Source organism: Gallinula chloropus (assembly GCF_964237585.1).
Source record: "Gallinula chloropus genome assembly, chromosome: 3".
NCBI lineage: Eukaryota > Metazoa > Chordata > Aves > Gruiformes > Rallidae > Gallinula > Gallinula chloropus.
This window is the reverse complement of record NC_140087.1, coordinates 122,219,636-122,357,134: the sequence shown is the minus strand read 5'-3', so window position 1 is coordinate 122,357,134 and position 137,499 is coordinate 122,219,636. Positions and strand designations below refer to the sequence as shown.

General features: G+C 59.7%; 5 protein-coding genes across 8 annotated transcripts; 1 reads left to right on the top strand and 4 right to left on the bottom strand.

Annotated features, from left to right (window-relative positions):
* Positions 1–14,866: 14,866 nt before the first annotated feature.
* On the bottom strand, positions 14,867–22,180 carry LOC311190346 (interferon-induced very large GTPase 1-like; the record flags this gene model as incomplete). The annotated part of the gene is made up of 1 exon (XM_084262242.1): positions 14,867–22,180. The coding sequence occupies one exon, from the start codon at positions 22,178–22,180 to the stop codon at positions 14,867–14,869; it is 7,314 nt and encodes a 2,437-aa protein (XP_084118368.1).
* A 13,788-nt stretch (positions 22,181–35,968) lies between these two features.
* HADHB (hydroxyacyl-CoA dehydrogenase trifunctional multienzyme complex subunit beta) lies at positions 35,969–55,226 on the bottom strand. Of its 3 annotated transcripts, none has more exons than XM_084262535.1 (16): positions 55,185–55,226; positions 52,573–52,647; positions 52,187–52,228; positions 50,573–50,672; positions 49,807–49,851; positions 48,094–48,193; positions 45,819–45,906; positions 44,361–44,548; positions 43,280–43,460; positions 42,354–42,475; positions 40,934–41,013; positions 40,798–40,845; positions 39,920–40,007; positions 38,222–38,296; positions 37,151–37,315; positions 35,969–36,497 (listed from the first exon to the last, which is right to left on the bottom strand). In XM_084262535.1, the coding sequence occupies exons 2-16, from the start codon at positions 52,637–52,639 to the stop codon at positions 36,462–36,464; spliced, it is 1,425 nt and encodes a 474-aa protein (XP_084118661.1). In that variant the 5' UTR covers positions 52,640–52,647; positions 55,185–55,226; the 3' UTR covers positions 35,969–36,461. The 3 variants fall into 3 exon arrangements, with proteins under 3 accessions (XP_084118661.1, XP_084118663.1, XP_084118662.1); XM_084262537.1 differs by having other exon boundaries at positions 50,573–50,669; XM_084262536.1 differs by lacking the exon at positions 55,185–55,226 and adding an exon at positions 53,503–53,562.
* A 300-nt stretch (positions 55,227–55,526) lies between these two features.
* Positions 55,527–86,529, top strand: HADHA (hydroxyacyl-CoA dehydrogenase trifunctional multienzyme complex subunit alpha). 2 transcript variants are annotated; one of them, XM_084262070.1, is made up of 20 exons: positions 55,527–55,617; positions 61,540–61,581; positions 61,673–61,743; positions 62,945–63,078; positions 64,791–64,929; positions 65,884–66,003; positions 66,091–66,193; positions 70,966–71,088; positions 71,686–71,804; positions 73,047–73,103; positions 76,424–76,533; positions 77,006–77,140; positions 77,824–77,995; positions 79,014–79,100; positions 80,898–81,038; positions 82,649–82,717; positions 83,093–83,288; positions 83,725–83,839; positions 85,058–85,203; positions 85,967–86,529. In XM_084262070.1, the coding sequence occupies exons 1-20, from the start codon at positions 55,530–55,532 to the stop codon at positions 86,110–86,112; spliced, it is 2,313 nt and encodes a 770-aa protein (XP_084118196.1). In that variant the 5' UTR covers positions 55,527–55,529; the 3' UTR covers positions 86,113–86,529. The 2 variants fall into 2 exon arrangements, with proteins under 2 accessions (XP_084118196.1, XP_084118197.1); XM_084262071.1 differs by lacking the exon at positions 55,527–55,617 and adding an exon at positions 59,497–59,584.
* Positions 86,530–87,280: 751 nt separating this feature from the next.
* On the bottom strand, positions 87,281–95,554 carry GAREM2 (GRB2 associated regulator of MAPK1 subtype 2; the record flags this gene model as incomplete). The annotated part of the gene is made up of 6 exons (XM_084262005.1): positions 87,281–88,339; positions 88,478–88,659; positions 89,546–90,634; positions 91,583–91,713; positions 93,728–93,868; positions 95,443–95,554. 6 exons carry the CDS (start codon positions 95,552–95,554, stop codon positions 87,460–87,462), a joined length of 2,535 nt encoding a protein of 844 aa, XP_084118131.1. The 3' UTR covers positions 87,281–87,459.
* A 5,552-nt stretch (positions 95,555–101,106) lies between these two features.
* RAB10 (RAB10, member RAS oncogene family) lies at positions 101,107–114,931 on the bottom strand (the record flags this gene model as incomplete). The annotated part of the gene is made up of 6 exons (XM_084261199.1): positions 101,107–102,276; positions 102,925–103,026; positions 103,932–104,021; positions 105,274–105,412; positions 114,061–114,121; positions 114,511–114,931. 6 exons carry the CDS (start codon positions 114,929–114,931, stop codon positions 102,193–102,195), a joined length of 897 nt encoding a protein of 298 aa, XP_084117325.1. The 3' UTR covers positions 101,107–102,192.
* Positions 114,932–137,499: the final 22,568 nt, after the last annotated feature.

Below are 137,499 nucleotides of genomic sequence, written 5' to 3'. Positions count from 1 at the left end.
CTGCTGGGGCATCTTCTTCTGCCACACCTGGGGTGCCTCCTCCCCACCCTTCCCTGGCCTTGGTGCCTCCACAGCTCCTCACATCTTCTCACTCCCTTCTCCAGTGGAAAAATGCAGCTGCTTGTAGGTTTTCTTCTCCAAAATGTGATTCCCAGAGGCACTGTGACCATTCTGATGGGCTCAACCTTGGTCAGCAGCAACTCTGGCCTTGAATTGCCTGATGTTTACTCTCCAGAGCCTGCAGAGAGCTTCTAGCTGCTTCTTCCAGCAGCCATCTCTGCAGCCCCTGTTCTCTACCAGTACCCAGCTACGCAAAACTGCGTCAGGGGGCGATCTAATTGTTCTGCCAAACACTTTTCCTTTTCAGTGTCTATTGGTGGCACCGGTTCTAAAGCAGAACCTGGAATTCAAGTCCTTCTGTGCTGGAGTCCCTCATGGCTCAAAAGTTTGTGGTGAGAAGGGAAGAGGGTTCTGACTTGATCCTGAAGCAGTTTCTGAGCTGCAGCCTCGAAAAGCCGGAATGAAAACCCAACAGCCTTGGTGACTCTGAAGCAGGGATCCTTTATTGCAGCGCTGGGCACAGGGGGATCGCTCCTCCCAATGTGTGCACCACCTAAAGCCAAATCTCTCCTCATTCTACAGATTAACTCTGCGTATTCATTATCATTCCTAAGAAAAGGCAGGGTCATGCAAATGATCTCCAGGAAGTCATTTACATTAACTCCTCCCAGATAGAGCATGTGCAGTGACACTCAGGGGGTCTTCTGGTGGTCTTCAGGGATGAAGGCTGGTCGTCTTCCTCTCAGCCAGCTTCTTCCATTTTCCTTCTGCACCTGCTCTTCACTGTGTTCTCCTGAGTCTCCAAACCCCATTCCTGCTCAAACATGTCAGGAGCCCCGTTTAGCTGAAAACAAGACACACTCTGTCTCTTCATTGGTCCTTGGTCCCATTATTTATGCCTTCCCTGTCCTCTCTTGCTTTGTCTCCAAGGCTGTTCCACTGGTAGGGGTAAACTTTGTAGCTGCTCCAGCAAAACAGCTCCAACAGCTGTAGCCACAGTCCCCTCACACCCAAACCACCCAAATACTTTCTATTCTCCTTCTATAAAAGCTCTATTAACTAATTGTCTCTTAAACTACATCTATATCAATCTCTCTGGCATTATTGTGTACCATTCTATCAATCCCTCACTTTTAATTGTCCTTACAAATTCTTTTCTAATCTCAAATTATACTATTCTCTTTTAATGATTCTGAAAATGATTTGCCTGTCTCTACTTGAAACCACAGAGAACACTGAATCACCACACAAGGAGCCAAAACTAAAATCCCTGTCACAATAATCAAGGCAAAAATGAGCGTAGCAAAGCTTGGGAGCCAGGAAGTAAGCTTATTCCAAACCTCATGAAACCTCCACGAAGTATCACCTTGAGCTGCTTGGGGAAGAGCTTTTGTTTCCTTCCACACTTTATCTAAACCTGTTTGAATTTCCTTCTCTTGATGTCTATCTGCACAACAGCTTTTTGCCCTCCTTCCTTGGCAAGCAGCACCTCTAACGCTCTCTGACCCTGTCTCTGGCACTTAAGGAAGAAACCTCTATCTGTAATCCACAGAGAGCATCTCTTGCACCCCTTGGGAATAACTCCAGGCTGGCAGATACATTAACTCCAGGTTGTTCCTGTTCACCCACTGCAAGGCATGGGAGGAACCACCTTGCAAAGCCATGAGAAGCCATTGCCTGTACTACTAGGGGGTTTAGTCCCGTTTTATGTATTGTCCTCCAAGGGGTCTGTAGAATTCCTGGTGGAGGGTGTGAGTGATTGAATATCTGCTCTCCAGGAATCAGGTATCCTAAAGCACATGTTCCACCCCATATATGTGGAACTAGTCAAAACACAAGTTCCAATTTGAGGCTGTACAATTTACATTAAAATCTCCTCATTTTAAGGCACCTGTATCGTTTTTCATTATAATTAACAAACTTGGCAGCTCAAGCTTGAGATTGGTCCCATTCTTTGTTATTAATTAAAGAATGGGACCAAAGAGCTCTAGAGCCACCCCGATTAGCGTGTGCCACGGGTGGTCCAAGAGGGGCAGTTCCACGTGTTCCTTGGGAAGTGCTGCACGTATCCAGCAGTCAGGTAAGTCCAAGGCTCGTCCAGCAGCCGTGTCAGCTGTACGTAAGCATTGTCTTTCCAGGCACTGGTGGTTTCAGAGCGATGGCAGGAGTAGCACACTTTGTTTGTAGTGTCTGTACACCGTAACAACATCCTGGGGAGGAAGGCCAAGCCCAGCCATGAAGTCAAAGTTCAATCTGACTGATTTTTAAAGGATCCTCCAGAACAGGGATCCTCCCCCAGGACCCAACTGGGGTGCTGGGACAGAGATCATTTCCTTCTTCACAGCAGTTGTGTTTGGGATTTAGGGCAGGAATAACGCTGGTGACACACTGATGCTTTAGTTGTTGCTCAGTCAGGCTTATACTGAGCCAAGGACGTTTCAGGTCCCTGTGCCCTGCACAGGAGCTGGGAGGCGACACGGCCTGGATGAACGATGCCCACTGGCTGAGGGACATCCCACACCTCTGGCTGAGGGATACCCCATACCTCTGACCGAGGGTCACATAATCCCTCCACAGGGGTGTTGGAAGAGACCTCCAGAGTTCCTCAGGTCCAACCCACCTTTCAAATGCTCCTGGACAACCCCCGCTTCAACCAGAGGAAAGCTCTTCATTTCCCAAACTCTCTTTCTTCCATGGTCTGGGAGTCTTTGAAGTGAAGACTGAAGCAAAGAAGGTGTTCAGTATCTCCACCTTCTCAGCATCCCCCATCACCAGGACACCCACCTTGTTCAGCAGGGAACCCATATTATCCCTGGTCATCCTCTTACTATTCACATACCTAAAAACCCCTTTTTTATTATCCCTCTTGTCCCTTGCCAGTTTCAATTCCAGGGGGGCTTTAGCCTTCCTAGTCGCATCCCTGCAGGCCCTGACAACATTCCTATATTCTTCCCGGGTGCTCAGACCCTCTTTCCACAATTCATGGACCTTCTGCTTCCCTTTGAGTTTACCCATGAGCTCCCTGCTCATCCACACAGGTCTTCTGCCACCCTGTCCTGGTTTCTTACTCAAAGGGATGCACCGACCCTGGGCTTGGAAGAAGCGCTGTCTAAATGCCACCCAGCTCTCACAGGCTCCCTCCCCTCCTAACAGCGTAGCCCAGGAGAAAGCTCCTGTTAGGTCACAGAAGGGATCAGAGTTTGCCCTCCTAAAGTTCAGGGTCCAGATCCCACTCTTTGCCAGGCCCACATTCCTCGAGATCACAGACTCAACCAGGGCATGGTCACTGCAGCCCAGGCTGTCTCCAGTCTTAACACCCTGAATGATCTCCCCATGGTGGTGAGCACCAGGTCCAGCACCACATCGCCTCTGCTCGGGCTGTCCAATAGCTGAACCAGAACGTTGTTATCCATGGACTCCAGGAGCCTCCTGGACCTCTTGCAGCTCACCATGTGGTTTTCTCAGCAGATATCCAGGTGTTTAAAGTCCCCCATCAGGATGAATGCCTGCAAACTGGATGCCTCCTGCAGCTGAAGGAGGAAGGCCTCATCAGCAGTGTCTCCTTGATCAGGTGGCCTGTAGACCACCTATCACCAGCTGTCCTTTATTAGTCCCATCCCTAATTCTGACCCACAGGCTCTCAACCCCCTCCCAACCACTTCTCAGAGGGAGCTCCTCACAGTCTACCCACTTTTTAACACAGAGGGCAACTCCCCCACCCTTCCTTCCTAGCCTATCCCTTCCAAAAAGGCGACACCCTTCTACAGGGGTGTTCCAGCTGGGGGAACCATCCCACCATGTTTCTGGGATTGCAGCTGGATCATCATTTTCCAGTGACATCACAGTTTCCAACTCCTCCAGCTTGTTACCAGTGCTGTGCACGTTGGGGTAAAGACACTGCAGCTGGGCTTTCTGACTCAATAGCTTTTCTGAGGAGCCCTCCCTCAAACCTCTGGAGGAATCTGAAGTTTTCCCCCATTGTTTCCTGGAGGAACATTAGAAGGTTCTGGAAGGGGGGTCAGCAATACTACCTTCTCTGAGGAGACCCCAGAAGAGGCAGCACACGTCCCTACGGGTGGGGTCTGGTCTGCACATGGGCCCCTCTTCCCTTCAGAAGGGAATCCCCAACCAAAACCACCTCTCTGTCTTTCCTGGAGGAGGCAGTCTTGAGCCATGGAGTTGACTCCTCACCCTTGGCCTCCCCTTAGGGGGATTGTCCCCCACCTTCCCACGTGCCTCCTCTTCAACTCCCAGCACCCCAAACCTGTTGCTTAGGGGGTCCTGGGGAACCAAGGGAGGCAGGGAGGAGGTTTTCCCACAGCGCTGAGCCGGGACTATCTTCCCACCCTCTCCATCTTTCTGGTCTCCCACTTCTCCCCGTTCTGCCTGACAGGGCTGGGGATCCCTCAGGTTTTGGGGAAAATCTCCCTGGTGACTTTGCCTCTGGCATGCCAGGGAGTCACTCCACCACTGCCCCTCCCTCTCACCCTGCCCAGTGCTTCTCAGTCTCTCCACCTCTTCCTTCAGCTGCCCCCATGCTGAGCAGATCTTCCAGCTGCTCCCAGCCCACAGAGGCGGAATCGCCGCCAGCAGCCGCTGTCAGGATCAGGCCCAGGCACTCCCTGCAGCCAGAGACTTGCACAGCCACACTCCCTGCAGGCCCCCGGCCTGGGCCACCTCACTCTCCCTGGGTCACCTCACTCTCCCTGGGCCCAGCCCTCTGCCTGGCGCAGCCCATGGGCATCTGCGGCCTCAGAGGCTGCCGGCAGGTGGGACAGTTCCCCGGCTGAGGAGAGACACAACCTGCCTGCCCGGCCGGACGAGCTGCAGTGCCAGCAGTGCCCATGCCCTGGCCTCCCCTCTCTGTGTCCCATGGGCAGCCACAGGCCCCGGCCCTCCCTGAGGCTTCTGCAAGGCCAAGGGCGGTGCTGGGGCCGCCGTTGCCCTGGCAACAAGAGAGCTACTGAGTGCTGCGGGGTCACTCCAGGATACCCCACACCACTGGCTGAGGGATACCCCATACTGCTGGCCGAGGGATATCCCACACCACACAGCATCACGCTCCCTATAGAGCTGGGCAGACTGGCAGGGGCTGGTTCAGCTGCCGCTGAGTTACCCCACGCCAGGGTTGAACCGCGCCAATCGCACAACCGCTGCTGAGGGTGAAGCTGAAGCCCCCGAAGGGAGGGAGAGAAACACGGCGGGGGGTGGCTCCCACCAGCAGCTCAGCCCCCACAGCAGCTCGTGCTCTCCTGCCAGTGGGACGGGGTGGAGAAGTGGAAAAGCAGAAGCCAGAAGAACTCCTGGGTGGAGATGAGGAGAGTTTAGCGAGCGCAGGAGAGCTGTGTGCTCCTCCCACCCAGCTCTGATCGCACGGCGTGACGACACGGCCCACTCGGGTCCCAGCTCTGTCCCCTCCTGGCTCCTCACCCGTTACCCCGGTACTGACGCTGTTTCAGCCTCAGATGCCCAAAGCGGCACCGCACGGCTGAGTGGGGAACACCAGCCCAGCCAGACCCTGAACCAGCACCCTGGCACGCTCTGAAGCCCCAGCACACTTCAGATTTCTTCAAGGATACGGAAGAAGCCAGATGCAACTGTGTCTGTGCACACAGAGAACCCCGAAGCTGCTGACACAGTAACTCGGGATCGCTTTCCTCCTCAGAGGTGGAAGGGGGAAGCGTAAGGCCTGTGGCACAAGTGGCCATGGGCCTGCCTGCACCCAGCTTCACCAGAACAGCCCCCTCAGGAGTGCTTTCCCCAGCCCTGCCAGAGGGGAACTGGGCTCTGGGGGTGCTCCTGCCTTGGAGAGGCTGCTCCAGGGACTTTGGGTGGTGAGGTTTGACCGTAGGAGAGGCTGGGAGAGGAGAATCCCACCCCCATGGAAAGGAAAAGGAAAATCTCTCCTCCCAGGCTTGGGGACAGAGCAGGATGTCCCACGAATGCCACTCCTTACCCCAGTGCTGCCCCAGTGTCTAAGGAGCAGTGCAGGAGGTCGGCACCACTACCCAAGCTGCCCGTGCCACCAGCCCAAGGACTGCGCCCCAGCACCCATCGCCTCCACACCCCAATAACCTGACAGCATCCCGTGGGAAAGGTGGCTACTGGGATGATCCCATGGAGCATGGATGGCCCTGGGAGTACCCACAGGGCTGCCTTCCCACCTCCCGCTCCCTCTCCCATCCCACCTCCCGGTCTCTCTCCCACACATCCCAGCCGGGTTTCCTGTCTCCAGAGCAGTGAAGCAAGCAGCACCAGGAGCATGCACAGCCCTGCAGACCCCCCCCCCCCCCATACACCCCAGCACAGTGGGGTTCCAGGCCAGCACACCCCTCCTGACCCTCTGAGGGGCTGGGTGGTGCGTGGGGCAGGCAGGATCATCCCCGGCTGGGGGGAGCAGGGAACAGGCCCTGCAAAGGCCTCGCTCCCCATCCTGCCCTCCCACAGCTCTCAGAGGCAGCTTTGCACCTCTGCAGACATCCAGCTGCCCCCAAAGCCCCCCCAGACACAGACCTCTTCCCCACTGGGTCCTCTCCTCACCCTCCTGCCTCCTTCCTACCCTCTCAGCTCGACCTTTCCAGCGCACACTGGGCCCACCGGGCTCCTGCAAACACTGTCAGGCAGAGGCCGCTTCCTCAGAGCACAGACAGTTCACTGTGGTGGTTCAGCCCTGGCTGGAGGCCAGACACCCACCAAAAGTGCTCCTTCCCTCCTCTTTTTAGATGGACAGGGGAGAAAACAGATACTGTGAGGCTCAGGAGTGGAGATAAGGCCAGGGAGAGACCGAGAGACCATTCCACAGTCAGTGTCACGGGCAGAACAGACTGAGCACAGAATAAAGGACAGAAATCGATGGCCCTGCCCTGCACCCCCAGGCACACCCGAGTTGGGGGATGAGAAGTGCAGCCAGATCTCAAAGCAGCTCCTCCCACCCCTCCCTTCTCAGCAGACTGCACTTCAGTCGGGATGTGGCTCCCTTCTTCCCATCCCCATTGTCGCACGGTGGGGGGCTGGGACTGGGGGAGTGGGGGTTTGGGTCAGTTCCTCATGGGATGTTCTTTAGCTGAGTGGGGTGTTCCTCCCCCCCTTCCCCTGCTGCACCGTGCGGTCCCACCCACAGCAGACAGTCTTCCACAAACTTCTCCAAAGTGAGTCCTTTCCCACGGGACTTCAGCTCTTCCCCAGCTGCCCCTGTGTGTGTCACTGCTATGGGTGCAGTCCTCAATCACAATGTCCCTCAGTCTCTCAGTCCCAGTCCTCCATGGGGACACAAACCGCACCCTCCTGCCCCCCCCCCCCCCCCCCCCCCCCCCAAACCTGCTCCGGCGCGAATCTCTCCCTCACTCATCTCTGTGTCTCTGTCTCTCTCCATGGGCTGCAGGTGCTGGCAGGGGTTTGCTCCAAGACAGGTCACAGCATCTCTGGTCTGTCTCTACCTGCTCCATCCAGCGTGGGGCCTCTCCACGGGCTGTAGGTGGGGTCTGGGCCCTTTCCATAGGGTGCGGGGGGGGGACACCCGCTCCACCATGGGTTTCTCCAGGGGCTGCAGGGGCATCTTTCTCTCTGGTACCTGGGGTGCCTCCTCCCCTGCCCTCCCCAGCCTTGGTGCCTGCACAGCTCCTCACATCTCCTCACTCCCTTCTCTGGGGGCAACAAGTGGCTCCTTGTGGATTTTTTTCTCTCCTCACTGTGACTCCCAGAGGCTCTGTGACCATCACTGATGGGCTCGGCCTTGGTCAGCAACAACTCCGGCCTTGAGCCGTCTGGTGTTTGCTCTGTGGGGGCTGCAGAGAGCTGCTGGCTGCTCCTTGCAGCAGCCACCCCTGCAGCCCCCCTGCTCCACCAGCACCCAGCCAAGCAAACCTGCAACATTCACCTGCTGCCCTAAAGCCCCTTTTGTCCTTCCCTGGCACCTCTCAAGCAATGGGAAAACACATGAAACACGACCCAGAGACTTGACAAGACCCCTGCTCGGTGCCCAACCCCGGCTGCCCCAGCCCCAGAGCTCATCAGCCAGGTCCTACCGTCTCCCTCGGGCGCTCTCAGCTCGCTGGTCTCAGCCCAGCCCACCTTCCCTTTTTATGTCCTCCCGCCTGATAATGGTTTTGTGGCAGAAAGGACAATGTAAGCATTCCTGGAACTGTAGCTGGATTTCACAGAATCACACAGAATCACAAGGTTGGAAGAGACCTTTGAAGATCATCAAGTCCACCCATTCCCATCCTGAGCTAAACCAGATCCCTCAGCACCTCACCTACCCTTTTTTTGAACACATCCAGGGAAGGTGACTCAACCACATCCCTGGGCTGCCTGTTCCAGCCCTGACAACTCTTTCAGTAAAAAATTTTTTTCTAATGTCCAATCTAAACCTGCCCTGGCACAGCTTGAGCCCATTGCCCCTTGCCCCATCTCCTGGCCCCTGGCTGCAGAGACCATCGCCCACCTCTCTGCACCCTCCTGGCAGGGCAGGGGAGGTGGGGAGAAGGGCTCCCCTCAGCCTCCTCTTCTCCAGGCTCAACACCCCCAGCTCCCTCAGCTGCTCCTCAGAGGATTTGCCCTCCAGCCCCTTCCCCAGCCTGGTTGCCCTTCTCTGCACTCGCTCCAGGACCTCCCTGTCCTTCTGATGCTGAGGAGCCCAGAACTGGACCCAGCACTGGAGCTGCAGCCTCCCCAGTGCCCAGCCCAGGGGCACAATCCCCTCCCCAGACCTACTGGCCACACTGTGTCTGACACAAGCCAGGATGCCCTTGGCTTTCCTGGCACACTGCTGGCTCATGTTCAGCCTGCAGCCACCCAGCACCCCCAGGTCCTTCTCTCCTGACAGCTCTCCAGCCAGTCTCCCCCAGCCTGTAGCGCTGCAGGGGGTTGTCATGTCCCATGTGCAGCACTCTGCCCTTGGCCTTGTTAAACCTCATCCCCTTGGGCTCAGCCCATGGGTCCAGCCTGTTCAGATCCCTCTGAAGAGCCTCCCTACCCTCAGGCAGATCAACACTTCCTCCCGGTTTAGTGTCATCTGCAAACTTACTGGGGGAGCATTCAATCCCTTCATCCAGGTCATTGATAAAGATGTTGAACAGATCTGGACCCAGGACTGAGCCCTGGGGATGCCACTCGTGACCAGCCTCCAGCTGGATTTGGTTCCATTCACCACCCCCCTTTGGGCCCGGCCATCCAGCCAGTTTTTAACCCAGCTGAGGGTCCCCCTGTCCAGGCCAGTGGCAGCCAGTTTCTCAGTCAGAATGCTGTGAGAAATCGTGTCAAAGGCTTTCCTGAAGTCCAGGTAGACACATCCACAGCCTTCCCCTTGTCCATTCAGCGGGTCACCTTGTCACAGAAGGGGATCAGGTTAGTTTGACAGGATCTACCTTTTGTAAACCCATGTTGACTGGGCCTGATCCCCTGGCCATCACACGTGCTGCATCATAGCTGCCAAGATGACCCTCTCCATGATCTTCCCCGGGACTGAGGTCAGGCTGACAGGCCTGGAGTTCCCCGGATCCTCCTTCTGGCCCTTCTTATATATGGGTGTCACATCTGCCAGGCTCCAGTTCAGTGGAACTTCCCCAGTCTGCCAGGATTGCTGGTAGATGATGGAAAGGGGTTTGGCAAGCACATCTGACATCTCTCTCAGCACCCTCGGGTGGATCCCATCTGGCCCCATTGTCTTGTGTGTATCTAACTGGCCAAGTAGGCCGCTAATCATTTCCTCCTGAACCATCACAGAATCACAGGGTTGGAAAAGACCTTTGAACATCATCAAGTCCAACCATTCCCTTCCTATGCTAAACCAGATCCCTAAGTACCCTCATCAACCACGGGAGCGTTATTATTCTTCCCCTCCCTTCCCCTCACTTTTAGCAGAGAGAGAAAGTGAAACAGCATCAGCTGCCTGTGCCAGAGCTGAGCGAGGCAGCGCAGCCCTGTGCAGCCCCACCGAGCACCCAAATCCTGACCTGGGCTCAAGGGGTGCTGGGAAACCAGCAACCTGTGACCGGGGTGAAGGGCAGCAGGGGGTGGGCAGAGCTTGGGTCTCTTGGCTGGGAACCTTCCCAACCTGCTCCTCTTAACCGCTGAACAGGAGCCACAGCTCCCCAGTGCCCCCTGCCGTGGGCAGGGACACCCGTCCCAGACCAAGGTGCCCCAAGCCCCATCCAACGCAGCCTTGAGCCCTGCCAAGGATCCCAGGGCAGCCCCAGCTTCTCTGGGCACCCTGTGTCAGGGCTCCCCCCTCCCCAGGAAGGATTCCTGCCTCTCAGCTCCTCTCCATCCCTGAGGAACACAGCTCCTCACTGGCCTCCGATTGGACATTGAGCCGTTGACCACAACTCTCTGAGTGCGACCGTCCAGCCAATCCCTCACCCACCGAGTGGTCCTTCCCTCACATCCACGTCTCTCTCAGGATGCTGCACAAGGTAAGAGAAGAAAATTACCCAGCACTTTACCCAAAGGAGCAAGGATTGCTCCTCTTCCCAACCCCTTGGAGACAGACAGCCCTGCGCACCTGAAGCGTGCCAGCATTGTGGAATATTCGAAATGTGTAAGCAAGGCAGCAGGGAGAGCAGGAGTTCCCAAAACAGCCCCAAAGCACGGGGTTTGGATGGTTCAGTGGGGCTCCAGACCTCAGGCTGGGTTCTGGGCACATTTTGGAGCTGCTGCCTCCTGTTCCAGAGAGCAGGACCTTGCCCTTGGCCTTGGTGAGCTCCGTACCGTTCACACAGTCCCACCTCTCCAACCCATCCAGGTCCCCGGGGATGCCATCCCTTCCCTCCAGCGCATGACTATCCAATTCCTCACCCACCGAATAATCCATCCATCTAATCCCCCCCAAATCCTCCTTTCCCCATCACTGCATCCCCAGAGCCTCCCTTTGCATCCGCCTTTCTGAAAGACATGCAGGATTTATTCACCCCCATCCCAACCAGACCACATCCCCTCCACCCCGAGTGTTTTGTGCTGGTTTTGAACTGTGACCCCTCAGGGCAGCCCGGGGGAGGTTGTCTGCTCCCTCCAGACAAGGTCTCTGCATCGGATTGGTCCCTCTGCCTCTGCAGGAGAGTAGCTCTGGCCGCCTGCCCCGGGACGAGCCGCCTCTTGCTCCAGGTTTGGCCGAGCATGGGTCGTGTCCCCAGCAGTGCTGGATACTTCCCTGCAACCTTCAGGCATCCCTACGGGAAATGCTCCAGCCCCACGCCGGTGCCCAGGGCTGGGAGAGCACCAGGCTGGCTGGTTCCTGAGGGAACACTGCCAGATCAGCCCCTCTTGGCATCCCCCCCACCCTTGGGAGAGTTTTGGAAGATAAACTCTTGTCCTGGTAAGAGAAATGAAACCTCCTGCCTGAAACCACGGGAGCCAGAGCAGCAGATTCGGTTCCAGGATCTGGAACTGCTCTCCAGGAAGGGGTCTGGTTTCCCAGAAGCAGAGCAGCAGCCGAGCTGGGGGGGAAGAGTCAAACTGTGTTTTAAACCTGCCCCCATCCTCTGTGAGCAGCCCAGGAGAGCAGGTGGCTGTTTGCCTGCCCTGAGGTGGGAGCTGCAGGCCAGGATCTCCCTGCGGGGAGGATGAGGGAGGATGAGGGAGGGTCGTTAACATCTCAGGGGGGCAGAGGGGGGACTCTCGAAGCCTTCCTGCCAATGCCTGTCTGCCTTTCCCCTGGGACACCATCGGTGCCGTCTCAATCGGGCTCCAGGGAATCGCGTCTCCGGAGCAGCGGGTCAGGGAGCGGCGCCGCCACGTAACCTTTGCCAGACGCCGGGCTGCATCACCCCCGCGTCAGGCACCCGCACCCGCGGCACCCACAGCCCCGGCACACGCAGTTAGTGGGACCCTCCCTGTGCCCACGGAGCAGCCACACACCCGCTGGGCACAACAGCCAGGGCGGGAGAGACACCCCCCCACCACCAGCCACTCTGGGGTGGTACCCTCACCCCCCTGGGTGCACTCCAAGGGCCTTTCCAGCCCCCTCCCCACAGCCACGAGGTCCCTTTGATGAGCAAGCAGGTGCAGGGCTACAGCACCACCAAGTCCTTGGGGTGATGCTGTGTCCCCCAGCAAACCCCCATCGTCACCTCTGCACCTCACCCCCATGACACCCAAGGGAGCCAATATGGGGCTGCTTCAGGGAGTCCCAAAGCGGGTTCCTCCTCCTGGACACCCTCCTTCTTTGAGGGGCCCACAGGATCTGGCCAGAGCCCTCCAACCTTGCAGACCACACAAAACTAGGGGTGCTGTGGCACAGCAGAAGCACTCTCCCTACCCCAAAGTTCCTGCCTGGGGCCTCGAGCCCTGGGGACAGATCCTGCCCTGCAGCTCATTGCTGATGGGCTCGGCCTTGGTCAGGAACGACTCTGGCCTTGAATTGCCCGATGTTCACTCTGTGGGGCCTGCAGGGAGCTTCTAGCAGCTTCTTACAGCAGTCATCTCTGCAGCCCCCCATTCTCTACCAGTACCCAGCTATGCAAAACTACAACAAGAAGGCAATCTGATTGTTCTGCCAAATGTTTTTCCTTTTCAGTGTCTTTTGGTGCCACCAATTCTAAAGCAGAACCTGGAATTCAAGCTCCTTCTGTGCTGGAGTCCCTCCCGGCTATCCCTGGCACTCACTTGCTCAGAGCAGCTGCCTTTGCTCTTCACATCTTTGCTCTTAACGTTGGCCACATGACTGCTGGCTGCAGGAAAGCCTTTCGGTTTTCCTCTGGGACAAAGCAGGTGCAAATGTTTGTGGTGAGAAGGAAAGAGGGTTCTGACTTGATCCTGAAGCAGTTTCTGAGCTGCAGCCTCGAAAAGCCGGAATGAAAACCCAACAGCCTTGGTGACTCTGAAGCAGGGATCCTTTATTGCAGCGCTGGGCACAGGGGGATCGCTCCTCCCAATGTGTGCACCACCTAAAGCCAAATCTCTCCTGATTCTACAGATTAACTCTACGTATTCATTATCATTCCTAAGAAAAGGCAGGGTCATGCAAATGATCTCCAGGAAGTCATTTACATTAACTCCTCCCAGATACAGCATGTGCAGTGACACTCAGGGGGTCTTCTGGTGGTCTTCAGGGATGAAGGCTGGTCGTCTTCCTCTCAGTCAGCTTCTTCCATTTTCCTTCTGCACCTGCTCTTCACTGTGTTCTCCAGAGTCTCCAAACCCCATTCCAGCCTCAAACGAGTCAGGAACCCCTCTTAGCTGAACACAAGACACACTCTGTCTCTTCATTGGTCCTTGGTCCCATTATTTATGCCTTCCCTGTCTTCACTTGCTTTGTCTCCAAGGCTGTTCCACTGGTAGGGGTAAACTTTGTAGCTGCTCCAGCAAAACAACTTCAGTGGCTGTAGCCACAGTCCCCTCACACCCAAACCACCCAAATACTTTCTATTCTCCTTCTATAAAAGCTCTATTAACTAGTTATCTCTTAAGCTACATCTATATAAATGTCTCTGGTATTATGTTGTATCATTCAATCCCTCCTTTTTCATGATCCTTACAGATTATTTTCTAATCTCAAATTATACTATTCTCTTCTAATGATTCTGAAAATGATTTGCCTGTCTCTACTTGAAACCACAGAGAACACTGAATCATCACATAAAGAACTAAATCTAAAATACCAATCACAATAATCAAGGCAAAAATGAGCGTAGCAAAGCTTGGGAGCCAGGAAGTAAGCTTATTCCAAACCTCTTTAAACCTCCACGATGTATCACCTTGAGCTGCTTGGGGAAGAGCTTTTGTTTCCTTCCACACATTATCTAAACCTGTTTGAATTTCCTTCTCTTGGTGTCTCTCTGCACAACAGCTTTGATTTATTGCCGTGCACACCCCTCCTTCCTTGGCAAGCAGCACCTCTAACGCTCTCTGACCCTGTCTCTGGCACTTAAGGAAGAAACCTCTATCTGTAATCCACGGAGAGCATCTCTTGCACCCCTTGGGAATAACTCCAGGCTGGCAGATACATTAACTCCAGGTTGTTCCTGTTCACTCACTGCAAGGCATGGGAGGAACCACCTTGCAAAGCCATGAGAAGCCATTGCCTGTACTACTAGGGGGTTTAGTCCCGTTTTATGTATTGTCCTCCAAGGGGTCCGTAGAATTCCTGGTGGAGGGTGTGAGTGATTGAATATCTGCTCTCCAGGAATCAGGTATCCTAAAGCACATGTTCCACCCCATATATGTGACAATAGTTTCTGAGCCTTTCCATCTCCACACAGCCACCATAATCCTTTAGAAATAGAGTCCAATGAAAAATCTCTTCTTAATCCCTGAAGTACAGGGAGTGGACACCACTTGGAGTGGGAGTGTTTCCACAAGAAGCTTTTCTTTTCCACGGGTCAAAACACAAGTTCAAATTTAGGGCTGTAGAGTTTATATTAAAAACTCCTAATTTTAAGGCACCTGTATCGTTTTTCATTATAATTACCAAACTTGCAGCTCAAGCTGGAGATCGGTCCCATTCTTTAATTTGTTATTAATTAAAGAATGGGACCAAAGAGCTCTAGAGCCACCCCGATTAGCATGTGCCACGGGTGGTCCAAGAGGGGCAGTTCCACGTGTTCCTTGGGAAGTGCTGCACGTATCCAGCAGTCAGGTAAGTCCAAGGCTCATCCAGCAGCCGTGTCAGCTGTACGTAAGCATTGTCTTTCCAGGCAGTGGTGGTTTCAGAGCGATGGCAGGAATAGCACACTTTGTTTCACACAGCTCCCTAAGCGATTAGATACTGCTTTCTTCACACAGCCACTATAACAACAAGAATTTGCAGATAGACTTCTCCTCTGTTCTAAAAGGCAAAGCAGTTGCGTTTCTGCCTTCATATCGACTTGGCCTAAAGCTTCTCCAGTTCATCCAGTGCGTCCTGCTTACTGATATTCTCCCATGAGGCAGGGATTTCTCCTTTGCCTTGAAATTTCCCATCATACAGATTTTCTATGTCTGACCTGAAATGACACACAAACCATTTCCAGTACTTTTGCATGAACGTATCAGGAGTAATCTTCCAATTGGAATAGGGAGGTCCTGCATCCCGGTATCTCTTGTAGGGCATCCATGTGCCTGAATTGATCAGGAATGCACAGTCACTTGCAACCAAACTGGAACAAAAATCAATGACCAGATGGTTTGTGTTATGCCAATGCCCTCCTCTCAAAACCTCCGGACGATGGAAGCGAAGCTGGTGATCTCCATCGTGATTCGGCATGGTGCTTGTGCAAACAGCCCCACAGAAGGGACACTGCTCCAAGCACCCTGCAAACTGCTCGGCCAGGATTGTGTGAGGCTGCTTTTCAAACGAGCTCAGATCAGCACTAGCAAACTCTTCCTTGAGCTTGTCTTTCAGGGGAGTCAGTGCTTCCATCACGGCATTCTTCAGGAACTCTATGTCTGTTATCTCCTGATGCTCAATGCCCTTCAGGTCACTTCTGGGCAGGTTTAGCACCTCTCCAAGAGCGCTGCAAAACTCATCCAGCCAAAGAGAGATTTTGTCATCTCTGTCTTGTCTGTCTTTGACAATGTTGGCTGATGTAAAAACAGCTTTCTGGATGCTCTCATAGTGGTGGTTAAGGGAGTCATCTAAGAACTTCTCCAGCCTCCTGTTCTCATCCAAACAGTACCCACGAACACGCATCTCAATGTAACTCTGCAAAAACTCTCCTGGCTGACTGAGGTACTTCTTGAATTTCTCAAAGTCTTCTTCTTCTGCCAGGTATGTCAGTATGCAAGTTTCCAGAGAGGATCTATTGCCTCTGAAATCTGGGACTTTAGCCTTCATGTCTCGAGCTATGTCAAGAGCTGTCTGCTCATAGACCGCATGGTGAAGAGCTGGACTGATCTTGTCACACAGGAAAACAGCAAATGTGGTGATAGAAGTGGCTCCCTGGCAGGAAATCTGGAAACACTTGAAGAAATCTTCTCTCTTGCTCTCCAGGTAGACAGTCGGATCATTTGCTTTTCTGAATGCCTTGTGCATGGCTTTAAACCTTTCTGCTGCTATTCTGCACAGGAACAGTGACAGATCTATCTGGTAATCTTTATTTAAACTGTATTTTGCATTGGTAGGGACCAAGTTCATACCTTTCTGCACTTCATTTAATATTTCATGAATAAAACTTCGACTGTAATCCCTTTTCTCCTTTTCCTTACTATCAATGTTTGCCATCACACACGCTATGATCTTATCCGTAATATGATTTGTGTGGTTCTTATCAGCAGCATTAAAATTCGCTGGAAAGATTCCCCAGCGTTTTTTCTTCACAACATGTCTCTCAAAGTCAACAGAAAATGTTCTGTGTTTGGGAAATGTCCTGATTCGTTCATGCAAGTTGGGCTCCTTAAAGTGATCTAGAAGGACATCTTCTATTTCCACATCGATATCAACCTCTTCCAGGGGCGGAGCAGTAGAGGAGACATCAGCAATCCAGATTGCCCAGAGAGAAAGGAAGTTGTCTCTCAGTTCTTTTTCACTGAGTCTCTGGCCTTTTAGAGACAGAGCCAGCTCCCGGCTCCTCTTCAGGAGCTCATTTTCATAATCTGACTTCCTTTCATCCAGTTTACTCTGGTTCTTCTTTAGTTCAATGAGATTCTCACACTTCTTTCTCGTTTCCAGAAGAAGAGATTCTTTTAGCTCTTTCAGCTTCCGTTCCGTGCTGGTTTTCCACTGGACCAGTATCTCGCAGTCTTTGTCCTCACTGAAATACTTCTCCAGGGCTTTCATGATGGTGTCGCTTGTCTCTTGCACTTGTTTCTCAAGGGATTCCATGGTGACTTGCTGCAAGTCCCCATTCCGAATTCTATTGTCCAGTTTCATTTGCAAGTCCAAGATGTGACTCCTCAGCTGCCAGCTCCACTGGATAAAGGCAGTTTCCAGTCTCTTGTACACAGCAATCTCCACTGAGTTCTTGAAGCTGAAAATGAAGTTTTCATTCAGCAAAGCATTCCAGAGGTCCCTAATGCGGACACTCAAGCTCGAGAGCCTCAAAATGCTGCCCTGGGACTCCATCTGGGCAGCTTGGAGAATTTTGCTCGTTAGTTCCTGGACATTCTGGCTGTAGGTGGGGTTGGGTGGTGCCATTGGGGGGTTTCCTTCCCACAGGTGAGCAAAGTAATGAATGTGGGTGTTCACGTCAAAGCGGATGACGTCGCTGAAGCAGGAAACGTCACAGAATTCCTGCTGGGCGGCTGTCAAGGTCATTTCATCCAGCTTTTCCTGCAGACGTCGTCGTCCTTCCATGTTCTGTTCCTTGGCGGTTATTTCTCCCACATTCTGGTGCACAAACAGGCAGCTTGGAGACAGATGTACTTGCTTCATCCTCAGGAAAGCCTGCACAGCAATCTGCAGGACATCCTGCATTTCTGAAGGGTTTTCTCCAAAGATGTTGATCAGAGTCATGTTGCCGATGCCAATGACAAAGGTGGCCAGCTCGTTGTCATGATTAAGGGACTGCTTATTGACCATCTCTATGGCACGAAGCCCCTCTGTGTCGACCACAAGCATGTAATCAAAGTGCACATCCTGCTGCAGCTTCTCGTCCACTTTAAGTAGCTGCATAAACGCTCCCCGGGTGCATCTCCCTGAACTGACCTTAAACTGAAGGCCAAACATGGCATTCAACAGGGTTGACTTCCCTGTGCTCTGGATGCCAAGCACTGAAAGAACAAATACTCGTTTGTCCCCCAGCTTCTCAACTAATTTGTCAAAGATTGCTGCAACCCATCGCAACGGTACGTAAGAAGCATCACCATCCATCAGCTCAATGGGATACCCTGAAGCCATCAGATCAGCTGCAATCTCAGGTAGCTTGGCAATACAGTTATCCTTTGAGTTCATTGATTCCAGAGCTTCATAAATCTGCCCTACCTCTCTCAAAACATGCTCAAGGCCAATGGAGGAATCATTGATTTCATCGGAGAGGGCATCTAACCTCCTCAGCAATGTGGGTTTCAGGTTGCTTTGCTCATTGGTTTTCTTTATTGCCAGGATTTGAGACCATAACTGGTGATATTGTCTCTTCAGTTCATCAAGGCGATCGGAGGTCAGGTCATCCATGAAGACCTTCATCCACTGCAGGAAGTATTTCTTGGTATCCACTGGCTGTGTCTGGAGAAAACTGAGGACTGATCTCATCAGCTGATTGAGGGGGAATGCTTTGTCCAGTTGCTTCCTTCTTATTGCCGACTTCTCTGATTCAATTTGACTCCGATGATGCTCGATGCTCTTGTTCCTCTTTTCCTGCAGGCGAGTGAGTTCTTTGTCCTTTTTGCACCATGTGTACCAGAGTTTTCCTTGAAGAGGCAGCAGCTGGGCTTTGATCTCAAACAACTTCTCTTTCTTCAGAAGCTTCACCAGCTCCTTTGCCTTTTCTTTGGCTCTCACACACTCCTGTGTATCTTCATCGACTAAGAACCCGTGCTTGCGAGCGTTGTCCAGGCAGGCATCGAGGCTGAAACGCGTGTGAGACCCTTCCAGGAGATCCCTGATTGTTCTTGTCAGCTCAGCTATCAGTTCTGCCTCATTTCTGTTCTTGATCCCTATTTTAATGTTTTGACTGGATCGGCCAGCTGGAACGTTCTCTTTCTCACTGAACAGACAGACCAAAGGCCTTTGGGACTGCCACAGGTCACGTAAAATTTTCACCCCTTTCTGGTCACTCTGATCAGTCTCGCAGACAAGAACCACGTTCACAGCAGATATCTCCTGTAGAAACTGCAGCTGTTCCTCATGGTCCCGTGCATCTCCGTGCAGGTTACAGAAAGCAACACAGCAGCCAAAGCTGTCGTCGTCGCTACCGCGGGGACAGTACCAGGAGATCTCCACAACACCTTTCATCAGCAGACAGTCTTTGGTGCTGCCTTTGCAGTGTCGGTGGAAAAAGGTGTCGTGTTTTTGTTTGCTCAGCAGGGCATTCAGGATCTGAGACTTGGAAGAGGAGGGAGAACTGCCGATCCGAATGAAGGACACGATGGGTGTCTCTGCCTGGTACACGAGTTTGTTTTTGTAGCTGGTAATCCTGGTCTCCTCTCCTACCTTCTCAGCCCCTTTCCAGCTCTTTTTGATTTGGCTGAGGGCCCAGAGGGGGTACTCTATCTGGGAAGTGCACGGGTTCGGTACCAGCAGAGGTAGTGCAAACTGGCAGAAAGCAAGCTTGGTTGAAATGTACTGTCTCATGAAATCATCGGCACAATGAAAAATTGCCATCTGCAGGTCCATGGGGTGCACGTGACTCTCCTGGGCTGCAGATCCACGGGCTTCTTCCTGCAAATCAGTGAAGAAGTCGTCAAAAGAATCCGAGGCTTCATGCTCTTGCGGTGTGATGTTGGGCACGCGTGCAGGTTCTGGGGTGCTCTTGTCCTTGCAAGTCAGGTACCTCACCCGATAATCCACAGTCAGTAGCTTTTGCAAGAAGTAAAAGGGTAGCTCCTTTTCCCTGCTGGGCTGGCTGTCGTGTAAAGATGTCTTGTAGATGATGTGGAAATCTTCTGTTCCCATCTTTCTTGGGTAGTGACTTTCTAGGCCGAGGCGCTTAAGCAAGTGGAGGAACTCTTGGTTTGCAGTGACCGGGGTTGCTCTGGATTTGCTGCCATCTGATGCGGGTTGGGACCGACTGGGAGGCTCAGTTCCTTGAAAAGTGTCTTCCATGTCCTTGATGATACGGTTTTTCTTCTGAGCGTCACATGTTTCATCCAAGCACCCACTGATGAAGGAATTCAAGTCCCTTTCCAGCATTTCCCAGTCTTTGCAGGCACCGTGCTTCCCAAGGAGAGTTTTTATCTCTGTGGACCATAAGTCTTTCATCTGATCTTCCATGAAAGCTAAACGCTTATTCTTCTGCTCAAAGGACACCTCTTTATATTTGGGTGTTACAGTTAGACCCAGCAGCAGCAGGAAGGCCTGGGCTCTGTAAACATCTTGCTCCTTCAGGCTCAGATACTCCTGATGCCCTGTTTGCATTTCATTTATCATGAAGTTAATTTCTGGGTATCCAAGGAGGTGCTGGAAAGTGTTGCTTTCCACCTGGTAGCCCGTGCTGGTTGTAATTAAGAGCACCAACAGTTCTATGTCTTTCTGGGCCCTTTCCCTGAGAAACTGCAGTAAGGAATAAAGAGCTAGGCTCGTGGTCAAGGAGGCTTTTATCTTTGCTTCATGAATGGCAGATGCAGAGGATTCCGGTGCATAGGTGACTTCCTGGATGTGCTCCTTCATTTGCAGCATCGTCTTGGTGAGATCTTCAAGCTCAGAAATATTGGGAGTTTCGGGAAGCTCATGGTCAGTATGGAAGACCCACTGCATAATGAAGGAAGACCTGGGGAAGTCCTTGACAGAGTAGATATGAGGATCCAGGAGGCTCCTGAACAGAGACTTGATGTAGGTGATGTTTGCTGGGGGTGACCTCGTCCAATACACAACGGTATTGGCCAGGATCTCCTGCAGCGCTTTGTCCGACAGGCACACGCTGATCCAGACACTGTGGTTTTTGGTTCTTTCATTCAGCTCCTGTTTGAGATCTATCAAGGTGAGCAGTTTTCTTTCATCCACCATCGCCTCCCAGGACTTCACTTTCTCCATGAACGCTTTGGCCTCTTCCACCGCACTGAGCAGGTCCTCTCCAAACATGGTGTCGACATGGTGATTCGTCAGCGCTTCATACGCAGCCCTGAGGCTGCTACTCATTTGATAGATGGACTTAAAATCACTGCTGTGATTGGACAGGATTATATCCCACACTGGGATCAGCTGGAAGCCTCGGTCGATAACACACCAGGTTGTGTTATTAGCTACAAGCCCCAGTCTCCACTGAGGAAGAGAATCCGTCTCTGATGGGGCCCCTGTCTTGGTCACGTAGAGCTGAACCTCTGTGTGGGCACTTGTTCCATCTCTTGCCTGAGAAGAAGCTGATGAGCTGGATTTGGAAACATCCACGCCCACTCCAGCGCTGACAATGAAGCTGCTGAAGCTGGCCCTGACGTAGCTGTTCAGCGCTTCCGATGCCTGACGCGTCATCTCTTCCCGCTGCTCAGCTCTGAATCCTTCCATAGATGCTTTCCACCAGAAGATCCCCCCAAAGTGGAGGGGACCCTGGTTTGCGTGGGACCCGAACCTGCTGAAGAAGCTGCCACACCTGCTCTTCAGCATGTTGGGCCTGTCTGCTTCCGGGGTGATGCTCAGAAGCTGCTCGAGCTCTTGCAGCTCCCGCAGGGCGACATCCGAGAGGCGAAGCTGATGCTTTTGGAAGTAGCAGGAGGCCAGAGGGATGTACTGGTACTTGGTGGTGCAAATGTAGCTCTTCTCAGAGCGGGACTGGTGGGTGTCCTGTGACTTTGAGGATTTGCTGTGATCTACACCAGCTTCAGCATTAAACCCCCAGAACCCAGCCTTGGCAGAAACGCTGATGCTGAAGCCCAGCTGCTCCATGGACTTGGTGAAAGTGGCTTCTGCTTCCGAGGAGGAGAACTCCTTCCTCTCAAGCAGCGACCCTTGCTCTGGACCAGCGAGCTTCAATCCGTCGGGCACCCTGATGAGCTGGTCTCGCTTTGCCAGCACATCCTCCATGTTGCTGGTTCTGTAAATGCCTTGCAGGGCCAGCCCCCCCGACGCCCGCCTCAGGACCTCTGTGTCAGGGACATTCTCACCTTTGCCCACTGAGGACTCCTGCTGCTCCAGCTGCTTCTGGATGCTCTCCAGCACCTGCGCCAAGGGCTTCTCCGGTGGGGCCCAGTACTCTTTGGGAATCTCCATGGCTTGCCACAGAGCCTCCTCTTTCTGTTTTACAGCGTCATCGCTGTGCTTGTGGCTGTTGTGCATGGCTTTCAGCTCCTCCAGGATGCGCTTGGCCTCTTCTTGTCTCTGCTTTGCCATCTCCAAGCGCTTCTTCTGCAGCTCCTCCAAACTTTCTTTGGTGTCTGTTAGTTTCAGGAGTTTTCGGAGCGCCTTTGTTTCCCAGGAGTGCTGTACTTTGCACTCCAGCTTAAGGTAGTCTTCATATTGCAGATGTTTTAGGGCTTCTGTGGACCTGACTCCCAGTACCTCAGACAGTGTGGGGAGCCAGTATCTAGCATCCAGTCCTTCCTTCTCACATGCTTCTGCCAGTAGTTTTTTAGCAAGATTGCCCTTTTCATCATCCTCTGGCATGTCTGCCTGTGAATCCATGGCTGTGGAAGACAAAACCAGACGTTATTTCATAGAGTCATAATTCATAGAATTTTGTTCAACATCTTTATCAATGACCTGGATGAAGGGATTGGATGCTCCCTTCAGTTAGTTTGCAGATGACACTAAACCGGGAGGAAGTGTTGATCTGCCTGAGGGTAGGGAGGCTCTTCAGAGGGATCTGAACAGGCTGGACCGATGGGCTGAGACCAACGGGATGAAGTTTAGCAAGGCCAAGTGCAGAGTGCTGCACATGGGACATGACAACCCCATGCACAGGTCGTGAATCTCTGTCTGGCACGTGGACATGCCCACTGCTTTCCCATTTGCCTTGAAGCTGAGTGTGTACCCCAGAGACAACACCACACAACACACAGTGATGTGGCCATGCAACCTGCTGTGGACAAGGCAATGCCATCAACAGCATCCACGTATACCCAACAGGACTCATAAATCCATGAGCACTGACAGTTGTGGGCATCCTCAGATCCCTTGAGCACCAGCACAGACCCTCCATCCATTCAACACCCCTGCCTGCATCCTGCACCCTCTTACCAGCCCCACGGCTCTCCTCTTGCTGGCTGGTCCAGCTTGGTGCTCACCAGCACACAGAGGCACACGCTCACACGCTATCTCGAGAGCACCTGATTCAATGGAATGTAACAATGCTGAGTAGATTGATGTAGATGTAACTTAGGAGACAATTAACATAACTTTAAAATAAGAATTTGCAAGTTTTAAGAAGAGGTTTGTTTTGGATTTTAGTAGAATGTGGCTGCACCCATATGAGCTGTTCCGTGTGAGCAGCTACAAAATTCATCCATAACAGCGGAACAGCCTTGAATATAAAGATGTGAAGAGAGGAGAGTCATAAAGAATGAGACCAACAACCAGTGAGGAGACAGAGTGTATCTTGTTTTCAGCAAGACTCGTTTGTGCAGGGATGCATTTTTGAGCGCAGGAATGGGTTTTAGAAACTATGGAGAAAACTGTAAGGACCATGTGCTGAGAGGAAGTTGGGTACCAAAGAGATTTGTTCAGTGCACAGAACTCCCCCATGCATGCAGGTTTTGTCCCACCAACCACCCAAGGCCCTTACCAGTACAGGTATTGATCCCAGGTGCTTGGGGCTGGGCTCTCAGACCCTTTCAGAGCCTTTAGCATCAGCTTTTCCAGTGAAGATTTAGACAATATGCTCGACATGTGGGATCTGATGTGTCTCACCTCACAGCAGATGCTCCTCTTGGTCAGATGCTCGACTTGCCAGACGACACAGGCAGCCCAGGGCCCCAGCTCAGCCGAGACAACAGGCCTGGAGTGTTAAGAAAAAGACAAGGACCACCTCAAGAGATCAGGAGGAGAAACACCAGGAATGAAAAGCCCAGAATCCTAAAGGATGACCAAACAGTCAGGAGATGGCAACCCACTGACATGGAGGAGCCATTCCAGGGAGCAGTGGAGCCTGTCCTGCTGCACACCGGGTAAGGGTCCCACTTTTGGGATAGCACGTCTCCACCAGTGATGATCCCACAGCCAGCAAAGACTCCTCCGGGCCTGTTTTGGGTGGTGACCAGCCCAGGGGGTTCCCCTGAGACCTAAACCCACATACCCATGGTGTATGGTAGCCCAGGGACAGTTTCCAAAGTCCCAAACTCCTGCACACAGCAGAGGGTGCCCAGAAGGTGCCTCAGGTCAGGACTGTAGTGTCTGTACCCCATAACGCCATCCTGGGGAGGAAGGCCAAGCCCAGCCATGAAGTCAAAGTTCAATCTGACTGATTTTTAAAGGATCCTCCAGAACAGGGATCCTCCCTCAGGACCCAACTGGTGACACAATGATGCTTTAATTGTTGCAAAATCAGGCTTATACTGAGCCAAGGACCTTTCAGCACTCTGCACCCTGTCAGGGAGGAGGTGCCCAAGGAGCTGGGAGGGGACACATCAAGGATAGAAAATGCACACTTGCTGAGGGCTGTTCCAGGCCTCTGGCTGAGGGATACCCCATACCGATGGCTGAGGGACACCCCATACCACGGACCCACAGATATCCCATGCCACTGGCCAAGGGATATCCCACACCACACAGCATCACGCTCCCTATAGAGCTGGGCAGACTGGCAGGGGCTGGTTCAGCTGCCGCTGAGTTACCCCACGCCAGGGTTGAACCGCGCCAATCGCACAACCGCTGCTGAGGGTGAAGCTGAAGCCCCCGAAGGGAGGGAGAGAAACACGGCGGGGGGTGGCTCCCACCAGCAGCTCAGCCCCCACAGCAGCTCGTGCTCTCCTGCCAGTGGGACGGGGTGGAGAAGTGGAAAAGCAGAAGCCAGAAGAACTCCTGGGTGGAGATGAGGAGAGTTTAGCGAGCACAGGAGAGCTGTGTGCTCACACAGCACAGTGGGCTGTTCATTCCCTCCTTCCCATCGCTGGGCAGATGCCCAACTGACAACATCGCAGCCATCAACATCTCCCCTTCCTCCTCCTTCCACCCAGCTTTGATTGCACAGCATGACGACATGATCCCTGCCCGCCACCATCTCCCTGGGGGGATGCAGGTGGGGTGCCTGTCCTCCCCGATGTCACCTGGCCTGTGCCCCCCAGGCCCCCAGCAGAAGGGGGCTGCTGAGCAAGGCGCCAAGGCGGGGGCTGCAGTGAGGCCCCACTGCCCATCCCGATGCCACATGCATGTGCAGAGCCCGGCACACCTAGGAGCTGGGATCAGTCCCAGCTTGCCTGTGCCCTCTGCCTCCAGGAGCCCCAGGGGAGCCACCTGCACAGCCCAGCTTCCCCACCCAGCTGGGACCCCCTTCTGCAGCCTGACCCCCTCCTCCCCCCTGCCTCACGCCTCCCCCCGGCTCGGTGCTGACTCTGAGAGAGCGAAAGAATCCTTTGCCCCAGCCCCGGATCTGCAGCACAGCCCGTGCACACCCCGACAGCCCGGCATCTCCCCACAAACAGCTCTGGGCTCTGAGGGACCCCCGGGTGTCGCCGGGGGCCGAGAGCCAGAGCCTGGGTCAGGGGAGAGCGGAGCCGGGCTCCATCCGCCCCGAGAGCCAGTGAGGGAGCTCTGCCAGAGCTCCTCCACCTGCCCTCCAGGTTTGCTGCCGCCAGCCCACCCCAGTGCCCCCCAGCACCTTCCCCACGCACCTCAGTGCAGGACCCACCAGAGCAGCTTCGCCGATGGTCCCGTCGGGGATGCGGGAAAGGCAGCGGCAGAGCTGGTGGGAGGAGCAGGATGAGCCTCAGGGATAAGTTATGCCTGGACCTGCCACAGCCCTGCCTTGCTGGCGTGTAGGGACCTGAGCACCTCCTGCACCACCCTCAGCACCCATCGGCTCCCGGGACCCTGGGCAGGGGTTACATCACAGTGGGGCACTGCTGTGGAGGGCAGCAGTAAAGCACATTCCCTCAGCCCCTCAGTCTCAGTCCTCCACGGGGTCACAACCCCGGCTCCTCTCCAACCCGTAGCAAACCTGCTCTGGCACAAATCTCTCCCTCACTCATCTCTGTGTCTCTGTCTCTCTCCACAGGCTGCAAGTGCTGGCAGGGGTTTGCTCCAACATTGATCACAGCATCTTCTGTGGGGCTTCACCTGCTCCAGCGAAGAGCCTCTCCACGGGCTGTAGGTGGGGTCTCAGCCTTTTCCAGGGGCTGCTGGGGCATCTTCTTCTGCCACACCTGGGGTGCCTCCTCCCCACCCTTCCCTGGCCTTGGTGCCTCCACAGCTCCTCACATCTTCTCACTCCCTTCTCCAGTGGAAAAATGCAGCTGCTTGTAGGTTTTCTTCTCCAAAATGTGATTCCCAGAGGCACTGTGACCATTCTGATGGGCTCAACCTTGGTCAGCAGCAACTCTGGCCTTGAATTGCCCAATGTTTACTCTCGGGGGCCTGCAGAGAGCTTCTAGCAGCTTCTTCCAGCAGCCATCTCTGCAGCCCCTGTTCTCTACCAGTACCCAGCTACGCAAAACTGCGTCAGGGGGCGATCTAATTGTTCTGCCAACCACTTTTCCTTTTCAGTGTCTATTGGTGGCACCGGTTCTAAAGCAGAACCTGGAATTCAAGCTCCTTCTGTGCTGGAGTCCCTCATGGCTCAAAAGTTTGTGGTGAGACGGGAAGAGGGTTCTGACTTGATCCTGAAGCAGTTTCTGAGCTGCAGCCTCGAAAAGCCGGAATCAAAACCCAACAGCCTTGGTGACTCTGAAGCAGGGATCCTTTATTGCAGCGCTGGGCACAGGGGGGATCGCTCCTCCCAATGTGTGCACCACCTAAAGCCAAATCTCTCCTGATTCTACAGATTAACTCTACGTATTCATTATCATTCCTAAGAAAAGGCAGGGTCATGCAAATGATCTCCAGGAAGTCATTTACATTAACTCCTCCCAGATACAGCATGTGCAGTGACACTCAGGGGGTCTTCTGGTGGTCTTCAGGGATGAAGGCTGGTCGTCTTCCTCTCAGTCAGCTTCTTCCATTTTCCTTCTGCACCTGCTCTTCACCATGTTCTCCAGAGTCTCCAAACCCCATTCCTGCTCAAACATGTCAGGAGCCCCTTTTAGCTGAAAACAAGACACACTCTGTCTCTTCATTGGTCCTTGGTCCCATTATTTATGCCTTCCCTGTCCTCTCTTGCTTTGTCTCCAAGGCTGTTCCACTGGTAGGGGTAAACTTTGTAGCTGCTCCAGCAAAACAACTTCAGTGGCTGTAGCCACAGTCCCCTCACACCCAAACCACCCAAATACTTTCTATTCTCCTTCTATAAAAGCTCTATTAACTAATTGTCTCTTAAACTACATCTATATCAATCTCTCTGGCATTATTGTGTACCATTCTATCAATCCCTCACTTTTAATTGTCCTTACAAATTCTTTTCTAATCTCAAATTATACTATTCTCTTTTTATGATTCTGAAAATGATTTGCCTGTCTCTACTTGAAACCACAGAGCACACTGAATCATCACATAAAGAACTAAATCTAAAATACCAATCACAATAATCAAGGCAAAAATGAGCGTAGCAAAGCTTGGGAGCCAGGAAGTAAGCTTATTCCAAACCTCTTTAAACCTCCACGATGTATCACCTTGAGCTGCTTGGGGAAGAGCTTTTGTTTCCTTCCACACATTATCTAAACCTGTTTGAATTTCCTTCTCTTGGTGTCTCTCTGCACAACAGCTTTGATTTATTGCCGTGCACACCCCTCCTTCCTTGGCAAGCAGCACCTCTAACGCTCTCTGACCCTGTCTCTGGCACTTAAGGAAGAAACCTCTATCTGTAATCCACGGAGAGCATCTCTTGCACCCCTTGGGAATAACTCCAGGCTGGCAGATACATTAACTCCAGGTTGTTCCTGTTCACCCACTGGAAGGCATGGGAGGAACCACCTTGCAAAGCCATGAGAAGCCATTGCCTGTACTACTAGGGGGTTTAGTCCTGTTTTATGTATTGTCCTCCAAGGGGTCTGTAGAATTCCTGGTGGAGGGTGTGAGTGATTGAATATCTGCTCTCCAGGAATCAGGTATCCTCAAGTACATGTTCCACCCCATATATGTGGAACTAGTCAAAACACAAGTTCCAATTTGGGGCTGTACAACTTACATTAAAATCTCCTCATTTTAAGGCACCTGTATCGTTTTTCATTATAATTACCAAACTTGGCAGCTCAAGCTGGAGATTGGTCCCATTCTTTGTTATTAATTAAAGAATGGGACCAAAGAGCTCTAGAGCCACCCCGATTAGCATGTGCCACGGGTGGTCCAAGAGGGGCAGTTCCACGTGTTCCTTGGGAAGTGCTGCACGTATCCAGCAGTCAGGTAAGTCCAAGGCTCGTCCAGCAGCCGTGTCAGCTGTACGTAAGCATTGTCTTTCCAGGCAGTGGTGGTTTCAGAGCAATGGCAGGAATAGCACACTTTGTTTGTAGTGTCTGTACACCATAACAACATCCTGGGGAGGAAGGCCAAGCCCAGCCATGAAGTCAAAGTTCAATCTGACTGATTTTTAAAGGATCCTCCAGAACAGGGATCCTCCCCCAGGACCCAACTGGGGTGCTGGGACAGAGTTCATTTCCTTCTTCACAGCAGTTGTGGTTGGGATTTAGGGCAGGAATAACATTGGTGACACACTGATGCTTTAGTTGTTGCTCAGTCAGGCTTATACTGAGCCAAGGACGTTTCAGGTCCCTGTGCCCTGCACAGGAGCTGGGAGGCGACACGGCCTGGATGAACGATGCCCACTGGCTGAGGGACATCCCACACCTCTGGCTGAGGGATACCCCATACCTCTGACCGAGGGTCACATACTCCCTCCACAGGGGTGTTGGAAGAGACCTCCAGAGTTCCTCAGGTCCAACCCACCTTTCAAATGCTCCTGGACAACCCCCGCTTCAACCAGAGGAAAGCTCTTCATTTCCCAAACTCTCTTTCTTCCATGGTCTGGGAGTCTTTGAAGTGAAGACTGAAGCAAAGAAGGTGTTCAGTATCTCCACCTTCTCAGCATCCTCCATCACCAGGACGCCCACCTTGTTCAGCAGGGAACCCATATTATCCCTGGTCATCCTCTTACTATTCACATACCTAAAAACCCCTTTTTTATTATCCCTCTTGTCCCTTGCCAGTTTCATTTCCAGGGGGGCTTTAGCCTTCCTAGTCGCATCCCTGCAGGCCCTGACAACATTCCTATATTCTTCCCGGGTGCTCAGACCCTCTTTCCACAATTCATGGACCTTCTGCTTCCCTTTGAGTTTGCCCATGAGCTCCCTGCTCATCCACACAGGTCTTCTGCCACCCTGTCCTGGTTTCTTACTCAAAGGGATGCACCGACCCTGGGCTTGGAAGAAGCGCTGTCTAAATGCCACCCAGCTCTCACAGGCTCCCTCCCCTCCTAACAGCGTAGCCCAGGAGAAAGCTCCTGTTAGGTCACAGAAGGGATCAGAGTTTGCCCTCCTAAAGTTCAGGGTCCTGATCCCACTCTTTGCCAGGCCCACATTCCTCGAGATCACAGACTCAATCAGGGCATGGTCACTGCAGCCCAGGCTGTCTCCAGTCTTAACACCCTGAATGACCTCCCCATGGTGGTGAGCACCAGGTCCAGCACCACATCGCCTCTGCTCGGGCTGTCCAATAGCTGAACCAGAACGTTGCTATCCATGGACTCCAGGAGCCTCCTGGACCTCTTGCAGCTCACCATGTGGTTTTCCCAGCAGATATCCAGGTGTTTAAAGTCCCCCATCAGGATGAATGCCTGCAAACTGGATGCCTCCTGCAGCTGAAGGAGGAAGGCCTCATCAGCAGTGTCTCCTTGATCAGGTGGCCTGTAGACCACCTATCACCAGCTGTCCTTTATTAGTCCCATCCCTAATTCTGACCCACAGGCTCTCAACCCCCTCCCAACCACTTCTCAGAGAGAGCTCCTCACAGTCTACCCACCTTTTAACACAGAGGGCAACTCCCCCACCCTTCCTTCCTAGCCTATCCCTTCCAAAAAGGCGACACCCTTCTACAGGGGTGTTCCAGCTGGGGGAACCATCCCACCATGTTTCTGGGATTGCAGCTGGATCATCATTTTCCAGTGACATCACAGTTTCCAACTCCTCCAGCTTGTTACCCGTGCTGTGCACGTTGGGGTAAAGACACTGCAGCTGGGCTTTCTGACTCACCACCTTTTTTGAGGAGCCCTCCCTCAAACCTCTGGGAGGAATCTGAAGTTTTCCCCCATTGTTTCCTGGAGGAACATTAGAAGGTTCCGGAAGGGGGGTCAGCAATACTACCTTCTCTGAGGAGTCCCCAGAAGTTCCTATGGGACACTTCAGAGGGATTTCCCTACAATCTTGTAGAATTTCAGCATCCTCAGGCCCTTCTTGATCTCATTGAATTTTACCCTCTCTCCTCTTTCAATCTAGTACAAAGCCAGAGGCCACTTGCTCTCCCTAACAAGCCTCATTATATCCCCTTCCCCCTTCCTACCTGGTGTAAAGCCCTGTCAATGAGGCCTGCCAGCTCTTGTCCCCCTTGGAGACAGGTGACACCCGTCCACAGCCATCAGGCCAGCTGCTCCCAGCCCACAGAGGCGGAATCGCCGCCAGCAGCCGCTGTCAGGATCAGGCCCAGGCACTCCCTGCAGCCAGAGACTTGCACAGCCACACTCCCTGCAGGCCCCCGGCCTGGGTCACCTCACTCTCGCTGGGCCCAGCCCTCTGCCTGGCGCAGCCCATGGGCATCTGCGGCCTCAGAGGCTGCCGGCAGGTGGGACAGTTCCCCGGCTGAGGAGAGACACAACCGGCCTGCCCGGCCGGACGAGCTGCAGTGCCAGCAGTGCCCATGCCCTGGCCTCCCCTCTCTGTGTCCCATGGGCAGCCACAGGCCCCGGCCCTCCCTGAGGCTTCTGCAAGGCCAAGGGCGGTGCTGGGGCCGCTGTTGCCCTGGCAACAAGAGAGCTACTGAGTGCTGCAGGGTCACTCTAGGATACCCCACACCACTGGACGAGGGATACCCCGTACTGCTGGCCTAGGGGTATCCCATCCCGCTGAGCAAGGGATACCCCACACCACACAGCATCACTCTCCCTATAGAGCTGGGCGGACTGGTGGGCGCTTGGTCAGCAACGACTCCGGCCTGGAGCCGGCTGGTGTTTGCTCTGTGGGGGCTGCAGAGAGCTGCTGGCTGCTCCTTGCAGAATGTAAAAGAGCCAGGGCTGCCTCCTCTTCCCAAGCCCTTGGAGACAGGCGGCAGCCCTGCGTGCCCGAAGCGCGCCAGCACCACGCCGCTCCCATTGTGGAGTATTGGGAGTGTGTAAGCAAGGAGCCAGGGAGGGCAGGAGTTCCCAAAACAGCCCCTGAAGCGCGGGGGGGATGGCTCGGGGGGGCAGAGGGGGGACTCTCGAAGCCTTCCTGCCAATGCCTGTCTGCCTTTCCCCTGGGACACCGCCGGTGCCGTCTCAATCGGGCTCCAGGGAATCGCGTCTCCGGAGCAGCGGGTCAGGGAGCGGCGCCGCCACGTAACCTTTGCCAGACGCCGGGCTGCATCACCCCCGCGTCAGGCACCCGCACCCGCGGCACCCACAGCCCCGGCACACGCAGTTAGTGGGACCCTCCCTGTGCCCACGGAGCAGCCACACACCCGCTGGGCACAACAGCCAGGGTGGGAGAGACACCCCCCCACCACCAGCCACTCTGGGGTGGTACCCTCACCCCCCTGAGTGCACCCCAAGGGCCTTTCCAGTCCCCTCCCCGCAGCCACGAGGTCCCTTTGATGAGCAAGCAGGTGCAGGGCTACAGCACTACCAAGCCCTTGGGGTGATGCTGTGTCCCCCCAGCAGCCCCTCCATCGTCACCTCTGCACCTCACCCCCATGACACCCTCGGGAGTCGATATGCGGCTGCTTCAGGGGGTGCCAAAGCGGGTCCCACCTCCTGGACACCCTCCCTCTTTGGGGGACCCACAGGATCTGGCCAGAGTCCCCCCAGTCTCGCAGACCACATGAGACTGCGGGTGCTGCAGAAGGGCAGGAGCACTCCCCCCACCCCAAACTGCCTGCCTGGGGCCTCGGGCCCTGGGGACAGACCCTACCCTGCAGCTCACAGCTACTCAGGTGTCTGGCACTGGGCCGGCCACTTTCACAAAAGTTTAGGGCCAGGGAGAAGAGCCGCAGCCTCCCCCACCCCAGGAGGGGTCTGTGGGCTTGGGCATCCAGCCCTGGCTGGTGTTTGGGACTGAGGACCCCCAGCCATCACCAGGAAGGTGTTTATTGAGGTCAGCTCCTTCCAGCCCCGTGCACCGACGTGACGCGTTTCCCCAGCGCAGCATCTCAGGAAGCCGTCACCCCCCGCCACCGGCCAGCCCCTCTGCCCCACGGGTGGACAGACAGACAGACAGACAGGATGCCTGTGCCCTGGCACCAGAGGGTCATTCCTGGGGCTGAGGTGCCCCACGGCTGCAGCAGGATCCTGGGGGGCTGCAGGGCTCCTCACAGCTTGCCAGAGCCGGGGGACCCCGTGGGAGCCAGCGGGCCAGTCAAGTGCAGTGGCATGAGGGATGGTCACCCTCAGCTTGTGCTACCCAGGGCCCGGCAGCCACCTCTCCCTGCCCCTCCATGAGGTTTGGGCTTCTCTGGGGGCACACGGTGAGCTGGGGGCTCCCTCCAGCATCACTCCTGGCTCAGCTGCTCGATTCCAGCTGCTTCTTTTTCCTCCAGTGGCATCATCCGTCTGTCCGCGGTCTCCAGGACATCCACGGGGACGTCACCGTCACACTGGGGAGAGAGGCGATGGTGACAACATGGGGGGGACCAGCCCACACCCCCACCCCACCCTGGCATCATCACCCCACCCTCAACCCACAGCCCTGGCGCAGGGGACACTCACCCCCAACGATGCTCAGCAGCTCCCCCAGCTCCTGCTGCAGCCGCAGCCGCAGCAGGTCCCGCAGCAGGTCCCGGCGTCGGCTCCGCGGGGTCACCCCCATGCGCCGCAGGGTCCCCTCCGTCAGCCGCAGCAGGACGCGGCCCGACACGGCGTGTTCCCTCGCCAGCTCCGCCAGCTCCGCGGCCCCGGCCCGCGCAGCCAGCCAGGCCCCCACCTCCGCCACCGTCCACTGCCCCGCCGGATGCTGCTCCCACCGGGGCCCCCCTGGCACCTGCGGCGGGAGGAGAGGGGGCAGTTGGGGTGGCCCCTCGTCGCCCAGCCTGTCCCTCCAGCCCCACGAAAGCCCCAGGCTCCGGCTCCTCCGTGCCACCCTTCCCCCTGCCCAGCCTGTAGGTGACCCTGGGTCCCATCCCGGCCACACTGACAGCAGTCACTGGACCCACATCCTCATCCTCTGCCCGTTGGGGTCCCCCAGGGCCCAGCCTGTTGCCCGTGGGGTGTCTGCAGCCCCCCGCGCCCCTGCCCACACTCACCTCAGCTGCTGGGCATCCCTGCTCCGGCGGTGCCTCGGCCCCATCCTGCGCCCCCACATCCATGCGGGACACGGTGCGGGGTCAGCTCCAGCTCTCTGCAACGGGGCGTCATCACCCAGGGTGCCACAGCCCCCCCTGACACCCCACCAGCCAGACATCCCCAGCCCCTGCCACAACAGAGCTCCCCACACCGTGGTCCCTGCCCGCCACCATCTCCCTGGGGGGATGCAGGTGGGGTGCCTGTCCTCCCCGATGCCACCTGGCCTGTGCCCCCCAGGCCCCCAGCAGAAGGGGGCTGCTGAGCAGGGCGCCAAGGCGGGGGCTGCAGTGAGGCCCCCGCTGCCCATCCCGATGCCACATGCGTGTGCAGAGCCCGGCACACCCAGGAGCTGGGATCAGCCCCAGCTTGCCTGTGCCCTCTGCCTCCAGGAGCCCCAGGGGAGCCACCCGCACAGCCCAGCCTCCCCACCCAGCTGGGACCCCCTTCTGCAGCCCGACCCCCTCCTCCCCCCTGCCTCACGCCTCCCCCCGGCTCGGTGCTGACTCTGAGAGAGCGAAAGAATCCTTTGCCCCAGCCCCGGATCTGCAGCACAGCCCGTGCACACCCCGACAGCCCGGCATCTCCCCACAAACAGCTCCGGGCTCTGAGGGACCCCCGGGTGTCGCCGGGGGCCGAGAGCCAGAGCCTGGGTCAGGGGAGAGCAGAGCTGGGCTCCATCCGCCCCGAGAGCCAGTGAGGGAGCTCTGCCAGAGCTCCTCCACCTGCCCTCCAGGTTTGCTGCCGCCAGCCCACCCCAGTGCCCCCCAGCACCTTCCCCACGCACCCCAGTGCAGGACCCACCAGAGCAGCTTCGCCCACACCGAGGGTCCCGCCGTGGACGTAGCACAGGCAGCGGCAGAGCTGGTGGGAGGAGCAGGATGAGCCCCACAGATGAGTCACGTCCGGACCTGCCACAGCCCTGCCTTGCTGGCGTGTAGGGAGCTGAGCACCTCCTGCGCCGCCCTCAGCACCCATCGGCCCCCGGGACCCTGGGCAGGGGTTAAACCCCCCCAGTAACCACCAAAACGCTCCGGCACAGCACAGGACGGGCCCACGGGGCTGCCAGCGCTGCCCCAGGACACCAGCACCGTGCTGGCTCTGGAGCCAGGGAAACACTTCACACCGCAGCGGCTCTCCCACGGCACCAGCATCTTCCCAGCTCCACACACGCCAGCGCCAAGCAGGGCACAAGCTCATCCACAGCCTGTCCCCCCGAGAGCCCCCCAGGGGGTTTGGGGGGGCTCGTAGCCCCAGGCAGCAACACGAGCGGCTCCTCCATCCTGGGTGAAGATCCCTGAGCTCATGGCACACAGCGAGCCGGGATGATGGGACACCAGCGCGCTGGGAGTAGTAACGTTGCGCAAGGTTTCCACCCCAGAGTAAACAAGGCGTGCCTGCTGTCCCACCCACCTGTTCGCTCTGTGGGGTTTATCTCCAGCCCCACAGTCTTGATTCCAGCCCCGAGTGATTCCAGCTCCTTTCCGAGCCCCACACCAATTTCAGCCCCAGCCCCACCTGCTTTACTCCAGCCTGGGATTTCAGCTCCAGCCCCACGTGATTCCAGCTCCTTTCTGAATTCCACAGCCTTTATTCCAGCCCCAGAGTCTTTATTCACGTCCCAGGTGATTTCGGCTCCTTTCCCACACAACCAACCTTCGTTCCAGCCCCGGGACAGCCTCTATTTCCCTTCGCTGCTCGCGGTGTCTTCGAGCCATCGGGGCACGGGGCGGGTTTCACAGTCGCAGCTTCACTGGCGTCACCACTCGGTATTTAAAGCTCCGAGATCCCCGACCCGCAGCGGGGCTCCGGCCGGTGCCGCTCCGGCCCGTGGCCGCGGCTCAGCCCCACGACCGGACCGGACCGGACCCCGCTGCCGCGCTACACAGCCCGCCCGGGCCGAGCCCACAACCCCGGCCCCCCCACCCCAAAACCCCGGCGCCCCCGGCCACGCTCACCAGCGGCCCGCAGAGCGGCAGCAGCACCCCGGCCCCCCACGGTCCCCACCCCCCCACCCCCACTGGCACCCAAGGCGCCCCCGCCGCCCCTTTTAAAGCCCCTGACCACGCCCCCCGGCGCCGCCCGCCTATCGGCGCCGCGCGGCTCCTCCGCTCTGGCCCAATCACGTCGCTCCTTTTCAATCCGGCCCCGCGCTGTCCCGGCCCGGCCCGAGCGGCGGCGCCTCCGTGTCCGCGCAGCCCCCGTGTCCGCGCAGCCATTCCCGAGCCGCTGCCCCCCGTTCCAGAGAACAGACACCATGGGGCACCCAGCCCCCCCCCAACCATCCCCAGCAGGTGACAGGAGGGGATCCTCCCCCTCTGCTCTGCCCTGGCCAGGCCCCAGCTGGAGTGTTGTGTCCAGTGCTGGGCTCCCTGGGATCAACCAGCCAGGGATCTCCTGGAGAGAGTCCAGAGGAGGGACAGGGATGCTGAAGGGCCTGGAGCATCTCCCCTGGGAGGAAAGGCTGAGGGAGCTGGGGCTGTTCAGCCTGCAGGGAAGAGCCTGAGAGGGGATCTGATCACTGGGGATCAAGAGCTGAAGGGTGGGACCCAGGGGCCATGGGCAGCCTCTGCTCAGTGTCTGTGGGGACAGGACAAGGGGCGATGGGCTCAAGCTGGAGCCCAGGGAGTTCCCCCCAATGTGGGGAAGAACTTCTTCCCAGTGAGGGTGAGGGAGCCCTGGGACAGGCTGCCCAGGGGGTGTGGAGTCTCCTTCTCTGGAGAGATTCAAGACCCGTCTGGACTCCTGAGTCACCTGTCCTAGGGAGCTGCTTTGGCAGGGGGGTTGGACCCGATCATCTCTCGAGGTCCCTTCCAACCCCTACAATTCTATGATTTCAGGCCAGGGGAGGGAACAAACCCCAACAGACCTTTATTTCCTCCCCTGATTTATTGTGACAAACCTCAGCGACGCTCATTTACCAGAAACATTTTGCCAATTCCAGCCCCACCTGGACACTGGGCAGGAAAGGCCCCTGCTCCTCCTCCCCTCCCAAACCCAGCTCCTGAGAGCAGCTGCTACTCCCCAGCTCGCCCCACACCCTCCTGGACGTGCTGCTCTCCGTATCCCCAAGCTCACTTCTCCATACACAGCTTTGGAATCGATCTTCTTCTCCAGGAGGAGAAATCCAGCTCATCACCCTGGAGAGATGAAGAGCCAGGCTCCATTTTCCTCTCCTGGAAGTGGGATGTTTCTCAGCATGGGTTCATGGGTTGGAAGTTACCAGTTGAGGAGCTACAAGCTATTTACAAAGGCCACTTAAAGATCCTTCCTGGGAAGGATGGCAGGTTACGGTTGCTCTTAGTGCATTGAAACGGCATCGCCAGGCACAGGAGGGGTGAATGCCCAACGGCCCCCGACCCGCTACTGCGGGTACAGCTCCACGATCATCGCGTGGCCCTGAGAGGGGAGAGGAACAGAGACATCACTGGGAGGGCCAAGCATCACAGAATCCCAGAATCCCAGCCTGGGCTGGGCTGGGAGGGACCCCAAGGGTCCCAGAGCTCCAACCCCCTGCCACAGGCAGGGACACCAACCTCCAGGCCTGGAGCTACACAAGGGTGCCCAGGGCCCCAGCCAACCTGGCCTGGAACACCCCCAGGGACGGGGCACCCACCCCCTCTCTGGGCAGCCCCTTCCAGCCCCTCACCACTCTCTCTGCACAGAACTTCCCCCCAGTCTCTCCTCTCCCCCTTCCCTCCTCCAGCTTCACTCCAGCCCCTTGTCCTGCCAGTCTCTGCCCTTGAACAAGCCCATTCCCCTCCTGTTCCTGGGGTCCCTTCAGGGACGGGGAGGCTGCAGTGAGGTCCCCCCACAGCCTTCTCTTCTCCAGGCTGACCCAGCCCAGCTCCCTCAGCCTCTCTCCATGGGGAGCTGCTCCAGCCCTCTGAGCATCTTAGTGGCCTCCCTGGACCCTCACCCACCAGTAGATGCCCGTCTTAAAATCAAAAGGGGTCCTGGTGTGCCCAGACTGGACTTCAGAGCCCCAAGGGGAGTGGAAGTGCCATGCCCAGCCCCATCCCCCGAGGGGCCAGGCCCCTGCACAGCGTTACCTGTCCCCCCGCAGCGCAGGCAGCGACCAGCCCGTACTGGCCTCCCTCCTTCTTCAGCCGGTGGGCAGCCGTGATCACCAGGCGGCAGCCGGTGGCGCCGAAGGGATGGCCCAGGGACAGCGACCCCCCCCAGGTGTTGAACTTCTCCAGAGGAGGGGCTCCCACCTGTGGGAACACACAGGGGGGGCAGGGGACACACAATCAGCACCAGGAGGGGACTGGCCTCCTCTCCATCCATGATTGTCACAGCTCCGGATCTCACAGAATCAACCCCAGCATCACCAGGGCTGGAAAAGCCCTTTGAGCTCCTGGAGTCCAACCGTCCCTGTCCTGTGCTGCCCCAGATCTCTCAGCACCTCATCTCCCCCCTGTTAAACACCCCCAGGGCTGGGGACTCAGCCCCTCCCTGGGCAGCCTGTGCCACAGCCCCACAACTCTGCCAGGGAAGAACTTTGCCCTCCCAGCTGAGCTGACCCTGCCCTGGGGCAGCTTGAGCCCATTGCCCCTTGGCCCAGCTCCTGGCCCCTGGCTGCAGAGACCATCGCCCACCTCTCTGCACCCTCCTGGCAGGGCAGGGCAGGTGGGGAGAAGGGCTCCCCTCAGCCTCCTCTGCTCCAGGCTCAACACCCCCAGCTCCCTCAGCTGTTCCTCAGAGGATTTGCCCTCCAGCCCCTTCCCCAGCCTGGTTGCCCTTCTCTGCACTCGCTCCAGGACCTCCCTGTCCTTCTGATGCTGAGGAGCCCAGAACTGGACCCAGCACTGGAGCTGCAGCCTCCCCAGTGCCCAGCCCAGGGGCACAATCCCTGCCCTGGCCCTGTGGCCACGCTGGCTCTGACACCAGCCAGGATGCCCTTGGCCTTCTTGGCCACCTCCCTCCACACTGATGATGGCAACACCATCGTCCCCAAAGGAGCTGCTTGCACTGGGACGTGCTGACCCTGTGATGTCTCCTCACAGAACATCACTGGAGCTCTGAGCTCTGCACTGCAGCACCAGCACATCCCACCCCACGGGGAGTTCAAGCTGTCTGGGTGTTACACTGATGACAACCACATCCTGGCTGCATCTTACCTTGGACTTTCTGCCCATGTAGTTCTGTGCAAACCAGTCTGAATCCATCGCTTTGAGGTTAGCCAGGATCTGGCCCTGGGAAGGAGGGAAGGGCAGTGGTCAGGAGGGTACAGCAGCCCGTGGGCAGTGCTGGTGAATGGAGTTAGCAGGAGTGGAGCTACAGCCACTGCAGTCAGAGAGGGGAAACAGCTTTCCTGCAGCAAGGGCTGGTGAGGCTGGAAAGGGCTGTGGGAGCTGCTGGTGAGCTGCACTGGTGGGACCATCACTCCCCCCTCAATCCCTGACCAGCAAACCCAGCGAGTCGTCCCTCTGTCAGCAGCTGGGTCTGTGGTGCTGGAGGAGGGGAGGGGGCTGAGCAGCAGAGCCCAGGGGGACCAGAGCCCAGCACCCACCTGGAGGCCAGAGCCAGTGGTGTGTCCCAGGGCTGGGGCTGCCTGGGACCAACACACCCAGCCACAGGCTGCACAGAGAGTGCCCCCAGTGCCCAAACTGGGAGCACTGGTGACACACCAGAGGCTGTGCTGTCCTTCACTGAGACCTGGACAGGCCAAAGAGTGGAACCTGGTGAGGTTCAGCCAGGGTGAGCACAGGGCCCTGCCCTGGGGAGGAGCAACCCCCAGCACCCCAGGACAGCTCAGGGGGGCTGCTGGGAGCAGGAGGAGCTGCAGCCCTGGTGACACTGAGCTCCCCATGCCCAGCTCTGTGACCTCAGGGCTGATGGGGACTGGGGGCCTTGGGCAGAGGGTGGCTGGGGGGTCCAGGGGGGTCTGTCACTCCCCTCTGCTCAGCCCCACAGCTGGAGTTGGGTGTCCAGTGCTGGGCTCCCAGTTCAGGGTGGACTGGGAGCTGCTAGAGTCCAGGGAGGGTATGAGGATGAGGAGGGGCTGGGGCATCTCTGGGGGAGGGAAGGCTGAGAGAGCTGGGGCTGGAGGAGAGGAGACTGTGGGGGGATCTCCACAAGGATCCACAGCCAAAGGGGTGCCCAGGGGATGGGGTCAGACTCTTCTCAGGGTGCCCAGTGACAGGACAAGGGGTGATGGGCACAAACTGGAGCACAGGAAGGTCCATCCCAGTAAGAGGAAGAACTTCTTCCCTCTGTGGGTGCCCGAGCCCTGGGCCAGGCTGCACAGAGAGGGGGGGGAGGCTCCTTCCCCTGGGAGATCCCACCCTGGGGTCCTGGGCATGATCCTGTGTGACCTGCTCAAGGTGACCCTGCTTCAGCAGGGGTTGGACAGCTGATCTCCAGAGGTGCCTCCAACCCCACCCATCCAGGGGTCTGTGAAACCAAATAAAGCCCAGATCAGCTCAGGATCAGCTCAGGATCAGCTCAGGATCAGCTCAGCTCAGATCAGGATCAGCTCAGATCAGCTCACCACTTCCCATTAGCTCAACCTTAGCTGGAAGAGGTGCTGTCCTGTCAGCCCCTCGCTGCAGGAGCACAGGTCCCCAGCTCAGGCAGCAGGTGATGTGCAGGAGCAGAGTCACACAAGGGCCTTGGGAGCCACAAGAGGAGTTTTTACACGTGGCTTCAGAAGATCTGCATCCCCCCTGGTGACTCGGAGCACCACAACCCACCAGCAGGATGCACATGAAGTGTTACACACCTAGAGAAACACCCAGGCAGAGGGACAAGGTGGCAAGGAGAACGCTCCCCAGCACCACAGCAGAGCCAGAGGGAGCAGCACCCAGGGAACTCACCGCAAAAGCCTCGTGGAACTCGAAGACGTCGATGTCGGCCATGGTCAGCCCAGCCTTCTCCAGCACCTTGGGAGTGGCGTATGTCGGCCTGAGGGACAGGCAGGAACCACCAGGCTGCTGAGAGTGTTTCCTGACACCAGCACCCCACTCCACAGCAACACACAGACTCCCTGACTGATCCAGAGACCCCCCAGACCCACCCCCAGAGCAGGGTCCCCTCAGCCCAGGATCAGGGCTTGGGGTGGCTCCAGGGATGGAGGGAGACTCCCCAACCTCTCTGGGCAGCCTGGCCCAGGGCTCTGCCACCCTCCCAGCACACAAGTTCCTCCTCAGGCTCAGGGGGAACTTCCTCTGCTCCAGTCTGTGCCCACGGCCCCTTGGCCTGTCCCTGGGCCCCCCTGAACACAGCCTGACCCCTCCTCCTGAGCCCACCCCTCAGGGGTTGCTCAGCACTGAGCAGATCCCCCTCAGGCTTCTCTTCTGCGGGCTGAGCAGCCCCGAGTCCCTCAGCCTCTCTGCCCAGAGATGTCCTGGTGGCCTCAGCATCCCCACAGCCCTTTGCTGTCCCCTCTCCAGCAGCTCCCTGCCCTTCCTGCCCCGGGGAGCCCAGCCCCACACCCCCTGCTCCCCATGAGGCCTCCCCAGGGCAGAGCAGAGCAGAGGGGCAGGAGAAACCCCTGCCCTGCTGCCCACACTCCTCCTCATCCCCCCAGGATGCTCTTGGCTTTCTTGCCCCGAGGACACGGTGCTGGGCATGGCCAGCCCAGTGTCCCCCAGCACTCCCAGGGCTTTTCCCAGCGCTGCCTCCCAGCAGCTCCCCCCTGGTGCCAGGGCTCAGTCCTCCTGAGGTGCAGGACCCAGGCTGTGCAGTCACCTACCCCAGCAGCAGTTGGTCCTTTGGATCCTGGGACACATACACGAAGTCCCTGCAGAGGAGAAGCGCTGTCAGTGACACAAGGAGGAGCAGGAAGGAAGAGCAGAGCTCAGAGGCTGTGAGGAGCAGTCCCTGCTTACCTCAGGTAGGCCTTGGGTTTGTATCCCATGGCCAGAGCCTTCTCCTCAGACATGAGCAGCATGGCAGAAGCCCCATCTGTCTGGAAGAAGCAGAGGAAGCTGGTGAGGGCAGGAGAGGAGCACGGGGGCCAAAACTTCCAGGAAACATTGGTGACACAGCCAGAGGGATGGAGGGCACCCTCAGCACGTCTGATGATGATGATGCTGACCTCTACGAGGGCTTGGGATGGAAGGGAGCCCAAGGGTCCCAGAGCTCCAACCCCCTGCCACAGGCAGGGACACCAACCTCCAGGCCTGGAGCTACACAAGGGTGCCCAGGGCCCCAGCCAACCTGGCCTGGAACACCCCCAGGGACGGGGCACCCACCCCCTCTCTGGGCAGCCCCTTCCAGCCCCTCACCACTCTCTCTGCACAGAACTTCCCCCCAGTCTCTCCTCTCCCCCTTCCCTCCTCCAGCTTCACTCCAGCCCCTTGTCCTGCCAGGCTCTGCCCTTTAACAAGCCCATTCCCCTCCTGTTCCTGGGGTCCCTTCAGGGACGGGGAGGCTGCAGTGAGGTCCCCCCACAGCCTTCTCTTCTCCAGGCTGACCCAGCCCAGCTCCCTCAGCCTCTCTCCATGGGGAGCTGCTCCAGCCCCCTGAGCATCCCCGGGGCTCCTCTGACCCCTCTCCAACAGCCCCACATCTTCCTTGTGTTGGGCCCCAGCTCTGGCCACAGGACTCCAGCTGGGGCCTCCCCAGGGCAGAGCAGAGAGGGAGGTTGGAGTGATTCCTGAGCCAAGCTCATCATGGTGGTGCCAGGAGTCTCGTGGGCACCAGAGGTCACCCAGGTTTGGAAGGTGGCACTGATGGAGGGTGTCAAAGGCTGGCACACTTTGTATGAGATTCTGTGATTTTATGTACATGTAGTGAGCAGGAGGGACACTGCTCTGCTCTGCTCTGGGGAGACCCCAGCTGGGGTGCTGGGTCCAGCTCTGGGGTCCCCAACACAAGGAGGACATGGAGCTGTTGGAGAGGGGCCAGAGGAGGCCCCAAAGATGAGCCAAGGGCTGGAGCAGCTCTGCTGTGAAGCCAGGCTGGGAGAGCTGGGCTGGCTCAGCCTGGAGAAGAGGAGGCTGTGGGGGGACCTTACAGCCCCTTCCAGCCCCTGAGAGGTGCCTGTAGGAAGCTGGGAAGAGCTGTTCCCAGGGCAGGGAGCGATGGGACGAGGGGGGATGGGTTAAACTGGGAAAGGGGAGATTTAGGGTGGGTGTTGGGACAAAGTTCTTCCCTCTGAGGGGGGTGGGTCACTGGGACAGGGCCCTTCCCACCCAACACATCTGGGATTCCATGGTTACTCCAGCTTGATCTACGTGCCTACAGGAGGCAGAGGGGGAACCAGAGAGTTTTCCCCTGCAGCTCAGTGAGGGGAAGAGGCCTCACCAGGAAGGAGGAGTTGGCAGCTGTGACGGTTCCGAAGGGCTTGACAAAAGCTGGTTTCAGCTTCCCCATCTGCTCCATGGAGGACGGGCGGATCCCGTTGTCTTTGGTCACAGTTTCTTTGCCTGGGGATGAAAACAGCTCCCTTCAGCTATGAGAGGCACTGAGAGGCAGGAATCAGGAGTGCAGGGGGGAAAGAGAACCAACTATGAGACATGACTCTCTCTACAGAGTGGTGAGGGGCTGGAAGGGGCTGCCCAGAGAGGGGGTGGGTGCCCCGTCCCTGGGGGTGTCCAAGGCCAGGTTGGCTGGGGCCCTGGGCACCCTTGTGTAGCTCCAGGCCTGGAGGTTGGTGTCCCTGCCTGTGGCAGGGGGCTGGAGCTCTGGGACCCTTGGGGTCCCTCCCAGCCCAGACCAGGCTGGGATTCTGTGAGTGGGAGGAGGAACAAAGGGAAAATCCTTCCATGGTACCAGGATGTTTAACGTGGCTAAGGAAGCAGCACCAGGAGACTGAAGCTGTGTTACTTTCTCTCTGAAAATGGCAAAAAACAAAGTGCTGCCATCTATTCACTGTAAGAAAAAATCACCACAGGGGAAAGCTGGCTGATAAAAGAGTTTAAATTCAGATTGTGAAGGTTAAGATGGGGAAAGGGGCTTCGATCAGCTCAGGTTGAGGCGCCAAGTTGTGAGGGCAGAATCCCCCCCCAGCCCTGCTGCCCACGCTCCTGCTGCTGCAGCCCAGGACACCATCACCCTGCTGGGCTGTGAGAGCTCATTGTCAGCTCAGGTGGAGCTTCTCACCCCCCAGCACCCCGAGTCCTTCTCTGCAGGGCTGCTCCCCAGCACAGCCTCTCCCAGCCTGGGCTGAGGAGGAGGATGTTTCCTCACTGAACGAGCACACAGCAGCCAGGAGAGGGCTGTGCTTTTACCTGGCACCTTGAAGGGCACAACATCCAGCAGCAACCCTCCATCCTGGGCTTTCTTGGCCAGCGTGTGCGAGCGCAGCGCGTACTCATCCTGCTCCAGGCGCGACACGGCGAAGGCAGCGGCCAGGCGATCGGCTGAGTGCCCCATGGTCTCACTGGTGGAGAACTCTGCCACAGCTGGGAGCTGAGAATGGGGAAGACACAGTCAGCACCCACAGACACCTCCCCCTGGGCAGCTGTTTGGAAGCTGGGTGAGCCCTGCATGGCTGGACAGCGAGATGCAGCGTGAGAGCCACACGGTCAGCCCGGAGCAGCAGGGACAGGGAGGGGATTGTCCCTCTCTGCTCTGCCCTCCCCAGCTGGAGTCCTGTGGCCAGAGCTGGGGCCCAACACAAGGAAGATGTGGGGCTGTTGGAGAGGGGTCAGAGGAGCCCCGGGGATGCTCAGAGGGCTGGAGCAGCTCCCCATGGAGAGAGGCTGAGGGAGCTGGGCTGGGTCAGCCTGGAGAAGAGAAGGCTGTGGGGGGACCTCACTGCAGCCTCCCCGTCCCTGAAGGGACCCCAGAAACAGGAGGGGAATGGGCTTGTTAAAGGGCAGAGACTGGCAGGACAAGGGGCTGAAGTGAAGCTGGAGGAGGGAAGGGGGAGAGGAGAGACTGGGGGGAAGTTCTGTGCAGAGAGAGTGGTGAGGGGCTGGAAGGGGCTGCCCAGAGAGGGGGTGGGTGCCCCATCCCTGGGGGTGTTCCAGGCCAGGTTGGCTGGGGCCCTGGGCAACCTTGTGTAGCTCCAGGCCTGGAGGTTGGTGTCCCTGCCTGTGGCAGGGGGTTGGAGCTCTGGGATCACACCATCATTGGCATGGGTTGCAAAGGACACAGGACTCCAGCTGGGGCCTCCCCAGGGCAGGGCAGAGAGGGACAATCCCCTCCCTGTCCCTGCTGCCCCCCCTCTGCTCATGGAGGGTCTCTCTGTCCCTTTGTAAATCTTCTCCACTGGGGACACAACAATCCCCTCAGGTAACTTGTTTCACACCGTGTTACACAGCAGTTGCACTGAAGGGTCTGAACACCAGGGGAAGAACAGGTTACCTCAGGGGCAAAGTAGTCAGGGCGAATTTTGGAGATGAGGGAGAGCTTCTGGCCCAAGGTCTTGGCTCGGTTCAGCGTCAGCATCGTCTTCCTCATCTTCCTGCTGTGGCGAATGGGAACGTCTGACATCAGCTCCACACCCCCTGCCACCACCACGTCACACTGCCCAGCTGCAATCATCCCCACACCTGCAGGAGGAGACAGAGGGGCCATCAGAGCTGCAGGGAGAAGAGGTGCTGATCCCACCAGAGACCCAGAGCCCACCCGACCCCAGCCCCTGGGCTGGGAGCAGTCACAGGGCACCACACGCTCAGCCAACGGCTGAGTTCCCATCTTTGCTGAGACTCCTCTGCCACACACAGCAGCTGGGAGAAGAATCCAATTGGAAGGATGAACAGAGGGCTGGAGAACCTCTCCTGTGAAGCCAGGCTGGGAGAGCTGGGCTGGGTCAGCCTGGAGAAGAGAAGGCTGTGGGGAAATCCCACAGCACCTTCCAGTCCCTGAAAGGGCTACAAGGAAGCTGGGGAGGGGCTTTTTAGCAGGGCAGAGAGTGACAGGATGAGGGGATGGGGTTAAATTGGAAGGGGGGAGATTCAGATTCGATCTCAGGAAGATATTTTTCCCTAGGAGGGTGGTGAGGCCCTGGCACAGGGTGCCCAGGGAGGGGGTGGCTGCCCCATCCCTGGAGGTGTCCAAGGCTGGATGGGCCTTGAGCAGCCTGGGCTGGGGAGAGGTGTCCCTGCCCATGGCAGGGCTGGGACTGGGTGGGCTCTGGGGTCCCTTCCAGCCCTGGCCAGGCTGGGATTCTATGAATATCCCCAGTGACTTGAGACAGGTGGGGAAGAACTGTTCCCAGGGCAGGGAGTGATGGGATGAGGGGGGATGGGTTAAACTGGGACAGGGGAGATTTAGGGTGGGTGTCAGGACAAAGTTCTTCACTCTGGGGGTGGTGGGTCACTGGCCCAGGGTGCCCAGAGGGGTGGGGGAGGCCCCATCCCTGGAGACACCCAAGGTCAGGGTGGATGGGGCTCTGAGCACCCTGCTCCAGTGAAGATGTCCCTGTCACTGCAGGGTGGGGCTGGGGAGCCTTGGCAGGGCCCTTCCCACCCAACACACCCTGGGAGTCTGTGATTCTCTATCTGGGTCTCTAATCTGGTTTGGGTTGGGTTTTCCCCCCCTGTTTAGGCCAAATCAAAAGCAAAAGGAGCCTGAAAGGCAACAACTCCCTCGTTGGGACATGGTCTTCCCCTCCCCAGCTAACAGACACTACAGCTGACCACAGTCAGGCTGCTGGCTCCCTACTCAGGGTGTGTGTTGGCAGTACAAACGACTTCCTCCCACTCCAGAGCTCCTGCTGGTGCTTACTCATGCTCACTACACCCTCTGAGTGAGGTGAGGGACCTTGGGGGGCCACTCAGCTCGCTCCCAAACCCACAGCTCATCCATCCAGCCACATACCTGTGGTCATAGCCTGGTTTGAAGAAATGCAAGCCATGGTGACCGTGTGGGCTGGGGTTTTGTCAGAGAAACCTGCTCCCAGTGCAGCCTGTGAGCAAGAAGAATGACTGTTAAACCCCACGCTGCTTGCTCCACAGGGTGGGAGACCCCTTCACCCAGCCACACACCTCTGCAGCCCAAGCTGGGAATGAGGACACCCAGGGTTTGTTTGGCTGATCACTGAGCAGCAGCTCTTCCCCTCCCAGGGCTCTGGGAGGATGAGGAGAGGACGGCTGCCCAGCCTCTCAATGCCATTCTGCACAGCTCAGAAAGCCAATGGGATCCTGGGCTCCATCAGCAGAGGGGGGGCAGCAGGGACAGGGAGGGGATTGTCCCTCTCTGCTCTGCCCTCCCCAGCTGGAGTCCTGTGTCCAGAGCTGGGGCCCAACACAAGGAAGATGTGGGGCTGGTGGAGAGGGGTGAGAGGAGCCCCGGGGATGCTCAGAGGGCTGGAGCAGCTCCCCATGGAGAGAGGCTGAGGGAGCTGGGCTGGGTCAGCCTGAAGAGAAGCTGTGGGGGGACCTCACTGCAGCCTCCCCGTCCCTGAAGGGACCCCAGGAACAGGAGGGGAATGGGCTTGTTAAAGGGCAGAGACTGGCAGGACAAGGGGCTGGAGTGAAGCTGGAGGAGGGAAGGGGGAGAGGAGAGACTGGGGGGAAGTTCTGTGCAGAGAGAGTGGTGAGGGGCTGGAAGGGGCTGCCCAGAGAGGGGGTGGGTGCCCCGTCCCTGGGGGTGTCCAAGGCCAGGTTGGCTGGGGCCCTGGGCACCCTTGTGTAGCTCCAGGCCTGGAGGTTGGTGTCCCTGCCTGTGGCAGGGGGTTGGAGCTCTGGGACCCTTGGGGTCCCTCCCAGCCCAGCCCAGGCTGGGATTCCGTGATTCTATGACCCCAATTAACAAAGGGACAAGCTAATCACATGCCTCACATTTTCTAAAGAGCTTCCAGCTCCCTGACATCATCTTTGCTTCACCTGATTCCCAAAAGGCGACATGTGACAGGAATTATTCCCCCCCCCAGTGAGCTGCTCTAGAGGGAACAGAAAACACTCCCTGCGGATCAGAAGGCAGCCTCTGGTTTGACCTGGGAGGGCACAGGGCCTCCAGCCACAGCAGAACCACTCCCAGTACTCCCTTCCCTAGTTGGGACGTGGCCAACTAGTTCAAAGTTCAGCAGTTGTTTCCCAGTTCGAGCTCCAGGGCAGCCTCAGCTGACAGGCACGTGACCAGAGCGATTCCCAGCGCCAGGCTGGAGCTGCCCAGGGAACTGGAAGCCTCAGCAACTCCACTGCTCCCAGCCCAGGTTACATCAGGGTTTTTGCTCAGCTGCAGAGACTCTCTGGGTTCTAAAACCATCTCATGCTGGCTCTGTGACACGACTTCAGGGTGTCTGTCTGTCTGTCACAGGTGAGTTGTGCTCACTGAGTGCTGGAGCAGAGGGCAGCTGAGCATCTCTGCTTCAAACCACCCAAAAAGCTGCATCCCATCAGCTGCCTGCAAGAAATACATCCCAGAGTTTAACCACAGCCCTGCTGAGCACCTTGGGCCAGGCAGCAGTTGAGTCCAACAGGTAGTTAAGAGCTGAGTGATCAGCAAGGGGTTCCAGCAGCCTCCCAGGGAGGGGAGAATTGAGCAGAGGCTTCAAAGCATCAAAACACATGGGAAGATGATGAAGGGGCTGGAGCATCTCCCCTGGGAGGAAAGGCTGAGGGAGCTGGGGCTGTTCAGCCTGCAGAGAAGAGCCTGAGAGGGGATCTGATCACTGGGGATCAAGAGCTGAAGGGTGGGACCCAGGGGCCATGGGCAGCCTCTGCTCAGTGTCTGTGGGGACAGGACAAGGGGCGATGGGCTCAAGCTGGAGCCCAGGGAGTTCCCCCCAATGTGGGGAAGAACTTCTTCCCAGTGAGGGTGAGGGAGCCCTGGGACAGGCTGCCCAGGGGGTGTGGAGTCTCCTTCTCTGGAGAGATCCCAGCCCCTGTCCTAGGGACCCTGCTTGGGCAGGGGTTGGACCCCAGGGGCTCTGGGGGGTCCTTCCAACCCCCACAGCTCTGTGATTCTGTGATCCAGGGTGGGTTTCCACAGGAGGCAGAGCCATCCCCCTGGCTGACACACAATACTCCCACACCCTGCCCAACCCAACCATAACACTGGACACCTCTTCTTTCTTTGCAAGGGTTTGTTATCTTGGTGCAGGTTGCAGAGATCAGACTCACGGGGGGGGGAAGTGCCACCCATAACCCACCTCTCTGGCAACGTTGCTCGTTTTCACCTCCTGGATGACGGTGCCGTAAACGATGTAATCGACCACATCCCTGGGCACGCTGGTGCGGTTCAGCAGCCCCCTGAGGACAAGGGCAGACAAGCCATGGCAGCAAGAACCCTGCCACAGTGCTCCAACAGTTCTCCTCCCACCAGCCCAGCTGGAGAACCAGGCAACGACAGAGCTCTGTCTCCTGCCCCTCTGAGGTTCAGGAGAAGCCTCATGTGCTTCTGGAGTGTTGTGTCCAGTTCTGGGCTCCCTGGGATCAACCAGCCAGGGATCTCCTGGAGAGAGTCCAGAGGAGGGACAGAGATGCTGAAGGGCCTGGAGCATCTCCCCTGGGAGGAAAGGCTGAGGGAGCTGGGGCTGTTCAGCCTGCAGAGAAGAGCCTGAGAGGGGATCTGATCACTGGGGATCAAGAGCTGAAGGGTGGGACCCAGGGGCCATGGGCAGCCTCTGCTCAGTGTCTGTGGGGACAGGACAAGGGGCGATGGGCTCAAGCTGGAGCCCAGGGAGCTCCCCCCAGTGTGGGGAAGAACTTCTTCCCAGTGAGGGTGAGGGAGCCCTGGGACAGGCTGCCCAGGGGGTGTGGAGTCTCCTTCTCTGGAGAGATCCCAGCCCCTGTCCTAGGGACCCTGCTTGGGCAGGGGGTGGGACCCCATGGGCTCCGGGGGGCCCTTCCAACCCCTACAGCTCTGTGATGCTGTGATTCTGGTTCAGTGTGACTCCTCTTGAGCCCTGAAACCTCCTTTCCCCTCGGTAAAACCTTCTCTCTCTGCAGCAGCACTCTGACAGCTTCTCAGCAAAACAAACCCCCTGCTAACAGCCTCCTGCTTTCATCAGATCACTGCAGGATGGACAATGACAGAATCAGCTTGTTATTCTTCCTGCCACCTAAGAGTTTTCTCTGCTTTGCCCAGACTGGTTCTCCCATGAGCTGTACCTCCTCCTCAACAGGAACTACTCTGTGTTCAGAAAACCCCAGTCAGACTTCAAATGAACTGGAAGGTGACAAGCAGGACAGCAGTGCCATCTCTTCAGAACAGAACACTGACAGAAGGCTACTGCAGACCTGACTGCTCAAGCCACTGACTACAGTGGGGATGGGCCATGAAAACTGAAGCATCTGGGTTGGATTGTTCAGACCCAAAGCCAGAATCTCACCTTTAACAGAGCCCCAGACTGGTGGGGTTGGCAGGGACCTCTGGAGACCCCCCAGAGCAGGGTCCCCTCAGCCCAGGATCAGGGGTTGGGGTGGCTCCAGGGATGGAGGGAGACTCCCCAACCTCTCTGGGCAGCCTGGCCCAGGGCTCTGCCACCCTCCCAGCACACAAGTTCCTCCTCAGGCTCAGGGGGAACTTCCTCTGCTCCAGTCTGTGCCCAGGGCCCCTTGGCCTGTCCCTGGGCCCCCCTGAACACAGCCTGACCCCTCCTCCTGAGCCCCCCCCTCAGGGGTTGCTCAGCACTGAGCAGATCCCCCTCAGGCTTCTCTTCTGCGGGCTGAGCAGCCCCGAGTCCCTCAGCCTCTCTGCCCAGAGATGTCCTGGTGGCCTCAGCATCCCCACAGCCCTTTGCTGTCCCCTCTCCAGCAGCTCCCTGTCCTTCCTGCCCCGGGGAGCCCAGCACACAGACACTTCAAACCAGTTACAGCCCCTGTGCCAACACCCAGACCCTGCTGGGATCTGAATCACTTACTGCAGCGCCGCTCTCGCTAAGTCATGTGGCATAAGATCCGCATACCTGGAGGTGAAAGGAGAGAGGCAGAGACTTAGGAGTGTCAGGAACTGATACTGATGTGTACTTCACTGCTGTAAGCAGCAAAGAAACCTTTCCAATCAAGAGAAGGCTGTGGGGGGACCTCACTGCAGCCTCCCTGTCCCTGAAGGGACCCCAGGAACAGGAGGGGAATGGGCTTGTTAAAGGGCAGAGACTGGCAGGACAAGGGGGCTGGAGGTTGGTGTCCCTGCCTGTGGCAGGGGGCTGGAGCTCTGGGACCCCTGGGGTCCCTTCCAACCCATGCTATTCTATGATTCTATGATTTCAGAGCCTGGGGTGTGAAGACTTTGTGCTCAGACACAGAGCTGCCACTCCAAGACCATCGAGTAGCAAAGAGAATAAATCCCCTCCCACCCTAAGAGTTCTGCTGGGTCCTAATTCAGCTGGGAATGTGGTGTGAGTGAGAGGAGCCCTCAGCAGCTTCCCTGCAGCTCTCCTGCCAGCTCTGCACAGCGCTCTGCTCTGCCTGCTGTAGGCTCAGGGGCAGGAATCCTCACTCCTCTCAGGATCCACGCACAGGCAAGCGAAGCGCGTGGATTCAGGAGCTCAGCTGGCACGACTGTGGCTGCCCCACTGCTCTTTACTCCAGAGAAACTACACTCAAGTGAATAAAAGAGCTTTCCTGACAGGAAAGGGCCTAGGATTGACCAAATCAGGGTGCCTTGTCTCGCTACTTGACACTCACGTGGTGCCAGACTGAAGGAACGGGATGCGGACGCCCTCGACCACCACGATGTTCTTCACCCCACTTTTGGCCAAGGTCTTCTTGCTCTTGGGCTGCACTGCTGAGAGAAGTGACTGTTACCAGGAGTGAGAGCCTGCTAAAACCTCGTGTAGCTCCAGGCCTGGAGGCTGGTGGCCCTGCCTGTGGCAGGGGGTTGGAGCTCTGGGACCCTCGGGGTCCCTCCCAGCCCAGCCCAGGCTGGGATTCTGTGAAAACCACTAGAAAACCAGGGAAACTGTTCTCTTTTGGTGCCTGTCAAAAGCAGAGTAGGGAGGACACCTGGGCTGCAATCTTGTCCCTGTCTGGTTAGTTATGGGATCTGTCACAAGTGCTTTAACAACTCAGTGCTTCATCCTCAGCAGAGATGCATCTGCAGCTCCTCTGAGGCCAGGGCACAGCTGGGATTAAAGGCATGGAAATCACAGACTCACAGAGCTGTAGGGGTTGGGAGGGCCCCCCAGAGCCCCTGGGGTCCCAACCCCTGCCCAAGCAGGGTCCCTAGGACAGGGGCTGGGATCTCTCCAGAGAAGGAGACTCCACACCCCCTGGGCAGCCTGTCCCAGGGCTCCCTCACCCTCACTGGGAAGATATTGATAACCATTGATCAGATTCCCTCTCAGGCTTGATCCAGGGCAGGGTCAGCTCAGCTGGGAGGGAAAAGCTCTTCCCTGGCAGAGTTGTGGGGCTGTGGCACAGGCTGCCCAGGGAGGGGGCTGAGTCCCCAGCCCTGGGGGTGTTTAACAGGGGGGAGATGAGGTGCTCAGAGATCTGGTTTAGCTCAGGATGGGAATGGTTGGACTTGATGATCTTCCAGGTCTTTTCCAACCTTGGGATTCTGTGCCAAGTCACCGTTTGAGCTCTGCTCTGCCATAGGGAATTCTCAGCACTCAAGAATCCAGACCTGCAAGTCCCTCTGAGCACACAGGGCAGCACAGGGCAGCTGCTCCTTCCAGCCACCAAAGGACACGGACTCCAGAGCGCTGATTAAGTCCAGCTCGACACCACGTGCAAGAGAGGAGCAGGATGAAACTCCAGCACTGCTCTTGGGTTACACAAGGCTCCCTGTGCAGAGCAGAGGGGACAAGGTGGGGCTGCTCTCTAGGCCAGTTTCCAAAACCCAGGCTGCTCAAAGCGTTGGTGAGGTGAGTAACACCCCCCACATCACCCCAACTGCTCAGATCCCACTGAACCTCAGCAGCTCCACCGAGACCCGAGGATCTTACTGGTCTGACTGGACTTCAGAGCTAAGTCCACAAGCTTCTCCTTTCTCAGGGACAATCCTCTCCCCTGGAACAGCCTATAAACCCCCAGCTCAGCCTCTCAGTTTAGGTCCTATAAATAGCAATCTGTCAGGTGATGATGGAGCTCTGGACTGGGCACGGCTGCTGGCAGCGAGGGGAGAGGCACAGAGGACACTGCTGCCAGCACTTCCACAGAGTAAAACTCTAGTTTCAGGGGTTTACCACTCCTGAGGGGTGCTGGGATGGAGGCAGAGTGTGTTTCTGGGCTTCAGGAGGAAGGAGAAGAGCGTTCCATAGCCCAGACCTGCTGTGAGTGCTGGGGGTTGTGAGTTACCTGCAGCCTGGAGCTGTGACGAGCAGCTGAGGGATCGAGCAACTGGAAAACAAGAGAGGGGAACACAGGGTCTGTAAGCCTGAAACGTTAGAGACCTCTCTGGTTCCTGTAAGAACACTTCAAAAGGTGGGGTAATGCCACAGCAAGGCAGCTGGGCCAGCACATCTGAGAGGGACTGGTTAGGCTGCTCCATGGGAACAACCTCCTTCAGCTTCCCCGTTCACAGGAGATTCCCCCCACAAACACGATGGGGTTCGCTCCATCCCCGCTCTCTGAGGTGAGATTCAAGACAGATTCAGACATGGACACCCATCCCAAGCCCAAGCCTCACACCAGGACTCTGTCACCCACTGATTCCAGCCTGAAACAGCCCCAGAGATACTCACAGCCCCTGGCAGCCCACGCCGAGGAAGCGGGGAGGCTCCTGAGCGCACGGGTCAGCATGGAGCTCATCCTGGTGTCTAGAGAGGTGCAGAGAGACCAACCTTAGTCCAGCCTGGTCTGTGCAGAGCAGTTTGGAGGTGAACAAGCTGCCTGCTTCACCCAGAGCCAAAGCAGGAGGCACTCCAAGGGCATGGAGGATTCCTCTGGTGAGATTTTGCACCCAGCAGGGGTCTGGCTGATGAGTGTGGCCTGTGAAGGCTCCTCTGAACAAACACTCATCCCCCCACTCACCCAGCACCAGCCTGGTCTCTGTTTTCCCCCTCCCAATCACCACTCCCCCACTGGAAACTTGTCTGAGCGCCCAGCCAGCCCTGCTGCCAGCACAGCTCCCCTGACACACTCCCCTTGGCACAGCCAGAGCCGTGCTGCTGCCCCTTGTTGCAGCTGCTGACACTGACCTCACCCCCCTGCCTGGGAAGGAGGACAGGAGAGACCCACTGCCCCACAGAATGCCCTTCCCCAAGCTCGTTCCAAAGCAGGGCTTCCCTGCAAACAAACCCTCACCAGCACATTTTAGCAGCCAGGGGAAGAAACGGTGCCTGGTGCCCCAGCCCTATGGCTGGAGCAACACTCACCTCAGCCCCTGCTCACAGAATCCCAGCAGCACAGGGTGGGAAAAGCCCTTTGAGCTCCTGGAGTCCACCCACCCCTGTCCTGTGCTGCCCCAGATCTCTCAGCACCTCATCTCCCCCTGTTAAACACCCCCAGGGCTGGGGACTCAGCCCCTCCCTGGGCAGCCTGTGCCACAGCCCCACAACTCTGCCAGGGAAGAACTTTGCCCTCCCAGCTGAGCTGACCCTGCCCTGGGGCAGCTTGAGCCCATTGCCCCTTGGCCCAGCTCCTGGCCCCTGGCTGCAGAGACCATCGCCCACCTCTCTGCACCCTCCTGGCAGGGCAGGGCAGGTGGGGAGAAGGGCTCCCCTCAGCCTCCTCTTCTCCAGGCTCAACACCCCCAGCTCCCTCAGCTGCTCCTCAGAGGATTTGCCCTCCAGCCCCTTCCCCAGCCTGGTTGCCCTTCTCTGCACTCGCTCCAGGACCTCCATGTCCTTCTGATGCTGAGGAGCCCAGAACTGGACCCAGCACTGGAGCTGCAGCCTCCCCAGTGCCCAGCCCAGGGGCACCATCCCTGCTGGACACACTGCTTTGGACACAAGTGTTGGAACCAGCTCTCTCCCTGGGTTTCCCCAGGGCTTTTCCCTGGGGGTCAGAGCGACACTTGGCAGCCCCCAGCACGCTGGGGCACCGCAGCCCCCCAAAGCTCCCTGTGGCTCCCCAAAGCTCCCTGTGGCTCCCCAAAGCTCCCTGTGGCTCCCCAAAGCTCGGCCACCCCCCGCCCCACTTTGGCACCGCACGGCCCCGCTCCTCATCCCCCCACAACCCAAAGTAACGTCAGCCAAAGCCCAGTGACACCCCTCCCACACTTCCCCAGCGCTCCCCCCAGCCCGAACCCGTCCTCCAAGCACCCCCACCCGCACCCCCCGCACCCCCAGCGCCCCACGGCCCCGCTGCCCGGCCGCACGCAGCCCCCTCCATATCCCCCCCCCACAATACGCCCCCCGGTACAACCCCCATGGGCCCACCCAAAGCGAAGCGACACCCCGGGCCTCAGCTCCCTGCCCACCCACCACAACGGACAGACAGACGGACGGAACGGACCGGACACCGCTGCCCCCCCCCCCAGCTGCCCCCACTGCCCCCCCCAGCTGCCCCAGCCGCCCCCCCGCTGCCCCCTCAGCCGCCCCCCACTACCCCCTCAGCCCCCCCCAACCGCCCCTATTGCCTTCCCAGCTGCCCCCTCAGCCGCCCCCCCTGCCCCCTCCCAGCCGCCTGCTCAGCCGTCCCCCACTACCCCCTCAGCCACCTCTATTACCCCCCCAGCTGCCCCCCCAGCCGCCCCCACCAGCTGCCTCCGCTGCTCCCCCAGCCGCCCCCCCTGCCCCCCCCAGCCGTCCCAGCTGCCCTCCCTGCATCCCCCAGCTGCCCCCTCAGCCGCCCCCTCACTACCCCCTCAGCCACCCCTACTGCCCCCCCCAGCCCCCCACAGCCGCCCCCCCGCTGCCCCCACAGCCGCCCCAGCTGCCCCCTCAGCCCCCCCCAGCCGCCCCCCCACTGCCCCCACAGCCGCCCCAGCTGCCCCCTCAGCCCCCCCAGCCGCCCCCCCCAGCCCCCCCAGCCGCCCCCCCACTGCCCCCACAGCCGCTTGCCCAGCCGCCCCCCACTACCCCCTCAGCCACCTCTATTGCCCCCCCAGCTGCCCCCCCAGCCATCCCCTCGCTGGCCTCCCCCGCCGCCCCCCCAGCCCCCCCCAGCCGCCCCCTCGCTGCCCCCTCAGCCCCCCCCAGCCGCCTGCCCAGCCGCCCCCCACTACCCCCTCAGCCACCTCTATTGCCCCCCCAGCTGCCCCCCCAGCCATCCCCTCGCTGGCCTCCCCAGCCCCGCCCCCCCAGCCATCCCCTCGCTGGCCTCCCCAGCCCCCCCCCGCCGCCCCCCCAGCCCCCCCTCAGCCGCCCCCCCCACTACCCCCCCCTACCCCCAGCCCCCCGCCGCCCCGCACCTCCGCCGGCCCAGCGCCGCCCCGCACTGCCACCAGCCGCCGCGCCGCCGCTCAGGGAAGGCCCCGCGCCCGCCCCGCCCCCCAGGCTGTCCCACCGCCCGCCTGAGAGACTCCCCCACCCCCGTAGCCCTCCCCCACGTCTTCCCGCTCCCCCACCCGCCGCTCCCGCCCGAATTAAAAGGGGAAGCGTCCGACCCGCCGCGGTGCGCGGAGAGGAACGAGGCGGGGGAGGAACAGTCGGTAGCGGAGAGAACAGGCAGCGCGGCGGGCAGCCCCCAGCAGGGCGGGGCGGCCAGCCCGGGGACGGAGCGGCCTCTCCCTCATTCGACCTCGCGCGCAGCAAAGATGGCGGCCGCGGTGCGGGCGATGGGCAGCCTGGGGCGCTTCAGCGCCGCCGCCAAGTACGGCCGGGCCCGCCGGCCGCCGCCCGCCGGTGAGACGCGGCCCGCGGCGCCCCCTGCGCGCCGGCCGGGCGGGGAGCGGGTGCGGGACCCTGGGCTCTGGGCGCGGGACCCTGGCCTGAGCGCGTCCCGGGGATGCGGGGCCTGGGGAGGCGGCGGCGGGGGACCCTGAGGCTGCGGGGCCTGGGGGGGGGGAGGGTGGGAGGGCGGGCGGGGGGTCCCGGCGCTGCGGGCCCTGAAGCGGGCGGGGGGTCCCGGGGATGCGGGGCCTGGGGAGGGAGGGCGGGGGGGCGGGGGTCCCGGGGATGCGGGGCCTGAGGCGGGCGGGAGGGGGGGAGGGCGGGCAGGGGGTTCCGGCGCTGCGGGTCCTGAGGCGGGCAGGGGGTCCCGGGGATGCGGGCCCTGAGGCGGGCGGGAGGGGGGGCGGGGGGCCCTGAGGCTGCGGACCCTGGGGGTGGGGGGCGGGCGGGCGGTGGTCCGGGGGCTGCGGGCCCTGAGGCTGTGGGCCCTGGGGGGAGGGAGGGAGGAAAAGAGGGTGGGCAGGGGTCCCGGGGCTGCGGGCCCCGAGGCGGGCGGTGGTCCGGGGGCCGCGGGCCCTGAGGCCGCGGGCCCTGAGGCTGTGGGCCCTGCGGGGAGGGAGGGAGGGAGGGAGGAAAGGAGGGCGGGCGGGGGTCCCGGGGTTGCGGGCCTTGGGGAGGGAGGGCGAGCGGCCCCGGGGCTGCGGGCCCTGGGGCAGGGGGAGGCAGGACTGGAGGGAGGGAAGGAGAGCAGGCGGGGGTCCCGGGGCTACGGGTCCAGAGGTGGGCAGGGGGTCCAGGGGCTGCGGGCCTTGGGGAAGGAGGGCGGGGGTCCCGGGGCTGCGGTCCCAGAGGCGGGCGGGGGTCCCGGGGCTCCGGGCCTTGAGGCGGACAGGAGGGTGGGTGGGGGACCCCGTGGGTGGGGGACCCCGGCGCTTCGGGCCCTGAGGTGGGCGGGGGTCTGTCACGGGGGGGGGTCTGTCACGGGGGGGGGGGGTCTGTCACGGGGGGGGGGGTCTGTCACGGGGGGGGGGTCTGTCACGGGGGGGGGGGTCTGTCACGGGGGGGGGTCTGTCACGGGGGGGGGTCTGTCACGGGGGGGTGTCTGTCACGGGGAGTGTCTGTCACGGGGGGTGTCTGTCACGGTGGGGGGGTCTGTCACGGGGGGGCTGTCACGGGGAGGGGGCTGTCAGGCAGGGGGACGGTGTGGGCAGCGGGGCCCATCCCGTTCAACCGGCAGCCTGGGAGCGGCCCCGTCTGTGCCGTGGGGCTGGGGAGCCCAGCGTGGCCCCAACCCCTTCCCCTCGCCCCCAAAGGGCTCCCCGGGGCCGCTCCCCCGGGGTTCCCCCCCCCAGCCCCCCCGCCGGGCCCCGGGGCGGGCTGACCCGCGGGACCCCATCCCCGCACATGGGGCGCGTTTGGGGACCCCGTGGATGGGTCTGGGGGTGGCTGCGGCGGGGAGGGACCCTCGGGGCTGCCCAGCTGGTCCCTGGGCAGAGAGTGTCCTTGTGTCCTTCCCCGTGCCTGCGGGGGAGGGGGTGTCCCCGTGCCCTTGCCTGGGTCCTGGGGGTGTCCTTGGGGGGTGTGCAGGCCTGTCCCCGGTCTGGGGGGGTCACTGTGTCCCTGTATGTGGGGGGAGATGCCTCCAGGCCTCTCTGCATCCCCAGGAGCCCCCAGCCTGCCTGGGTTTGGGGTCCTGCTGGCCCCGTGCAGTCTGGGCTGGCAGTGCTGGTGATTCACTGCAGGGCTGCTGCAGCCAGGGCTGAGCAGTGCTGCTGGGGGGCTGAAGGACAGGGCTCAGGGCTGCTGCACCCAGGGCTGAGCAGTGCTGCTGGGGGGCTGAAGGACAGGGCTCAGGGCTGCTGCACCCAGGGCTGAGCAGTGCTGCTGGGGGGCTGAAGGACAGGGCTCAGGGCTACTGGGGGGCTGAAGGACAGGGCTCAGGGCTGCTGGGGGGGCTGAAGGACAGGGCTCAGGGCTGCTGCACCCAGGGCTGAGCAGTGCTGCTGGGGGGCTGAAGGACAGGGCTCAGGGCTGCTGCACCCAGGGCTGAGCAGTGCTGCTGGGGGGCTGAAGGACAGGGCTCAGGGCTACTGGGGGGCTGAAGGACAGGGCTCAGGGCTGCTGGGGGGGCTGAAGGACAGGGCTCAGGGCTGCTGCACCCAGGGCTGAGCAGTGCTGCTGGGGGGCTGAAGGACAGGGCTCAGGGCTGCTGCACCCAGGGCTGAGCAGTGCTGCTGGGGGGCTGAAGGACAGGGCTCAGGGCTGCTGGGGGGCTGAAGGACAGGGCTCAGGGCTGCTGGGGGGGCTGAAGGACAGGGCTCAGGGCTGCTGCACCCAGGGCTGAGCAGTGCTGCTGGGGGGCTGAAGGACAGGGCTCAGGGCTACTGGGGGGCTGAAGGACAGGGCTCAGGGCTGCTGGGGGGGCTGAAGGACAGGGCTCAGGGCTGCTGCAGCCAGGGCTGAGCAGTGCTGCTGGGGGGCTGAAGGACAGGGCTCAGGGCTGCTGCAGCCAGGGCTGAGCAGTGCTGCTGGGGGGCTGAAGGACAGGGCTCAGGGCTGCTGCAGCCAGGGCTGAGCAGTGCTGCTGGGGGGCTGAAGGACAGGGCTCAGGGCTGCTGCAGCCAGGGCTGAGCAGTGCTGCTGGGGGGCTGAAGGACAGGGCTCAGGGCTGCTGCAACCAGGGCTCAGCAGTGCTGCTGGGGGGGCTGAAGGACAGGGCTCAGGGCTGCTGCAGCCAGGGCTGAGCAGTGCTGCTGGGGGGCTGAAGGACAGGGCTCAGGGCTGCTGCAACCAGGGCTCAGCAGTGCTGCTGGGGGGGCTGAAGGACAGGGCTCAGGGCTGCTGCAGCCAGGGCTGAGCAGTGCTGCTGGGGGGCTGAAGGACAGGGCTCAGGGCTGCTGCAACCAGGGCTCAGCAGTGCTGCTGGGGGGGCTGAAGGACAGGGCTCAGGGCTGCTGGGGGGCTGAAGGACAGGGCTCAGGGCTGCTGCTCCTTATTTCTGCACGCAGAAGGGCCGCTGGTGTTGAGCTGAAATGAAGAAGTGTTCCATTTAAATCTAATCCCTCTCATGCACACGGTGCTGGAGGGAGTTCCTACATCAGCTGGCTGCTCCAGGAGCAGGGTGCTGCCCTTAGTGAGAGCAGACCCATGAGAACTCCAGCTCAGGCATGGCTGCTGGGGCTTCTTGGTATAACCTGTGATAGTTCTCATGGCAAACAGTCCTGGAGCTGCTGTGAGGATCATGGAATGGCACGGGGTGGGTGGGACCCCAAGGGTCCCAGAGCTCCAGCCCCCTGCCACAGGCAGGGACACCAACCTCCAGGCCTGGAGCTACACAAGGGTGCCCAGGGCCCCAGCCAACCTGGCCTGGAACACCCCCAGGGACGGGGCACCCACCCCCTCTCTGGGCAGCCCCTTCCAGCCCCTCACCACTCTCTCTGCACAGAACTTCCCCCCAGTCTCTCCTCTCCCCCTTCCCTCCTCCAGCTTCACTCCAGCCCCTTGTCCTGCCAGTCTCTGCCCTTTAACAAGCCCATTCCCCTCCTGTTCCTGGGGTCCCTTCAGGGACGGGGAGGCTGCAGTGAGGTCCCCCCACAGCCTTCTCTTCTCCAGGCTGACCCAGCCCAGCTCCCCCAGCCTCTCCTCACAGGGGAGGATCCTGTCACCCCCCCTGTAATTAGTAGCACTGTTAAGTGGGGTGCAGACCTCACTGGGGCAGGCCAGGAGCAAAGGCAGAAGGCAGCCTGAGCTCCAGGGCTGGCTGGACCTGCTGAGCTGCATGTCAGGTGCCAGCAGGTTCCCAGAGGGGATGGGAAAGGCTGGTTAAAGGTTCCCATCTCCCAGCTGGGTGCTCAGAGCCGTGGGGCTGCAGGTGAGGGCGGGCTGGGGCTTCACTCCAGCCTAGGACACGAGAAGGGTTGGTTTCCTCCTGAACCTGCCATGGATGCTGGTCCCACTGCCCGTGGTGTGTCACGTCTGGGTGAGTGGAAGGGCAGGAAGGGGAAGTGCTGGGTGGGGAAGCAGCTGAGGAAATGACAGAGGAAGGAGAAAGTGGGAGGAACTGGGTTATGGTGTGAAATGTGTGTGCTCTCTTCTCCACTCTCACTGCATCCGAGCTCTGGGAGCCACCTGGGAGGTGTTGGTGCTCCCACCTCAAGGTGTTCTTCCAATTGGAAAGAGTGAAGGGGTGGAAACAGGGTCGCTACTGGAGGCTTTCCAGTCCAGACTGGACATCAGTGTGTGTCCAGCCTGACGCTGTTTCCTTCACTGGTTTTTCTGGCTCTGATCTCAGCGTGTTCCCACTCAAGGAACCGGTGCCAGAAGCAGATGTGCTGTGGTGGTGTCCCAGTAAACATCCCCTGAGTGGCAGATGTGGAATGTTTTCCATCTTCTTAATGTTTATAAATATCTTAAGTATGGGATACAGGGGGAAAGGGCAGCCCCTGCTCAGTGTCTGTGGGGACAGGACAAGGGGCGATGGGCTCAAGTTGGAGCCCAGGGAGTTCCCCCCAGTGTGGGGAAGAACTTCTTCCCAGTGAGGGTGAGGGAGCCCTGGGACAGGCTGCCCAGGGGGTGTGGAGTCTCCCTCTCTGGAGAGATTCCAGCCCCTGTCCTAGGGACCCTGCTTGGGCAGGGGGTGGGACCCCAGGGGCTCTCAGGGGTCCTTCTAACCCCCTATGATCCTGTGATCTGTCAGCAGAGGAATCGCTGTGGGAAGTGGGCTCCCTGGAGCTCACAAGTTGAGGGAGGTTAACCCTGGCTGCAGCACTCCTGCTCTGGGTGTTTTCCTCATCCAGAAACTCTTCAAAGCCGCTTAGGAGTGGAAACCAGTTGGCTCTTTGTTTACAAACTGGTATTGCTGGGCACATGACAGACATGGGAGCGCGCAGGAACCTGTCTGCCAGGACAGACTGACACTGAATTTCCATCCCCACGTTGTCCCACCCTGTCTCCTGGGCTCAGGAATGGGGAGCAAAGGTCAGTCCCTGCTGCCAGCACCCCAGACAAAGTGGAAAGACGGGCAAAGTGCAGCTGAGCCCGTGTCACGGGGAGGCACCTGCCAGCCAGGGCCTGGCTCAGGGGCTGGGGCTCAGCTCCCTGATCCACGTTTTCTGCTGGGAATGGGAATGGTTCATCCCTGAGGGTTTTGGCAGCGTTGAGCAGTAAAGCTCTGTCAGCTCAGGGCTGGGCTCCCCCCTCTGTAGGTGAGCCCACCGTGCTTAACAAGGCTCTTTACCACAGTTTGGGCTTCTAAAGCAGCTTCAGCAGGGTTCAGCCTTTCCAGGTTGCTTGAGTAGCACTGAGAGAGAGTCATAGACTGGGCAGGGTTGGGAGGGACCCCAGGGTTGGGAGAGATGGGACAGGCTGCCCAGAGAGGGGGTGGGTGCCCCATCCCTGGTGGTGTTCAAGGCCAGGTTGGATGGGACCCTGGGCAACCTTGTGTATCACAGAATCACACAGGGTTGGAAAAGCCCTTTAAGATCATCAAGTCCAACCACTCCCATCCTGAGCTGAACCAGATCCCTCAGCACCTCATCTCCCCCCTGTTAAACACCCTCAGCGCTGGGGACTCAGCCCCCTCCCTGGGCAGCCTGTGCCACAGCCCCACAACTCTGCCAGGGAAGAACTTTGCCCTCCCAGCTGAGCTGACCCTGCCCTGGGGCAGCTTGAGCCCATTGCCCCTTGTCCCAGCTCCTGGCCCCTGGCTGCAGAGACCATCGCCCACCTCTCTGCACCCTCCTGGCAGGGCAGGGGAGGTGGGGAGAAGGATCCAGGCCTGGAGGTTGGTGGCCCTGCCTGTGGCAGGGGGATTGGAGCTCTGTGATCCTTGGGGTCCCTTCAACCCTGCCCAGTCTCTGATTCTCTGGGAGGATGCATGAATAGACAGGAGTTGAGCCAAGGCTGGGGAATTAACAGCTGCCACCTCTGTTGTAGGTTACACTTGCCGCAACATCTCCGCCTCGGCCGCCCTGCAGAGTAAGTGCACAGCTCTTCCTTGCACCTTCCTCTTCCTCCTGAAAGGCTGCTGGAAAGAAGCAGATACTCACCTGTTTCTGTTTGATTCCAGCAAGAACCCACGTCAGCTGTGATATCAAAGGGGATGTGGCTGTCGTGCGCTTCAACACACCCAATTCAAAGGTACCGCTGTGGCTGGCGAGTCGGTGGGGAGGCTGGGGAGAGTGGAAGGAACCTCCCTGCAGCCTTGTGAAGAAAGTAGAAATAGAGGAAGGAATATCTGGGTGCTGAAGGAGGCATCTGAAAGCGCCTCCTGGAAATGTTTTTGTAGAATCCTTGAGGTTGGGAAAGCTCTTCAAGATCATCCAGTCCAACCGTCCCCCTGCCCCCTCCGTTACTAACCACATCCCTGAGTCCCTCACCCAACCTCTCCCTGAACACCCCAAGGGACAGTGACTCCACCACCTCCCTGGGCAGCCCCTTCCAGCACCCCACTGCTCTTTGGGAGAAGAAATGTCTCCTCATTCCTAACCTGAACCTCTCCTGGCCCAGCTCTCAGCCATCCCCTCTGTTCTGTCACTGGGTACCTGTGAGAAGAGGCTGAGCCCAGCTCCCCCCAACCTCCTGCCAGGGTGGAGAGAGCAAGAAGGTCTCCCCTCAGCCTCCTCTTCTCCAGGCTGAACACCCCCAGCTCCCTCAGTCACTCCCCATCAGACTTGTGCTCCAGCCCCTTCCCCAGCTCCATTACTCTTCTCCAGACACACTCCAGGCCCTCGATGTCCTTCTTGGAGTGAGGGGCCCAAACCTGAGCACAGCATTTGAGGAGCAGCCTCACCAGCTCTGAGTGCAGGGGGTGATCACCTCCCTGGCCCTGCTGGCCACGCTTCTGTAGTGTGTGTGTTTAACTCTCACTGGCACAAGGTCTTATTAATCTTCTTAAGCTCTTGGATTCGGGGTGGAGGAGGAGAATGTCCATTGTGTAGGAAAAAAAACAGCTGAGGAACTCATAAACTCTGCATTGGAGGTCGTGAACCCACTGTCAGTGAGGTTAACAGGGAACTTCTTAAGAACAGCTTAATTGGTGTTAATCCCAGTTATTTTCTCACTGGATTGTGATACTGGAGGAACTAATCCTTACAGCAAATTGGAGCTCCCCAGAGTTGCAACTGTGCACAGAGCTGGTCTGGCTGCTGGGTAGATCCCTGGGTGGCCTAATCCCTCCTCCCACCTTGGGAAATCCCCTCAGGCCCACCATTTGCTTTGGCTTTTTGGTGTCAGTCTGTCTTCTGTGTGAGTTTTCTGCTGAGTCAGTCCTTACTCAGAGGTTACGCTCCGCTGCTGCCTGGGCTCCCTCCTCCTCACAAGGCTCCTTTGCTGCTTCCAGGTGAACACTCTCTCCAGGCAGCTGAACGCTGAGTTTACTGATGTCATGAATGAGATCTGGGCCAATGAAGCCGTCAAAAGCGCCGTCCTCATCTCTTCAAAGCCAGGCTCTTTCATTGCAGGAGCAGACATCGAGTAAGTACAGAGGCCTTGGCAGTTAGGCTGGTGCAGATTTCTCTGGAGACCAGGATTCCCAGCCAGGGGCACCGTGGAGTCCCAGCAGCTCGTCACTGACGTCTCCCTGTGGCTGAGGCAGAGTCTGGGAATGAATCCTGGGTGTGATTTGCTCAGAATGAAGTTAGATCCATGATTGTCCCTCTCTGCTCTGCCCTCCCCAGCTGGAGTCCTGTGGCCAGAGCTGGGGCCCAGCACAAGGAGGATGTGGGGCTGGTGGAGAGGGGTCAGAGGAGCCCCGGGGATGCTCAGAGGGCTGGAGCAGCTCCCCATGGAGAGAGGCTGAGGGAGCTGGGCTGGGTCAGCCTGGAGAAGAGAAGGCTGTGGGGGGACCTCACTGCAGCCTCCCCGTCCCTGAAGGGACCCCAGGAACAGGAGGGGAATGGGCTTGTTAAAGGGCAGAGCCTGGCAGGACAAGGGGCTGGAGTGAAGCTGGAGGAGGGAAGGGGGAGAGGAGAGCCTGGGGGGAAGTTCTGTGCAGAGAGAGTGGTGAGGGGCTGGAAGGGGCTGCCCAGAGAGGGGGTGGGTGCCCCGTCCCTGGGGGTGTTCCAGGCCAGGTTGGCTGGGGCCCTGGGCACCCTTGTGTAGCTCCAGGCCTGGAGGTTGGTGTCCCTGCCTGTGGCAGGGGGCTGGAGCTCTGGGACCCTTGGGGTCCCTCCCAGCCCAGACCAGGCTGGGATTCTAAAGAGGAGCATGGCAAGTCACCAGGCCCCGTTTGGCTGGGTCCCTCCTTCCTGCATGCTGGGGTGCAGCCAAGGAATCCCTTCCTGGCACAGGGGTGAGCCTTGTCCTCTGGTCTGGGCCACAACAGGAGCAGATCATTTACATGCAGGGCTGGGTTTGAGCTGGGGTTAGTGCTGGCACTCCTCCAGGGTGGCCCCTCCACGAGGCAGGCTCTGGCTCTCTGCCACACAGAGCAGCCTCCCAGGAGAGCCACAAACCCACTTCTGCAGGCAGTGGGGGGGCTCCCACCGGGCCCTACAGTGCTGTTGGCTCCTATTCCTGATGCTGGGCAGGACAGAGCAGTTGTTTAAAGACATTAAAAGCCAGAAAGCACCGAGGAGGGGAAGGGAAGTACAAACAGGCCCTTAAAAAGCCTTATTACCCTTTTGGATGGCCTTACCTGGGGGCAGAGAGTCAGTTCTCATGGTGGTGGGGAGGAGGCAGCATTAGGGCTGGTAAGCAGAGTGAAGGGATGGGCTGTGTTGAGGTGTCTGCTGGTCCCAACCCCATGAGCCTCCTGAACACCCACCCAGCGAGCGCTGCTGTCGCCTCCGCCAGAGGAATTGGCCCCCTGGGAGTCTGGAATTGGCACTGGCCATCTGCTCCCCTACAAAGCAGTGCTGGGCTCTCCCCTCCACCCTCCTGGCAAGGGCTTTGAGGCTTCCTATGACCCTTCCTGCTCTCCCCCCAAGGCTTTCACAGCCCTGACACAAGGAGGCTCATTCAGTGCCAGCCCTGCCTCAGCCTGCAGCGACTTAACCCGCTGGATTTAGTAGTCTCCCCGTGTTGCCTGTTCATCTGAGGCTGGGGGACTAAATAGCTCTTGCCTGTCAGTCACTGGGGTTTGGTGGGAAAAGGGGAACAAACTCCTTGAGCTGCTCTCATTGTACCACTGTTGTTTTCTCAGTGCCTTTTTCCCAACCCTGATTCGCCTTTCTGCCTCACTGCAGCATGATCGAAGCCTGCAAGACCTCTCAGGAAGTGACTCAGCTCTCTCAGGAAGGACAGAAGATGCTGGAAAAAATTGAGCAGTCTCCAAAGCCCGTTGTTGCTGCCATCAGTGGCTCCTGCCTGGGAGGAGGACTGGAGGTATCAGAGGAGTCTGGGTCTGGGCAGCAGCGCTGGGTCTCTAACCTATCCTGAACGATGCCTGTGGGGCTGCTGAGCGCCAGAGGGGCTGGAGGCCTGACAGGTTCATTACATCCACTCAGATGAGTTTGTGGTGGGTTAATGGCTCTGCCACACTCGTTTTTCTGCTCCTGGTATCATCAAATATGAGTCTGTGTGGGCCAGGCTGATATTTAGATGGGAGCATCCCGGGGCAAACCGGCTGTTTCCAGCGGGCATTGGACCTGGATAAATGCCTCTGGCAGAGCTCAGGCTGGAAATTGCTGCTTTTCAGCTGAACTGAGCCCTGTATCCCAGCAACTTCTGCTCTTGTGAAGGTGGTTGTGAGAGGGATGAGCCTGGGGAGCACAGCCAGGCTCCACCCTGGCTGTGTGCTCTGCTCCCTGCTCTGCTGCTGCGCCTGGGCGCCGTGGTCGCGTCGTGATCTCCTCAGGAGTTTGTAAATGGAAAGGCTCTGTGGTACCTCCTGCAGCAAAGCTACTGCTAGACCTGAGTAACCTCATGAAAACAGAGTCTCTTCAGTTGCATACTGATTTCCCCAGCAGTCACAGCTTGTTAGGAGCACTTGGACTGGGCGATCCAGGGACAAACCCAGTGTCGTGGCCGAGCAGTAAATGGGACTCTGCTCTCAGTGTAGGGAATGAGTTATAAGCCCTTGAGGGGCCAGGTGAGATTCAAAGCCAGCAGCAGTTGGGTAGCTTCATGCTCAGGGTGTAGCTGCTTGCTGTCTTACACCCTGCATGCACTATTCTTGCTGGAAGGAGCCATCAGTGCAGCCACAAGGGGATCTGGGCAGCTGATTTGGGGAACTGGTGGTCTCAAGAGGAAAGCTTAGGAAGAGGCCTTTGATAGGGATTCACGGTTCTTCTGTGGTCTTGCACAGCAAAACCTTTAGTTTTCTCTTCCTTTTTTAAGGTTGCCATTGCCTGTCACTACAGAATAGCAACAAAGGACAAAAAAACAGTCTTGGGAACACCTGAAGTGCTACTGGGTCTCCTGCCTGGGGCAGGGGGTACTCAGAGGCTGCCAAAGATGGTGAGTGAGAGAAGAACTTCACTTGACAGCCCCTTTGGCTGTGTGGCATGCTCCTGTTCTGAATCCCCCCTGTTTCTGCCTGTCCAGGTGGGACTGCCTGCTGCCTTTGATATGATGCTGACTGGAAGGAACATCCGTGCTGACAGAGCAAAGAAGATGGGTCTGGTTGATCAGCTGGTGGACCCTCTAGGTCAGACCTGATGCCTCTCTGTTCCCTGAGAGCCTTGTCACTTAACCTCTCCATCTTACTGAAATGAGTGGAGAAACCACTGATGCAGCCAAGTCTAGTGGGGGTGGAGCATCTAAGGGATAACCTCAGCCAAGCAGCATAGCTGAACAAGTGCAGAGAAGGGCAACCAGGCTGGGGAAGGGGCTGGAGGGCAAATCCTCTGAGGAGCAGCTGAGGGAGCTGGGGGTGCTGAGCCTGGAGAAGAGGAGGCTGAGGGGAGCCCTTCTCCCCACCTCCCCTGCCCTGCCAGGAGGGTGCAGAGAGGTGGGCGATGGTCTCTGCAGCCAGGGGCCAGGAGCTGGGCCAAGGGGCAATGGGCTCAAGCTGCCCCAGGGCAGGGTCAGCTCAGCTGGGAGGGCAAAGTTCTTCCCTGGCAGAGTTGTGGGGCTGTGGCACAGGCTGCCCAGGGAGGGGGCTGAGTCCCCAGCCCTGGGGGTGTTTAACAGGGGGGAGATGAGGTGCTGAGAGATCTGGGTCAGTTGGTTGGACTTGATGATCTTGAAGGTCTTTTCCAACCAGGTGATTCTGTGGTAAGGACTGCTGTGTCCTTGTGCTGTGTGGTGCAGTCTCCATTGCACCTCACTAGTGTGTGCATGGGCACCTTGAAATGTCAGGCTGCTGCTGAAGCCCAGGGAGCAGGGGAAGGTTACTGTAGAGGGCAGGCCTGCTGGGGAGGCCAGGAGCTAATTATACAGATAAGAACCTGCATTCCTCATTTATCATGTCAGAGGGGCAGGTCACAGCCCATAATGAAAGGAGAATAGATGACCCATGCCTACATTTGTGCTGCCTACAGATGTTAATCTCTGTGACAGGATCTTGAGAAGCAGCCAAGCCCCACGGCTGGGGTGCTCTGAGCTCATAAAATCCCAGCCTGGTCTGGGCTGGGAGGGACCCCAAGGGTCCCAGAGCTCCAACCCCCTGCCACAGGCAGGGACACCAACCTCCAGGCCTGGAGCTACACAAGGGTGCCCAGGGCCCCAGCCAACGTGGCCAGTTGCCAACTGGCTTCCAGTGGGATGAAGGAATTCCCTGCAAACCACAGATCAAATTGCACTTCCAAAACTCTGAGTGGGCCAGGGAATAGTTTCTTGCTTCTGCTGTTCCTTTGCTGTGGAGAAGGGCGGGGGGGGCTTTTTTGGAAGGTGACCCCACAGAGGGCAAAGCCTGCACAGCCTCTGAAAGGCCTGAGCAGCTGCAGCCAGGATGGGGAGCACTGTGCCTGCTGGTACTGCCACCCACTTGCTGTGTGCAGAGCTTGGTTTCCCTGGAAAATACCCTCATGGCCCTTAGCTCCTCAATTCAAGGAGAACAAAGGAAAAGAAGAGATGCCACTGCCTGCCCTGAGAAACACCTGGGAAGGCCCTGTGACCTGTGTCACGTGCCAGCATTCACAGCATTGCAGGGATTGGGAGGGCCCCCCAGAGCCCCTGGGGTCCCACCCCCTGCCCAAGCAGGGTCCCTAGGACAGGGGCTGGGATCTCTCCAGAGAAGGAGACTCCACACCCCCTGGGCAGCCTGTCCCAGGGCTCCCTCACCCTCACTGGGAAGAAGTTCTTCCCCACACTGGGGGGAACTCCCTGGGCTCCAGCTTGAGCCCATCGCCCCTTGTCCTGTCCCCACAGACACTGAGCAGAGGCTGCCCATGGCCCCCTGGGTCCCACCCTTCAGCTCTTGATCCCCAGTGATCAGATCCCCTCTCAGGCTCTTCTCTGCAGGCTGAACAGCCCCAGCTCCCTCAGCCTTTCCTTCCAGGGGAGATGCTCCAGCCCTTCAGCATCTCTGTCCCTCCTCTGGACTCTCTCCAGGAGATCCCTGGCTGGTTGATCCCAGGGAGCCCAGCCCTGGACACAACACTGCAGCTGGGGCCTGGCCAGGGCAGAGCAGAGGGGGAGGATCCCCTCCTGTCACCTGCTGCCCACACTCCTCCTGATTCCCCCAGGACCCCACTGTCTCTCTTTGCCTCAGTGATCCAGCAGTGTGCCCAGGTGGCCTCAGCTGTGTTCTCAATTGCAGAACCAGGAGTGGTACCCAGGTTTGAGTTAAAACTGGATGAATTTTACCTCTGCACCCTTGCTTAAATGTCAGTTGGCTGTTCAGGAGCCAGCAAACGTGGGATTTTACACCAGGATTGCCCTGGCTTGCTCAAAGGGAACCCCAGATTCCAAAGCACAGTTTGCAACCCTCACTGGGGTTACGTGTGAGCAGTGGGGGTGCTCCTTGTGCATCCAGATAGCAGCTGCTGCTTTGCTGCTGAGCATTCAGCGTGGCTTCTCTGTCTCTGGGGGAAAGCAGCTGTAACTGATGGTAGAAAGCTTTGAAGGAGAGAGACAGCATTAATCAGGAGGCAATTTCATGGGGTGCAATCAGCTCCCCCTCAGTAGGGAGCCCTGCAGCACTCTCTTGATGTATTCACTGCCATGCCCAGATCTAATTCTGGCAGGTGCTGCTCAGATGTGAGGAGACAGCTTGGGGCTGCTGGGTTAGGATGCTGCAGGGCACTGGGAGGTGACCATAACACTGCCTGCAGAAGGGGCTTTGATGACCTTGCCCTGATTGTTCTTCTCACTCAGACACAAATCAGCAGCTCTCCCCTTTGGCTGTAGTGTCAAAGTCCAGCGGCTGTTGGTGTTGACAAGCCACGGTGATGGGAAGGGGAAATGGGGTATTCAGGCCTTGTAGTGCATCAGCTCTCTAAAGCTGAAGGTCTCAGGTGTGTTGCTGTCTAGTGGTGGGAGGAGGTTGGATGGTTTGAGCTCTGAAATCCCCAGAGCTCTCAGATTTCCAGTCCCCTGGATGATGCAGCAGCTCTGGGTTCAGTTTTCAGAGCTGCCTGTGCAGCAGAAAACTTTGCTTTGTTTGGGCTGTTCTCTGGAATGGCTCTGCTGCATCTCCAGGGCACGAGTGAGACCTCCTAACCCTGAGCTGTCCTGCTGCAGACAAAATGTGTGTGGTCCTTTGCTCACTTCTTGCTGAGAGACCCTCCCACAGGCAGCAGCGTGGGGGGGCTGCTGCTCTCGGGTCTTTAGGGTGAAACTTTAACACTGAAGACCTACAGGGGAGCTGGGCAGGGCTGTTAGTAAGGGCAGGGAGCAACAGGATGAGGGGTAATGGTTTAAACTCAAGCAGGGCAGGGTTAGATGAGACCTGAGGAAGAAGCTCTTCCCTCTGAGGGGGGTGGGACACTGGGACAGGGTGCCCAGAGGGGTGGGGGAGGCCCCATCCCTTAAGACACCCAAGCTCAGGCTGGATGGGGCTCTGAGCACCCTGCTCCAGTGAAGATGTCCCTGTCACTGCAGGGGGAGGGAGGGAAGGTCCCTTCCCACCTAATGCTGTCTGGGATTGTGTGATGGTTCTGTAAGACCTCAGCAGAAGGTGAGAGTAGTGGGAGGTGGCAGAGAGAGTTTCTGGTTTGGTGTGTACTCCTCTCCTGTGTCAGGCAGTAGTTTGCTGTGGTGGTTCCCTGGCTGCAGGGGCTCTGCAGAGTCTGGATGTGGTGGAGCAGCTTGTGCTGAAGGTGCCAGAGGGTGCCCAGCTGTGAGGATAGAGCGCTGTGACCTCCTCAGGCTTGTCCTGCTGGGTCAGAAGCAGCCCAAGGCTGTGCCTTTAGCCACAGGCTCCCTCTGCAGAGTCACCACCCATCACATCTCTCATTAAGGACTCATCATCAGCCTCCAGCAAGGTGACACTCCAGCCCTGTGTGCTCTCCTGTGCAGCCACAGGAGCCCTGTGCTCACAGATGGTGTGTCCTGCCCTCAGATGGCTAAACCCCCTTCTGCTGGGGCTTGCTGCTCCTGGGACAGTGCTGGGTGCTGCTCTGTTGGGCCAGCTGAAGCAAGAGAGAGGTTTCCTCACTGGAGATCCAAGGCAGAGCTTTCTGTGGACAGGGGCAGGTGATGTGTGAGGCTGTAGTCCTGGTGTTGGATAGCAGTGGTGTTGGTGCTGTTTGGTTGTGTGGACTTGCTGTACCACCTGAGGGAGGAGAGGTGCGAGGAGAGGGAGGAGAGGTGCAAGGAGAGGATGGAGAGGTGCAAGGAGAGGATGGAGAGGTGCAAGGAGAGGATGGAGAGGTGCAAGGAGAGGATGGAGAGGTGCAAGGAGAGGATGGAGAGGTGCAAGGAGAGGATGGAGAGGTGCAAGGAGAGGGAGCAGGCAGAGCACTTGGGTTCTGTTGAGACACGGAGTGGTGGGGGACAGGAATGAAGCAGAATAAAAGGTTGAGGAATAAAGGGCAGGATTTGTGAAGAGTCCAGGCACTGGAGCAGGAGCCCAGAGAGGTGATGGGATCTCTGTCCTCAGAGCTTATTCCAAGACAGACAGAAGGGTCCCTGAGCAACCTGATCTGGTTCCAGAGCTGGATTTAACTGTGACCTTGGCCCCGCGCTGAGCAGCGGGTCAGACCGGCTGGTCTCCCCTCTCCCCTTCCAGCCAGGGGCATCCCTTGGCCCCGTGCAGGTGCTGGTGAGGTGACATGCTGCCCTCTGCTCCTCTGGGAGCTGGTGTTTCTGCCTGGTGTTTCTGCCTGACACCAGGGGTATCAAACACCTGGGGACCTCCACCTGGCTCCTGTTGAGCTTTTCCATCCTGGTTTGCGACCAAGGGAAGTCAAACAGGGTGGTGGCAGTGCAGGGGAACACCGTGGCACCACCTCATCCTTGTCTCTGCATCTTCATGCATCAGTGGTCACTGCTGCTGCCTTTCCTTGAGACTTCTGGGGGTTGTTTTACACGCAGGGCCGGGTGTGAAGACTCCAGAGGCACGGACGATCGAGTACTTGGAGGAGGTGGCGATTGACTTTGCCAGAGGACTAGCCAACAGGACTGTGTCCACCAAGAGATCCAAAGGACTGATACAGAGTAAGTCTGGGGGCACCAAATCCCAAGGGACTGTGGTGAGCATAATCCAGCTTTGTTTCTCAGCAAGGTGTTCCCCCTCCTGCTTCATTCCATTTCCACACTGAAGTTGTATCATCGTCGTCTCTTGAGCTGGGTGGGTTGGTAGAGAAAACGTTGCTCTGCAGATCTGATCTTCAAGGGGTGTCACCAGAGCTGCCTGTGGTGGCTCCTGAGGGGAGCTCTCCTAGGAGAGAGCAGGAGCTGCCTCTGGAGCTCTGTCCATCTCCAAAGCTGTGGCAGCAGGTTCAGTACTGAGCTTGTGTCGTGGAGTGGGAAGAGGCACGTGGGTCTGCTCTGTTCCAGTCCTCTTGCAGTTAGCAGAGCCCAGAACTGGTGACATCTTGGAGCAAGTCCTGCTCCCCAGAGCTCAGTCTGTCACTGCCTGTCTGGGGAGGATTCCTTAGCCCTCAGGGAGTTGTCTGCAGAAGGAGCTTCCAAGCAAGCCTCGTGCCTGTGGCTGAGTTTGGGGTGCACGTTCCCGCTGCAGCCACCCAGCTCTCAGGTCTGTCACTTGCAGGTGCAGTGCTGTGCTGAGACATGTTTTGTCCCACCTTGCAGAGCTCACAGACTATGCCATGGCCCTGCCCTTTGTGAGGCAGCAAGTCTACAAGACGGTGGAGAGCAAAGTTCAGAAGCAAACCAAAGGCCTCTACCCTGCCCCGCTGAAGATCATCGAGGTAACTCCTGCTGTGAGGTCTGGAGCTGCAGTGAAGGGGGGTCTGTGGGGTGGGGGGGTGACAGGGGGAAGGGGGCTCCTTGTGCAGAGTGAAGCCCTGCACCCCAGTCCTCACAGCAGATCAGTTGTGGCAGCTTCTAGCTGTGTGGTGTAGGAGCAGGCAGGGTGCAACTCAGAATATCATCACCCATTTGTGTGGTATTGGTACCAGTAAGGGGAAGATCAGGAATCCCAGTTGAGGGAAGGTTTAGCTGGAGTATTTTGTCCATGAACTTCCAGCTGCAGTTTGTCCAGGTTCCCTGTACAGCTCCTGAAGAAATGGGTTAACCTCTCAGAAGCCAGAGGTGTAAACTGCTGCTCTCATGGCTCTCACCCTGCAGTACCACAGCCCCCAAGTCACACAGACACTGTCTTACAGGCAGAGTCTGTGGTTCAATCCTTATTTTAACCTGACTTTCCACTATCTAACTGATTGCCAAGACTTCTCTAAAGCCTGTGAATGCCCCTTCTGACACTGAGAGCAGTGACATGACAGGAGCACAGCCCTACTGAAACCAGCTCCTGAACCCACGAGGGAGGAGTTAATAAAGGGATAAGAAAGAAATGAAGCTGACAGAAAGCTCCTTGCCATCCCAGTGGCTCTGTTCTAGAAGGACATTCTGGAAGGCAGATCCTCTGAGGAGCAGCTGAGGGAGCTGGGGGTGCTGAGCCTGGAGAAGAGGAGGCTGAGGGGAGCCCTTCTCCCCACCTGCCCTGCCCTGCCAGGAGGGTGCAGAGAGGTGGGCGATGGTCTCTGCAGCCAGGGGCCAGGAGCTGGGCCAAGGGGCAATGGGCTCAAGCTGCCCCAGGGCAGGGTCAGCTCAGCTGGGAGGGCAAAGTTCTTCCCTGGCAGAGTTGTGGGGCTGTGGCACAGGCTGCCCAGGGAGGGGGCTGAGTCCCCAGCCCTGGGGGTGTTTAACAGGGGGGAGATGAGGTGCTGAGAGATCTGGGGCAGCACAGGACAGGGCTGGTTGGACTCCAGGAGCTCAAAGGGCTTTTCCCACCCTGTGACTCTGGGATTCTGTGACAGGGTGATGCCCAGCTCTGCTTTGTACAGTGTGGACAGGACCCAGAGAGCCTGAAGTGTCCCTTGGCTGCTGGAGAGGGCACTAGGTGAAAACAGGGGCTGCAGCTAAGCAGGTGTCTCCTTACAGTGTAGCTGGCAGCAGACCTGACTGTATCTTTCCTGCTCCTCTGTGACTAGGTTGTAAGGACGGGTCTGGATCAGGGGCGCGACGCCGGATACCTCACTGAGTCCCAGGTAAGGAGATGAGATCCCCAACAGTCACCCCTGAGGTGTGGAGCTGGGGGGAGGAATCTGTGTTTCACCACGGGCTGCTCCCTCCCTCTGGCAGGGAGGCTGTGGAAAAGGCCTGTCTTGACCTTGGGCAGAGCTGTTCTTCAGGGTTCTTCCTCTGAAAGCCTCTTCTCCTGCCTCTCTGCGTTACCTTTCTGAGCAGTGAGTGACCAGACAGTTCACAACCCAGGACCCACGTACCAGGACTTTGATTCCCTCTGTGTCTGAGCACTGTTTGCTTTTCCTGCTCCTCTCCCAAGACAGGTAACCCAGAGGTGTGGGCTCTGTCCCTCCAGTGCTTCCAGGGACTTTGGTGCCGACACAGAGTTTCTTCCAAGAATTAACTCGTTGCCCATGTTCTGTTCATCATCTGTTTTCTCCATCCTCTTTGTTCAGGGTGCTGATTCTCTGTTGCTCTTGTTTTGCTTGCTCTTTTCTGGTCCAGAGGCTTTGTGCTGGTCCTTTTCCATCTCCTGGTCAGGTTTTTATACTGTAAAGGTGACTGAACACTGGAACGGGCTGCCCAGGGAGGCTGTGGAGTGTCTCTCGATGGTGATACTCAGCCAGCCCTGAGCTGGCTGACTGTGCTTTGAGCAGTGGGGTGGGACAAGGCTCCACAGGTCTCTTCCAACCTCAACTACCCAGAGGTTATGTGATATTCTGAGATGAGCCTCTACATCCCTCTTCCTTTCCCTCAGTTCTTGACTTTCCTGGCACGTTGGCCGAGTTCAGCACCAATAACAGCTGCTACAGGCAGTCAGGTCTTGCTGTTTTAAGGCCCAAAAGACCTCTTGTTCCTCTTGTTCACCTCTTGTTCCTCCTGCTGCTTTCCCCCCTGGTCCAGCCAGTGGTGAGGCTGATCAGGGATTGCTGAGGTGTGGATACATGTTCCCAAACAGTGGCTGGCTGTGCACACAGCACAGTGCCACGCTGGTGACACCCCCATGGACACAACCCACTCCCAGGCACATCCAGCGATCGATGCTGAGCAGAATTGAAGCTCACATGTGGTGACAGTGCTCCTGTGTGCACACCCACACCGTCAATAGCTGGCTGGGTGTGTTTGTCTGTCTGTCAGTCAGCCACAGGGCCCTGTCTGCCTGTCGCTGGCACACGTACCTCATGTCCTACATGCTGTCCTGTCCCACCTGAGGTTGGCTGGTGTCACACACAGGGCAAACAGCACTAGAGTGGGGGTGGGACAGACTTGGCAGGCTCTGGCAGACAACTTTACTGACCAGCAGCTTCCTTACATGTCCCCTGTTCATTCCCCCACGCTGCCACTGCTTTCCCATCCATTGTGGCCACGAGCCAGCAGGGTGCCCTGGTGCTGGTGGGTGACAGGGTGGCCATGAGCCAGCAGTGTGTCCTGGGGCTGAGAGAGACAATGGGATCCTGGGGGCATCAGGAGGAGTGTGGGCAGCAGGTGACAGGAGGGGATCCTCCCCCTCTGCTCTGCCCTGGCCAGGCCCCAGCTGGAGTGTTGTGTCCAGGTCTGGGCTCCCTGGGATCAACCAGCCAGGGATCTCCTGGAGAGAGTCCAGAGGAGGGACAGAGATGCTGAAGGGAGCTGGGGCTGTTCAGCCTGCAGAGAAGAGCCTGAGAGGGGATCTGATCACTGGGGATCAAGAGCTGAAGGGTGGGACCCAGGGGCCATGGGCAGCCTCTGCTCAGTGTCTGTGGGGACAGGACAAGGGGCGATGGGCTCAAGTTGGAGCCCAGGGAGTTCCCCCCAATGTGGGGAAGAACTTCTTCCCAGTGAGGGTGAGGGAGCCCTGGGACAGGCTGCCCAGGGGGTGTGGAGTCTCCTTCTCTGGAGAGATCCCAGCCCCTGTCCTAGGGACCCTGCTTGGGCAGGGGGTGGGACCCCAGGGGCTCTGGGGGGCCCTGCCAACCCCTGGGATTCTGTGATCCTCATTCATCCTCAGCCACCTTGATCCCTCTGCTGTAATAAACAACCTGCCTCTGTTTAGCTTGTTATCAGTGACCCCTGTGTTGCTATGAGTGTACTCAGGTGTGTTCTTCCTGATGCAGAGGAGGTGATTCTGGCTGGGCAGGGTGTCACTGGGGTGGTGACCTGGCCCCTCAACACTCCCTCCTGGTAATCTCCACGCTTGGGTCACCTCTCACGTCTCTGCCCCAGAACAGCTGGGGAATCCATCCATCCATCCAGCTCAGCACTACCCATAACATGCACCAGCTTCTCACACCACTCTCCCACATCCCACAGCCTTTCCCAACCTCCTTGTGTTGCCTCCTGGTGGGAAGGTCCTGCTCTGAGCTGTCTGCTTCCTCCCAGCTTCCCAGTGACCCCCTGGGTGAGACCCGTCTGTTCTGGTTACACATTCCACCCACGTCTGGTCTGGTGCTGAACAAAAGCCTGGGGATCCTCTGTTCCACAGGGAAAAGAATGGAGGGTTTCTTCCCTGAGAACAGCAGCAGGATGGAGATATTCCCAGAACCCTCTAAAGAATAATAAGTGTCAGGGGTGTCTGTCTGCCTGTTTAAGGCTTCCCTCTTTCCCTGTGGATACAGACTTGCACATTCTCCTCCAGGCTTTGTGTTTCTGCTGTTTTAACCAGACTTTAACTCCCAGGACAGTGCTGAAGGACGATTCAGCCTGCCCCAAGCCTGTCCTTAGCTGCTCAGGCACCTTTAGGTTGCTGTTGGCTGTTGTCTTCCTGCCTGCTTTCCCGGTCTGTGCTGGGAGGTGATGCACGCCTTTGATTTGAGTTGTTGTCGTTGCCTGTTCATGATCCTCTGAAAAAATCTCATAAAACTCCTGCTGCAGCTGGTTTCTGCTGTACCACCTAAGCTGGGAACCTGAACATGCCCCTGGAAGCTGTGCTCCCAGGGTGGGAATGAGCTGTGACTGATTCAGTGGGTAGGAAGGAGCATGGGAATACTACGCTGCTCTTGTCCCCTGGCAGAGCTCCCGCCCCTCCAGACCCAGTGCTAGGGGCACAGGCTCTTTGTGGGTGCTTTAAGTTATATTGTTGATGGGAAAGGACGTTGAACAAGCCTTTCCCTGCTGCTTTCTGGCAGCCCACGTGGGAGGTGGTGGTACAGAGCAGGCTGTAGTAGCACAGAAGGTGCCTCCAGGAAGGATTACACCCACCTCGTTCCTCCTTCCTTCCCTAACCAGCTCACCAGGCTGTGCAGCTACATGGGAGGCTGCAGCCTCCCCTCACTGGCTCTCTCATGTGCCTGTGCTGGAAAGGAGACAGCTGCTAAATCTGCTCAAAGCCAAACTCTGCCTCCCCCTTCCCTTCCCTTCCTCCCAGAGCTTCGGGCAGCTTGCGGTGACCAGGGAATCCAAGGCGCTGATCGGGCTTTACCACGGGCAAGTGCGCTGCAAGAAGAACAAGTTTGGAGCCCCACAGAGAGAGGTGAAGTAAGTGACCCTGAGGGAACTGGGGGTCAGGAAGAGCTGCTGTGCTGAGAGGGGGGTTGGGGCTGGCACAGGCTCCCCAGGGAAGGGGTCCCAGCCCCGGGCTGGGCTGAGGGCAAGAAGCGTCTGGATGATGGGCTCAGTGCCGCGCTCGGGCTGGGCTGGGCTGTGTGGAGCTGGGAGCTGGGCACCAGGGGCCTCATGGATCCATCCCAGCTCAGGAGATTTGGTGGTTCTATAAGTACGAGCATGGGGTGCATGAAGGAGCAGTCAGAGGATCTCTGCTGAATGGCTCTTGGGACTAGAGCAGCCCAGAGTCCCAAAAAGCAGAGCAGAGACATCTCCAGCCTCTGGAATGCTTATCAGCAAGCATGTCACCTCCCTAAAAAGAAAAGCACCCTGATGGATGGGTGTTCAGCCATTCCTGGCTTTGAATGTGTGCCCCCTCCATACCCCCCAACCCCTTTCTGTGCAGGACCCTGGCGGTGCTGGGAGCGGGGCTCATGGGCGCTGGGATCGCACAGGTCTCGGTGGACAAGGGACTGAAGACCATCCTGAAGGACACAGCCCAGAAAGGCTTGGACAGAGGACAGCAGCAGGTCTTCAAGGGGTATGTGAGTTCAGAGGGGATGGGATGGGATGGGATGGGATGGGATGGGATGGGATGGGATGGGATGGGATGGGATGGGATGGGATGGGATGGGATGGGATGGGATGGGATGGGATGGGATGGGGCTGTCTAGTGAAAATAGGAGGGGGGAGCTCCTGACACCTCAGATCCTTCTGATGTCACAGCAGGGTGATAAACCTTTCTTTTAAGGTTGCCCTATGCAGTGTGCTGAGATATTGCTGCAAAGCAGGCCCAGAGTGTTTGCTTAGCTTTTTAGGTAGGTAGATGACCTAGTAGATTCAGCAGTAGCTTATAGAGCTGTGGGGAAAGGGAGTAATCCTGGCTGCCTAAAGGCCTGTGTCAGGGGAGACACTGGGTTAGACCCCTGAGAAGCCAGGTTTCTCTTCCCTGTCCTGGCTCAGCAGTAGCAGAGCTCCTCTGTGCATGGTCAGGCATGTCAGTGGTGGACCTTCAGACCAGCACCAGCTGAGTTGTGTGAGCGTGGCTCCTTTTCCAGGCTGGAAGGAGGGGGCTGGTATGCAGAGCACCAGTCCTGCTGGATCAGAGATGGTGTTTTGGGTCACAGCACTGGGAAGGAGGGAGGGATGGAGGGATGCCTTTGGGGTTGTGGTGTGCCTCTGGCCATCCTGCCCAGGAGCTGTGACAGAGCTGTCCTTCCCTAGGCTGAATGGCAAGGTGAAGAAGAAGAGCCTGACGTCCTTTGAGAGGGACTCCATTCTCAGCAACCTGACAGGCCAGCTGGACTACAAGGGCTTTGAGAAGGCAGACATGGTGATTGAGGCCGTGTTTGAGGACATCAACATCAAGCACAAAGTGCTGAAGGAAGTGGAGGCTGTGAGTATCCCTTGGGAGCAGCCTGTGCCAGGCGTGGCACAGAGGCCCTGGCTGCCCTGCCCCGCTGCCTTTGGGTCACCTCACCTTGGTGCCACTGCTTGCTGTGTGCTGTGTGCCAGCAGAGGGGTGGGGGGTGTGGGCAGCCTTCTGCTCACCAAGGACACTCTCTGCTCAGTAAGGAGTTGGTAGTTTTTAGCTGATTGGGGCAGTTCAGACATTCCCAGGCTGCTGGGAGCTGCTCCCAAAAAACTCCCATTTGAGCATGTTGGTACAACAGTAACATCCTTCAACATCACCACAACTTACTGACCCCAGCTTGCTGCCACAGCCCTCTCCTGTCCAAGAAGAGAACACCTGGGGAGAGAACTGTGGTCAAGGAGCTCTCTGGGGCTCCTGAAGTCCCTACCCATGGTGTCTGGCATGGGTGCAGTGGTCTGGCAGAAAATCTAGGGTGGGAATTTGGTCTCTGAGACTGGTATTGCAGAGCTGGGAAGAGCACAGAGGATGTTTCTAAGGCTCTCTGCCCTGCCAGAATCCCAGTATCACCAGGTTGGGAAAAGCCCTTAAAGCTCACCAAGCCCAACTGTCCCCTGTCCTGTGCTGCCCCAGATCTCTCAGCACCTCATCTCCCCCCTGTTAAACACCCCCAGGGCTGGGGACTCAGCCCCCTCCCTGGGCAGCCTGTGCCACAGCCCCACAACTCTGCCAGGGAAGAACTTTGCCCTCCCAGCTGAGCTGACCCTGCCCTGGGGCAGCTTGAGCCCATTGCCCCTTGGCCCAGCTCCTGGCCCCTGGCTGCAGAGACCATCGCCCACCTCTCTGCACCCTCCTGGCAGGGCAGGGGAGGGGGGGAGAAGGTCTCCCCTCAGCCTCCTCTTCTCCAGGCTCAACATCCCCTGACCCAGAGGAGGTTGGGTTTGATTTGTCAGGGTTTCCAGGTGCTGGTTCTGGTCTCTCAGGGCTCTGGATCTGCCTCCAGAACGCTGCTCTTACACCATCTCTTCCCCTCCCACCACAGGTGATCCCTGCTCACTGTATCTTTGCCAGTAACACCTCTGCCCTCCCCATCAGCCAAATTGCTGCTGTTAGCAAGAGGCCAGAGAAGGTGAGTACCCAGTGCCACGTGGCTGCTGGGGGTCTGTGCTGAGCTGCCTGGTAGTAGCAAACTGTCTTTGCTGTAAGTGAGCACTGGGATCTTCTGCTTCCTCCTCAGCTCATCTTCCTCCCCCTGTGTGAGCTTTGAATGCAGAGCTCGTGGTCCTTGGGCAGGTAGGAAGGGGTGGACCAGCCCCAAATAGGGTGAGGCAGGGTTCAGCAGGGGGGTCAGCACGCTCTGGGAGCTGTGGAGCTGTGGATGGACCCAAGCTGAGAGGATTCCAGCTGGGAGAACTTCAGGCATTTCGATAAACTTGACTAGATGTGGGAGTCAGGTTGGAAAACGCTGGGGAAACACCTTCTCAGGGAGAGCACACTAACCCAGCAGCCAGTGGGGAGGGGGAGCTGGTGGCTGGAAGCTGAACCTGGCTGTGCAAAGCCTTGGTCAGCTGTGGGCTCAGCTCTGGAGTGGGTGGTGGGCTTTACCCCCCAGGGGTGCTGGTTTGGGGGCGGTCAGCATGGGGCTGCCAGATCTGACACCTGCCTTAGGGGAGACTGGACGTGCTGCTGCTGTGTCTGAAGCAGCATGAGGGGGCTGTGTGACCACTTCAGTCACCTCCTGAGGGATAAGGAGCCATCTGTGGGGGTCTTGGTGTAAAAAGGGGGACCCTCTTCGCCCTCCCTCATTTGAGGAACCTGCTTTGCCTCCCCTGGACAAAGCAGGGAAGAGCCAGTGGCTCCTGAGGGATAATCCCATCTCCCCCTCTCAAACAGGCAGGAGGGAGGGAGGCTGTAGTAGTGTGGGCAGGAGGGAGGGAGGCTGTAGTAGTGTGGGCAGGAGGAGGGAGGCTGTAGCAGTGTGGGCAGGAGGAGGGGGGGAAGCTCTGAAGCTCCATCAGAAGTTGCTGTGCAGGTGCAGGGGGCCCTTGGCTGTTCTCTGAGGGTCCTAAGCCTGCCCAGGGCAGCTCCTGCAGACCTCTGCAGAGGCTGTGGAGTGACAGTGTCTGTCCCAGCCCCCAGGGCTCCTGCAGCATTCCAGAGCTGCTTCCCTCAGGCTGAAACTGCATGGAAACATGACCCAGGTCTTACCCGTTCCTGCTTGCAGATAACATCCTCTTGCTGAATCAATTGCCTGGGTAATGGCTCTTCGTGGGGAAACTAAGAGGAAATCACTTAACTAATTAGTGTATCTTCTTTAATTAGCCTTCCAGCCTGCAGCTGCCCTGCAGGGAGGGTGCCTCTGACTTACACACACCTTAGTGCCAAGCGTGGCTACCAGGAGGCGTGAAGGCAAAGCAGACCCACAGCCCAGGAATCTCCACTGTACAGCCCTTCCCAGGGGAGGGGCTGCACGTTCCTCTAATTAATTTCCAGAAATGTGCTGCTTTGTCCTGAAATTCACTTCATCTCCAAAACTGAACCCCAAACCCAGGCAGTGACAGGGGGGAGGGAGCGTGCTCAGCGTCTGCCTCCGTGGCTGCGCTGCCAGCTCGGCTGGTACCCAGTGATTCAGCTGGGGGCTGAGCAGTGCTCTTGGTCTTGTGAGTGTTATCCCTGAGTCCTCACTGAGGCAAGAGCTCTGGGTGTGTGCCATGTCCTTGGGAAAGCCACGGAGGGAAAGGAAGTCCAGGAGTGCTCCCATTAACAAGGGATGGAGCAGGGCGTGTGGCCAGCTGGACAGCATGCTGTGCTGATGGGTCCTGCAGCCCACCCTGGCCTGCTTCCCTCCATGGCTTGTCCAGCACATCCTCTGAGAGCCAAAGTCTGGCTTCAACCCACTTAACCCCGAGCTCTCCCTTGTGCCCAGGTGATTGGCATGCACTACTTCTCCCCCGTGGACAAGATGCAGCTTCTGGAAATCATCACCACAGACAAAACATCCCAGGACACAGCTGCTTCTGCTGTGGCTGTCGGCCTCAAACAGGGCAAGGTCGTCATCGTGGTGAAGGTGAGGGAATGCTGTGTGGGGTCTGGGCTGGGATTGGGAGGAGCAGGGTGGGCTGGAGCGCTGAGGGGACGCTGAGGCACGCTGAGGGGAGGCTGAGGCATGCTGTGTGTACTCTGGTGTGGGCTGCTCATGCTGAGAAGTTGAATTGGAGGTTGGGAGGTGGCCAGTGATCTCTCAACTGTCTCTTGGAGCAGACCAGAGGGCTCAGGGCGAGCCTAGGAGTGGGTGGTCCTGTTCCACACAGGACCTGAAGTCTCTACGGGCATCCAAGGTGGAGCAGAGTCTGGGCAGGACTCTCACCACCTCTTCTGGGCAAGCCACAGGGATGGAGGGGCCTGTGAGTGGTCACCTCCTTCTTCCTGGGTTTAAATCTCCCATGAGAGGGGGCAGAAATGTGTGTGCAGGCAGAAGGGCAGAGCTGTACCAAGCAGAGGGAGGAGATGGAGCACGGCCAGGCAGGCACTGGAGAAGGAACCACTGGGATCCATAGGAAGTGGCAGCACAGCCTTGGGAAAAGCCATGGGTGTGGAGTGGTCTGTCAGGGGGACTGCTGTCACTGAAGGGGCATCCAGACAGGGCCAGGCTCGTGCTCCATGCTGCAAAGGGTCAGCAGTGCTGTTTGAGATGTGTGGGAGGTTCAGCCTGGGCTCTGGGGCAGAGTGTGGGTTTGGATCAGTCTTGTCACTGAGCGATGCCAGGCAGGTTCCTCCTGCAGTGCCAGGGAAACTGGCTCCTTCAGCAGCACTCATGGCACCTCTGAAGGCTGGTGGAGATGTGGTGTGGTGTCCCCAGCCCTCATCCCCATGGCAGAGATGTGGTGTGGTGTCCCCAGCCCTCATCCCCATGGCAGAGATGCAATGTGGTGTCCCCAGCCCTCATCCCCATGGCAGAGATGCAATGTGGTGTCCCCAGCCCTCATCCCCATGGCAGAGATGTGGTGTGGTGTCCCCAGCCCTCATCCCCATGGCAGAGATGTGGTGTGGTGTCCCCAGCCCTCATCCCCATGGCAGAGATGCAATGTGGTGTCCCCAGCCCTCATCCCCATGCCAGAGGTGTGGTGTGGTGTCCCCAGCCCTCATCCCCATGGCAGAGGTGCAATGTGGTGTCCCCAGCCCTCATCCCCACATCCCTGAGCAGCAGCTCGTGGCCAATCTGTGTCTTTCCTGGCTGGGTGAGCAGTTCCAGGGTGGGGAAGCAGCCAGTTCGTGGCTGTCTCTCTGAGCACCCTTTCCCCACAGCAGCCTGTTGGCTCAGGGAAGCCAGGGTGCTTCTGCAGCCTGTTTATTTTAATTAAAAGCTATTTGAAATGGAAACGTTCTGGTGGGAGCTCCCAGGGAGTTCTTCAAGCACTGCTGAGCCCTGCAGGATAAGACCCCAGCTTCTAGCAGTGGATGATGTGCTGCTGGAGGCAGAGCTCAGCGTGATCACCTGCCTGTCGGTGCCTGAACTGCAGCTGGGGCTGTGGAACACGGTTCTTTATCCTGCTCTGGCAGGGGTTGGACTTGAGGATGTCCAGAGGTCCCTGCATCCCCCTCACCATCGTGTGATCCTTGTGCTGCAGAGAGGTGCTTACTGTGTTCACCAGGCTTCCCCCTGCTCCTCTTCCCTAGGATGGGCCTGGCTTCTACACCACCAGGTGCCTGGGGCCGATGCTGGCAGAAGTGGTCCGAGTTCTCCAGGTGCGTATCCCACCCAGCATCCACTGGAGAGCCCAGGAAACCCCTCTCCCTGCAGGAAAAGGGCAGGGGGGTGACCCCAGCCCTGGCTGAGAAGGGAGGGGGGTGCCGGGTGCCCGTGGGGCTCCCCAACCTGCTCTCAGCTGCACCGTGGGCTGGGGAGACCCTCACCCAGGCTCTTTCCTCCCCACATGGTGCAGGGGGAGAGTGAGGAGCAGTGTGAGCACGGGGGCACCTCTCCTGCACGGAACCAGAGGGCTGAGGGGGGCAGGGGGGTGGCACTGTGGGACCCCCGACGAGCGGCGGCTTTCTGCCCCCCACGCTGCGTCTCCAGGAGCCTCCCCACAGCACCCCTTGCTTCCCCTCCCCTTCCCACAGGAGGGCATTGACCCCAAGAAGGTGGATGCCATCTCTACGGCCTTCGGCTTCCCCGTGGGCGCTGCCACGCTGATCGACGAGGTGGGTGTGGACGTGGCCACGCACGTGGCCGAGGACCTGGGCAAGGCCTTCGGCGAGCGCTTCGGAGGAGGCAGCATCGAGCTCTTCAAGCTCATGGTTGAAAAAGGCTTCTTAGGTGAGACAGGAGGCTGGTTTCATCCGCTTCCCCTTTGGTCAAGGAGAAAAGCCCTAGCACCCCGCAGCCTCCTCTTCCTCGGGGGACAGCAGGCCTGGGAGCGGGTGGGGAACAGCCCTGGCTGCGGCCAGACCTGTCCTTGCAGCCTTGCTCAGAGCAAAGGCTGCAGGTGGGATCTCCCAGAGCACAAGGGGCTCCTTCTCAGCCAGGGCTGGGGTCACCCCCCCCTGCCCTTTTCCTGCAGGGAAGGGCACAAGGGCTGTGGGATGCAGGGGGAGAGCAGCTGGCAGTAAACGTGCTCAGACGAAAGGAGCCCCGAGGTGAGCCAGGGCTGTGATGTGCTCACAGAAACAGGAGTGGGAAGAAGCTCAGAGGGGAAGGTGTCACAACCAGGACACGTGGCAGGACGTGACTGTCTCTCTTCTATTCCTGGCAGGACGCAAGGCAGGGAAAGGCTTCTATGTTTACCAGGAGGGGGTGAAGAACAGGAGCCTGAATTCTGGCATGGATGAGATCCTGGCACGGTTCAAAGTGCCAGCCAAACCCGAAGTGTAAGTAGCCAGGCACACTGAGCAGCACCACGGGCTGGCTCTCACCCCTGCCCAGCTTCTCCCACCTCTGAGCTGCAGCACAGGGGCTGCCCTGGCAGCACTGGGGGGTGTTTCCCAACACGGAGTGGCTTGGGGTGGTGTGTGGCTGTTCCCAGCTGCTGTGCTGGGGAACAGGCTGTTGGCTCCAGTGAGCCCGTGGTGGCAGGAATGGGGCATCCTGGGATTCATGGCTGTTTGCTTGGGCCCCTCGGCAGAGGGGTTGTTCCTGTGATGGGACCTGCCAGGGCAGCTGTGCTGGTGCAGCCACAACCTTCCCAGTGTTGGGAGACACCTCCTGGCATGGTTCCCATCAGGCTGAGCAAGTCTTTGCCACTTTTCATAGAATCACAGGGGTTGGGAGGGCCCCCCAGAGCCCCTGGGGTCCCACCCCCTGCCCAAGCAGGGTCCCCAGGACAGGGGCTGGAATCTCTCCAGAGAAGGAGACTCCACACCCCCTGGGCAGCCTGTCCCAGGGCTCCCTCACCCTCACTGGGAAGAAGTTCTTCCCCACACTGGGGGGAACTCCCTGGGCTCCAACTTGAGCCCATCGCCCCTTGTCCTGTCCCCACAGACACTGAGCAGAGGCTGCCCATGGCCCCCTGGGTCCCACCCTTCAGCTCTTGATCCCCAGTGATCAGATCCCCTTTCAGGCTCTTCTCTGCAGGCTGAACAGCCCCAGCTCCCTCAGCCTTTCCTCCCAGGGGAGATGCTCCAGCCCCTTCAGCATCTCTGTCCCTCCTCTGGACTCTCTCCAGGAGATCCCTGGCTGGTTGATCCCAGGGAGCCCAGCCCTGGACACAACACTCCAGCTGGGGCCTGGCCAGGGCAGAGCAGAGGGGGAGGATCCCCTCCTGTCACCTGCTGCCCACACTCCTCCTGATGCCCCCAGGATCCCATTGTCTCTCTCAGCCCCAGGACACTCTGCTGGCTCATGGCCACCCTGTCACCCACCAGCACCCCCAGGTCCTTCTCCCCAGAGCTCCTCTCCAGCAGCTCCCCCCAGCCTGTCCTGACTCCAGCTCTTCCACGTCCCACAACTCTGTCCTTGCCCTCCTGTGGGTAGGGACACTCCCAGCTGCTGGTTCTCTCCTGGCTCTGTCCCTGCTCCGTGCTGCCTTCACGTGCTCCCCCCCCACCCCCCTGTGTTACCTGCTCAGCCCTCCTGCTCTCTCCCTGCAGCTGCACCGACGAGGACATCCAGATGCGCTTGGTGACGCGGTTCGTGAACGAGGCAGCCATGTGCCTGCAGGAGGGGATCCTCAGCACCCCCGTGGAGGGGGACATCGGCGCCGTGTTCGGCCTGGGCTTCCCGCCCTGCCTGGGAGGTCAGTGTGTCCCCCGGGGCTGCTCAGAGCTGCACAAAGCCCATCAGGCATTAGGTTGGGTCTAACAGCAGCCTGACACCTCCTCCTCCCATGGAAAGCTGGAGCTGGAGGCTCCTGGCCCAGGAGGGGCTGCAGTGGGATGTGCCTGCCAGGGCAGGGGGGTTTCTCCAGCCTACAGAGCCATGGTGGTGAGGGTCAGGGCACTGAGCAGGGCCTTCACCAGGCTGGAGTGAGACATCAGAGCCAAGCTGGCCCTGGCCTTGCCTGTGGTAACTCCCAGGGAGGAGCTGTGACTGAGCCTGATGCTCACAGTGATGTGGGTGGACTGGGAGATGTGTAGAGGCACTGGGGGTTGGAGATCCCCAGCTGGCTTTCCTGTGGCCATACGGCCCTCGGTGCCACACGAGGCTCTGGCATCTCACCAGGCAGGCAGTAGGGTGTCTTGGGACCCCTGTCCTGTGCCACAGCCCTGGCACGCAGGTGTGGGCAGAGCTCTGCAGCCAGCACCAGGGTGGGCATGAGGCAGGAGCTCCCCTCTGAAGGGTGCTGAGGGTGTGATGCAGCGCTCAGCTGCCTACCCAGCACCTTCCCTCCTGGAGAGCAGCTGGGACCTGGGGCTCCATCCCAGTTCTCCAGCTGCATGGAGCTGTGTCCCTGCCCCGAGCCAGGGCACCTCTCCCAGGGAAGATCCCACACTCCCTGTGTTCCAGGCACCTTGGTGCTTCTCCCTTCCCACCACAGCCCTGTCCCCTGTCCCTGGCAGGTCCCTTCAGGTACGCAGACTCCTACGGAGCCAAGCAGCTGGTGGACAAGCTGCGCAAGTACGAGGCCGTCTACGGGAGCCAGTTCACACCCTGCCAGCTGCTGCTGGACCACGCCAGCGACCCCAGCAAGAAGTTCCACCAGTGAGCGAGGTCTGATCCTGCCCAGGACGCACCCACAGCCCCAGCCGGGGGGCAGCTCTCCGGAGACACCCTGTTCTCTGTAGGTTACCCACCAAAGCACCCAGGGGGGCAGGAGGGGGGCAGCAGCAGCTCACCCCGTGGCTTCATTTCAAGTGCCTTATCGCCTGCTGGGTGGTGGGCACGTCCCTCCCGTGGGCCTGGTGCCTCCTTCCAGGGGGAGAGAGTTTCTTCTGCCTTCACCTCCACGCTCTCCAGCTGCCTGCCAGCACCCAGCTGGCCCTGAGGCCTTTCCATAAACCTCCACCAAAATAACCCCCCACACACACCCATCTCCTGGGTTCGGACTCTGCGCCTGCTTCTCCTCCAGCCTCGGGGCCTGGAGCAAGGGCCCCGCTCCAGGTGGGAATAAAGCGTTCAGGCAATCCTCTGCAGTCCTCTCTCTGCTTGCCAAGCCCCCCCCCAGGAGCTGCTGGCCACGGGGGGGCTGTGGGGAAGAGGCAGGGGCCCAAAGAGGGGCTCTGGCACCTCTGCCCTCGCTCTGGGGCTCTGAGTAGCCCCCGACCCTTTTTGCTGCTGCCAGGGTTCTGCTGGATGAAAATGGGCTGAGCCATCACCTTGTACCCCGTGTCCCCCCCACCAGCCTGCAGCCCCCCACCGGCCCTGCCTCCAGCTCCCTGGGCTCTAAGCCTCACCCAGGGCCCCCCTGCTCCCCTCCCCCAGCTGGGGGCTCTGGGCCCAGGCCCCTCTTTGCTGTGGTGCCTTGGGGAGCTGGAGGGTCTGGGGGTGCTTCGGGGGAGTGGAGGCAGCCTCAAGGGCAGGGCTCTGCCCCCCCACCCCATTCCCCAGGCAGGGGTGCTGCCCCCTTCCAGCCCCCCCCATCACCCTGGGCTGTGGGTGGCTCAGAGCAGGGCTGGAGCATCACCATCCCGTTCAGGGAGAACCCTGGGCCCTGGCTGCACCCTGTGGAGGGGGCACCTCTGTGCCACCATGCCAGGGGGTAGCACAGCACCCCAGCGAAGTGGGGTGGGTGAGGATGGGTCTGACCCCCCCAGACCCCCATTTCCCCCTCCTCCCTGGACAAGGAGCTTCTCGGGGGGCTCGTTTTTCTCCCGTACCTTTATTGTGCTAATCCACAAGGATTAAGTTAAACCAGTCAGTGCCAAACTCCAGTGTTTTCCAGCCCTTTGGGCCAAAAGTACCGTCTGGTGTTAAAAGGGGGAGAGGGGGGGAGGGCTGGGCAGGGGGGCCGAGCTGCCCAGGAGGAGGAACCCCCCGAGACTGTGCGGGGCAGGGGCTGGGAGCGGGGGGACAGTCCAGGCAGCTGGGGGGACCCCCTAGGGAGGTGCCGGTGTCAGATCTTGGGGCGCCAGCCCTTGATGAACTGCATGATCTTCTTGACCTGGAGCTTGGTGAGGCGGAAGTCGTCGGCCAGGATCTCCTCGCTGAGCTGCACGAAGATGCTGCCGTCGATGCGCTCGCGGGCGAAGAAGCTGACCACGTCCTCGGAGAGGCCGATGAAGCGCAGGCACTTGGACACCTCCTCCAGCGACAGGGCCGACAGGTCGGCGGGGGGCAGCCAGGGGGACCCGTCCCCGCTGGGCCGGGGGGCGGCCGGCGGGGCCCCCCCGTCGCCCCGCGCTGCCGGCGGCACCTCGATGACCCCCCGCGCCAGGTAGAGGCGGCTGAGGCCGCCCTCGGCCCCGCGCAGCGCGGGGGGCGACAGCGGGGCCGCCCCCCGGATGACGACGCCGTCCCCGTCAAAGCCCTTGGGGGGGCGAGGCGGGGGTCCCGGCTCCAGCCCCTCCACGGGGGCCAAGGGCTCCGGTGAGGATGAGGAGGCGGCGGCTGACGGGGCCGAAGGTGGCGCGGGCCACTCGGGGCTCTCGGGCCGCTCAGCCGGGCCGGCGAAGGGGTTGAGCGCCCCGAAGGGTGCGAAGCGTTTTTGGGGGTGCGGGGGCTTGAGGCGGGGGCAGCTGCGGTGGGGCTGCAGGGGGGGCTGGGCCCCCGGCGACGGGCTGCAGCAGCCGCTGCCCGGCCCGGCTCCCGCCTCGACGTACGCCCAGGGCTCCGACCAGGAGGCGGGGGCGGGCTGGGCGCTGGGGAGCGGCGCGGCGGGGGGCAGCGGCCGCCCGGGGGGCTCCCCGGCTTTGCAGTCGCCCCACGTGCAGGGGTAGCAGTACAGGGAGTAGGCGTCAGGCGAGGGTGACCCGCTGCCGCTCCGTGGGGCCGACCTGCCGGGGGGAGGGGAGCGCAGCCATCAGCGGGGGGCTGCGTGGCTGTGCCCCCCCCCAAACCCCCGCTGGGGGGGTATCCCACCCCCCCAGGGTGCCAACCCCCCCCCCCCCATCCCCGCAGCCGGAGCAACTCACCCGTCGTGGAGCCCCGAGGAGTAGTAGGAGAGGCTGGGGCTGGGCGAGGGAGCGGGCGCCAGCTTTGGGCAGCGCAGGGGTGCTGGGGGGCTGCAGGGTGCTGGGGGGCTGCAGGGTGCTGGGGGGCGGCTGCCCCGGGGCGGCACGGGGGGGGCGTTCAGCAGCCGGCACTCCTCCTTCACCTGGGGGGGGGGGCGAGTGCTGTCAGGACCCCAGTGCTGGGGGGATCCATTCCTGGGACCCCGCAGCCAGAGGGGGGGGGTGGGGTGGGGGGGTCCCGGGGGCAGCGAGCCCCCCACAAGCCACAAAGCTCTGGGTACTAATGGGGTGGGAGGGGGACCTCAGGGAAGTGGCTACCCCCTGGTGCAGAGATCCCCAAAATTTGGGTACCCACACGGTGCAGAGAGGCCCAAGGGACTTGGAGGGACCCACAGGGCAGAGAGCCCTGGGGAAGGGGGGACCCGGTGGTACAAGGGTGTCCTGGGAGTCTGGGGAGCCCTGGGGAAGGGGGGACCCCGTGGTACAAGGGTGTCCTGGGAGTCTGGGGAGCCCTGGGGAAGGGGGAACCCCATGGTACAAGGGTGTCCTGGGAGTCTGGGGAAGGGGGGACCCCGTGGTACAAGGGTGTCCTGGGAGTTTGGGGAGCCCTGGGGAAGGGGGGACCCCGTGGTACAAGGGTGTCCTGGGAGTCTGGGGAGCCCTGGGGAAGGGGGGACCCCGTGGTACAAGGGTGTCCTGGGAGTCTGGGGAGCCCTGGGGAAGGGGGGACCCCGTGGTACAAGGGTGTCCTGGGAGTTTGGAGAGCCCTGGGGAAGGGGGGACCCCGTGGTGCTGGGGGATTGAGGTGATGGAACAGAGATGGGGAGGGACCCCAGCACCGGGGGAGAGGGGGTCCCAGCCCAGAGCTTGGGGAGGGCTCTGGCCGTGCCGCGGGGCTGTGCCGCCCCCCGCCCCCAGCTCCGGGGTGCTGGCAGGGCCGTGCCATGGGGCTCCCCGCCCCGCCAGCAGCATCGGCAGCTGGCGGGACCCCAGGAGCCCCGTCCAGGGGGTCGGGCCCGTGGCTCTTACCGCCTCCGACTTGGGTGGCACAGGGGGCGGGGTGTCCCCGCGGGGCTCGTCCCCGGGGCGCTGCGCGGTGACGGCCCCGAAGGAGCCGGGGTCCCGCCGGCCGGCGCCGGGCTCGCAGCCGCCCTCGGGGCCGGGGTTGCTCCAGAGCTCCTCGTAGGGAATCTCCAGCGGCTCCTGAGTCCTGAACTCGGGCTCGGCCCAGTCGGGCGTCACGTACTCCCGCTCCGGGTCGGGGAAGTCGGGCGAGGGCGGGCGCGGGGTCCCCCCCAGGACCCCCCAGGAGCCCGGGCAGCGCGCGGGGGGCTCCCGGGGCAGGGCGGAGCCGCAGGCGCAGAGCGAGAGGCGCTGGAGGGTTCGGCTCAGCTCCTCGCGGCCGCGGCCGGGCAGGCAGAGCCGCAGGGGGCTGGCGCGCTCCTCCGCCAGGTCGGGTCTGGCCTCCCGCACGGCCCGCGAGTACTCGTCGGGGTCGAAGCGGTCGCGGCAGAGCGCCGCGCTGTCCCGCAGCAGCTTCCCCAGCTGCGGGTCCCCGGCCAGCAGCCCCTCGGGCAGCTGGAAGCGGGGCATGTCGGCGAGCAGCAGGAAGTGGAAGGGCACCAGCTCGTCCCGCCGCAGGATGCAGCACAGCACCACCGTCTTGGAGATGATGCTGAGCAGCTTGTAGCGGTGCCCCTCGCGGATGGCGTGCAGGTCGTAGGGGTTGCGGGCGGGCCGGCTGGGCACGGCCACGTTGACGGGCAGCCGCACCTTCTCGATGATGCTGCGGATGGTGTGCTCGCCCTCCTGCAGCCGCAGCTCCAGCGGGCTGCGGGTGCTGAAGCGGCCCTTGCACTGGAAGGGCAGGCTGAGGCTCTCGTTGGTGCGGTGGTTCATGCAGATCAGGCAGGGCATCTTGCCCCTCGCCTGCCGGGCGCTCCCGGCGGCCGCCGGCGCCGCCTTGCCCAGCTTCCTGAGGATGCTGTTGAAGCGGGACTTCTCCTTCACCGCCCTGGCGCACAGGATCTCCGCCTGGCCCATCAGCGTCAGCTCGTCCCCGGCGTGCAGCGTGAAGTTGTAGACCTCGCTGTCCTCGCTGAACTCCCCCGACACCACCTGCCCGGCACAGCCCCGCCGTGGGACGCGCCGGCCCGGCCCCTGAGGGGCCACCACCACCCTGGGACGGGCCACCACCGGCCCCTCATGTCCCACTGTGCCCTCCTGCTGTCCCTCCACCAGCTCCGATGATCTCCCCCTGTCCTCTCCTGATGTCCCACCACCAATCCCTGATGTCCCACTGTCCTCTTCTGATGTTCCCCCACCAATCCCTGATGTCCCACTGTCCTCTTCTTATGTCCAACCAGCAGCCCCTGATGTCCCCCTGTCCTCTCCTGATGTCCTACTGTCCTCTCCTGATGTTCCCCTACCAGCCCCTGATGTCCCTCCACCAGCCCCTCATGTCCCATTGTCCCCTCCTGATGTCCGACCAGCAGCCCCTCATGTCCCATTGTCCTCTCCTGATGTCCCCCCACCAGCCCCTGATGTCCCCCTGTCCTCTCCTGATGTCCCCCTGTCCTCTCCTGATGACTCATGTCCTCTTCTGCTGTCCCCCCACCAGCCCCTGATGTCCCCCTGTCCTCTCCTGATGTCCCCCTGTCCTCTCCTGATGACTCATGTCCTCTCCTGATATCCCTCCACCAGCCCCTGATGTCCCCCTGTCCTCTCCTGATATCCCCCCACCAGCCCCTGATGTCCCCCTGTCCTCTCCTGATGTCCCTCCACCAGCCCCTGATGTCCCACTGTCCTCTCCTCATGTCCCCCTGTCCTCTCTTGATGTCCCCCCACCAGCCCCTGATGTCCCCCTGTCCTCTCCTGATGTCCCATCACCAACCCCCCCTTTCACATCCCCCACCCTTGACTCCCACCCCCTGATATCCCACCCCCCCCCCTCCATCAATGCCCTACCACCGACCCCTGCTCCCTCCCCACCACCCCCGGCTGCCCCCCCACTGTCCCCCCCCCATCCCCTGTTCCCCGGCAGTGTCCCCCTGGCCCCACGCTGACCTTCACGCTGAAGGTGATGGCCTCCATGACGAAGACGCGGTCGGGGAAGGTGCTGGCCACCTCCTCCACGCTGTTGAAGAACTGCACGGGCTCGCGGATGTCCCGGTCCTGGTCCAGCAGCTTGAACTTCCCTGCATGGGACACCCAGACCCAGGGTGGTGAGGAGCCCACCCCCAGGGCTTGTCCCCCAGGGACCTGCTGGAACCCCCCCAGGACCAGCACTGCCCTTCATGGGGGTGCAGCCACCCTCGAGGACACCCAGGGGGGTCCCCATCACATTTTGGAGAGGCGTTTCTGTGGGTTTCAGGTGCTGCAAGGGGACACCCAGAGCATCCCCACACCTGCATCCCCCCCACACACACAGCATCGTTGGTGGGGGGCTGCTGGGTGGGACACAGCTCAACCCAGCACATGGGGTGTCTCAGCAGTGCCACTCCCACCCCTGGAGCTGCAGGGACCACCCCAAAATCCCCCATGGATCACAGAACCCCAGCCTGGGCTGGGCTGGGAGGGACCCCAAGGGTCCCAGAGCTCCAACCCCCTGCCACAGGCAGGGACACCAACCTCCAGCCCTGGAGCTACACAAGGGTGCCCAGGGCCCCATCCAACCTGGCCTGGAACACCCCCAGGGACGGGGCACCCACCCCCTCTCTGGGCAGCCCCTTCCAGCACAGGAACCGGGGGAACCCCCCGAGTCAGGGCCAGGGAGCCCCCGCTGCCCCCCGAAACGCTGCGGCCCCCCCCCCCCCCCCCCGCGCCCCACGCCAGCGGGGGGGCACCCGGGCCGGGCCCCTCGGCCAAGGCTGCGGCAGAGCTGCCGCCAGCGGCGCCGGCCGGGCAGCGCCCGACCTGAGCGGAATATTAATCCCCCGGCGCCCCCGCGCTGCCGGCACCGAGCCCGGCGGGGCCGGGGCCGCGGCGGAGCCTCCCCGGGCAGCGCCCCACCGGCCCGGGGGCTGCGGGGGCTGCGGGGGCTGCGGGGGCTGCGGGGGCTGAGGGGGCTGCGGGGGCTGCGGGGGCTGCGGGGCTGCGGGGGGCTGAGGGGCTGCGGGGGCTGCGGGGGCTGAGGGGCTGCGGGGGCTGAGGGGGCTGCGGGGGGCTGCGGGGCTGCGGGGGCTGCGGGGGCTGCGGGGGCTGAGGGGGCTGCGGGGCTGCGGGGGCTGCGGGGCTGCGGGGGCTGCGGGGCTGAGGGGGCTGCGGGGGCTGCGGGGGCTGCGGGGCTGCGGGGGCTGCGGGGGCTGCGGGGGCTGCGGGGACTGAGGGGGCTGCGGGGACTGAGGGGGCTGCGGGGGCTGCGGGGGCTGCGGCGCTGAGGGGGTCCCGAGCCGGGGCAGCCCCACACCCGGGTTGGGGCACGGCCGCGCCCCCCGAGCTGGGTAAGGGAGCGCCCGGCCCCCCGGGACGGGCATTCCCCCCTCCCCCGCTCCACTCCCCATTAGTTATTTATTAGCGGACTCATCACCGCCGTGAGGAGCACCCGGGGCGGCGCTGGGGCTCCTGCTGCCGGCAGCGGCTCTGCGCCCTCCCCTGCAACCCAGCACCAGCCTGGCCCCAGCCCCAGCCCCGTCCCGTCCCCTCCTCATCTCCATCCCCACCACATCCCCGCTCCTGTCTCATCCCCGCTCCTGTCTCATCCCTGCTCCTGTCCCCATCCCTGCTCCTGTCCCCATCTCATTCCTGTGCCTGTCCTCACTGCATCCCTGTCCCATCTTCATCCCAGCCCATCCCTGTTCTCATCCCATCCCTGTTCCTGTCCCATTCCTGTTCCCCATCCCATCCCAGTCCTTATTGCATCCCTGTCCCCATCCTCATCTTTGTCCCATCCCATCCCCATCCCATCCTGGCTCCTGTCCCCATCTGACCCCAAGCCTGGCCCCATCCCTGTCCTCACTGCATCCCCATCCCATCCTCATCCCTGGCCCCATCCCACCCCTCTCTGCCCGCTCTCCAGCCCCACCCCCGCTCCAGGCTGGGCACTGGCAGGAGGGCAGAGAGCCGCCCCCACCCAGAGCATCTCCCCCTAGACTGGGCCATACTGGAGCATCCCCAGTCGAGCCACCAGAGCCGGAGGGGGGTGGTCCCTGATGCCCCGGGACACTCCAGCCCCTCGTGCTCCCCCCCCCCCGCCCAGTCCCGGGGTCCCACCTGGGTACTGGAGCGGGATGTCGATTTTGGGCCCGATGACGTAGTGCCCCTCCTCCAGGCTGTGCGCCGTCACCGTCGTCCACTGCCGGCAGGAGTGGACCAGCAGCACGTCCTGGGCGCTCACCCCCTCCACGCGCTCCCCTGCCAGGGGACAGCGGGGCCGTCACCACCCCCCCACCCCAGGACACCCCCAGGACACCCCCAGGACTCTCCCAGGACTCCCCCCAGGACACCCCCAGGACACCCCCAGGACTCCCCCCAGGACACCCCCAGGACACCCCCAGACACCCCCAGGACTCCCCCCCCAGCCCTCCCCGGGGCGCCCGGCCGGCCGGACGCCCGGATGGCCGGACGGACGCGGGATGAGCAGGTGCCGCTGCCAAGAGCCGCCAGTTGCCCAGGAAACAATTTCTTTGTCCCCTGAAAAGCTGCAGCCGCCGCGAACAACAAGTGCATTGAGCCGGGGCGGCACGGGGGGGCCCCGCCGCCGCGCCCCCCGCCACGGCCCCGCACCCACGGGGGGAACCCCTGGGCTGGGGGCACCCTGGGCTGGGGTTCCCTGGGCTGGGGGTCCCTGGGCTGGGGAGGGATCCCCTGATTGAGGGGGGGAGACACCCTATCCTTGAGGGGAACCCCCTGCTCTGGAGGGGGGGTGTCACCCTGCTTGGGGTGGGGGGCGCGGCCCCTCCAGGGTGACCCTGTGCACCCTGTACCCCCCCCAGCCTGTGTGTGTGTGTGGGGGGGGGGGGGGGTCACAGGGCATCCCCCCACTAGGCTGTGCCCCAGGGAAGGGGGTGTTGGGGGGGCGGGGGGGGGGACGGGACACACGGTGTCTCCAGCCCCTCTGCCACCCCCGTGACCTGCAAGGGTTGGGGGGGCAGCCAGCACCCACGGCGGGGGCAGCCGGGCCCCCCCCACCCCCATCACTCACACCCAGGGGTGCTGGTGGGGCCCCGGGTCCCCCCTCCCCGGGAGGGTCCCCAAAGGGCAGCAGCCCGGCCCGGTCCCACCTGGCCTCCTTCCTCCTCCTCACCCCTCCAGCCTTCCTCCCTCCTCCTCCTCACTTCTCAAACCTTCCTCCTTCCCACCCTCCTCATCACCCCTCAGCCCTCCATCCCTGCACACTCCTCATCCCCCCCAGCCTGCCTTCCTCCTCTTCCTCCTCCCCACCCCTCCAGCCACCCTCCCTTCTCCCGGTCCCTCCAGCTTTCCTCCGTCCTCCTCCTCCTCAGTCCTCAAGCTTTCCTCCCTCCTCCTCCTCCTCACTTCTCAAGCCTTCCTCCCTCCCTCCTCCCCGTCCCTCCGCCCTCCATCCCTCCCTCCTCCTCCTCATCCCCTCCAGCCTCCCTTCCTCCCTCTCTCCATCCTTCCAGCCTTCCTCCCTCCTCCTCACCCCTCCAGCCTTCCTCCCTCCTCCTCCTCCTCCTCCTCCTCCTCACCCCTCCAGCCTTCCTCCCTCCTCCTCCTCCTCACCCCTCCAGCCTTCCTCCCTCCCTCCCTCCCTCCCTCCTCCCCACCCCTCCGCCCTCCACGCCTCCCTCCTCCTCTCTCTCTCTCCAGCCTTCCTCCCTCCCTCCCCATCACTCCAGCCTCCCTCCCCCTGCTCCCTTCCAGCCTTCCTCCCTCCTCCTCCTCCTCCTCCTCCTCCTCTCCGTGGCCTCTCTCCCTCCTTCCCCCGCACCTCTCCATCCCCCCCCGGCGCCGCGGCCGCTCACCCTGCCCCAGGCAGACGAGGGTGGGCAGCCGGTGCTGGCTGACGATGGCGTCGAGGGGCAGCGCCGCGGGGCTCCAGCGGAGCCGGGCCAGCCCCGCCGCCAGCTTCTCCATCGCATCGCGGCTTCAGGCCGGCCCCGGGCCGCGGGGGGGGGCGGCCGCGCCGGGCTCCATCGCCGCCGCCGGGCCGGGGCAGCGGCGGGGCCGGGGCCGGGGCGGGGGGCGGGGGGCGGCGGCGGGGAACGGGGACGCCGGGAGCCGCCCCCCGCGCCCGCCCCCGGCCCCTCCTGCCCGCCCGCCGCCGCCTCCCCCCGCCCCCGCCGCGGGGGGTGGGGGGTGTGGGGAGGGAGCGGGGGTCCCGCCGGCGGGAGGGGGGAGGCGGCGGGATGGAGACACCCCCCCCCATCGCCCGGGCATCCCCGCGGCGGGGCCCGGCCGGGGCGGGGGCGGCTCCCGGGGTGTCCCCGGAGGGAGCGCTGCCCCCCGGGGTGGCGGCGGCTCCGCCCGCTCCGTCCGGAGCCCCCGGGGGGCTGAGCCCCAACGCCCGGAGCCCCCGGGGGGCTCAGCCCCAACGCCCGGAGCCCCCGGGGGGCTGAGCACCAACGCCCGGAGCCCCCCGGGGGGCTGAGCCCCACCCGGAGCCGCCGGGGGTGCCGGGGGGACTCAGCCCCAACCTCCCCGGGATACTGGGGGGGGCTCAGCTGCCCTTGGCCGCCGAGGGGAGGGGGCGAGGGGCGACCTGCAGCCCCCGTCCCGCTGCCGGATCGGGCCCCCGTGCAGGGACCTGGAAGGGCCGGGGGGGGGCAGGGGGGGCGCTGCGAGGGGGATGCGGGTACCGAGGCCCCGGAACCGGCGGAGGAGCCCGAAGCTGCCCCCGTACCCCCAACCCCCCAGAGCCCCGGGGCAGCGGCAGACGAGGTGTCCGGGCAGGGACCCCGCACCCCCGGCAGGGACCCCGCACCCGGGGGGTGCCAGGCCGGGGGGTCCCCGCACCCCTCGGGCGGGGGGCACCGACTTTAGAGCCGTGGCGGCTCTGCCGGGCCCGGCCGGGCTCGGCACCATCCTGCACCAGCCCCGCGGGCGCCACAGCCGGGACAGAGGGACACGTGGGGCTCGGGGACACCCCGGGGCAGCAGCGGGGCCCCGGGACCGGACAAGGTCCGGGCTGCTTGGGACACAAAGTGACTTGCCAGAATAAACGGGGATGGAGCAGGGATGGGGATGAAGCAGGGACCGGGAGGGAGCAGGGATGGGGATGGGGAGGGATGGGGATGAGGAGGGAGCAGGGACCGGGATGGAGCAGGGATGGGGATGGGGACGGAGCAGGGATGGGGACGGAGCAGGGATGGGGATGGAGATGGAGCAGGGACCAGGACGGAGCAGGGATGGAGCAGGGATGGGGAGGGAGCAGGGACCGGGATGGAGCAGGGATGGGGACAGGGCAGGGACTACACGGCAGCGGGACAGTGAAAGTCTCAGACCCGCTGAGCGGGACGACACGGACAAGCGGGACCCCGAGAGCCGCCGCGCGGTGTCTGTGGGGAGGGTCCCTGCTGGGTCCTGGAGCCCCCGGCAGCCCCGCACCGACACCACGGTGAGGGCCGCGCAGCGCTGCGGGCCAGGGCCCCGTCTCCTCCCGGGAGCTGCTGCCGAGCCGAACTCTTCCCTCCTCACGGCACCACGAGCCGCATCCCGAGCCGCATCCCGAGTCCCATCCCGAGCCGCATCCCGAGCCCCATCCCGAGCCGCATCCCGAGCCCCATCCCGAGCCACATCCCGAGCCGCATCCCGAGCCGCATCCCGAGCCCCATCCCGAGCCGCATCCCGAGCCACATCCCGAGCCCCATCCCGAGCCGCATCCCGAGCCCCATCCCGAGCCCCATCCCGAGCCACATCCCGAGCCACATCCCGAGCCCCATCCCGAGCCGCATCCCGAGCCGCATCCCGAGCCCCATCCCGAGCCGCATCCCGAGCGGCATCCCGAGCCCCATCCCGAGCCGCATCCCGAGCCGCATCCCGAGCCGCATCCCGAGCCGCATCCCGAGCCCCATCCCGAGCCGCATCCCGAGCCGCATCCCGAGCCGCATCCCGAGCGGCCGTGAGGGGCTCCGGCTGCGCCAGGCCGGGCAGGGCGGCCGGCACCGGGCTCGGCAGGACGGGGAACCCGAGGGACGGCGGGGAGGCGGCGGCAGAGGCGCCGGGTCACCGGGCGGGGGGGGATTGGGCACGGCCGAGCTGCTCCCCGCCGCCCCATCCCCTCCGAGGGACCCAGGGGCTGCCGGGGCCGGCAGGCTGTTCCCTGACCCGGGTCCCGGCACCACGGCAGCGGGAAGGAGGGAGGAGAAGCGCGTCCCCTCCCCGCCAGCCCACGAATGGGGACGGGCACAGGCCCCTCGCCGGGCTCCGGCGGTGGGAGAGCCCAGGAGCCCGCGGGAGGGGGCGGCGAGCAGCGCCCGAGCGCGGAGCGGGACGATGCTCGGCGGGTCCAGCCCGGCACGACGCGTCCTGGGGCCAGCACGGCCACGCTGCGAGCTGCGCTGAGGAGAGGACTGGCCCCTGCCCGGGGCACACCCGCCGAGGCTCCATCCATGGGATGCCTGGGGCACGGCTGGGATCCAGGCTCCATCCATGGGATGCCAGGGGCATGGGCAGGATCCAGGCCTGGGGGCACAGCCAGGGCTCCATCCATGGGATGCCTGGAAGCACAGCCAGGATCCAGGCTCCATCCCACAGGATGCCTGGAGGCACAGCCAGGATCCAGGCTCCATCCATGGGATGCCTGGGGCATGGCCAGGATCCAGGCTCCATCCATGGGATGCCTGGGGGCACAGTCAGGGCTCCATCCCATTATCTGGGGGCATGGCCAGGGGCTGGGCTCCCTCCCATGGGATTCCTGGGGCACAGCTGGGATCCACGCTCAATCCGTGGGATGCCTGGGGGCATGGCTGGGATCCAGGCTCCATCCATGGGATGCCTGGGGACACAGCCAGGGCTCCATCCCATTATCTGGGGACATAGCTGGGATCCAGGCTACATCCCATGGGATGCCTGGTTGCACAGCCAGGATCCAAGCTCCCTCCATGGGATGCCTGGGTGCACAGCCAGGATCCAGGCTCCATCCCTGGGATACCTGGGGGCACAGCCAGGATCCAGGCTCCATCCATGGGATGCCTGGGTGCACAGCCAGGATCCGGCTCCCTCAGGACCAGGCAGCCTTGGACACGCTGTCCCACCTCACTCTGTCCCACCCCAGGAAGACAGAAAAGCCACCACTCTACCCCCATGGCAAATCATTCCTCCAGCAGCTCGTGCTCCCCAGGCTTTATCCCAACACCTGAGCAGCAGCAGCAACAAGCTCCAAGAGCAGCAACAGCCCAGAGCCAAAGCTCTTCTCATCCCAGCCCCAGAACCCATCTCCTCCCTGGGGTGCTGGGCTCAGCTCTCACCCCCACCAAGGCATTTGGGACCACGGTGCCCGTCCCAGGCTCAGAGAGCTGGGGTTTCATGGGGGTTTCATGGGGTTTCATGGGGTTTTCATGGGATTTCATGGGGTTTCATGGGGTTTTCATGGGATTTCATGGGGTTTCATGGGGATTTCATGGGGCTGAGGAAGGAACCAATGCAAGTTTATAAAAGCTTTTATTTGCTCTTGGTATGACCAAGACTGGGACAGTGATCTTTTATACAATTTGATACAGTAAGTGGTACAAAAAGAATGTGGTTTTTAAATAAAAAGCCAGAGTGGAGTAGCAAAAATATTAAAAGGTTAAGTAAAAACCCGCAGGGATGGGAACTCATCCTCAGCACACCTGGAGTTGGGGCTGCTGTTGTGCTGCCACCACCCCAGTCCCGGGGCGCGGGGCTGAGACCCCCCGCCCGGCACCGGCAGCTCCCTGGGTGGGAGAGGTTCAACCTCAGCTGATGCTTTAGCAGGAGTTCAATCAAATGACAAGCTTTGAATTATTCTTTTTGCTGTGAGAAAAGGTTTTGAGCGCTGAGCCTGCCTCCTCTGCCAGCCAGGGTGGGGACAGCCCCCCCCTCCCTCCCCTCTCTCTCTCTCTCTCTCTGGGGCTGGCTTTGGGCTTGGTTCCACCCGGGGCTGGGGGCTCTTCTGGGCAGGGGTGGCACAAGCAGTGTGAGCTCGCAGGGAGTTGAGGGACCAGCAGCAATCAGGCCAACTGCAAGTTCCTCCCCCGTGGGGGTTGTTACTTGGGGGGGGTTTGTTGTTTTCACTATCTGCATCGACCCCGTCGCTCGCTCCAGCTCAGCCCTGAGCTCAGCAAAGCCCAGCCCTGTGGCTACAGCTCACAGGGCTTTCTGTGAACAGGAGGAGAGCAGTGAGAATGATCCCAGTTTAGGAACTGGGTGAGGAGACACAAACTGGCCAGAGGGAGTGGGACCAGCCAGGGGGCTGTTCTCAACCCCACCGCAGTGTGGGACTTACGCAGAGGGAGCCAGGCCCCTGGATGGGACTGGAAAGCTCCTGTTCCAAGCAAGGATTATAGGAACCCAACCCCTCAGTGCCTGTTTCTCTGTTGGTTCCCCCCTTTTTGGGAAGGGCAGGGGTGCAGGTGGGACCCCAGGGCAGCTGGACTCTACCTGCAGCGTGGAGCTGAGAGAGGAGAGGGTGCCCCTGCGCCCGGCCCCAGCCACTCCCCCAGGGAAGGGTTAACACACAGGGGGACAAACTGGCAGGAGGCAGAGGAGAAGGCAGACCCCTGGGCCACGGAAGGCCGAGGAGGTCGCTGTCAGAACCCCATCCTTGCATCCACAAGTCAGTCAGTGGTACTGACGGCTCCAGGCGCTGCAGAGAGGCCGAGGGGCGAGCGCACAGCGAGGCACAGGCTGCTCCCACCCAGGGGCAGGACAGGCTCAGGGCAGGAGGAAGCCGTGCTGGCTGCAGCAGCTCTCCCGTGGGCACCTCACAACCTGGGGCAAGCCAAGGGGGGAACACTCCCACCCGCCAAAAGCCTGGCTGAGTGGGAGCAGCTGAGCAAAGCCAGCCCGGCATCGCCTGGGGAAGCCAGGAGGGGACAGCAGGGAGCTGCCAGCAGGTGAGCAGGAGATCCCAGCAGGTGAGCAGGAGATCCCAGGGGGGCTGAGCAGTCCCACCAGGATCCCCCACCCCAGGGCTTGCAGCACAGAGCAAGGGCCAAACCCCACCCAAAGCACCAGCGACTCGGCTTTTAACACCAGCAAACAGAACAGTGTTTTCTTTTTTGGGGGGGGGTGTCAATAAATTAAACCACCGACTTTCTCTGTGGTTTTAATTTGTTTTCTCCTTTAAAAAAAGAAAAAAAAAAGAACCTTTTAAAAAAAAAAAAAGGAAATAAAGCTTTAAAATCTAGTTTCACTCAGCCTTTCATAGGGCTACCGGCCACCTCGGGGCAGGGATGGGGGGAGAGGTGGTGTAAGAGAGAACTGAAAGGGTCATGTGAACTGCTGTCAGTTTGGGGCTGGGGTGTTATATTCATACACATAAAGTAGACGACCACATCACCCTCCATAGAGAAACTAGTGCATGCAAGGAACTCTTCTTCCATATCATAAAACCCCCCGAGCTACGCAGGAGGAGAGAGGAGATATACTAGTGAACGGACATGGGCTAGAGGGGGGGTTAGTCAGGGGTCTCCAACGCTGTTTTCTTACCTCAAAAGCTAAATCAGTGCTTCACATTAGGTTTTATTTCGTTGGCAAACTCAGCAGGTTGCCACCCTTTTAGTTAAAACACATCACACCATGAAGAAAGGCAAATAAAAGCAGCATGCAGGCAGAGAGGAGAGGGCTGGGGGCGAGGGGAAGGGCTGGGGGGAACGGCAGCAGGACCAGTTCTGGATGGCTAGCTCACCAAGAAGGAGACACAGCAGATTAAATGTGGGGTTGGGGAGGGGGGTTTGGTGGGGTTTTTTGTTTCATTTTTGGGTCTGGTATCGGGGTTTGGTTGGGGGTTGGTTGTTTTTATGCACCACCCTTTGTCCTCGATGCATTTAGAGCAAGAGTTACAGAAAGCAAATCACCAAAGAAGAGCTGGGTGTTTGGGATGGAGGGGAGGGAGGGAGGAGGGAGGGAGGGAGGGAGGGATGGTGTGTCTCCTGCACATGCTTCCACCAGAAAGAAAAGAAGGACAAAAAAAAAACCCTGAAGAAGGGAAAAACAGAAAAGAAAGTTCCTTTCCACATAAGGCACAGGACAAAATAAACCCCATTCACAGGCTGGAAGGCGAAGATGAGCTTTACCTGGCTCTTTGCTGATGGATTTACAGACTATGGGGACTCAAACACGTTGGGTCTGTGACAGAAAATTCCACTGTGGTACCAAAGGAATCGTTAATTCTAACTTTTATTCTTGTACAGTTGGCAGAGTTGAGTATGAGTCGCTCTGGGGTTTAATGGCAGGAGGGAGGGGGCTATAATACAACCAAAAGGCAGTGGGAAGTTGAGCAGGTAACACAGGGGATTGGGGAGGGGGGTGGGCAAGGGGGGTGGGGTGGGTGGGGGATTGGGGGGGGGTGTGTGTCCAAAAAGAAAAACCACCTCATGAGAAATGAAGTCACAGAGCTCGTGTTCCTCTACAAGGCTGTTGAGAGAATTAAAGAGTAGGCAAGCTGCCCTAAACAGAAACCCAAAAGGGAGGCAGGAGCTGGTTACAGGTGAGGAAGAGGAAGGTGGGTTGGAGGTTAAAAACGGGCAGAGTGGTTTGTTTTGCAGCGAGAAGAAAGGGGCGGCTGGGGGGCGGTGGGGGTAGCGGGAGGCTCAGCAGCACTTGCTCTTCCAGCCCGTCACCCCACCTCCGCTGCTGATATCTACATTTTCGCTGTTGGGCTCTTTTACAGGGGTCTGCAAGGGACAAAGCGCAGAGTTAGGGGGGTCCTGGGGCGCTCAGAGCCCAGGGGTGGGTGCTGAGCGCATCGCGCCCGGCGCTGAGCGGAATCACCCGTCAGCTGGGGGCAAAGAGCCTGGAAAGGGAGGGGATCCTCCTCCCCCCTCCAGACAAAGCCACTCCAGGCTTGGTTCACAGGACCACAGGGGTTGGGAGGGACCCTCAGAGCCCCTGGGGTCCCACCCCCTGCCCAAGCAGGGTCCCTGGGACAGGGGCTGGAATCTCTCCAGAGAAGGAGACTCCACACCCCCTGGGCAGCCTGTCCCAGGGCTCCCTCACCCTCACTGGGAAGAAGTTCTTCCCCACACTGGGGGGAACTCCCTGGGCTCCAGCTTGAGCCCATCGCCCCTTGTCCTGTCCCCACAGACACTGAGCAGAGGCTGCCCATGGCCCCTGGGTCCCACCCTTCAGCTCTTGATCCCCAGGGATCAGATCCCCTCTCAGGCTCTTCTCTGCAGGCTGAACAGCCCCAGGTCCCTCAGCCTTTCCTCCCAGGGGAGATGCTCCAGCCCTTCAGCATCTCTGGGCCCTCTAGGTGAAAGCCTCAAAGGAAGGGAGGGGTTTGGGGTGGGTTTTGCCCCCAAAGGAAGCTGGTGAGCACTCACCTTTCGAAGGATGTCTTCTGCTAACGTGAGGAATGCCTTCTCGATGTTTATATTTGCTTTTGCACTAGTTTCAAAGAACCTAATACCATGCTCCCTGGCAATCTAAACCAGAACAGAGAGAGGGGGGTTAGTGTCACCCTAATGCTGCCCAGTGGAGCTGGGGAGCAGGTAGTGTCTGTGCAGCTGTGGCAGCACAACGACCTGCCAGCCAAAGGGTCTCAGGAGAAGGTCTGGAACTGAAATGATCCAGAACCAGCCAGTGCAGCGTGTTACATCACAAGGCAAAGGCTGGATTAAGGATCATAGAATCCCAGCCTGGTCTGGGCTGGGAGGGACCCCAAGGGTCCAAGAGCCCCAACCCCCTGCCACAGGCAGGGACACCAACCTCCAGGCCTGGAGCTACACAAGGGTGCCCAGGGCCCCAGCCAACCTGGCCTTGGACACCCCCAGGGACGGGGCACCCACCCCCTCTCTGGGCAGCCCCTTCCAGCCCCTCACCACTCTCTCTGCACAGAACTTCCCCCCAGTCTCTCCTCTCCCCCTTCCCTCCTCCAGCTTCACTCCAGCCCCTTGTCCTGCCAGGCTCTGCCCTTTAACAAGCCCATTCCCCTCCTGTTCCTGGGGTCCCTTCAGGGACGGGGAGGCTGCAGTGAGGTCCCCCCACAGCCTTCTCTTCTCCAGGCTGACCCAGCCCAGCTCCCTCAGCCTCTCTCCATGGGGAGCTGCTCCAGCCCTCTGAGTCTCTCCATGACCTCCTGTAAGATGGGAGGTGTTTCCCACATGACAGACTCCTATGGAACTTAGAGGATGCCCCAGAAGCTGCAGCTACCCCAGGAAGCAGAGACTGCAGCTGACCCGCTCCATTCTCTGCAGTTCTCTGCTCTGGAGAAAACACCCCACAGCTTCCCAACCCTCTGGGCCACCCAGCTGCCTTGCTGGCTGCCTGGCACAGCCCTGGGGGTGGTGGGGAGCCCCTGCCCCCAGCTGCTTCCTTCCCTGACACTCACCTGTTCGCCTTTTGCTTTAGGGACGACTCTTTTATCTTCCATGTCACACTTGTTTCCTAACAGCATCCTCTCCACATCCTCGTTGGCGTGCTGGAACGAGACAAGAGAGGGGTTCACACAGCTCCCCCAAGGAGCAGTAGCCTCTTCCTACCTTGCTTCCATACCCCAGCTGTCTGAAGGCCAGGCTCTCAGCACAGGCAGTGCTGTGTCCTCCTGACATTCCTCAGGCCAACCCTGCTCACACAGCCTGGGAGTGGAAGGAGACAGCGGCTACGGGCCTGACACAGCCCCACCACCTCCCCAAGGGCAGCTAAACTGGGAGGAGCTGTGGGTCTGCCTGAGGGTGGGGAGGCTCTTCAGAGGGAGCTGAACAAGCTGGAGCCATGGGCTGAGCTCAAGGGGATGAGGTTTAACAAGGCCAAGGGCAGAGTCCTGCCCATGGGACAGAACAACCCCCAGCAGCTACAGGCTGGGGGAGACTGTCTGGAGAGCTGTCAGGCAGAGCAGGACCTGGGGGTGTTGGGTGGCTGCTGGCTGAACATGAGCCAGCAGTGTGCCCAGGGGCCAGGAAAGCCAAGGGCATCCTGGCTTGTGTCAGACACAGTGTGGCCAGTAGGGCTGGGGAGGGGATTGTGCCCCTGGGCTGGGCACTGGGGGCTCCAGGCCCTTCAGCATCTCTGTCCCTCCTCTGGACTCTCTCCAGGAGATCCCTGGCTGGTTGATCCCAGGGAGCCCAGAACTGGACACAACACTCCAGCTGGGGCCTGGCCAGGGCAGAGCAGAGGGGGAGGATCCCCTCCTGTCACCTGCTGCCCACACTCCTCCTGATGCCCCCAGGATCCCATTGTCTCTCTCAGCCCCAGGACACACTGCTGGCTCATGGCCACCCTGTCACCCACCAGCACCCCCAGGTCCTTCTCCCCAGAGCTCCTCTCCAGCAGCTCCCCCAGCCTGTCCTGATCCCAGCAGTTATTCCTTCCCAGGTGCCAGACTCTCCACTGGCTGTTGTTGACCCTCATCTGGTCTCTCCCTGCCCAGCTCCCCAGGTCTCTCTGGATGGCAGCTCAGTGTCCTGTGTGTCACCCACTCGTCCCAGGTCTGTGTCATCAGGCACTGGCTGAAGGTGGATGCTGTTCCCCCATCAAGGCTGATGAAGATATTAAACAGGACTGGGAATCCCAGAATCCCAGAATCCCAGACTGGTCTGGGTTGGGAGGGACCCCAAGGGTCCCAGAGCTCCAACCCCCTTCCCAAGCCACAACCCAGCAGCTGTGGGACTCACCCCAGGCTCTGTGAGGCACAACAGAGAGCCCAGCCCCCCAGTGCCACAAGCCCCACTCACCTCATCGATGTTCCTGAGCCACTTGCTGATGTTCTCGAAGCTCTTGGCGTTGGTGATGTCATACACCAGCATGATGCCCATGGCTCCTCTGTAGTAGGAGGTGGTGATGGTGTGGAACCGCTCCTGCCCCGCCGTGTCCCTGCAGCAAACACAGAGCACAGCTCAGGGCAGGCTCCAGGCAGCCAGCAGGGAGCTGGGCAGGGAGGTGTGCTGCTCACACCGAGGGGTGCACAGCCCTTCCCCAGAGCCCTGCCTGTTTGCAGGGTGCAGCTGAGCTGCAAGGGAAGCCTGCTCGCTCCCAGACACTGCTGACAGCCTGGGGAGCCAGGGCAAGCTCTGGGGAACCGGGCTCAGGGGGTCCAGGAAGTTTCTCCTCTGGAGTTTACTTTAAAAAGGGATTCTTTTTTCTCAAAACCACGTTTCAGAGCCAGCTGTGGCACAGCAAAGGACACTGCACTGCTCAACCAGGCTTGAGCACTACTGTGGCAGCAGACAAAGGTGTCTGGGGGACCAGGCTGCCACGCTGTAGCAGGTCTGCTGCTGTCCTGCCACCACAAAGCAGCCCAGCATCAACCATGCCAGACACCAGCTCAGCCTAAACTGTGTGATTTTATTCCCAGCTTGGAACTTGCACCCAGAAGACGACACTTTCCCTTCCCAGTCTCACAGCTCAGGGTGTCCCAGCGCCCTGTGAGCCCACTGGAGGCAGGAGCAGGCAGGAGGAAAGCAGCAGGAAGGTTTGCTCTCCCAGCACTTGGACAGCTCCAGGAATGGAAGCATCCAAACAGCCCCCAAAACGCTGCCACCCCTGACACTGCCACCCCTGACACTGCCACCCTGACACTGCCACCCTGACACTGCCACCCTGACACTGCCACCCAGCCTGGTCAGACACTGCCCAGCCCTGGCTGCCTCAGGACTCAGGTTCCCACAGGGAACTTTCAATCCAAGGATAAACCAGGGGTGTCCTGTCCCACTGTGCTGCTGGGCTCTGTCAGTGACACACAGAGCAGTGACTGCACCATGTTGATCAGAGGGTGGGCTCTCTCTGATGTACATGTGAGATGGGGCTCCACAGCCCCCTGCCATCACATGGACAATTCAGAGTCAACCTCCTGAGGTCCCAGCAGATGCCCTGGCAGAGCCTGGACACCAGCAGGTACCAGCAGGCACTGATCCCCTGCGAGCTCAGCTCTTCCCATCACCTTTGGTGGGACCAACACACCCTGACTGCTGCTGCCAAGGCTGCTTCTCCAAGTTCCATCTCTGGCCAAGCATCAGTTGGCATATGGGGACTCCATGAAAAGCCTCCAAATCTGGAGGTGCCACAGAGGAGCTGCTGCTGAGGTGAAGGGGAAACGCTCTACACCACAAAGCCCCTTCCCAGCTCCAGTCTGGCTCAGCCCAGAGGCCTCAGCACACCCTGTAGCTGTCCAAGGCTGACTGTTCCTCACCTTTCATCTCTTCCTAGGAGATGACAAGCACCAGGAAGAGGGCAAAGAGCCACAGAGGACCTGGGGCAGGTCCTAAATCCCAGCACCCCTTTGTTTTGGGGGTGTTCCCACAGCCTGTGCTGTGCAGGGGTCTGGCTCCCAGGCACCAGCCTCAGAGGCACCTCCAGCCCACAGCCCAGCTCCACAACCCACGGCATTCCCCAGGGTCTGCTGGCTTGAATCCCCTCTCTGGCTCCCTCTCTGCCCCATCTGGAAGGTTCTTCTCAGGGCACACTTGGCTTTTCCTTATTTCCCACCCAGGCCAATCCCTGCCAGACCTTTCAGAGGGAACAGGGAGGTCACTCCCCTCCTTCCCACAGCTCCTTTCACATACATAACACAGCTCTGGCACCTTCCCCAAACTGTCCCAAGCCCCCTCAAGTTCTGCAGACCCTACTCTTCAGTTCTTCACACCTTACTCCTTCAGTTCTTCACTCCTTACTCCTCTAGTTCTTCAGACCTTACTCCTCTAGCTCTTCAGACCTTACTCCTCTAGCTCTTCAGACCTTACTCCTCTAGCTCTTCAGACCTTACTCCTCTAGCTCTTCAGACCTTACTCCTCTAGCTCTTCAGACCTTACTCCTCTAGCTCTTCAGACCTTACTCCTTCAGTTCTTCAGACCTTACTCCTTCAGTTCTTCAGACCTTACTCCTCTAGTTCTTCAGACCTTACTCCTCTAGCTCTTCAGACCTTACTCCTCTAGCTCTTCAAACCTTACTCCTTCAGTTCTTCAGTCCTTACTCCTTCAGTTCTTCAGTCCTTACTCCTTCAGTTCTTCAGACCTTACTCCTTCAGTTCTTCAGACCTTACTCCTTCAGTGCTTCAGACCTTACTCCTTTAGCTCTTCAGACCTTACTCCTCTAGTTCTTCAGACCTTACTCCTCTAGTTCTTCAGACCTTACTCCTTTATCTCTTCAGACCTTACTCCTCTAGTTCTTCAGACCTTACTCCTTTATCTCTTCAGACCTTACTCCTCTAGTTCTTCAGTCCTTACTCCTTCAGTTCTTCAGTCCTTACTCCTCTAGCTCTTCAGACCTTACTCTTCAGTTCTGTAGACCTTACTCCTCAGTTCTTCAAACCTTACTCCTTTAGTTCTTCAGACCTTACTCTTTACTTCTTCAGACCTTACTCCTTCAGTTCTGCAGACCTCAATCCTCAGTTCTTCACACCTTACTCCTTTAGCTCTTCAGTCCTTACTCCTTTACTTCTTCAGACCTTGCTCAGTGGCCAGAGCTCTGAGGTGTGCAGCCCTGCTCACTGCTCCCCAGACTCCATCCCATTTGGAACAACCCGGACACCACTCCAGCTGAAGTCTCCCCAGCCTCACTCCAATTCAGATTGGTTTCACACCCCTTGGCATTGCCAGCGTGTAGTTCTACTCCTGGCTTGTCACATCCTCTGTGCCTACAACTAAGTGGCCCAGTTAACTCCTCCAGTGCTGCTCCTGGCAGCTGGAGCTGAGCTGACGGAGGCACAGCAGGGCGGGGAGGACAAGCACAAAGACCCTGCAGCCTGCTTCCCTCTGATTTCCTTTCAATAAGCCCCAGATTTGCCCTTTCCCCTCTTAATGGATTCCCCATCCATTATTCAGAGAACTCTTAGTGGCTGTGGGAGCAGAGAACCGACCTGAGCAAGCAGAGGAAATGAGCTGTGGGCTTCCAGCTGCCCCCCAGCCACGGCCCAGCCCGCGCCGACCGCGGCGGCTCCAGCCCCGCCGCGGCTCCAGGGGCTCTGGTTTGATGGCAGAACCCCCTCCCAAGCTGGGGGTGGGCAGCAAACCCTTGGTGAGGGCCCAGAACCAGTTGTGGAAGCTCATCTGGATGAGGAATGTGAAGGTAGGTAAGGGAAACAGGGCCCTGCTGCCCAAGAGGGAAGGGAGCAGTGGGTTTGGTGAGCTGTGAAACGGAGACGAAGGAGGTTGGTCCTGTGGGACCAGGGAAAGGAGAAGCACAGGGAGAGTGGAAAATCTACTGAAATTATGCTCACAACAACATTAAAGTATGCATAAGCTGTCTCACAGCAGAGGTTTAACCAGGGGGGAAAGGAATTTCTGGGACAGCTTTCCAGCTGACCTGGCAGAGACTAAAGAAACCCCACAACGTGCTGGGGTTTGTCTGTCAAAGATTTACAGGGATGCAGCAAGAGGAGACTCCATCTGATGACCTGCAGAGGTCCTGCCACTCCACACAGCCCAAAACAGAGGCTGGCAGTGTATCAAACTCCTAGCAAAATCACCCCAAGAGTTTTATTACTGCCATAGTGTTTTTAAAACTATGCAGCATGATGCTGCCTTGAGGAATCCATCCTGCTGCCTCCAGGTAGCTCTGGTGGCTGGATCACAGCCCTTCCCCCATGGAGGGACAGCTCAGAGCTACTTCATCACCTGCAAATTTCATCTACCCTTTTTTTAAACACCCCCTCCCTGGGCAGCCTGTGCCACAGCCCCACAACTCTGCCAGGGAAGAACTTTGCCCTCCCAGCTGAGCTGACCCTGCCCTGGGGCAGCTTGAGCCCATTGCCCCTTGGCCCAGCTCCTGGCCCCTGGCTGCAGAGACCATTGCCCACCTCTCTGCACCCTCCTGGCAGGGCAGGGGAGGTGGGGAGAAGGGCTCCCCTCAGCCTCCTCTTCTCCAGGCTCAACACCCCCAGCTCCCTCAGCTGCTCCTCAGAGGATTTGCCCTCCAGCCCCTTCCCCAGCCTGGTTGCCCTTCTCTGCACTCGCTCCAGGACCTCCCTGTCCTTCTGATGCTGAGGAGCCCAGAACTGGACCCAGCACTGGAGCTGCAGCCTCCCCAGTGCCCAGCCCAGGGGCACCATCCCCTCCCCAGCCCTACTGGCCACACTGGGTCTGACACAAGCCAGGATGCCCTTGGCTTTCCTGGCCCCTGGGCACACTGCTGGCTCATGTTCAGCCTGCAGCCACCCAACACCCCCAGGCCCTGCTCTGCCTGACAGCTCTCCAGCCAGTCTTGTGGGGGCAGACACCCCATCTGTGTGTCTGTCAGGCTGAAACACACTGTTCTGTCCTGAATCTCCTCATGAGCCCACGTACATCTGTGGTTACCACAACATCCTGTGGTGAGGAGATCCACAGCTCAGCCCAGGTAGTGCAAGTGCCACCTTCCAGCCTTCTGGTACCCATGTTCCAGTACTGGACAAGGCAACAGGCTGCCCAGATCACACCCCACCTTGTCCCTCTGCTCAGGGTTTTCAGCATGGGCTCTGCCCACTTCTCCAGCACGCTGAAGAACCCAACAGGGATGGCAGAGCTTGGCAGGCACTTCCCACTGCAAACTGCTGTGCTCCCTGTATCCGAGCATCTCCCCTGGGAGGAAAGGCTGAGGGAGCTGGGGCTGTTCAGCCTGCAGAGAAGAGCCTGAGAGGGGATCTGATCACTGGGGATCAAGAGCTGAAGGGTGGGACCCAGGGGGCCATGGGCAGCCTCTGCTCAGTGTCTGTGGGGACAGGACAAGGGGTGATGGGCTCAAGCTGGAGCCCAGGGAGTTCCCCCCAATGTGGGGAAGAACTTCTTCCCAGTGAGGGTGAGGGAGCCCTGGGACAGGCTGCCCAGGGGGTGTGGAGTCTCCCTCTCTGGAGAGATTCCAGCCCCTGTCCTAGGGACCCTGCTTGGGCAGGAGGTGGGACCCCAGGGGCTCTGGGGGGCCCTTCCAGCCCCTGGGATTCTGAGACACATCCCATCTAGTTTTTCAGCTGCTGCAGTGTGTATCTGTACACAGTAAGTTGAATGAATTATGGGATGTCTGAGCCTTTTGGCTTCCATGCCAAAGCAGTTCTGTTTGTGCTCCCAGAGTGGATGATGCTCCACTCTTCCCAGCTGAATGTTTAGCTCTATTACTCCTCCAAACCCTTTCATCTCCTGTGCAATAACATCACCTTCCCCAGAGCAGTCACCTCTCCGTCAGGTTCCTTTCCCTCCTCTCCCTTCTCCACACTGGGATCATTCCTGAAGTCCTTTTCCAGACGTTGTCACTGTCAGCCCTTGCAGGACACGAGCACTGTGACTCCCAAACCTCTGCCCTGACTCCTTCCTCCCCGAGCCTGCACTAAGCCCACACCCAGTGCCTCTCCCTCTGTGTCCCACACTGTCAGAGCACCAGCTGTGCTGTACAGACCAGCACTACCACAGCCTAACCAAGGAGATACTCGATTCTTCCCCATGCTTCCAGCCAGGATCTGCCCTTCCAGTGCTCCTCCTGAAGGACCTGCCCTGACAACCTCATTCCTTCAGACAGCCAGGCCCAAGAGCTGCCCCCCACACTCCCTGCCCAGCCCAGCTGAGGCTCTGCAGAAGGTCCCTGCACACAGACATGGGGCCACGTGTGTCCCAGCCCCTCTGGGTCTCCTCCCCTCTCCCCATGCCAACGGGCACACTCACAGTTGGACAGATACACCCCACTGCAATCCCAGCCTGATCCGTGCTGACAGCCACCCTGCTTTTTAACAGCTATCAGGTATCAAGTTGCTGCTGGCCCCTGGTGAGGTTTAACTCAGCCTGACCTTTACATCCCTGCCTCGCTCCTATGGATCACTTTAGAGGTCAAGGAATGACTTGGGATTTTAAACTGGACAGCAGGAAAACCTTCTTCCCAGAGAGGGCTGCTGGGTGTCAGCACAGGCTGAGCAGGGCAGTGGTGGGGTCTCCATCCCTGGAGGGATCCAAAGGACAGGGAGATGTGGTGCTGGGGGACGTGGGTTAGAGGTGGTTGGCAGGGTGGGGTGGTGGTTGGACTCTGAAAGGTCCCTTCCAACCAAGACAGTCCCAGGAGAGGCTGCCATGCCTGCTGGCTGGCTGTGCCCACGGAGAGGCAGGTGGCTCCTGCAGGGCAGGGACTGAGCAGAGCTGGAGTAGACAGGGCTGGATTTGTCTGTCTGCTGTGAAACTTCTGCCTGCCAGGAGGGTGCAGAGAGGTGGGTGATGGTGTCTCCAGCCAGGGGACAGGAGATGGGACAAGGGGCAACGGGCTGAAGCTGTACAAGGATCAGGACAAACTGACAACAGCCTCACAAACAGGATGAGTGTTCAGATGGGGGGAACCCCCAGGTGAAACAACATTCACTCCTCCTCTGAAACCTCCACATGAACATGCAGCATCGATACAGAATCCCAGCATCCCAGGGCTGGAAAAGCTGGAAAAGCTCCTGGAGTCCACCCACCCCTGTCCTGTGCTGCCCCAGATCTCTCAGCACCTCCTCTCCCCTTTTTAAAAACACATCCAGGGATGTGACTCAACACCAGCTGGAAGCACAGAGGTGCCACAGGTCTCACCTCCTGTCCTCCAGTGTCTGTGCCACTGGTTCCTTCTCACCTTGGGAGCACCTAACCCAGCACAGAGCTGTGTCCTGGTGGAACTGCTTCCTAGGGCACACAAGACCTGCTCTGCTGACTCAGTCAGATCAGCTCCTGGGGGTTTATTTCAGTCACAGAAACACAGCCCACAGTCTGGACACCAGAGGAGCTACAAGAGCAGCCTGAGCTTTCCCAGGGGAACATTCCCTGCTCACATCCCTTGCCTGCTGCAGCAGGGGATGTGTTACACAACTCCCAGGAGCCAGGGTGAGTTGAACTGCAGGAAGCAGTGGTTAAATACAGACACACCACACTCAGTGTCTTCACCAAAAGACACCACTGCTCTACCCACCACACCACTGCTGGCAAAGCTCCTTGCACAGGACATGCTGGAAGCCTCACAGCCCTGAGGTTTGGGTTTAGGATGATGATTTTCCATCAAAAGCTCGTGCCACAGGAACTGCCTTTTCTGCTCCCCAGGGTCCCTTTCAGCTGGGAAATCCCAAGCTGGCAGGAGCAGCAGAGCCAGCCAACCACCTCCTGCTCTGCAACGTTCAGAAGTTGTGGTGATGTGAAATTCAGCTCACCCAAAGCCTTCCTCACTTCCCTGAGCCACTAAAATCCCAGCACACAGCTTCCTCACAGCTCCTTTTGTCACCTATGTATGTATTACACATCCTCAGTGTGCTGTGTTTTCAGGGGTTACTCAAACCATGACTTTTTCCTAAATTTAATCCAATGCTGCCCCCAAGCCCCCCCAAAGCTCTGCTCTCCCTGTCTATCCCAGGGTGAATCACAGAATCCCAAGGTTGGAAAGAACCTTTAAAGATCATCAAGTCCAACCAATCCCATCCTGAGCTAAACCAGATCCCTGAGCACCTCATCTCCCCCCTGTTCAACACCCCCAGGGCTGGGGACTCAGCCCCCTCCCTGGGCAGCCTGTGCCACAGCCCCACAACTCTGCCAGGGAAGAACTTTGCCCTCCCAGCTGAGCTGACCCTGCCCTGGGGCAGCTTGAGCCCATTGCCCCTTGGCCCATCTCCTGGCCCCTGGCTGCAGAGACCATCGCCCACCTCTCTGCACCCTCCTGGCAGGGCAGGGGAGGTGGGGAGAAGGGCTCCCCTCAGCCTCCTCTGCTCCAGGCTCAACACCCCCAGCTCCCTCAGCTGCTCCTCAGAGGATTTGCCCTCCAGCCCCTTCCCCAGCCTGGTTGCCCTTCTCTGGATTCAACCCACGTCCTTCTTGGACTGAGGGGCCCAGAACTGGACCCAGCACTCGAAGTGTTGCTGGAGAACTCGAGGGCAGAGCTGGAGAATGCACTAGCAGTACTTATACTTGGCTGAGGAGGGGATCAAGTTGGACTTGATGATCCTTCTGTGTCCCTTCCAACTCAGGATATTCTATGATTCTATAACTGGAGAAGCCACTAAACCCCCCTGACCTGTTACAGGGCTATTAGAAGAGGAGAAGAACCCCCAGTCAGACACATGCAGCAAGCTACAAGGATGGAGTTCAGGTTTTGAGTCCCATCTGGCTTTCCAACAGAAAGGCTCCTGTGTTTCCAGCCAGCTGAGAAACTCCCCTCAGTTTACCATGGAGAAACGGAGGTGCAGGTGTGGGCTGCTCTTTGCTGCCAACATGAAGCTTTGGTCAGTGTGCAGCCACAGATCTGAGGCAAATCCTAACACAAAACCTGCTGGTTTCAAATGTTTCCCACTCAGTCAGAGGCCAGAGGGTCCCACAAGGAGATCTGCCAGCAGCCAGCCCAAGGCAGTGGGCAGGTTACAGTGCCTAGAAACACAACCCCCAGATCCCATCCCCATTTCTCACTAACAGGCCAGGGGAATACACCCAGAGCTCTGCCCTACAGAGGATGCAAAGCTGTTCCCAAATCAGACACCTGATGGCATCCTGGACAGAGCAAACTCCTCTCAGGAAACCCAGAAGCCACTGGGAAGGATGCAGCTTCTCAGGGGTGTTACTCACCATATTTGTAGCTTGATCTTCTTTCCTTGTAATTCAACAGTTTTAATCTTGAAGTCTATCCCTGGAAGAAACAAGCACAGGAAGAAGCTGTTAGTGGGATCCCTCATCAGCTCCCAACTGCTGCAGACAGATCAGCTTTTGGCTTGCAGGTAAAGCAGGGATGTCTGAGTCAACTGGGACAGACTGGGAGAGTGATGATGGTGCTGGTTTATCCCAGCTGGCAGCCAAACAGCCCTTGCAGCTCCTCCCTCACTCTGCCCCTCCCAGTGGGATGGGGGAAGGAACTGGGGGGAAATCAAAGAAAATGTGTGGGTTCCAATCAAGAGAGTAAAGGGAGAGGGAAGAACAGTGGTTATGATCAAAGAATTCACAGAGCCAGGGATGCACAACTGCTCACCAACCACGTCCTGATGCCCAGCCTGCTCCCCAGCAGGGACCACCCTGCCAAACTCCCCAGCTCTGTATGGAGCATGATGCTGAGTGGTATGGGGTATCCCTCAGCCAGCAGTGTGGGGTATCCCTCAGCCAGCACCACGGGGTATCCCTCAGCCAGCAGTGTGGGATGTCCCTCAGCCAGCACCATGGGGTATCCCTCAGCCAGCAGTGTGGGGTACCCCTCAGCCAGCACCACGGGGTACCCCTCAGCCAGCACCACGGGGTATCCCTCAGCCAGCACCACGGGGTATCCCTCAGCCAGCACCACGGGGTATCCCTCGGCCAGCACCGTGGGGTATCCCTCAGCCAGCACCATGGGGTATCCCTCAGCCAGCACCACAGGGTATCCCTCAGCCAGCACCACGGGGTATCCCTCAGCCAGCACCACGGGGTATCCCTCAGCCAGCACCACGGGGTATCCCTCAGCCAGCACCATGGGGTATCCCTCAGCCAGCACCACGGGGTATCCCTCAGCCAGCACCACGGGGTATCCCTCAGCCAGTGGGCATCATCCTTCCTGGTCATGTCCCCCCCCAGCTCCTTGGGCACCTCCTCCCTGGCAGGGCACAGGGAGCTGAAAAGTCCTTGGCTCAGTCTAAGCCTGAGTGAGCAACAAATAAAGCATCAGTGTCACCAACATTATTCCTGCCCTAAATCCCAACCACAACTGCTGTGAGGAAGGAAATGAACTCTGTCCCAGGCAAACCCAGGGCAAAGACCAACAACACAGGACCTCAAAGGGTCTGTCACAGGATCCCAAGGCTGGAAAAGCCCTTTGAGCTCCTGGAGTCCAACCAATCCCATCCTGTGCTGCCCCAGATCTCTCAGCACCTCATCTCCCCCCTGTTAAACACCCCCAGGGCTGGGGACTCAGCCCCTCCCTGGGCAGCCTGTGCCACAGCCCCACAACTCTGCCAGGGAAGAACTTTGCCCTCCCAGCTGAGCTGACCCTGCCCTGGGGCAGCTTGAGCCCATTGCCCCTTGGCCCAGCTCCTGGCCCCTGGCTGCAGAGACCATCGCCCACCTCTCTGCACCCTCCTGGCAGGGCAGGGCAGGTGGGGAGGTCAGTGGGCAGCTCCAGGTTATGTTGTTAAGATGACCTGGCTTGCAAATGCTTCCAAGCTCCCTGCTTTTAGGGAAGAACAGCATCAGGGTTTTGCAGTTTTTCCCAGGGAATTGGAAGAAGCAGCAGGTTGGGAGCCTGGGTATGAATTTAAACATCCCAAACCACACAGGAAGTGGCACTTGGGACAGTTTGAAAGACTCATCTCTCTGCCCCACCAAATAACCAAACCACAAGATCTGCACATGCTGAAGAAGTGTGTGAAATCCTGATTTTTAAAAAATGTATTTAACTTTTAAGCCTAATGCCTGTGATATCACCAATTCAGGAAGCTCACCAACACTCTGCCTTTCCCCCCTCCCCTCCAAGGTCCTTCTTTCCATCAACCCCACTCATCTTCCTCGTGCTGGGCCCCAGCTCTGGCTTTGTAGCAGGTTCAGGGGATGGATGGGGACACAAAGAGCTGCAGAGGGTGGGTGCTGCTGAGGCTGCTGATTTGCCTTTAACTGGTGGTTGAAAGGTTGGTGTTGCTTAAGCCCAGCTGCTCCCATGAGCACAGCTTGGGGCTGGCTGGCTCTAAACCACAGAGTCTGTTCAGCTCAGGAGGCAGCTCAGGGCTTCTGCCTCTGGTGTCGATGGCACAAAAAGCATGAGGACTGATTTCAGTTCTGGAGTCTTGTGACACGTGGGGGCTTGTGCTGAGCACCTTAGAACCACAGAATGAGGGGCTGGAAGGGCCCCCCAGAGCCCCTGGGGTCCCACCCCCTGCCCAAGCAGGGTCCCTAGGACAGGGGCTGGGATCTCTCCAGAGAAGGAGACTCCACACCCCCTGGGCAGCCTGTCCCAGGGCTCCCTCACCCTCACTGGCAAGAAGTTCTTCCCCACACTGGGGGGAACTCCCTGGGCTCCAACTTGAGCCCATCGCCCCTTGTCCTGTCCCCACAGACACTGAGCAGAGGCTGCCCATGGCCCCTGGGTCCCACCCTTCAGCTCTTGATCCCCAGTGATCAGATCCCCTCTCAGGCTCTTCTCTGCAGGCTGAACAGCCCCAGCTCCCTCAGCCTTTCCTCCCAGGGGAGATGCTCCAGCCCTTCAGCATCTCTGTCCCTCCTCTGGACTCTCTCCAGGAGATCCCTGGCTGGTTGATCCCAGGGAGCCCAGCCCTGGACACAACACTCCAGCTGGGGCCTGGCCAGGGCAGAGCAGAGGGGCAAAGAAATGGGCTCAGACTAATTTGATGCTGGGCAAGACAAACCAGGATGAGGACCCCCCTTGCCCCCAGCTCCTCCCTAGCAGAAGAGGCTTGTGGATCACATCTGGCTTCAACCTGCTCTTCCCACAACTGAAGAAAGGGCAGGCAGCTCAGCAGGACCTCAAAGATGTCATGAGGTGGTGCAAGGAGGACATCAGAAGGGCCAAAGCCCAGCCAGAACCAATCTGGCTGCTGCTGTACAAGACAATAAAAGATGGTTCTATAAATACACCAGCAGCAACAGGAGAGCCAAGGAGAACCTCCATCCCTCACTGGATGTGGAGGGAAACACAGGGGCAGAGGATGAGGAGAAGGCTGAGGGACCTAATGCCTTCTTTGCCTCAGCCTTTAGCAGGAAGACCAGCTCCTCCCCAGGCACCAGCCCCCTGAACTGGAAGACAAGGACAGGGAGCAGAATGAAGCCCCCAGAACCCAGGGGAAATGGGTCAGCAACCTGCTGCAGCTCTTAGACACACCCAAGTCTATGGGGCTGTGTGGGATCCACCCAAGGGTGCTGCAGGAGCTGGCAGAAGTCAGCTTCCAGGCCCCTTTCCATCACTTCTCAGAGGTCCTGGCTGGCTGGGGAGATCCCAGGGGATGAGGGGAGCTGGCTGAAGGAGGATGTGGGGAACTACAGGCTTGTCAGCCTGACCTGAGCTCTGGGGAAGGTTATGGAGCAGCAGATGATCCTGAGTGGCATCATGCAGCACGTACAGGACAAGGAGGTGATGGCACAGGCTCCTGAAAGGTCCTGTTCCACCTACCTGACCCTCTAGGACAAGGTGACCTGCCTAATGGATGAGGGAAAGGCTGGGGATGTGCTACCCATGGAGTTCAGCAAAGCCCCTGCCACTGTTTGCTACGTGGTTCTCCTGGAGAACCTCAGTGCCCACAGCTTGGGCTTACACCTCCCTGGCTGGATGCACAGAGTGGGGGGAGTGGGGTTAAATCCAGCTGGGGGGCAGGGGGGCTCCCCAGGGCTGGGTGCTGGGACCAGTCCTCTCCAACCTCTTTACCAGTGACCTGTGTGGAGGGATCAAGTGCCCAACCCCAGGCTGGGCAGGAGTGCTGATGTGCTGGAGGGCAGGACAGCTCCACAGAGGTGTCCTGACAGGCTGGGCTGATGGGCCAAGGCAGCTGCCTGAGGCTCAGCAAGGCCAAGGGTCAGGTCCAGCACGTGGGGCTCAACAGCCCCAGGCAGCACTGCAGGCTGGGGCAGAGTGGATGGAGAGCTGCCCAGGGGGTGCTGGGGGACTGGGGCTGCCCAGGAGCCAGCAGTGTGCCTGGGGGGCCAAGGGCATCCTGGCTTGTGCCAGACCCAGCGTGGCCACAGGGCCAGGGCAGGGATTGTGCCCCTGGGCTGGGCACTGGGGAGGGTGCAGCTCCAGTGCTGGGGTCAGGGGTGGGCCCCTCACTCCCAGAAGGACACTGAGGTGCTGGAGGGGGTCCAGAGAAGGGGAAGGGGCTGGAGCACAGGGCTGATAGAGCAGCTGGGGGAACTGGGGGGTTGAGCCAGGGAAGGGGAGGCTGAGGAGAGACTTGCTGGTTCTTTACAGCTACCCCAGGGGAGGCTGGAACCAGGGGGGTTGGTTTCTGCTCCCAAGGAACGAGCCACAGGACAGGGGGAAACAGCCTCAGGTTGTGCCAGGGGAGGTTTGGATGGGTCAGGGAAACACCTTCCCCAAAGGGCTGCCAGGCACAGGACAGGCTGCCCGGGGCAGTGATGGAGTCCCCATCCCAGGAGGGATGTAAAAGCCCTGGGGAGGTGGTGCCTGGGGACAGGGCTCAGGGGAGGGCTTGGCAGAGGTAACAGTTGGACTTGCTGAGCTTAAAGCTCTTTCCCAACAGATCCCTCCTGTGGTTCTACCATTCCCATTCCCTACAAGTAGTAACAGCACTGGCAACCTTGAGGGGTGCAGCAACACCACAAGAACCCCCCCAAAATGCCCCCACCCCAACCAGATGCCAGAGCACCCTCTCCCAACCCACACCAGAGCAGCCCTGCCCAGCACTTCTCCTGCTTTCCAGAAGCCTGTTTCTCTTCAGGCTTTTTAAAAAGGCAGCAGCTGCAGTCACAAAGTTCCCCCCCTGAACCTCCAAGGTCATTTTAGCCCAAGGAAGATTAAACAGAATGTATGAAATGCTATTATTATGTAAGGAGTCTACATGGGGAGTCTGCCCCCAACCCCCCCAGCCCAGCTCCTCCTGGTTCCATACGTGGCACAGGAGACTTCATCCCAGCACTGAAAGGTGTCACTCCTCAGCCTTTTTCACATAGAAATCAGGAGGATTGCCCCAATTTGGGAAAGGCTACACAGTGTTAGATGGGGAGGGAACCCCTTCCCCTCAGTGGGGAGGAAGGGTATGGCCTGTGGGAGAGGGACACAAGGAAAAGGGGGAATGACTCCCAATTCCTTGTGGAGCCTCCTGCAGCTACCAGGTATCCCATAAACATGAATGGGAGCTGAAAGGGGCAGAATTCCCTGTTTAAGGATCACAGAATCCCAGCCTGGGCTGGGCTGGGAGGGACCCCCAGGGTCCCAGAGCTCCAACCCCCTGCCACAGGCAGGGACACCAACCTCCAGGCCTGGAGCTGCACAAGGCTGCCCAGGGCCCCAGCCAACCTGGCCTTGGACACCCCCAGGGACGGGGCACCCACCCCCTCTCTGGGCAGCCCCTTCCAGCCCCTCACCACTCTCTCTGCACAGAACTTCCCCCCAGTCTCTCCTCTCCCCCTTCCCTCCTCCAGCTTCACTCCAGCCCCTTGTCCTGCCAGGCTCTGCCCTTTAACCAGCCCATTCCCCTCCTGTTCCTGGGGTCCCTTCAGGGACGGGGAGGCTGCAGTGAGGTCCCCCCACAGCCTTCTCTTCTCCAGGCTGACCCAGCCCAGCTCCCTCAGCCTTTCTCCCTAGGGCATCACCTCAGACCTCCCCAGGCCCCTGCCAAGGCTCTGCAGAGATCCCTCTGTGCTGCTACATCACAAACCCACTGGTGTCAAAAAGCAGCACACAGAGCAGCAGCAGCACGAGAGGCAGGGACAGCAAAGCTATTTTCCAGTCCGTGTTGGAGCTGGAGTGATGAGCCAGCCCCTCTCCTGACAGCACAGGGTTTGTTTGCATTCTTCCCAAACAAAGGCAGCATTCAGCTCGGGGAGGACGCTGGGTGGTAGGAAGGGGAATGTAGGGCAGGAGAGGAGCAGTGCTGGGAGCCCAACAGGCAACGACCACGTCAGGGCAGCACCGACTGCAGCCCCTGAGCAGCAGAGGAGGGACTGAGGTTTGTGTGTTCCTGGGGGTTCTGCTCTGCAGACCAACCTGAGCAGCATTAAGGAGATGACAGGGTGGCCAGGAGCCAGCAGAGTGTCCTGGGGCTGAGAGAGCCAAGGGGGTCCTGGGGGCATCAGGAGGAGTGTGGGCAGCAGGTGACAGGAGGGGATCCTCCCCCTCTGCTCTGCCCTGGCCAGGCCCCAGCTGGAGTGTTGTGTCCAGGGCTGGGCTCCCTGGGATCAACCAGCCAGGGATCTCCTGGAGAGAGTCCAGAGGAGGGACAGAGATGCTGAAGGGGCTGGAGCATCTCCCCTGGGAGGAAAGGGTGAGGGAGCTGGGGCTGTTCAGCCTGCAGAGAAGAGCCTGAGAGGGGATCTGATCACTGGGGATCAAGAGCTGAAGGGTGGGACCCAGGGGGCCATGGGCAGCCTCTGCTCAGTGTCTGTGGGGACAGGACAAGGGGCGATGGGCTCAAGTTGCAGCCCAGGGAGTTCCCCCCAGTGTGGGGAAGAACTTCTTCCCAGTGAGGGTGAGGGAGCCCTGGGACAGGCTGCCCAGGGGGTGTGGAGTCTCCTTCTCTGGAGAGATCCCACCCCTGTCCTAGGGACCCTGCTTGGGCAGGGGGTGGGACCAGCCTATGACTCTAGGACACCATTCCCAAGACAGATTTACTCTATTTTAAGTCTTTCTTAACACCTTAATGCAGAAGGCAGCCTCTGAAGCACGCTCCCAGGCCAGGTACTGCTTCAGAAAGTCAGGTAACATCTAGAGCTCAACACCAATAGCAAGGTGACCCCTCCAGCCCTGCCAGGAACCCCCTTTCCAAACACTCCAGGCCCAGCATGACAAGCTCTCTGACATGAACCCCAGCCTCACAAACCAGCTCCAACACTTCAGGGGGTCACTGCACCACGAATTCCCAGGCATGGACATCTGGTACCAGTGGGGTCTCATGGAATCACTGCATGCACCTCCCCAGGCAGCTCCTGGAGCCAACACAGCTCCTCCTCCCAGAGCAAGCCCAGCACGAGCCTGCCAGGCAAGAGAGGAGAGTTCTGCCTTTAATTAAGCTCCTGGGGATCTCAGATACTACTTGGGTCTTTCAAAATATTTCTTCTACAGGGTTTTCATACCTGCCCAGCAGGAGCAGACAACACCCCCAGCCAGGCTCAGCACTCCAGAGCAGACCCCGTTTCAGAGGCTGAGTGAGACTCCCAGAGCTCCTCTGCCTCCTCCACCAGACACAGCCCCAACCCTGGGTCTGCCCTGGTGATGCACCCAGCTCTGAGCCCTGGGAAGCTGCTGAGACGATGCTCCTGCTGTGAAAGGGGTTCAAGGCACAAGGTTCAGGCAGAGGAGTTAATTTCAGAGGAGCCATAACAGACCCCAGGGCAGGTGGACACTTGGCACCTCAACACAGTGCCAGGTCCCCATGCCAGCTCCCCAGACACAACACCTGAGTTTCACAAGCATGTGCAAACCTGTTCTCAAGAACCTGAGCTCATCTTAAGAAGAAAACCCCAAAAAACAGCCTCCCCAAACACTTCTTGGTAGAGAATTTAGGAATACTTCTCAAGTCTGCAAAGCAGCCACCACTGAGGCTTCTGGAACCACGGGCATTATGGTTGGAAGAGACACTCAAGATCAAGTCCAAGCAGCAGCCCTACAGCACCATAACCACTGAAACACAGAATCCCAGCCTGGTCTGGGCTGGGAGGGACCCCAAGGGTCCCAGAGCTCCAACCCCCTGCCACAGGCAGGGACACCAACCTCCAGGCCTGGAGCTACACAAGGGTGCCCAGGGCCCCAGCCAACCTGGCCTTGGACACCCCCAGGGACGGGTAACCCACCCCCTCTCTGGGCAGCCCCTTCCAGCCCCTCACCACTCTCTCTGCACAGAACTTCCCCCCAGTCTCTCCTCTCCCCCTTCCCTCCCCCAGCTACACATTACTCACAGGAGTAAACTGGATAGTAAGTCAGCCAGCCTTCCTCTCTCTGAGGAGGCTCACTCCAGGGCCACAGTTCCCTGCTCACTTTCTCTTGTCTGTGTGTACACACACCCAGCCTCCCATCCCTGCTCACCTGTAGGTACACACAGGAGGCTGGATCCTTCCTACACTTGGGTGTAACACCGAATTCTCCCAAGAGAAAAGCCAGTCTTGCCCTCCACAGAGCCCCACGTAAAACAAGCAGCTCCTCTTGCTTTGGCAAAGGGAAAAGCCAAGACCAATGAACACCAAGTTCTGCAGCAACCACCCAAGTCCTCAGGTCCCCCTTCGTGTCCCAGCCCCTCTGACCCCCTTTGTGGCTCTCCTGGAGAGCTGGATGCAGCCATGGACCACCCACCATGGGATGCTACAGAGGGCTCAGCACCAGGGTACCTTCTGGAGCCAAGTACCTTGGGTTTCACCCACGGGTGGGGAGCTGGGGAAGAGTGGGGTGAAGGGAGCTGGAGGGGCAGAAGCAGAGCTCCACACAACACGAGTCCTGTGGGGATGCTGAGGCCACCAGGACATCTCTGGGCAGAGAGGCTGAGGGACTCGGGGCTGCTCAGCCCGCAGAAGAGAAGCCTGAGGGGGATCTGCTCAGTGCTGAGCAACCCCTGAGGGGTGGGCTCAGGAGGAGGGGTCAGGCTGTGTTCAGGGGGGCCCAGGGACAGGCCAAGGGGCCCTGGGCACAGACTGGAGCAGAGGAAGTTCCCCCTGAGCCTGAGGAGGAACTTGTGTGCTGGGAGGGTGGCAGAGCCCTGGGCCAGGCTGCCCAGAGAGGTTGGGGAGTCTCCCTCCAGCCCTGGAGCCACCCCAAGCCCTGATCCTGGGCTGAGGGGACCCTGCTCTGGGGGTGGGGCTGGGGGGTCTCCAGAGCTCCCTCCAACCCACCAGTCTGGATTCTGTGATCTAACTCCATCAGTTTTGATACTCAGTGTCCTGGAGCCTGACACAGGACTGGAGGCACCAGCAGGCTCTGGATTTCTCTGTCAGTAAACCAGGAACTTGGTGGATTCCAGGGGGACAGAACTCAGCCCCTCAGCTCCAGTCCCTGTGGGTGCAGAGCCTGCAAGCCAGAGCAGCAGCAAGAACTCACCCTTCTGGCTCTGCAAGGTTTCAAGTCGTGACAGCTCAGCATGACAGAGCTCCAGAAGCTGCACCTAACTACAGGAACAGGCACCTGGTTCCTCCCAGCTGTCTAAGGGAGTTCCACAGTGAGTAAGAGAACAAGGGGCAGGCGTGGGAAGGGAGTTTAACAGCAGCAATGACCTAATGGCTTTAATCCCCCAGCCATGAGAGATGCTGTGATCAGTGTTATTCTTCTCTGCTCCTCTGCCCCACACCCCCATTCACTGCTGTCGATGGCTGCACCCTCAGACTGACCCCATCACCCACCCACAGACCCCTTTTCCCAAAGAGCCTTCCACAAAATCCCTCTCAGGTGTCACCCATTCACCCAACAGCCCACTGTGTGCTTTGTTTTAGCACCCTCATAGAATCCCAGCCTGGGCTGGGCTGGGAGGGACCCCAAGGGTCCCAGAGCTCCAGCCCCCTGCCACAGGCAGGGACACCAACCTCCAGGCCTGGAGCTACACAAGGCTGCCCAGGGCCCCATCCAACCTGGCCTTAGACACCCCCAGGGACGGGGCACCCACCCCCTCTCTGGGCAGCCCCTTCCAGCCCCTCACCACTCTCTCTGCACAGAACTTCCCCCCAGTCTCTCCTCTGCCCCTTCCCTCCTCCAGCTTCACTCCAGCCCCTTGTCCTGCCAGGCTCTGCCCTTTAACAAGCCCATTCCCCTCCTGTTCCTGGGGTCCCTTCAGGGACGGGGAGGCTGCAGTGAGGTCCCCCCACAGCCTTCTCTTCCCCAGGCTGAGCCAGCCCAGCTCCCTCAGCCTCTCTCCATGGGGAGCTGCTCCAGCCCTCTGAGCATCCCCGGGGCTCCTCTGACCCCTCTCCACCAGCCCCACATCTCCCTTGTGTTGGGCCCCAGCTCTGGCCACAGGACTCCAGCTGGGGAGGGCAGAGCAGAGAGGGACAATCCCCTCCCTGTCCCTGCTGCCCCCCCTCTGCTGATGGAGCCCAGGATCCCATCGCCCTTCCCAGCTGCCAGAGCCACTGCTGGCTCAGGGGAAGCTCCTCACCCCCCATGACCCCCAGGTCCTTCTCCTCAGGGCTGTGGGTAAACACTGCTTGGGTGAACCTTCACCCCTTTATCTCAAGCCACCAGCCCCAATCCACACTGCCCAGCCAGCAGCTCCTACCCAGAACTGGTTTTCTTGGGAACGCTCCCAGTAACACACAGAAACGACTGGGTGATCCTTGGCTGCCAGGGATCCACAGTGCCTGAAGAGTCCTGGAATTTGGGATGAGGCACCAGGGCCAGTAGTTATGACCACACCTCTCTCTCTGTGAAGGTGAGATTCTTAGCCAGTGGCATTTGTGATGGCCTGAATGCTAGCCAGAGGATCACTGAGGTTGGGAAAGCCCTCCCAGGTCATCCAGTGCCCCCATCCCCTCTATCACTCACTAACCACATCCCTGAGTCCCTCACCCAACCTCTCCCTGAACACCCCAAGGGATGGTGACTCCACCACCTCCCTGGGCAGCCCCTTCCAGCACCCCACTGCTCTTTGGGAGAAGAAATGTCTCCTCATTCCTAACCTGAACCTGTCCTGGCCCAGCTCTCAGCCATCCCCTCTGTCCTGTCACTGGGTATCTGTGAGAAGAGGCTGAGCCCAGCTCCCCCCAACCTCCTGCCAGGGAGCTGGAGAGAGCAAGAAGGTCTCCCCTGAGCCTTCCCTTCTCCAGGCTCAACACCCCCAGCTCCCTCAGTCACTCCCCATCAGACTTGAGTCCCAGCCCCTTCCCTGGATCCGTTGCCCTTCCCTGGACTTGCTCCAGGCCCTCGATGTCCTTCTTGGAGTGAGGGGCCCAAACCTGAACCCAGTACAACAAACCACTGACAAACCACTCCAGTACTTCCAGCATCTGTTTCTGGGAAGTCAGCAGATCCTCAAAACCCCAACAAGCAATTTACCTCTAAACACAGGAGATGAAACCAGACCAGGCTGGAGATTCTTTTCAAAAAAGCATCTTTCCTCTTCAACAGGCTGATCAGGGCTGCCCAGTCCCTCCAAACCACCCCAGTGGCTGTCTGGGGCTCCTCAGCCTTGCAGCCTGGCCCCACAGTACGTTTAGGAGCTGTCCTTGCAGGCTGGGCAGCAGCACAGGGCACGAGCAGCACCACTGCTGGTTATCATCTCCTACCAATTAACCCATTCTTAACGAAGCAGGTGACAGCCCAGGGAGATGGCAGCTCCTCAGTGTGACCCACACTGTCCCCTGCAGAGACCTGTGCAACTCACCACTGACACAGGGACCTGGCTGGGTGTTCCTTGTGGTGACAAATCCTGTCCTGTGGCTGATCAGAGAATCACAAGGGTGGGAAGGACCCCCCAGAGCCCCTGGGGTCCCACCCCCTGCCCAAGCAGGGTCCCTAGGACAGGGGCTGGGATCTCTCCAGAGAAGGAGACTCCACACCCCCTGGGCAGCCTGTCCCAGGGCTCCCTCACCCTCACTGGGAAGAAGTTCTTCCCCACATTGGGGGGAACTCCCTGGGCTCCAACTTGAGCCCATCGCCCCTTGTCCTGTCCCCACAGACACTGAGCAGAGGCTGCCCATGGCCCCCTGGGTCCCACCCTTCAGCTCTTGATCCCCAGGGATCAGATCCCCTCTCAGTCTCTTCTCTGCAGGCTGAACAGCCCCAGCTCCCTCAGCCTTTCCTCCCAGGGGAGATGCTCCAGGCCCTTCAGCATCCCTGTCCCTCCTCTGGACTCTCTCCAGGAGATCCCTGGCTGGTTGATCCCAGGGAGCCCAGACCTGGACACAACACTCCAGGTGGGGCCTGAGCAGGGCAGAGCAGAGGGGGAGGATCCCCTCCTGTCACCTGCTGCCCACACTCCTCCTGATGCCCCCAGGATCCCATTGTCTCTCTCAGCCCCAGGACACTCTGCTGGCTCATGGCCACCCTGTCACCCACCAGCACCCCCAGGTCCTTCTCCCCAGAGCTCCTCTCCAGCAGCTCCCCCCAGCCTGTCCTGATCCCAGCAGTTATCCCTTCCCAGGTGCCAGACTCCCCACTGGCTGTTGTTGACCCTCATCTGGTCTCTCCCTGCCCAGCTCTCCAGGTCTCTCTGGATGGCAGCTCAGTGTCCCCCCCCCCAAATACCTGCCTTAATCCCTCTCAAACCATAGAATCCACCCTTACCAGCCTCAGCTCTTCCCTGGGAGCAGCCCCATGCTGGGAATTCCTTCCCACCCTCATTGTCTGCAGGGAGGAGAGGGGGCTCCTCACGCTGCCCTGCTGCCTCCCTACCCACATCCACCTTGAGCCATGTCTCACCTTCCACCTGCAGCCACCAGGCAGCTCTGAGATGGCACAGCCACGTTCCAGACAGGACTCAGAGGCACAGGAGTGAGGAAGGGCAAAGCTTTCCCAACCTGAACTGCTGTCTGAAGCCTTCCCCTTCCCCTTGAAAGCAGCAGACAGGCTGTGAGCACGCAGAGCTGCCTCTGTGCATCACTTCAAGGATGCACATGAAATCTAGGTCAAGGCTGCAGCCTTCCAGCACACCAAAAACTTCCTCTCCCTCCCAGTCTCACTGGAAACCTCCTCAGCCACCATTCCTCTGAGGTTTACACCAACAGCACCAGTTAACACCTACGTGTACACTCTGGAGTAAATCATCACAGCAGCCAGCACTGCCACTGGGAATTCTTTAAGAGGGGGGGTTTTGACCCTTAAAAATGCAGATGAGAATCACAGGGGTTGGCAGGGCCCCCCAGAGCCCATGGGGTCCCACCCCCTGCCCAAGCAGGGTCCCCAGGACAGGGGCTGGAATCTCTCCAGACAAGGAGACTCCACACCCCCTGGGCAGCCTGTCCCAGGGCTCCCTCACCCTCACTAGGAAGAAGTTCTTCCCCACATTGGGGGGAACTCCCTGGGCTCCAGCTTGAGCCCATCGCCCCTTGTCCTGTCCCCACAGACACTGAGCAGAGGCTGCCCATGGCCCCTGGGTCCCACCCTTCAGCTCTTGATCCCCAGTGATCAGATCCCCTCTCAGGCTCTTCTCTGCAGGCTGAACAGCCCCAGCTCCCTCAGCCAGCACTCTTCATATCAGGGCCTGGGCACAGTGCAGGAGATACCCAGGGCAAGGGCAGGATGCAGACACTGGGCTCTGGCCACAAGCAGCAGCTCTCCCAGCACGGAGGGATCTGCTGTGTTTACCCTGAGCATCAGCCCCGCAGACGTGTCCAAAGCTGCCACCAGTTTGGGTGCAGGGAGCCTCCCTACCCCTCACACTCACTGAAACTGAGATCCCAGACAGCAGGGAAGGTTCAGAGACTGTCAGAGAGACACAGAGTGATGGGGGGCAGCAGGGACCCCTGGAGATCCCCCAGTGCCCCCCCCAGAGCAGGGTCCCCTCAGCCCAGGATCAGGGCTTGGGGTGGCTCTAGGGATGGAGGGAGACTCCCCAACCTCTCTGGGCAGCCTGGCCCAGGGCTCTGCCACCCTCCCAGCACACAAGTTCCTCCTCAGGCTCAGGGGGAACTTCCTCTGCTCCAGTCTGTGCCCATCACCTCCTGTCCTCCCACTCTGGTACAGGTAACCTGTCAGCTATGACCAGGGCAGGACCCCTTTCCCAGTCACAGAGTCACCTCTCCCCCCTCCCCAGCCCCCTTCATCACAGTTCGAGGTGTTACCCCCACTTCTGCCCAGGGAAGCCAAACTCAGCCCAGCCTCCACCCCTGGGGCTCAGGCAGAGAGGGTCAACCTGGGGATCAACCAGGGAGGATCCCACTGGATCCCCCTTCCCTCAGTGATATTCCCTTCAGGAGGGGCTCTCAGGACTCACAGAACCCCAGCCTGGGCTGGGCTGGGAGGGACCCCAAGGGTCCCAGAGCCCCAACCCCCTGCCACAGGCAGGGACACCAACCTCCAGCCTGGAGCTACACAAGGGTGCCCCATCCCAACCTGGATGAGGGGCCAGGGGAGCACAGTTCAGCTTCACATGTTAAAACCCCACCTCTGCTTCCCCTGAGAGCACCCAGGCTGGGCTGGGACCTCGCTGGGTTCCACAAGCACCGACTCCTGCCAGAGAAAAGAAACTTTACCCTGAGTGCAGCAGCCAAACCTTACCCAGGGCTCCCAGAGGCAGAACAAAAGGCCATGCACAAAGGCACTATTTCAGCGCTGGTGTATGCATACCAAGGGACCAAAGAGACAATGAGGGGTCTATTCACAAGGTAGCAGGGAAGAAAGGGAGGCAAGGAAGCCTTAACCAGCCCCAGGACAGTCTTCAGAGCTGTTCCCATGCAGCAACAACCTCTGCACAGCATCAGCTCACTCCTGGTTTGAGCTGATCTCATTTCCAGCACCACATCTTGCACTAACAGAGTCAATAAAGCTCCAGGGCAGAGCCCTGCCAGCCACCTTCACCTGCACATGTTTCCAGGGAGGTGTCACCCAAAGCAGCTGCATGACAGAGCTGGGAGGAGTGGGTGACAGGCAGGACACTGAGCTGCCATCCAGAGAGACCTGGGGAGCTGGGCAGGGAGAGACCAGATGAGGGTCAACAACAGCCAGTGGAGAGTCTGGCACCTGGGAAGGGATAACTGCTGGGATCAGGACAGGCTGGGGGGAGCTGCTGGAGAGGAGCTCTGGGGAGAAGGACCTGGGGTGCTGGTGGGTGACAGGGTGGCCATGAGCCAGCAGAGTGTCCTGGGGCTGAGAGAGACAATGGGATCCTGGGGGCATCAGGAGGAGTGTGGGCAGCAGGTGACAGGAGGGGATCCTCCCCCTCTGCTCTGCCCTGGCCAGGCCCCAGCTGGAGTGTTGTGTCCAGGGCTGGGCTCCCTGGGATCAACCAGCCAGGGATCTCCTGGAGAGAGTCCAGAGGAGGGACAGAGATGCTGAAGGGCTGGAGCATCTCCCCTGGGAGGAAAGGCTGAGGGAGCTGGGGCTGTTCAGCCTGCAGAGAAGAGCCCCAGAGGGGATCTGATCACTGGGGATCAAGAGCTGAAGGGTGGGACCCAGGGGCCATGGGCAGCCTCTGCTCAGTGTCTGTGGGGACAGGACAAGGGGCGATGGGCTCAAGCTGGAGCCCAGGGAGTTCCCCCCAATGTGGGGAAGAACTTCTTCCCAGTGAGGGTGAGGGAGCCCTGGGACAGGCTGCCCAGGGGGTGTGGAGTCTCCTTCTCTGGAGAGATCCCAGCCCCTGTCCTAGGGACCCTGCTTGGGCAGGGGGTGGGACCCCAGGGACTCTGGGGGGTCCCTCCCAACCCTGGGATTCTCTGATCTCCCTGTGAACCCCTCGCTCAGCAAAGCCCCTGAGGTCCCTCACCCAAACTCACAGCCAGGAAGGGTCTGGACTCCAAGAAGCCAACAGTCCACATGCAAATTCCCAACTCACTGGAATTCTTCTCTAAACCACCAACCAAGCTCAGTTCCAGCCCATGAGACCCGTTCTCAGGCCCCCTCAGCCTCCTCACTCTATATTTGTCAGCTGGAAGATGGAGAGGGATCCACGGCCACGTCTATTCCTGGCACAGGGAATCTGTCACTCTGCTGCAACAGGCACTTTGTCCTCAAGTTACACCAAAATAAAACTGGAGTTACCACTCACCAGGGCTCGTTTACACTCCTCAGGCTGGCCAGACAGCTCACACACAGCAAGGGAGGGAGATTCACTCAGGGAAAGCACCGGCTCTATGGACGAGGCAGGTAGGATGGCTTGGAGGGCATTAAAAGGATCAACCAGTCAAACCATTAAGTACTGAGGAGCTCTCTGCCTTCCCAGCTCCCCCAGCCATGACTCCACAGCACAGCAACTCAGGCTGGTTACCTTGTGTTTCAGTAATTACCAGTCCCTGCTGCTAGAACCACTGAGGAAGGGAAGGAGAGACTGGTCCGGTATGGTTTTCATGGAATCCCAGACTGGTCTGGGCTGGGAGGGACCCCAAGGGTCCCAGAGCTCCAACCCCCTGCCACAGGCAGGGACACCAACCTCCAGGCCTGGAGCTACACAAGGGTGCCCATGGAGAGAGGCTGAGGGAGCTGGGCTGGGTCAGCCTGGAGAAGAGAAGGCTGTGGGGGGACCTCACTGCAGCCTCCCCGTCCCTGAAGGGACCCCAGGAACAGGAGGGGAATGGGCTTGTTAAAGGGCAGAGCCTGGCAGGACAAGGGGCTGGAGTGAAGCTGGAGGAGGGAAGGGGGAGAGGAGAGACTGGGGGGAAGTTCTGTGCAGAGAGAGTGGTGAGGGGCTGGAAGGGGCTGCCCAGAGAGGGGGTGGGTGCCCCGTCCCTGGGGGTGTCCAAGGCCAGGTTGGCTGGGGCCCTGGGCACCCTTGTGTAGCTCCAGGCCTGGAGGTTGGTGTCCCTGCCTGTGGCAGGGGGTTGGGGCTCTGGGACCCCTGGGGTCCCTCCCAGCCCAGCCCAGGCTGGGATTCCATGAGCTCCTGGCACCCACACCTGCTCTGCACCCAGCAGGCAGCTGCCACGTGTGGAGGGGCTGGGTAAGGACGTGACACCAGGGTGACATGGAGAAGAACTGAGGTCCTGGAAGCCTCACCCAGAGCTGGGCCAGCAGCACCCTCACTGACAGGGTGAGAAACCACAGCCCTGACCGAAGAGGTGCCTGCTCAGAGTCGAGCAGCAGCAGCAAAGCTCCTGCAAAAGCCCGAGGAGCCTCAGAACAAGACTCCACACGCCCTCCTTACCGGGCACGTCTCCCACCTCTGGGGCATCTGCTCTGTCAGAAGCTCTTTGCAAAGCTGCTGGCCACTCTCTCACACTGCCAGAGATGAAAAGAGACCTCCAGCAGGATCCAGCCACAGCTCTGACACACGCTGGGGATTCAGAGCCCTAGCCCAGGTCCTCTCCTGGCACACGGGACCACCAGCAAGACTGAAGGTGGGTGTGGGGCATGGAGGGGAGTTCAACACCCCCCAGCAGGGCCAGGTGAGCTCAGGTTGCTCGTGGGCTCTCCTACAAAGACTGCCACCACTCCTGGAAGGGCAATGCCACCATCTCCCTGCCCTTCCACCTCCACCAGCATCACCCTCCAGCCCATCTCTGCCCTTCCACCTCCACCAGCATCACCCTTCATCCCATCTCCCTGCCCTTCCACCTTCACCAGCATCACCCTCCAGCCCATCTCTGCCCTTCCACCTCCACCAGCATCACCCTTCATCCCATTTCCCTGCACTTCCACCTTCACCAGCATCACCCTTCAGCCCATCTCTGCCCTTCCACCTCCACCAGCATCACCCTCCAGCCCATCTCTGCCCTTCCACCTCCACCAGCATCACCCTCCAGCCCATCTCTGCCCTTCCACCTCCACCAGCATCACCCTCCAGCCCATCTCTGCCCTTCCACCTTCACCAGCATCACCCTCCAGCCCATCTCTGCCCTTCCACCTTCACCAGCATCACCCTTCAGCCCATCTCTGCCCTTCCACCTCCACCAGCATCACCCTCCAGCCCATCTCTGCCCTTCCACCTTCACCAGCATCACCCTTCAGCCCATCTCTGCCCTTCCACCTCCACCAGCATCACCCTCCAGCCCATCTCTGCCCTTTCACCTCCCCCAGCATCACCCTCCAGCCCATCTCCCTGCACTTTCACCTCCACCAGCATCACCCTCCCCCCCATCTCTGCCCTTCCACCTTCACCAGCATCACCCTCCAGCCCATCTCCCTTCACTTCCACCTTCACCAGCATCACCCTCCAGCCCATCTCTGCCCTTCCACCTTCACCAGCATCACCCTCCAGCCCATCTCCCTTCACTTCCACCTTCACCAGCATCACCCTTCAGCCCATCTCTGCCCTTCCACCTCCACCAGCATCACCCTCCAGCCCATCTCTGCACTTCCACCTTCACCACCACGTTTTCCCCTTAATGCCCAGGTCAAACTTCCCCTGCAAACCACAGCAAACATCCAGGACCTGATCCTGGGCAGCTGCATCCTCCTGGTTCTCCAGCCAGGTGAAAGCCTGAAGGAGATGGGGACACATGCCCAGTGGAGTTCCTGAGCCTCCATCCATGCAAACCACCAGCATCTCTACCCACTGAGGTAGGAACAAGCATCCCCAGCGCTCCCAGAGAGGCCCCATTTCTGCTTGCTGCTGCCCCAGACACAAGGAACCAGCCAGTCCTTATCTTTGGGTCTGCCAGAAACTTGAGTAGCTAAAAAAGAAAAGAATCAATCACTTTGCTGTTTACTGGCAAGATCAAAGAGTTCCCTTGAGATGAAAGAGCCTCACAGCACGCTGAAGGAGCAGAGGTGGAGGTGGGATTCATGTAGCCAGCAATTAGACAGCTCTGTTTAAGCCTCACACCTCAGCTCTCTGAAGTGACAGGAGTCTCCTTCTCTGCAGAGACTCCAGCCCCTGTGCTAGGGACCCTGCTTGGGCAGGGGGTGGGACCCCAGGGGCTCCTCGAGGGGCTCCAGGAGAGCTGGAGAGGGGCTGGTGCCCAGGGCAGGGAGGGCCAGGCCCAGGGGAACGGCCTCCAGCTGCAGGAGGGGGATGGAGAGGGGCTGGGGGGCAGAGATTACCCCAAGGGCCATGAAGCAGGCTGGCTGGAGTAGTGGGAGATGCCCCATCCCTGGAAACATCCAGGGTCAGGTTGGACGGGGCTCTGAGCACCCTGTCTGGCTGAAGACATCCCTGCCCAGGGCAGGGGTGGGACTGGAGGAGCTCTAAAGGTCCCTTCCCACCCAAACCAGTCTGGGGTGTTGATCACAGCCCTCAGAGCCTGGTACTACAGGCACTCCCCACCAGAGCAGGGTGTTTCCAGCACTCCCCACATCCAACAGCTGCCTCAGGGTATCTGCAGAGCCCATCCTTAGCCCAAGTAGGGAAGAACAGCAGTTGGAAAAGCATCCTTGAGGACAAAGCTGTACAGGTATGGATGTCAGCACAGGGATTCCATCCTTAGCAGCCTCTCTCAGGGAGCATTAAGTCAGATTTTGGAAGCACAAGGCACAAAGAGGTACTTCTGCAGGATACAGAGTCTAAACCAGTCACAACCCCAGTGGGAAAGAAAGCCCTGGGTTGTTTCAGCTACAGAGCAGAACAGAAACATCCAGAGACTCTGCTGGCTCAACCCACACACCACTTGTAGTGAAACCCACACAGGAGAGCACAGCCCACGCAGGGAAGCTGTACCCAAACACTGAACACTCCAGCCTGGAGCAGCAGCTCTGGTCTCTTTCCTGTTCCTCCAGAGCCAGGCAGGGAATTCCCAAGGGAATTCCCACAGGACCAGGAATTCCACAAGTTCCCTTCCCCAGGGAACCTGATGAGGGTCAACATGGATGTGCTGGGTGCTGCACTTGGGCTGAGGGATCCCTGACAGGAGCCAGGCTGGGAGAGGAGCTGCTGGGGAGCAGCCCTGAGGAGAAGGACTTGGGGGTGATGGGGGGTGAGGAGCTTCCCCTGAGCCAGCAGTGGCTCTGGCAGCTGGGAAGGGCGATGGGATCCTGGGCTCCATCAGCAGAGGGGGGGGGGATTGTCCCTCTCTGCTCTGCCCTCCCCAGCTGGAGTCCTGTGGCCAGAGCTGGGGCCCAACACAAGGGAGATGTGGGGCTGGTGGAGAGGGGCCAGAGGAGCCCCGGGGATGCTCAGGGGGCTGGAGCAGCTCCCCATGGAGAGAGGCTGAGGGAGCTGGGCTGGGTCAGCCTGGAGAAGAGGAGGCTGTGGGGGGACCTCACTGCAGCCTCCCCGTCCCTGAAGGGACCCCGGGACCAGGAGGGGAATGGGCTTGTTAAAGGGCAGAGCCTGGCAGGACAAGGGGCTGGAGTGAAGCTGGAGGAGGGAAGGGGGAGAGGAGAGACTGGGGGGAAGTTCTGTGCAGAGAGAGTGGGGAGGGGCTGGAAGGGTTGGACTCCAGGAGCTCAAAGGGCTTTTCCAAACTTGTGATTCTGTGAAATCACAAAGCCAAGAGGGAAACACTTCCCTGCTCCCCCCAGCAGTGCCTATCAGGCAACAAGGCACTAAAAAAGCAGTCCTTGGTTTCTAAACCCAAGGCTGCATCCCCCCCTCACCAATTCCTGAGCAAGTTTTCTCCCAGCAGCAGCAGGCAGTTTGCTCAGCCTGGTAACACTGAAGAGCAGAAAACACATCGTTCAGACAGCCTGTCACAAGCTGCAGAGCTGAACTCACAGAATCACCAGGCTGGGAAAGACCTTTGAGATCATCCAGTCCAACCAATCCCATCCTGAGCTAAACCAGATCCCTGAGCACCTCATCTCCCCCCTGTTAAACACCCCCAGGGCTGGGGACTCAGCCCCCTCCCTGGGCAGCCTGTGCCACAGCCCCACAACTCTGCCAGGGAAGAACTTTGCCCTCCCAGCTGAGCTGACCCTGCCCTGGGGCAGCTTGAGCCCATTGCCCCTTGGCCCAGCTCCTGGCCCCTGGCTGCAGAGACCATCGCCCACCTCTCTGCACCCTCCTGGCAGGGCAGGGGAGGTGGGGAGAAGGGCTCCCCTCAGCCTCCTCTGCTCCAGGCTCAACACCCCCAGCTCCCTCAGCCGCTCCTCAGAGGATTTGCCCTCCAGCCCCTTCCCCAGCCTGGTTGCCCTTCTCTGCACTCGCTCCAGGACCTCCCTGTCCTTCTGATGCTGAGGAGCCCAGAACTGGACCCAGCACTGGAGCTGCAGCCTCCCCAGTGCCCAGCCCAGGGGCACAATCCCCTCCCCAGCCCTACTGGCCACACTGTGTCTGACACAAGCCAGGATGCCCTTGGCTTTCCTGGCCCCTGGGCACACTGCTGGCTCATGCTCAGCCTGCAGCCACCCAACACCCCCAGGTCCTTCTCTCCTGACAGCTCTCCAGACAGTCTCCCCCAGCCTGGAGCTGCAGGGGGTTGTTCTGTCCCTTGCTCTACCCCAGGAACACCATCAGGCAGTTGATGCTCTGTGTCCCTGAGGTGACAGACAGGTCTCCTCCTGGAGGCTTGAGCTGAGCAGCCGACCTGTGTGCTCCCAACATCCTTCCTCCCCTCCACATCCCTGGATCCTGGTGGGGCAACAGCTGCCTGTTGGCTGCAGTGGGTCAGTCAGAGGCAGCCTGTCAGCACAGGGACAGGCAGCCAGGGCAGCAGCAGGGCTCCAGGGAGGAGCTGGGGCAGCTTCTCACCCTTCCCAACCGGTCCTGGCCCCGGGGCAGCAGCACAGAAGCCAGCCCAGCTCAGGGTTTGGTGCAGGGAGGAGGAACAGGAGGCACCAGCCCTGCTGCCAAGTGCTCTGGGTGGTAACACCTCACCCCTACAGTGAGCTTTCAGCACAAGCATCACCCATCCCAGTGCTTCCATCCCCCTGATGCCCTACACACACCTCACCAGCATGGGGCAAGATGAGAAGCCAGATCAGGGAAAGGATCCAGCTCTGCTGAGCAATGGCTGTGATTTAAAAAGCCCCAAAAAGCTGCCAGCCTGCTCAGTTCCTCAGCTCTTCCCCATGCAGCTATCCACAGCTCCTCACAGCACTGCCAGCAGGCACCCAGGGCTTGAGACTGAACCCCCCCCCAACAAACCCCCCCCAAACCCCCTCACTGTATCAGCCCAATTCACTCCACACCCCTTCCCTGGGTGTCCCAGCAGACAGAGGTGAGGAGAATCATCCTCTCAGGGCCAAATACCCCCTGCTGAACCCCAGCAACCAGGAGCTGAGGGGATTCCCAAGCTGGAGACCACCTCCAGAGCAGCATCCAGCAGCCACCCACAGACCCACTTCCATCTACTTTGACTCTGAACCCCTTCAATCCCTCCTCTCTGGACCTCCCCTCACACTGAGCTCCACCTGCACACAGATGATGTTTGCCCCTCTCACTGCCTCAAGATTTCTGACTGGGACTGAACTGGAGTTGGGGTGGGGGTCTTTGAGAGGGGCTGGGGGGTCTTTGAGAGGGGCTGGGGGGTCTTTGAGAGGGGCTGGGGGGTCTTTGAGAGGGGCTGGGGGGTCTTTGAGAGGGGCTGGGGGGTCTTTGAGAGGGGCTGGGGGGTCTTTGAGAGGGGCTGGGGGGTCTTTGAGAGGGGCTGGGGGTCTTTGAGAGGGGGGTCGGGGTCTTTGAGAGGGGGGTCGGGGTCTCTGAGAGGGGGGTCGGGGTCTCTGAGAGGGGGTGGGGGTCTCTGAGAGGGGGTGGGGGTCTCTGAGAGGGGGTGGGGGTCTCTGAGAGGGGGTGGGGGTCTCTGAGAGGGGGGTCGGGGTCTTTGAGAGGGGCTGGGGGGTCTTTGAGAGGGGCTGGGGGGTCTTTGAGAGGGGCTGGGGGGTCTTTGAGAGGGGCTGGGGGGTCTTTGAGAGGGGCTGGGGGTCTTTGAGAGGGGCTGGGGGGTCTTTGAGAGGGGGGTGGGGGGTCTTTGAGAGGGGGGTGGGGGGTCTTTGGGGGGGGTGGGGGTCTTTGGGGGGGGTGGGGGGTCTTTGGGGGGGGGTGGGGGGTCTTTGAGAGGGGGGTGGGGGGGTCTTTGAGAGGGGGGTGGGGGGTCTTTGAGAGGGGGGTGGGGGGTCTTTGAGAGGGGGTGGGGGTCTTTGACAGGGGGGTGGGGGTCTTTGACAGGGGGGGGGGTCTTTGACAGGGGGGTGGGGGTCTTTGACAGGGGGGTGGGGGTCTTTGACAGGGGGGTGGGGGTCTTTGACAGGGGGGTGGGGGGTTCTTTGACAGGGGGGTGGGGGTCTTTGAGAGGGGCTGGGGGGTCTTTGAGAGGGGGGTGGGGGTCTCTGAGAGGGGGTGGGGGTCTCTGAGAGGGGGTGGGGGTCTCTGAGAGGGGGTGGGGGTCTCTGAGAGGGGGTGGGGGTCTCTGAGAGGGGGGTGGGGGTCTCTGAGAGGGGGTGGGGGTCTCTGAGTTTCCCCCCCCAGTCCCTATGAGAGGCTCCTTCCTTCCTTCCTTCCCAGTGAGAGCACCACAGTCCTCACAAAGCCCCACAAGCTGGATGAAGAGCATCCTTAGGTTCCCTGTATTTACTGGGTTTGCTACCCTAGGACTTGTTTTCTTTAAAAATTTCACTGCTTCAAGGCAGCGGCTGCAAAGCAAGTGCCAAGTGACCCAAAGAGCTGCCAGGAAAAGCCAGAGAAATAATAATAATAATAATAATAATAATAATAATAATAATAATAATAATAATAATAATAATAATAATAATAATAATAATAATAATAATAATAATAATAATAATAATAATAAAAGCCCTGAGAAAGACAGGATTTAGAAGGTTTTCCTGTACCTGAGCATTTAAAGCAATTGAGTTTTGCACTCTCCCAGCACTGCCTTGGCATCCAGAGCTTGCTGTGCCCAGAATCCCAGCCTGGGCTGGGCTGGGAGGGACCCCAAGGGTCCCAGAGCTCCAACCCCCTGCCACAGGCAGGGACACCAACC

Excerpts from the sequence above, each read along its gene's own strand:
- HADHB (XM_084262535.1), bottom strand. The coding sequence starts at position 52,639 with ATGAGCTCCATGCTGACCCGTGCGCTCAGGAGCCTCCCCGCTTCCTCG. Across the intron at positions 41,014-42,353 it reads CTGCCAACTCCTCCTTCCTG|ACAGATGGGGCTTCTGCCAT; the intron begins GTGAGGCCTCTT and ends TGCTTCTTCCAG. Across the intron at positions 40,846-40,933 it reads AAACCCAAGGCCTACCTGAG|GGACTTCGTGTATGTGTCCC; the intron begins GTAAGCAGGGAC and ends TCTCCTCTGCAG.
- HADHA (XM_084262070.1), top strand. The coding sequence starts at position 55,530 with ATGGCGGCCGCGGTGCGGGCGATGGGCAGCCTGGGGCGCTTCAGCGCC. Across the intron at positions 66,194-70,965 it reads TCAGCTGGTGGACCCTCTAG|GGCCGGGTGTGAAGACTCCA; the intron begins GTCAGACCTGAT and ends TTTTACACGCAG. Across the intron at positions 81,039-82,648 it reads AGGTCGTCATCGTGGTGAAG|GATGGGCCTGGCTTCTACAC; the intron begins GTGAGGGAATGC and ends CCTCTTCCCTAG.